At 40.2% G+C, this 102,551-nt stretch overlaps 1 protein-coding gene across 5 annotated transcripts; it reads left to right on the plus strand.

The window, feature by feature from the left end:
* Positions 1 to 23,720: 23,720 nt before the first annotated feature.
* ARHGAP12 (Rho GTPase activating protein 12) lies at positions 23,721 to 101,351 on the plus strand. Of its 5 annotated transcripts, XM_032183253.1 has the most exons (19): positions 23,721 to 23,780; positions 29,414 to 30,168; positions 56,733 to 56,996; positions 62,674 to 62,814; positions 64,396 to 64,476; positions 72,511 to 72,636; positions 76,367 to 76,441; positions 79,365 to 79,426; positions 81,045 to 81,126; positions 83,550 to 83,672; positions 88,166 to 88,267; positions 88,625 to 88,723; positions 91,056 to 91,155; positions 92,079 to 92,198; positions 95,106 to 95,204; positions 97,209 to 97,286; positions 98,336 to 98,470; positions 98,736 to 98,838; positions 99,275 to 101,351. In XM_032183253.1, the coding sequence occupies exons 2-19, from the start codon at positions 29,500 to 29,502 to the stop codon at positions 99,447 to 99,449; spliced, it is 2,634 nt and encodes an 877-aa protein (XP_032039144.1). In that variant the 5' UTR covers positions 23,721 to 23,780; positions 29,414 to 29,499; the 3' UTR covers positions 99,450 to 101,351. The 5 variants fall into 5 exon arrangements, with proteins under 5 accessions (XP_032039144.1, XP_032039140.1, XP_032039141.1 ...); XM_032183249.1 differs by lacking the exon at positions 83,550 to 83,672 and having other exon boundaries at positions 88,163 to 88,267; XM_032183250.1 differs by lacking the exon at positions 83,550 to 83,672.
* The last annotated feature ends 1,200 nt before the right edge of the window (positions 101,352 to 102,551 follow it).

Consider the following 102,551-nt stretch of genomic DNA (forward strand, 5'->3'; position numbering starts at 1 on the left):
CTCATTCACCTTCTTGAGCTTCCCCTCTTTCCCTTCTCTTTATCACTTTATTCCAGAATTACAGCACAGCATACCCAAGTTGGGAGAGTCCCATAAGGATCATCCAGTCCAACTCCTGGCACCACACAGGTCTACCCAAGATTTCAGACTAAGTCAAACACTTCTCAAACTCTGACAGGCTTGGTGCAGTGACTGGGGACTCCCTGGGGAGCCTGTTTCAGTGTGCGAGCACCCTCTTGGTGAAGAACCTCTTCCTGATGTCCAGCCTAAACCTCCCCTGCCTCAGCTTGACGCCATTCCTGTGGGTCCTATCACCAGTCACTAAAGAGAACAGATCCGTGCCTGTCCCTCTGCTCCCCCTCATGAGGAAGCTGTAGACTGTGATGAGGTCTTCCCTCAGCTCCCTCTTTTCCCAGCTGAACAGGTCAAGTAACTTCAGCCGCCCATCATACATCTTCCCCTCGAGGCCCTTCACCATCTTTGTAGCCCTTTTTCAACCAATCCTTCCTAGGGGAGAAGGGGCAAGTGAAGTGGGACTGGGAAGAGTGCAATTTTAACTGCTTTTAGTCTTGTTCTGCAAGTTGAAAATGCAGAGGGTATCAATCGACTAGGCAATGTAACGGGGAGAGGAGGGATGTGAAGAAAAATGTAATACATATGGATGAGACGGCTGTATAAGGCTGTATTTAGTTTATCTTTGAAAAGTAAGAGGGTGATGGCTATCTAGGGGGAAAAAAAGGGTGTGTTGAGGGCCACACGGCATGGTGCAGCAGATCTGTATTGTAGATACTTTAAAGGTAAAGATCATTGTGGAGTCAGTCATGCCCGTGTATACCAGGCACGTTGATATTACTGAATCAAGCTAAATCTACTACGTCTTTTCTACCTAAGAAACTGGGGGAAGTTTTGATAAATACCTCTAGCAAGTAAGGAGAGCAGCGGAGACCAAATTCTCGGCATTCCCCAACGCAGAAGACTGGGTGTGGAGGACTCCCAGGTGCCCCCAGCAGCAAGCCCTCTGTCCCTGTGGCCTCTCTTCGAGTAGCTCGTACCACCAGCAGCCCCTGATAATGTTTGGAAAGGGAACTTGGACTTCTCTGCATGCGTGGGGTCATTGGGAGCATATGCCTTGTAGCTGGTAGCACCGCGCTGGAGGTGGCTGTGGAGCCTCTCAGACTTTTTGGCGGGTGCTTGGCCGGGCTTTGCATCGGCAGCGGTGTTCAAAAGGGAATAAATTCATTGATTCATTGAATTCATTAATTCATTACCTCAGCGAGGCTGCCGAGGCCGGGGCTGAGGCCCGGACACCAAACGGCCCCGGTGCCGCCAGGGGGAGCGCGGCGCCCACCCGGCCCCCGCCCGCAGCCCCGGCCTCAGGCCGCGGGGCCCGGCTGCAGGGCGGCGGCTCGAGCCGGGCCTTGTGCCTGGCAGCAGCTCCCCAAGCCCTGCTCCCACACGGCTCCGTCCCACGGGGTCCATCCCCCAGTCCCAAACTGCTCCAACACGGGTCCCCCACGGGTGGCAGCTCCCCCCAGACCTCCTGCTCCTGCATGGGCTCCTCTCCACGGGCTGCAGCTCCAGATGTTGTTTTTTTTTCCCCTTCTTAACTTTGCTCTCCCAGAGGCCCACCCAGTGTCGCTCCCTGGCTCGGCTCTGGCCAGCAGCAGCTCCCATTGAAGCCATCTGGAGCTGGCTCTGCTCTGACATGGGGCAGCTGCTGGGCTCTGCTCACAGAGGCCACCCCTGCAGCCCCCTGTTACCAAAACCTTGCCACATAAACCCAATACAACTCCCCGTGTCCTTTTCTGCAGGGCTGCTGTGCAGCCACTTGCTACCCTTGATGCCTTCACCCCACCTGTGGGGAGAAACCCTATCGGCTTTCTAGAGGTGCAGCATGAGGCAGATCCCCTGATGCATGACCTTTACTGAGCCACCTTAAACCTGCAGAATTCATACTTACGCTATTTCTGTTTTTCAACTAGCTCTACTGTTGTCATGCAGAACAAGTGCCATTTGTCACAAAGAAACGCTCCGGGAGCAGCCCCTGCATGTGTCTTTCAACACTGCTCTGTGTAAAGTGATGACTGTAAAACTCTTCTGTCCCACAGAGGTGCGTAAAATTGAATCTTGACACTAAAATATTGTGAAAAGCTGCATATTGTGTTCCTGAATAAGCACTGCAATATTCTTCTAGGCATTTTCTGCTCTTTATTTAAGCAATTTTTGCAGGAAGATATTTGGAAACATCACGAGATTTCCTATCTTTGAGCTGCGAAGCAGTGATATAAGATGCAAAAAGTCAGAAGTCTCATCTGTACAATGGGTGAATCATTGTCAAATGCACTCACAGGTGAAGCTCTGAGACATTTTTGTATTCCTCTCTCATCTCCAGCTGACTTGTCTCCATTGATCCACAGACACATGAGCAGCATGAGAGAGGTGGGAAGAGTCATTCCTGATGAGAAATGGATTTCTTCCCCCACACTCATTATTTTAGAGGACTGTCAGTTTCCCTTGGCAGCCCATACAATGGGCTGCGTAATAAATGCAGATAGCATAAAATTAATGTTTCATTCCCATGGTGACAAGCAGTGGCATCCAGTTCCAGCGCAGGATAATTCAGTGACAATATGGCAGCAAACAAGCGCTTTGCCTGTTACGGGCTAATCAGAGATGCAGAGTGTTTGAATTGGACTAAAAAGCTCCACATAGCTGAGCCCGAGTTTATTAACCTGGAGACACACTGGTGGAAACGAGCAGGAAATGAGAGAATGTGCATAAAAAATGAGCTGAAGCACATAAAAATATGCATAAAAGCCCGAGTCGATTTTAATAAAACATTTCCTTCTCCTTTTCATCTGGCTCTAACCAGCGGCTTTGCAGAAGGTGTCAGGAGAGAACTGTGTCCACACCTGAGTGCAGGAGATGAGTGTGTGTGGGGACGAGCGAGGGGATGCCTGGTGATGGAGCTGGTAGAGATCAGGCCTTCAGGGCTGCCAGCCTGGCACACAGCAGAGACACCACCTGCGGTTTGGTGGTTTGTGTTTGGTCAGACAGGCAGCCCTCCCGCTTCCTTTGGCAACACACAGCAAGGCAGGGCGGCAGGGAACCAGAGCCAGAGGTGTTGGGGAACTTCTGCATGAAAGAGCCTCTGTAGACACGAGCGATTCACAGCAGTGGCACTCCGGGGTGGCTGAAGCCAGGAGGGTGTCCCGAGCCCTGCAGCACCCTGCCAGGCTGCTGGGGAGGGGGCTGCTGGTCCCGGGGCTGGCTCTGAGGCTCCTTCACTTCTCCTTGGCTGCCTGTGTCCCCTCCTGCACAGCTCGACCGTGGCTGGTAATGGGGCTTCATTAGACCCGATAGTAAGTGTGCCTTTCTTTTGACTTTATAACACATCCAGGTGGGCACTGCAGAGGCAAGAAGATACCGAGGTCTTGAGACAACCTGCAAAGGACAGACGTGCCAGGAGAGGGAATTCAGCCGGCATGACTTGCCCCAGGGTTTCGTTCTGCGGGGCAGCAGCTCTGCAGGGGGGGCAGGACGGGCTGGCAGCCTCTGAGGGAAGCAGGGCTAGGCGAGGCCCCCCTTCTGCGTGTGCTGGGCTGTGTGCGCTGCGTGTTTCTGAAAGGCCACTTCGCCGTGTGTGCTCTCAGTCAGAGCAATGCCTCGTTACTGCCTGGGATAAAGCTTGTGGGTGCTATTTGCTGTTTGCTTTTCATCAGATTAGTTGTTTAAGAGTGTCTTACTCATGTCCCTAAGAATTATTCGAAAGATTCTTATCACACTTGGTATTTTTTTTTATTAACGAAAGCTCTTGGAGCCACATCTGACAAGTTTTGTTGATCATAATCTCGTGGCTGGGAACTGATCTTGGTAGCCATGGAAGCAGAACTTCTGGTTTTTAAAGTCAAGTCCACAAAGAAGTGGAGTAAGGGGGAGCAGGTCGTTTAAATTACTGAGCAGTTAATAAGGCTTTTTTTCTGTGACTGGTTCCACGTTTTTTAATTTAAAGCACTAAGTAATGAATAGGAACAAAATCTTTTGACAGCTATTTCTACTGTGGTAAATGATGAAAGTGGGTAACGCGGATGCACACAATGTCTCGAGGCCTTTCTGCTGACCGTGGGCTGCTCCCTTCTGTGGGGCTGCAAACACCACAGCGGGCTGAGCACATGGGAAACGTGATGTTCCCCATGAAGGAGGATGGCAAGTGTTTGAATGCAAACCAGGCTGGGTTGGACTTCACAGGTGTTCCTGGACACCCCTTGAATCCTGTCCCTGGTTCTGCAGGAAGCTGCAGTGTGTCCTGTTTACAAGCCTCATTAAGGTAGGGCTGTGAGTCCTGCTGTGCCTGTGTATTGGGTTTATGTGGCAAGGTTCTGGTAGCGGGGGGCTTCAGGGGTGGCCTCTGTCAGCAGAACCCAGCAGCTGCCCCATGTCAGAGCAGAGCCAGCTCCAGACGGCTCCAGTGGGAGCTGCTGCTGGCCAGAGCCGAGCCAGGGAGCGACACTGGGTGGGCCTCTGGGAGAGCAGAGTTAAGAAAAGGGAAAAAGTAGAAAAAAAAAATCCCCCCAAAACAACTGCTGCACAGCAGCCACCCCTGCAGCCCCCCCCCCACCAAAACACACCCCAGGAAGGCCCCATATTTACCATTACTATTACTGAAATCAAGCTGGCAGCTGGCAGCAAATCATCTGGGTGCTGTAGGTACCTCCAGCCACCACCTGTGTGACCACCACTTCAACTGTAACCCATGCAGTCCCCCTCCCAGCAGCCCACCAGCAACGCAGTGACAATCTCATTTCTTCCCTGCCCCCCTGGGCCTCTAGCCCACAGAATCGTGCTTACTCGACCCAATAAATATTTATGGCATTGAGACAAAGAAAGGGAGAGTTTCAGCAGGTGGAGCTGAGGGCAGGGAGAGCGTGGAACTGCCCTTGGGCGGAGGAAGGGGCTGGAGCCGGGTTCCCCACACCTCGGCTGACTGCTTTAACCGCAAAACCATGGGTGGAAGCAGCAGCAACAAAAACAAAGCCCAGCACCTAAGTGAACCAAAGCAGAAAGCCATGAGTCACACCTGGGTCTACAGAGAGGATTCCTTGCTCACACTTCCTTTACACCTTCAAAGAGCTGAAAAACCACCTCTTTTTGTTGGCGGTGTTGGTTGTGTTTTTGTTTTGTTCGTTTCATTTTGATTTTTATTTTTAAAAATGGGATTCGAATGAATGGTTGTAAAGAGGCATTTGAACCTGTTTGAACCCGTTTGAACCCTCACGTGGAGCAGGGCTGGGCTCTGCCCTCCTTGTTCTCGCTGCTCCGACTTTTAATCTCATGGGTGGCACCCGCCTCTTCTGCGCCCGCTGCGTCATCGGGATGTTGTGAATGCCGGCCTGAAAGGTACACACCACGGGGTGCTCGCACAGCCCAGGTCATCCCCATCACCCTCACCCGTGTTATTGCGAGACATCTGGGGTGAGTCCCATGAGTGGCATCACGCCGCAGCATTGTTTTCTGGGCTGAAACTGATGGCTAGAGGAGGAGAGCAGGGCAATGCGTTTAGCTGAGGAGCGAAGGTTATCTTATCTCTATATTACTGATACAATCGTTTATATTTGACTCAGCGAGTGCTCACTTACACATTCGGTAACAAATACCCATTAAAGTCAGATGGAAGCTGGCTGCTGTCTATAACAACAAACTCCTCAAGCTACACACAGCACTACACAAGCATGCAGCATTTATCCAGCTTCTACGTGCATAGGTTTAGCTCTACACATACATACGTGCACATACACATGTGTTTGCATTTTCTACTCCTTGAGACAGTTCTGCTGATCCACTGATGCTGAAGCAGCCTTGTGGGTGCTCCCTGGGTGACACAGCCCAATCCAGAGTGGGATATGTGTGCTGGGGGACACCGAGGCATCCTCCTGCGGGCTGAGCCCTCCCCAGCACCAGGGAGGCTGTGGATGGAGACCCCAGGGAACAGGACGGGCACAGGGAGCATCCCAGTTAAACGAAGCTGCTTGCTGCCACCTCTCTTTGTGCACAAGCTTCCCCAGAGCATCAGCATAACAGACGATCTCATCCTGCTCTCTGACTTACTTGGAAAAAGATCTGTCAGCCCGTATTGACTCACCCTGCAGTGAGACTAATGCTTCCCAAACAGCTGCAGGTCTCTCCTACCCCCTGAAATATTCTTGTGGGGGTGTGATGTGGAATATGTTCCCCTTTAAAATGTTAGTTTCATTTGATGTGTGTGCTAATGAGTGTGCAATACTGTCACTGAGATTACCCAAGAGTGTCACATGCTGGAGACTCTGTACCATTTGTTTCTCTAATGACACTTCTTAATGCTAGAAATTTTAAACTATCTATCTGTTAAAAGTGAAAAGCAAACAAACAGATATTGGGAAACTCTTGCTTAAGATGGGGAAAACGGCTCCCGGGGGAAAAGCTTTTTATTGCTCTCAGTTTATGAAACTCTTCACAGAGGTCAGAATTTTTCCTGTTTGAGGATTGTGTATGTGGGCACAGAACGATTTTCTGACAGTCTCATAATACCTTGGTAGCAGAGCTAGAATATCTTTTATTAATCAGGCATTAAATAATTAACGTTAATAACCAGCTAAGATGCTGACGAAGGATGTGGGGCTGTGTTCAGACTAAAGCACCTTGCTCTTGGTCTGCCTCTTAAGCTGCTTTCCCGGGAGCTCGGCGATGAACGTTGTGTCTTTACCTCCTCGCCTCTGCTCGCCGAGCGGCGGCCACCCCGTCTCCTCTTGAACAGCAGGGCAGCCCCCTGCCCAAAAGAAAGATACTATTAAAGGCAAAACCAACCAGCACCCAAAAACCAGGTCAGGGCACTGCCTGGGAGGGAGTGAGCTTGCTCATGCTCACTCACCTCCTTGGTGGTGGGGCAGCCCCTGTGGCCGCCGTGCTGCAGGATGGCCAGCTGAGGCTGTTGGGAGGAGCGTGATTCAGTCGTGTTCCAGGTAAACCCTCGGGTTGGGTGATGCTCACCCAGCGGGGGTAGAATCCCCTCTTCCCTTTTTGGCAAAAGCACGGGTGGATTTCCATCCCGCAGCGGGATGTGCCCCCAGCTGATACGACTTGCCCCTGGGTCACTGTAACGTCATCCTTCTTGGGTGACCGGCTTGGCCACGTCACCTATTTGATGTACTCCTGTCAACCCCGGCTGTGTGAGCGGGAACGAGCACAGAAGCACTCATCAGGACAGCAGTAATTAGCTGCAACTTTGGAAATGAAATGTGTAATTACTGCTGTTCCACGTGCCAAGTAGCAGGCATGCAATGAGAGGGTTGTGATGGTGATTAGGGATTGCAGAGTTTTAGAGCAATTGCTGCTCCCCAAATCCCGCTCAACTCATAAAAAATGTCCCCAGGCAATCATAACCCATTGTGCAGCATCAGGCAGAGGGGCGCTTTGCATCTCTCAGTAACTCTTTTGCAGTTTTATCTCCAAAGAGGTAGAAATCTGTCTGCACTGGGGCACGTGTGTGGGTGACAAAGTCAGCCTTGAGCCCAAATGAGAGCCAGCCCCTCAAAAATCAGGCAGTGAGCACTGCAGGTCCTCCTGCTCACCCTTCCTGGCCTGAAATCTCCCCCTATGCAACCTCCGTGAGCCCCCTCCCTCCCTCACGAGTGTCTCCCTTCCCCAGGGGCAGGGAGCAGATGCGTGACCGGAGGCACAGGGCCGGTGTTGGCAGCACCCGAGTGGTCACCACAGGTTGTCCTCTGGTCCTACTGAAGGCTTTGGGCATCACAGGGATGCTGCCACATAGGGTTGGTTTGGGAAGAAAACTGGCATTTCTGTGCATTGGGTTGCTCTCAGGCACGGTGAGTGCAGGTGGTTGGGGCATCTTCATCTTTCCTTGAGAAATTATTTCACCTTGTTATCAAATAATTCATCACGGAATCTAATGAGATCACCTTTGAAGCATTAAACACCCCTTTACATTGGTTCTGTCTTCTCACCAATAAACTTTTGTTTTATTAGTTCAGTTTTATACCTTTCAAAGTGAGGTGCTGTGCAGAGAGGAGATTTGGCTGCTCTCAGTTTCGTGGTGCTGGCTTCCAGCACTGCTTCTGCTGCCCTGCGATGCTTGCCTGGAGGTGTCCGGGAGCGACTGTGTGTGCATCAGCCATAACGTCACAGAGTCGTGTTTGGGCCCTATCAATACCCGTATCGATCAGGACCGTGTCAGTGTTCTGGCCTAGAAAAGCGATAGCCCAAGCTGTTATATTAACAGAACTATTCCAGCTCCCAACCTCTTTCCCCAAGCATCGAGAGCAAGGTATCCTCACACAGCCTGTGGTGCGATGTGCCAGGGATGGATGTGAATTTTGCCTGTGTTTCTGCCCGAGCTGGGGCAGGGAAGCTGTTTGTGTCCTTCCCATGGCAGGACCAGGAGAAAGCCAGCCCCAGAGGGATGGAGGGTTAAGGACACTCCTGGTCTGCTCTGGTCACAGACAGCCCCTGTGTGGGATCTGCAGCCCTGTGATGGCTGGACACAGGTCACGCTGCCACTTTTGCCCCCCAAAATACCTTGCCCAAACATGGTGCTGTAGCAAAACATGACCAAAACACAGGGGTAAAATAATCACTCATAAAAGCAGGAGCTGCTCATGCAGATGGCACAGCAAATGGAGAGAAGCACCGGCATCTCCATGATGCACCACAGGAGCTGTCTCCCTGTATTGCTGTCCAGTGGAAGTCATTCATGCACAGCAGTATAAAATTACCCTAAGCTGCATGCTGTAAGGGTCTTGGCTTGTTGTCTCTGGTTGGATAGCCCTCAATCCCATAGCAATGACCATAAGTCCACATCAAAACAAAATCCCTTTCTAACACCCTGTGCTGTAAAATAGAAGTGTTGCTGGTGGGCTGAGATGCGATGGGTGCTTTTATGCACTGCCCCTGTCCCACCACCCCCACCAGTGTTTTGGGGTGGTGAGGGGACATCCTGGGTGACAACCCTGCTGCCTGCCCGGCTGCATCCAGCCCCTGAGTCCTCCCACCTGGCCAGGGCACAATGAGCAAGGGAAGGGGGACAAATCAAGGGGAAAAGCACAAATAAAAGGAATATTGAACATACAGAATGGGAAAAGTATTGGTAGATAAACCTTGGTCTCGTATTTGGCAGTACTGGCTGACACCAAAATACTTTGCTAAGAGTAACATCAGGTAACATCATATGGCTTGCAAATGAGCTTCTTTATTATGAGCTTAGAAAAGAGACTCTAGCCTCCAGGACTGTTCTTTCTTTTTGATTTGCAAGGAACTAAACTTTTTTTTTTTCCTTTCTTTCTTTTTCACCAAATGCCTCCCACCCCTATAGCCCAGGCTCCTCTAGCCCTGTGGCTGTCTTTCCTCAGCAGTTTGAACTGCCTGCAACTTTCACACCTGTCCCCAGCCCCTACTGCTTCAGTTTTTGGAGCCTTCCACCCCATAATGGTCCTATTACGGTATTTAACTACTCCCACCTTGAATAATGTAAGATTAACTTCATTCCATGTCTTATTTACATAATAATTGGTATTAAATCTCTGAATCCTGATGCCACTGCTGCAGCTACAGGGGCTGATCCAAGAACCAAATATTGTTTTCTCTGTAGGCTTCCCACAACACTACATGGATGCCGGAAAATGCCATTATTGTTCTGAACAAGGATGCAGCCCCATCCCAGCACTGTGAACTGGTCTGAGAAAATTACTGTTTTGACTTCAGCAGCTGGACTAAGTGTTAATAAAAGAAACAAAGATTGGCGTGAGATGTACGTAAATTTTTCAGGTGTTTCTTTTAGGTTAAAAAAGCCTTGTTCACCCACCTAAACCATTCCATCTGATGCAAAGCACATTTTTCTCCTGCGTTTATTTAAAAAAAAAAAAAAGGCTACCTGCACAGATCTGTACTAACAACAGTACCACACACAGCAGGAGGAAAAGACGGGCTGCATTTTCCTGTTTCCCCAGGGAAACTTAAATCTGTAATTCAGATCTCCCAGTGCACAGCTCACCTCTACTTCTGCAGCTGTGCGAGGTCGGTGGGATCAGGGGCCACACAGGACACGTGGGGCTGCACACTTCAGGGTCTGCCCTGGGTTCAGCTGGCCCAGAGGGGATGAGGATGAACACAGGGGGACCCAATACATGAGAGACAATGAGAGACAATGAGAGACATCCCAAGCAGAGGTCCTGTGGAGCAGAGGTCCTGTGGGACACAGACCCAGCACTGCCACTGAAGAGGATGGAAAAAATGTCTTTAAGAGTTATTTGGTTGCCTACACAAGGACCAGAGGTGGGAGCCTTTGGGCAGGTGGAGACCACATGGAAGAGACAGCAGTGAGACAAAACATTTTCTGAACAATGATCTAATTAAGGATTAGAGAAACTGCTGCATGGTGTAATTAGGAGATTACCGCCTGGCATGGGTTAGGCTCAACAGAAAGATCCGTGCCCTGCTGTATAAAATCTTCCAGGCTTGGAAATGGAAACCCGTAAGCAAAAGTTCTTCACTGCCGTAACCTTGTGTCCTGAGGCGCTGCTAAGGCACTGTGAGGCTTGCTGGTCATGGAGAAAATCAGCACCTGTGAGGTCTCCTGGGCTGGAGGCAGAGAAAGCCACAACAGGAGGTGGCTGGCACCTCCACGGGCTGCTGCCTTGTCCCTGCGGGGAAGTGGTCACGGCTCAGCCTGGCATCTGGAGGGAGGAACAGGCCTGTGCCCAGCCCAGGTGCTGCAGAAGGTTGGCCAGGGCAGACTCAGTCAGCTAATGACAGAGAACGTTGTGAAAGTCAGCCACAGCAGTTAAATCCCCCTACCTCCTGCCCCAAAGCATTTCTGAAATCTCATTATCTCAAAACGAAACCAAATCGTTCCTCAAAATGGACCCCCAGCAGGATGGGTTGTCTGGAGAGGAACCAGAGAGGCGGTGGAGGCTCCTCAGAGACCTTCAGGAGCCCCCTGGCCATGGCCCTTGGGCTCCCTGCTCCTGGTGGCCCTGCGTGAGCTGGGGTTGGGCCTGCTGGGCCCAGAGCTCCCTGCCAGCCTCAGCCAGTTGTGGTTCTGTGATTAATCCTTGCTAAAGGTCAATAAAACATCTCAGTAAACAACCCCTGGATCAAGCAGCGAGACCAATGCTGTTATTCAGCCGCAGTGTCTTCCATTGTGCCCACAGCTGTGGATTCACCAGAGGAGACCAAAGGGGAATGTGGAAGATCAGAGCCCTCCTGCAGCTCCGAGCCCTTCCGTGTGTTTCCTTGTCACGCAGTAGGGTTGCAGTGCTCCTACAGCATCATCTTCTCTTCCCGTACTACTTTTTTCTTTTACCTACTATTAATTCTTCAGTGTAGGAACCACCTGTTTACTGTGGTATATCTACAACTCGTTTGCGGCAGTACGGATAATAAATGCTAACAATTTTAAACATTTCAGATAACTCCTTACATACTCTACAGCACACAGGTATATAATAAAACAATCATCTTCATTTTAGTGCCAACTAACAATGATAAATTAATGGATGAAATGCATGTGGCAAAATCCCAGTGAAGGAAGGCCCTGAAACCTCTGCAGAACCAATTTCTTTTCTCTTTTGGAAACTCAAAAATAAATGTAAAGTTTCAATGCCCATCAGAGGTGTCAGGTAATAAGAGAAGATCTTGAACAAATCAAAGCTTCTTTTGCTTTGGGGAACCTGGTTGATTTTAACCAGGTCATTTGCCTTTCTCTTGCTGTGCAATCACAGAATCAAAAATTGCAGAATTTACAGAAAATAGATAGTCATCAGCACGTCATCTTGTCAGACTGATTTGTCTGGAGACGAATGCCTGTCAGATTTCCTCAGCCTTGGAAGCTGATCTGAATACTGTCTGTGGCCTAGCAACCTCATCAAAGTCCCCAGCGCTCACACCAACAAAATATTCAGGACACTGAAATGAAGATATTTATACATGTGGGTTTGATTAAACCATCCTCTTTTAAAGTATAATTCAGGATTATTTTGCAATTTTTATCTATAATATGAACTAAATCCATGTCGTACACTATAGGTTTGTCTAGCAAGGTTAACTGTCTCCCACCTGCACTGTACTTTCTTAGTTGAGATTATTCCCTCCTTAGGTACCTTACTCAGCCTTTTGCTACCTGCCAATCCAATAATTAAAAAAAAATGTTTAAAGTTGTAAGTAAAGGAAAATTTTAGAACTAGAAAAAGTAACCTGCTTGCTGCTATAAAAGCACCTATCTGTGGGATATTTAATGACTGCAGCATACAGTCAGGTAAAAAAGGTAACAGATAATTGGAGCTGTCATCTCACCTGCCATTAAGAGATTAATTAATTTTCCTCTGACAGTGGTATCAGTTGAGCTTCAACATCAAGACACATGATATGAAACCATAGAAGTTTGATTAAAGTTCTTTTTAAAAGTGCATGTTGGTAGTCATCTGCCTTGATGCTACAAAGCACTGTAGCTGCTTTTTCTTTTCTTTTCTTTTCTTTTCTTTTCTTTTCTTTTCTTTTCTTTTCTTTTCTTTTCTTTTCTTTTCTTTTCTTTTCTTTTCTTTTCTTTTCTTTTCTTTTCTTTTCTTTTCTTTTCTTTTCTTTTCTTTTCTTTTCTTTTCTTTTCTTTTCTTTTCTTTTCTTTTCTTTTCTTTTCTTTTCTTTTCTTTTCTTTTCTTTTTTCCCACTTTAGGCCTAGCAGGACCATTGGGTGGTTTGTCAGAGGCCACAGAAAGGCAACATTGATACTGTGCTGGAGCTTAGCAGCTCTGAAAATTAAAATGCATTCCCATTTCTGAGTGCTTTTTTTGTTTTTGTAGGATGTTAAAGCTTTTATTGCTTATAAAATATCTAGTTGCTTAGGGGAATTTTAAATGAGAGTCTTCTCACTTGTGCTTGGAATTAATTAACCTCTGGGAGGAGAAAAGTCTTCCTGTGTATCTAAACAAACGCCCTGGAAAGATCTGTGCTTAAAAGATAGCCTCCCAGCTGCGTGACAGCCTTGCTCCATGTAACAAGACCATCGCAGCAGCGCTGCAGTTGCTTTATGGTTCCCCCAGGGCTCTGGGGACAACCTGTGCCCAGAAAGCCCCTGGAGATGCCACCTTGCGCTGCCCCGAGGCCCAGCTCCTGGCTTGCTGGCTTCCATCCGGGCTGAAGCTTGCACATTTCACAGCTGTGATGACGCCCAGTCAGTGCCTGCTGTTAACGATTTAAGTGGCCTGACTGTATTTCCAGGAATTTGGGTGAGGTTCGCTGGCAGTCCACCCTGCCTTTCCGGCAGATGGCAATAACCCATAGCGGGTGAGCAGCAGGGCGGGAATGCACCCAGGGCGCTGTGGGGCATCAGCAGGGCTGGGGCGGAGAGGGCAAGGCAGGAGAGAGAGAGCAAGCCCATGAATAATAGATGACTAAAACCTAGCCAGGCAGCAAGTGCATACACAGGAGAGGGGGAGAGTGCATAATTCATCTGTAAATGCTTTGGGGGGAATTTTAAATAAAGAGGAGAGACAAGTCACAGATTGCCTTTGTTTCTTTCTTAGGTTTTGCAGCTCTGGAAGCATGCTTTTGTGCACCCATGCAGGCCCTAAATCGCAGAGATGACCCGGCTGCAGTCAGATATCTGTCAGGTGGTGTGGTGGCCTCTCCAGGGTACCAAGTTTGGCTGTGGCACCACCTATAAACAACTGCTGCATGCAACATTGCGGGACGAAGGTGGCAAGCGTAGGGGATGTACCTTCAGGAAGAGCACGATGCAACACTGCCTGGCTCGTGGCAACTTCATAGCTCCTGGAAATACCACGGAGGAATTTCTATCCTGTGATTCACTGTTAATTATCCTGCTCACTTGGCAAACCATCTGATTTATGTCAGATTGGTTTTTGTCACAGTGAATGGAGACCTGTTTAACCGTTTTGGTTTTCTCTGGAATAAACAAGGAAACAGGAGAGTACACTACAGACCTGGAGTCTATAAATAATTATTTCCTTGGGAATCAAGCACACTGATGTCTAGAAGTGATAATTTTGTGTGATAAACCTATATCCTGCATTTGGTAAGATTCAGTTCCTCAAAATCTTGCTGGCGTTACAGACTCATAAATACAGACCCCATAATGCCAGATCAAAGGTCTGTTTGTGCCGAAATCCCTGCTCTAAGAGCCAAAACATTCAAAGTTCTTTTGGAGTAAATGAGACAACCTGCCCTGGTTTTCTGTTCACTGAGGGGAGGGACAAAAGACCGGTTTATGCTGTAAAACCTGCGGGTTTACAGCCGCTGCTGTTACACAGGGACCTGTGTAAAGCTCCTTTGTTTTCTGAGCTCGCTACACTCCTGGCCTCAGTGAAAGACTTGGGCAACAAGTCCTGTGTTCTCATCTGTGTGAAAAACATTCTCAGTTTCTAATTTGTAACATTTGACTATCACTGAATGTTCCCTTCTTTCTTCTGCTTTTTTTTTCTTATCCTATTTTCTTTTATGAAAGAAAGCAATTGGAAAGTCTTGACCTGCTTTCCTTCTTTCCTTTTACAATGTTATATTTTTTTCTTATCATTTTTCCTTGTATGGGTCTCTCCCAAAAGGAAAGCACTCTCATTTTTGCCTGTCTCTTAAAAAAAGGCACAATAAAGTAGGAAGAATGATTAATGCCCACTCTTAAAACATACAGAGCAACCCTGAAATATTTTTATGGGAAAAGGAAGTTCTTCTCCTTTTATGTCTCACTTGCTCTCTCCCAAGAAGCAAATTAAAAATGCTGAGGAAGAGAATTGCTTTGTGTGGAGATGTGTTTGACATCCTAATAATAACATAACTGAAAGTGCAATAGCCGAAGACCTCTATTTGTTAAAACACAGTGACTTTTTATTATTTACTCACCACCTTGCCAGCAGACCTGTTTTAACTTCTATTGTCATGACAGCTTCTCAGCCTGCACAGCAACAACTTGTTTCATAATTATTATTGAACGGTTGGGTGTTCAGCACCTCATGAGATGTTTGGCTTGTGGCATGCATGGAGTACGTGCTCTGGATTGCCAGCTCTGTCTTTTTTGCTGCTCTGTTACAAGGGAGCTGCTGCAGTGAGGCGAGAGCTGGTGCATCACTTGGTGCTGGACGGCCTGACCCAGAAAACTGCAGTCTGAGAGACCTGCTGCAAGTACAGAGGAGGAATGGGTGATGCCAGCAGTAAATTCGCGAGAATAATATGGTCCCATCCATTCAAAAAAGTAATAAATTTGATCTGAATTCATTTGAATGATGCTGCCTAGGGAGAGAAAATGACCAGGGATGTGACTGCATTTCCATCGTAGAGCTGGGGGAGGGGGTGCCTCTTTTTGCACGTTCACTAAAGATGTGGAAGATGCAGGTTCAGTGTCTGCTCAAGGCTTTCAAGCCCCCTCCACCTCCCCTTTCTGAGCACGTCACCGCTAACCCCTGTGCCATTAAACGTTCGGGGGTGCTTGCAATCCTGTTGCTGCTGTTACAGCTAGCATTAATTATTAAAGATTCACTGGTGGAGGGACGCCGCTTCAGATATCTCCCATCCTGGAGGAGTGCTCCAGGCTGAGAAGCATCCACGGCCTTTGTTTGAATGATTGCTTATGTATTTTCCATGATCCATAATGGTGCCAGCCAGGGGGATTGAAGGTGGCCCACTTCAGAGTGGCTGCCCCATGGTCAGGATGCTAATCTGGGGGAGATGGCAGATGACTTTCAACCCAGTTTCTTCTGCATTTGAACTAAACTACAAGGTCTTTGTTTTGCCATGAAAACTCTCACATTTAAATTTGTTTTGCCCCAAGCTTGGGGCTTGTTTTTAATTTCATTTTCCCCCTTTTTTTTTTTTTTTTTTTTGTCTCAGCAGGATTCCTGAGAACTCTCCCTCCCTTTTCTTTCATTGCAAATGTAGCGATAACAAAGCTCCAGGCCAGTGAACACCTCTTGCTTTGGAGTTTATTCCTCCCTAAGGTGTAGTTATTATTTCGTAACTGAAAGCACCTTCTAGGTATTCTTTTATCAGCGGGATAATAGATACGTGTAGCTCTGCTGTTACTTCCTGGTGAAGCTGCCGTGATGCCACCGGCTTTCATCTCGGCTCAGCTGTTTGCAGTGGCTCGGGGACTCCTCCCTTTCAGGAGGCAGTTTCATCACGAACGAAACCAGCATCCTACGCAGCCCGGTCCTGTCGCCAGGGCAGACTGGTGCCGCAGCAGGAAAAGATCATGATCTCCACAGTGGGAGCACACGTATTATGTATTGCTAAAGTCATTACCTAGTACGCACAGTGCTCCCAGACTTTCTAATTAGGTTCTGAGGTAATTAGAAGTGGCTAAGATGGAAGCATTTTGGACATACTTTTATTGAGTGGGCTTCAAGGGAGGTATAAGACTCTCCTCCTTCCAAAAATGTTTATGTTCACCATCAATATTTTCACTAAAAGTTTTAGCAATTATCAAACTGAAACCTGACTTTTCAAATTAAATGATTACATCACCCGATGGTTTTGATGAAGAGACTGGGGATTGGCTTAATGAGCGTGGTACAAATAGGAAGTTTCCACGAATGCTTTAGGGAGTGCCAGCACAGTGAACCGACGAGGCCAGGGGAAAAGGAATTAGGCAAAGGCTGTGGAGGAGACATGCAATGAAGGGCCACAGCTAACACAGTTGTTCTTTTCTCCCTTTTTGTAGGATGTGGTGATCATAAAGTCAAGCCCAAACATATCAAGGGATCCTTCACATCAATTTAGTGTGTAAACAGATGGCGGTCCAGCCAAAATAAGGGTAGCTTTCCATTCTTTCTACAGACAAATCAGTTTTACTATTAAAAAACACATACAAATAAGAAAGACCGAGCCAGTCCCTTTTTATGAGCTTTTTTCATGGTCTGCTCTCTAGTGAAAAATGTGAATGACTCATTTCTGGCTAAAACTAGCTGATCCAACAGAAGGAAAGACAGCACCGACTGCCATCACCAACAGCGGTATTGCTACGCCAGCCTTAGAGCAATAAAATACTTTGTAAGAGTTTATTTTCTTTTCTTGGTGGAAAACAATTGGGCAAATAGAAAGAACAAAGAAAATCAGGAGAAAAACTTACAGGAAAACAAACATACGACAGAATGAGGACTTGGACTCCTGAAGATATTGTTATTGGAGGAAGGAGCGACAGGATTGGAAAGGGTCTGTTCCCTGAACTCCAGTGACTCCTCGGGAATGGCTATGATATGCTGAAATTACTAGGAACTCCAAGCCAGCACATAGTTTCCTTCATTCCAGCCCACTCAGGGACTTGAAATAACTTTTTTGTCAGAGGCAAAACACAAAATTGAAAGAAAGAAACACAGCATGCCATGGAAATGTCATAACCTTCCACCTGCTTCTTTCTGCAGTAGCTGTCGGCACAGAAAGTTTCCTTTATCTTTTATGAAATAGGGAATGAAACAGACAAGAGCTGGTGCAGGGGCCGTAATGGAACAAAGGGACTGGATAAGGAAGAATAAAAGTTGACATCTATACCAGCAGATGGAACATGCTCACTGGCACTGGAATGTGATCATCCACATCGTTAACATGTTAGAGCAGCCCCTTCCTACGGTTTGGCTGCAGGGTAGCATACTGTGTCCCACACACCTCCTGCGACGAGACCTTTCCCAGTTTAGATGAGAACACCAGATTTTGAGGAGTAAGAGCATTTAATTGTGTGGCTGTGGGACCAGCAGGGATAGTTGGCTTCACTCTCTGAGACCTGTTTAACCCAGTGGTATGGACACAGCCACAGAGGGTGCAGGGATATCCACATCTGTCCTTCCTTTCACATATGCAACCCAAGTCATATTGTCTTTTCTCTAAATGCATCTAACAGCATCTTGAAAAGAGTTAGATTATTTCCTATAATAATCTAACTGATGGCAGGAAGCATTTTTGGGGAAAAAAAAAAAAAAGAGAGAGAGAGAGAGAGAGAGAGAGAGAAGAAAAAAGGTCAATTCAAATTGCATCCAATTTGTTTAGACATAAAAGCTTCTGTTGGTATTTTTCCTTGACATATTTACATAGAGGAATCAAAATCTCTCTTCACCTTTGCTGTGTTCAACTAAATACAGGAGTATGGAAGTGGTCAGGGGCCTGCCAGAAGACAAAGTGCACAACTCCCCTGTTTCAAGCCACCTGTCTTTTTCATGCTGCATGTTAAAAAAATAAGTATTTTTTATCCTTGTTACTACTGCCCATTCCAGTTCTTTTTTTTTTCTATCATAGTTAAAAAGCACCTCCTATTTTCCAACCCACACCTGGCCAAAATCACATGCCAAAACTGTGCCAGGGACCATGCTAACAGGTTAACACTGGCTGGCCATGTCTGTTTGCCAGCACAGACATAGCTTGAGACAAGGATGTTTACTGAGTTGAGTATCACAGTTACCAAATGAAGTATTTCTCTGAATAGCCTGGATCCATAGAGGACAACATCTTTCATCAGGATTGCTCTCTAGCTCTGTCCTCTCCAGGCCCAGCCCCAGGGGTTAGCATGGCCACCAAGCAGTGAGAGGAAGTATCACACTTTTAGAACAAAAAGATGTCAAAGAAACTGAAAACCAATACATACGTGTTCATGTTTCTGAAAACAGGTAGTGTTAAACTCAGTGTATGCAACTGAAAATCAAACGTCTGTCTCTCATTTTTTTCTGACGAATTTGTCTATTTTTTTTTTGAATATGTAAACTGGAATTCACTGATTCCAGTAGTAATGACTTCCACTGGTCAGCTACATCAAGAGCATCTAGAGTGTGATCGATCTGATCACATACAGGCATGATGAGGCGAATTATTCTCCAGACTCTTTTGACTTCTTCTTGACTCCTTCTACTCTTTGAGTGGAACTCCACCAGTCATCAAGGGAGCACAGACACCTGCCTAGATGTAGATACACATTAATAGACACCCACAAACCTTAGGCAGAATGGAGTCCCCTGTCTTGAAGCTATGCCTATGAGGGTGAGATGAATCCTACCTTGTCTATCTATTTCTGGTGTTCCTTTGAAATAACTTTCAGTATAAACTGGACAACCTCCAGCAACTTCTCTTTGACTGTCCAGCCCTTGAGAAGTCGCTCAAGGCTCAGAGTAGCTTTGTGCTTCTAGTTTCAGATGGGCCTGGAAGTGAGCACACTGCTGCTGAGCCAGGCTGGGCCTTCTGCTGGTGTCAGCTCTGAATCTCTATGATTTGGGGAACCAGAAACTCCCTCGTGTTTCTTCTTTCACATTGTATTTTGTGCATTTTTACAAAAGGAACTTCAAAATAAACAAAACATTAAACTCAACAGGTTCATTCTTTTCGCACATCTTTACATTTCTTTTGACTCTGCTTATCAGTGGTTCACAAATGCAATTCCTTCCTTTTCCTTAGACAAAAACAAACACAAAACCAATCCACCTACTTAGAAATTAAAGAAACTGGTGCAGGACCCTCCTCAATTCTCCAGTGTATAAATGGACATTTACGTTGTGCTTTTTGAATCTCAATACCTTTCATTATAGTTTTAACCCAGGAAAGAGGCACTATTATTAAAAGGATTAATTGTGCCTTTTGTATGGTTGCCTGTTAGCACAAACCATTGCTACACCAAGCCACAACTGGCCTTGTGGACATGACTAAGGTTTAGCTTAGTGTTTCTGTGCTAAGGCAAAGGGCTTGAGCCAAGGCAGCAGAAAGGAATGTTCTCCTTCACCTTCTGCTTGCTCTAGAGAGTGTGTCTGAAATAGATTTGGTACCTTTCACCAGTTTTAATTCCATGCTGTGGCCTGGACGTACATTTTCATGCTCAACATAAAAGGGATTCATTTTTGAACACCATGACCAAGAAGAGAAAGGCAACAAACAACGTAATGTCATGGGTAACTTGTGAGCCTGTTCCTGGCAGGAGCAGACCTAGAGGATATGTTTGACCGAAACAAGTACTACTTTGTACTTTAATAATGCTGGCAATTGGATAACTGATACACTGCTCATGCAAACAATAATCATATTTGAATTTTTGTCACAGCTTCCACTGGATGGTCTCAGAGAGAAATACAACTATTAAACACCACAGTGGCCCTGTGGCAAATGAACAGAATAAAGTAAAAAAGCTTGCACTGACCTCAGTCCATTCTAACATGATTTAAAAAAATGTGCTGGAAAGACAGAAGAATCTTACAAACTCTTCCCTGCTTTTTCATAGTAATAGAAATTATCTTCTCTGAGCTGTGGATACAAATTCCTGCTTAAGGCAGAGAACATTCCTCTGCAGTGTAATAGCGAAAGCTCTTCACTGAACTTCTGAGAAATCTGTGTTCCTTTGCTATATTCCTTACTTTCTTTGTTCCCCTTTCAATTCAATTGATTTTCCTTATAATGAACAGTTATATAAAAAAAAAATGGCTCATCTCTGAGTCGAGGCAGGAGATGGGGAGTGAATTGACAAGTTCATGCAAAAAGCCCACAGCATCTGCATGTCGTTAAAAAGTGCTTTTGTAGTAGTTAGAAAAAACAGAAAGGAAGAATTGATTGTATGTACATGTGTGGGCGGTAAAAGTATTTTTAGCTAGAGGTGAGAGGCTAGAAGCTGTCAAAAAACTGGGAGTAGGAGCAGAGTAGACAGGAGATGCCCCAGGTGATGTATTTTAGATCAGGTTAGTTGAACCATTTTATAAAATAAACCTGTAAGTAGTACTGGAAGTAAAAAATATTTCCTATTTATATCAGAACATTTTGCTAATTAAGTGCATTTCTTTGTCTAAATTTAGAATGGTTTCTTTATTGCATAGCACTATTGAGGTCATAGTTCCAAACACAAAATCACTGAAAAATGGGCTGAAAATCCAAGGAGAAAGGAAAAGGACTAAAGTGGATGCTTGCAGTATCTGCCCTGTGATGTGAGAAAGCCTTTTTTTTTTTTTCTTCCTTTTCAGCCATTTCTGAAAAAAAAAAAAAAAAAAAAAAAAAAAAGAATCAATGTAGGTCATAATGAGCTTAGCCTGTGCAGTGTTAAATCCAGGTTGTTTATTTATTGTTTTCCATCCCCTGATCACATTTTAGGCAGCACATTTCTGTTATCTAACATCAGTTCTGGCACTATGAATAACAGGATGGCAATGTCCAATCTTAGATACGCATTTCAAATGAATTAAAACACAGTGCTCATCTAGAATTACTGCAACTGAGTCATGACCAAAATAATGGACAGCTGAACTTGCAGAGATTTGAATTAGAGGACTCACAGAAGAAGAAACATAAATGGGATTTTGCCCTTCAAATTTAATAGACTCAGATTTTTATATACATGACCCTGCTATTTCAGAATTCTTAACCCAAGGAGAACAAGTATTCTTTCTATTTCTAATTCAAACACCAAAAGAAAGATTTTTCCAAGACTGGATTTTCAGAACTATGACACTTATTTTCTGTGGACTTGTGTTTTATCACAGAGGTCATAAATGAAAGTATGAGGTCAACTTTTTCTCCACGATTGTGGATTGTATAATGTCACTTTCTTCTCCTGCCCTTCTGTATAGCTGCCTGCTTTCACAAAACTTTCGAGTTTAGCTGCCTTTAAGACAACTCCCTTTTGGCAAACACAGATAAATTTGGACAATGGTATTGGAAGATATGAGGTAGCAGGACAGACAGACACAGATTGAACACTGGCTTTATGTAAGGAATCGGTTTACAAAGGCAAAAATTGATATTTAATGTTCAATTTGTGATATAAAAACATTCCAAATGCAATACATACAAGAATTAAGAATCTGTAGATTGTATAACAGTTCACAACAGTACCTAAAGCAGTTGTATTTGGCAATTCTTTCAATGTGAAATTCATGAGGTAACTGCACGTACTGGATAATTTCACCTAATGTATATCTCAGTCCTACCTGAGGCATCGAGTGTGACAGCAACACTGCACTTGCACATTTCGAGGAAAAAAACAAATCACAGTGAGTAAAGGTTGTGAACTCTAGCTCTTTTTACTCCAGCAAAATTATAGAGAAATCCTTTATATGCGAAATACGTAACATGCTAAAATTGGAACTTGAGCTGGACAGTTTGTGTGCGTTGTGGAATCTTTCATGACTGCACTTGGGCAGGGACTCAAAATTACATATCTTCTGGCACCTTCGGCTCTATTACACGTTAGCATTATGTGGGACCATTGGTTCAACACTGACTCAGAGGGAAGAGTGCCTCATTCTGAATCACTAATGCCATATCCTGCAGCACTCCAGCGAAGCCCTGGCAGTAAGAAAGGATAATTACAATGTGGTTACTAAGGCTGATTTTTGAGATGCTTTTATGCATACCTCAGGCATGTCAGTAGGTAAAATGTAGTCAGCTTGCCTAGAAATACCCAGGTGTCTTAAGTATATTATTTTCTACCACAAAACCGGGCATGCGAGCTGAATCTTTGTAGACAAAAACATCCAACTGAACGCTGTATCTGGAACTACCGTGCATTTATTTTCATACATATATTTAAAAAATACTAGGTATGAATACAAAACTATTTGATAAGTTTCTTTCACCTTTTAAGGATAAATCATGAACATCTGTATAAAAGACGTTGTTTCCCTTGCAATAGAAATAGTAGTCTCTACTGTTTTTCTGGACTGTGAATAACTTCTGAAGAAGGAGGTGTGAGAGTGGTACCAGCCTTGCTCCATCAGCAGACTTCACAGGATTTTAATGATGTTCTGTGAACAGTTAGCCCAAAGTCAAACAATCCTTGGTGTCAAGGGGACACTTGCATGAGTATTCAGGCTGAGATACATAGAAGCAAACCTTTAAGATGTTTGCACTGTTTACCACTTGTCTTGCATATTGTCACACATCACCAAATACAAAATTGCAGGGAAATGTAATTACTGGAAATATGATTCAGTATGAAAATGTGTCCACATGTTCATTTATACAGACTCATGTCATTTTTCTATTTTTTCCCCCTCAGATACAACCTCTGCTTCTCTTTTCCTCAAGTGGAGTCTGTTTCTCTTGCCTGCACCCCTCAGGTGCTCTCTTCTCACTGCCTTTCCTTCCCTTCAACAAAACCTTTTTCCCACTTCTTGAGGATTTTACCGTCTCCTTCCGTATTCCATGTGCTAAAATTATCAACAAAGAAGAAGTTTGGGCCAAGGTGAGCCTGGGTTACAGGAACGGAGCACAGTTTACATGCCTCAGTGACATTGCTTCAGGATGTTTGCAGATCCCCACAGATCCCCGTGTGGGTTACACTCAGCTCATGCTTTCAAGGAGGAGTACATACTATTATTTTTGAAACGATGAGATAAATCACAATTTGAAAACACCGCGAAGGTCACGTAAACAGCCCCAAACCGGCCGCGTGACAGTTTTGACTGGCAGAGTAAGAAACACCACACAAACTCTGAACAAGCAGGGATGCATATTTTTATTATTTCACACCAAACACCGCGTATCTTTCCCACAGGTGCCCCCTGACGAACACCCCCTTCCCGCCCTCCCTCTCCTCACGGCCGCCATGCTCAGGCCGCGCCCCCCCCCCCCCTCCTCTCCCGCTCCCTCCCGCGCTGCCCCGGGCCAGGCCCCAGCGACGTCCCGGGGCCCGCCCGCCCCCGGCACGTGACGCGGGGCGGGGCCGGGACCGGGAGCGGGGCGGGGAGCGGGGCGGGCCGGGCCGGGTCGGGCCGGGAGGGGAGGGCACGGAGCGGAGCGGAGCCGCCGGATCGGGGCCCGCCGCCACCCTGAGGCAGGTGAGGGGCTGCGGGGCGAGGACGACGACGACGACGACGAGGAGGTGGTGGAGGAAGGTGGGGAGGTGCCGCCGCCGCCACCACCGGGAGGGCTCGGGGCACGGCGTCGCCCCGCTCCGCCGCCATCCCGGGGAGGCGGCTCCGGGCCGCGGGGAGGCAGCGGGGAGGCAGCGGGGAGGCGCACCTGGGCGCTGCGGGGCCGTGCCCAACTGGGCCGGGCTGAACACAGCCGTGTTCAGCCGAACCGAGCCCTACCGGGCTGTACCGAGCCCTACCGGGCGGTACCGAGCCGCCGGGCGCAGCCTCCCCTCACCTGCGCCAGCCGCAGCCGGGCTGCAAACAAAGGGAGCGCGGCGCTGCCTCTCCCCGGCTCCCCCCCACCCCCTTTTTACCCTTCCTCACCCCCTCTCCGTTTTGGGGTTTTTGGGGTTTTCGCCCCTCTCCCGGCAGGGTTTTGGAGCCGTTTGGAGGCGGGGGGGCGAGCCCGGAGCGAGGCGCACGGTGAGGGCAGGTGGGGTGGCGGGGGGTGCTGCAGGAGCCCCAGCAGTGGCCCTGGGCAGCTGCCTGAGATCCAGGGCTTGTGCAGGGCTCTGAGTCAGTAGGCGATTGTTAAATGGTTACTTATTAAGCCTTTTAATTTTTAAGGAAGTCCGAGCTCCGGGAAGCGGCTTCGCGTTGCGCTTGTGCTTGATTTCTAACCTGGCGGTAGGTAGCCCTGCGAGGAGGCAGCGCAGGAGCGAGCTCGTCTTCAGGAGCCTGCACGTTGTGCATGTTTTGTCTGTGTTTGTTGGTCGCATTTGCATTTGGCATCTATTTTTATACGATTTCAGCGGGCCGCAAGCGCAGGCTTTGCAGGCAGTAGTTTTTGCAGGCGCTGGTTGGGTGCTGGCTGCTCGTCTGACCCACCAGGTCCACCGAGGAGGTGGCTGGAAGGGGTCCCCAGGAGAAAAGCAGCATCAGCGGGGAGAGATTGGGACAGACAGGGCTGCTGTGGGGTTGTTCTGCCCAGAAACCATCGTGTGATACATCCAAAAGTGCTGAGAAAGCTGCCAGTGGAGAAGCAGAAGCACAGAATCTAGTGAACTGCAGCCAGTTTATCTCATCTGGCCCAAACCAATAATAATTTATCTCAATTTAGCCTCAGTAATTGGGTTTATTTCTGCAGCAGCACCCCAGAAGGGTTCATTTCAGTAGTGGGTGAAGTTTGATGCTGAAAATGGAAAAAGATGGCGCGAGTCAACTGCTGCTACTTTGTAGGACATCATGAACAAGGTCACAGGAAGAATTTTAAGGAGATCAATTAATATCCTCAGTGTTTTGTATTCAGTAATTTGCTGTGTTTGTATTATTAAGTAAGTGATTACATAGTTGTGGTAAGTCTCCCCCAAGACAAATATAGAAGAGAAGGACTTGAGATATACCAAAAAGGCTTTTCTGTAATTACTTGGCTTTCGAAGATCAGAAGAAATTCCTCTGTGTGTAATAACTTGGGGAGAGGTAGGAAACTTATATTGTGTACCTTCTGATTTGTATTTTTGTCTTGAGTTCTGGGGTAGTGCTGAAGTTAGGGATGACATAAACATAATCTTACACATGTTGTACACAGTTGTATCTGTGTGCTTCTGTCTGTCTGTGTGTGCTGGGGCTGTGCTTCTTTCAGGTCCATTTGCACATGCTTCAGGATGAATTTAGTGAACATCTTTCTGCAGTTAAGAGTGAGTGTTTCAAGCAGATGAACTGCAGGGTTTCAGTTGCCCTAGGAAAGGCCTCCTAAACAAATGCCAAGATGCCTAGAACAAACCACTCCAAGCAGAGATCAATTTGCCATTGCAGCTGCTTGGGTTTGGTGAGAAAAGATCTTGGTTTGGTGAGAAATGCCCCAGTTCCAGCTGGGCTCAGAGGCTGGCTGCAGAGCTGCTGTGTGCCTGTGCTGGGGGTGTCAGGGCTGGGTGCTGGCAGGGCAGAGCTGATCTCGGCAAACACAGTGGGTTACTCACCTTGCTTGGTCTTTGCTGATAAACAGCTGGGAACAGTTCACATTAGGAATGGGAGCCCAAAGAGATCCATGGCATGGTGTTGAGTGAGGGAACTCATAACCATTGGCCCTGTCTATGTGGGGACATAGACACAGGTGTAATCATGAACATGCTCGGTCTTTGTGGCAGTCCAACTGCTCAGTTAAGTGGCAGGGTGTATTTCTACGTGGGGATGTGGCCCACCTTAAATTCGTTACCTGTAGCATTCAGGTTTCACTTGCCAGATGGAAAATGTGGCCTGAATCTGATCTTTGGCATTCCTGAGAAAAGTTTTCTTGTTTTTGTTGTCAGGTGGGGGCATTCATTGTTATTAATCTCTTCACCAGGTATTAAGACTTTATTTAAGGTATTAAAGCTTACAGATGTCCTCTGTGGCAGTCGATGGCTTTTTTCATGCCTATCATTCTCTAATTAGGATTCCTCAGCCTTCTGTACCGAGGTGGGTGTCATCCAGCCCTACAGGTAACGCTCGAGCAAACAGCTCAGGGGCTGTGAGGCCTGACCTGCTGTATCGCTTCCGTGGCTGCCCAGTAGCAACAAACTCACGTGCTCCAGATGTCACTGCTGTGCTCTCAGGTCTGAATTCTTCCGTGCCCTCTGCTGTAGAGGCTCAGCCCAGGCTCTGTAACACGAGGCAGGCAGGCGGGTGCGTCCTCAGAGGATGTCACCAGAAGCTGTCCCCGGGGCTATGCACAGGGTTCAGGCAGTCCTGTCTCCTGTGGTGCAACAGCTGCGTGAAAAAAATGAAGTAAAACTTCCTGCGTTTGGATCCGTGAAATCAAGGCAGTGCTAGTTGTTTGCGGACTTAGAGGCTTAAGTCAATATTTATTAATTAAACTCGGTGAGAAGGATTTCCCACCTATACCATAGGTGTTTCTCTCAGGGGAGGTGGAGAAGTAGAGCCTCGCTTGATCCCGATGATGTGAGCTATTTATAAATCTGTTTCAGTGTGCTGGCCAGCCGCAGAATACAGCCTGTCTCTTTTCATCCTATGTTCAGTGTTACAAAATGCTTGCTATTGACTTGATAATTTTGCAGCTCAGCTGAAAGAACAAAAAACTCTGCCTTTTTTTTTTTTCTTTTTGGAAAAGGCATGGGGTTACAGAACTGACTTCAGAATTGAGTAGGGCTATTTTTGTAGCTCTTGCATTTTTTATTTAACTCCTATTTCTTAAAATTCTGTTAACTTTTTTGAAGTGTAAAATACAACTTATATTGAGCCTATCTATCTTGAAAAAAAAAAAAACAGTAAGCATGCATTCTCACTAAATAGTTATATGAAGCAGGCAAGAGAATGAAAATTCCAAGCTTTTAAACGTTTGGGAGCCCTGTGGGAAACCACGAGCTTTTGGGAGAAGTAAAACCAGTGTGAGTGGGTTGTCTTCTTACATTTTAATATCCAAGGCAGCATAACTTAATGGTAGACTGTAACTAGGAATCGCTTCTATTTTTCTAGTATATGACCTTGAAGCTGTGACAGGGATTGGTAGCAATGCTGAAGAAGTGTTGGGAGGAGTCAGATTTAGTAACGAGGAGGAAAATAATGTTTTTATGCGAGAGTTTCCAAAGCTACGAAGCGAGTGGGTATGTTTATCTGCTGCTGGAGTTGCTAAACAACTGCAGAAGTGCACTTAAAAATACCAATTTATGTTGAGCAGCAGGTAGGCTGTTCTGTACCCAGCCTGTAAATAGACCGGGGTGCTGCAAATGTCAGTGTGCTGTTTTATGGGGGAGAGAGTAAAAGGAAAAAAACAAAACGCGCACACAAAACCCCAGACAATCCGAGCATTCTTTTCTACTGCTGTGTGTCCCTCTCGTCAGCTCTGTTTGAATGTGGTACCATCTTTCTTTCTGCCAAGTCCTGCAATAAAATTGCAAGCCTGATCTTGTGACTCCATTTGGAGGCCGGTAAGCAATTGTGGCTTTAAAGCTACCCGTAGGAAGTGCGTCCTGGGTGTCGATGATGGACTGTGGGAGAAGGGAAGACATGGTTGAAACACAGATTGTTCTTTCTAAGCTTCGTACTTGAGCTTTTTAGGGTTGTCTCTATTGAGTGAAGTGGGAAGCACAACGTAGTCGAGGATCGGCTCAAATAGCAGAAATGGTGAAAGAAAAATTGAGGAACTGCTAGGGGTTTCTGCTTCAACTCTCCCCAGAAGTCCCTTTTGTTGTTTGTGCACTTAGTCCCTCTTACAGCCTGCATCTGTGGGCCTGCATGGAATTGCATTAGTTCCGCTGTGTTTCAGGGTAAACACTCCAAATCTCATCATGAAGTCTCAACTTGCAGAGCAGCGAGTTTCGGAATTGTTATTCTCATTCACGAAACATGCGGGACTTTTGGAGACTTATTTGTTAATCTTTGGGGTTAAAATGGCAGCATTTTATTGAAGTCTCCTAAACTCTATTTGAATGTTAGAGGTCTTCCCCATTTACTGCTATGCTTCTTTTTTTTCCCCCAAGATTAGGAGACTGTATCTTAAAATGAGCACAACGCAGTGAAAGTTGCTAAGATTGATGTTTGCCAACTCATGAATCATGACCTCAATGTTAACATGATTAACTAGAGGGAAAAAATGTAGTCCATGGATATGGTACAGTTTTCATTGTCTAGACTAAAGGATGCTAAGAAGTCCTTTTCAAAATTTTCACATAGTATCCTTTTATTATTTATTTTTGGTTTTGCTTCATAATCCTTTTTCATTATTGTTTTTGGTCTTTGTTTTAGCACACATCACTCCTGGTTATATCAGGTTTTCTGTGAAGTAAATTAAAACTAAAAGCTATAAAAGTAATTAAAACTAAAAGCTTTTTTTTAAGAGCAAAGCAAATATGTGGAATTTAAACCACTAAAACCAGAGTATCTTTAAAACTTTCAATATTTCTTTTAATCTGAAACTGTTTTAACATTAAAATGGTATGTTGCAGTTATACCAGCAATTTATACAAGTAAATCAGCATTTTTGAAAACTGGCTAGATGTAGAGGCAATGACCTGCATCCTCAGGTGGCAGAGGTTGCAGAGCTCCTTGGGGATCAGTTTTGGCACTGAGGTGGAGGTCAGCAGAGCCTGTATACAGCGTGCAACACGTGGGGCAGGGATTGCCAGCCCATGCTGAACTTGGTGGCTGGCGTGTAGCACTGGGGGAAGAATTAAGGGATTTTGTAAGGAATTCTGAGCACTCTGAGGGGACTTGTGAACTGAAGGACAGCTCAAAATAAGCAAATCACAATCTTTTTCTTTTAAATATATTAAATCCAGTATAGTGACGCACTTTCATATGAAATTAAGCCTGTATGGTAGCAAGAGAGACTCAGACTAGTCCCCCCAGTGTTGGTTAACCTTGTTTAGTGATAAAAGCAACAGGGTTAACGTGTAACTTGGTAGCAAGAGGCTTGTGTGAATATGGGGGTTAAATCAGTGGTGTTTTATTGCTGTGAAAGATACCTGAAAAATCTTGCTTTTTTTTCATCAATTTCTCTGTCTGAGTTGACATAAATTGAATATGGAGGGTTATTTTTGAAATTATTTTCTTCTAAAATGCTCTTGGACAATTACTTCATTATGTAGATATAACTTTCTTTTTTTTTTTCCTTGCAGCTCTGATTATTAACAGGAAAATAACACTTCTGAAGCAGAATGTCGCTTACTGTTTGCCGGAAAAGGTGAAATCTTTTCAAAGAGAGATGGCTGATAAGGGTGGGAAGATCCTTCCAGGACAATTGTACATTGAAGTGGAGTATGACTACGAGTACGAGGCCAAGGACAAGAAAATTGTGATTAAGCAAGGAGAGAAGTACATCTTAGTGAAGAAAACTAATGATGACTGGTGGCAAGTCAAAAGGGATGAAAATTCCAAACCTTTTTATGTGCCAGCACAGTATGTGAAGGAAATACCACGAAAAGCACTGATGCCACCTGTTAAGCAAGCAGGAATGCTGTCAAATAATGCTTTAAAGTTGACGCATGGATTACAGAGGTCGACAGAAAATGTGAATAAGTCACCAGAGCTTTCTAGTTTTGGAAAATCTTCTCCAGTTCAAGTGTCTTGCTTAGTTCGAGATGCCAATCAAAATCTGGGACCAAACAATAGCCCTGGTCAAACGCTTGGTTTGAGTCTGGACCTTACTCAAAACAATGGAAAACTTAACAACGACTTGCAATCTCCCAAGATTTCCAATCAGTATAGAACCATCTCCATGGGTCATTTCCCGTGCCCAGAGTTCTTGGAAATAGAGAAGACCAGCTTTTTGCATGAACAATCTTGTGATTCAGCAGGAGAAGGCTCAGAAAAAATTCATCAAGATTCAGAATCTGGAGATGAACTCAGTAGTAGCTCCACAGAACAAGTGCAGGTAAGCTTAAAAAAGGTTTCTGTAGATGTGTGTTTTTTTTCCTTCTTCATTTTTCCTTGTTACCATAATGGTTCGTTACTGTTTTGATTTTTTATTTTTCAGTAATAATTTGAGATTATGTCAAAGTGTCCTGTCTCAGCATGAACTAGCTGTTGAAGTCTGAACAGTTGGCGTACGTAGTTCTATTACTTGCAGAAGTACTTTGGTTTGGGGATTAATGCCATTTACAATTCACACAATCGAATGTTACAGAAACAGCTCTTCTTTATTAAGTTTGTTTTGAGATGACTCTCAAGTTGGGTTATTCTCTTCCAGAGGAAGCGAGCCTGTTGCAGTAACTCGCTTGGACTTGTGAAAGCAGAGGAAGATAATAGTGCTAGTTATCGTCAGCTTTTTCTAAATCTGTGTGTAGATAGTGAAAGAGCTGTGAATTGACGTACTAGAGGGTTTAATAGCTTAAAAATGGTACACTTAGATTTGTATGGAGTTTAATTTCTGGCTTGATTATTTTATTTGTAGACTTGTAATGAGTCAGCCTTGCCAATTCTGCTTCCCACAACTTTACACTGGATTAAAACTCAAAACATGTGAGTTTTGTTAATTAGTATGGAAGAATCTCAGGAATGATGTACTCCCACTTCAGGCTAAAACTGAGCATTGATTTCCGTTTTCTTTAGTAAAATGAAAGTCATTTCTTCTACTTTTTTTTTCCTTTTTTTTTTAACACCTCCTTGCCCTCCCCCCCCCTTTAAAAAAAATTAACACTGATTTAGATAATTAGGTCATACTTTGGTATGGGTAACCAAGTTAATTGGTCTGTTGTAATTCCAGATTTGTTCTTGAAGTATTGATGTGTGTACATGTGCATATCTATGTATTTGCATAATGCAGAGATTTTAATCCCCAATATAGAGAGATTTTAAAACAATTTAAAATTCTCAGATTAAAAAACTCCCTGTTCTTAAAATTCCTTATGCTTTATTGTTGCCTGTACACAAACCAACCACTATAATAAATCCCATTTGTCAGCCACTCACTTGCCAGATTCAGGTCTCAGTTAAGGGCGGTATTCAGATGAAAGCTGATACTAACTTCAAAAATGAAAATATTACTTTGGAGAGTTGTGCATCAGCACTGGTTTGATAATAAGACACAATTCGTACAAAGCTGTTTAGTTAATATGAAGGAGTATAGAAAGGTCTTAAAGGTACAAGATAGATTGGGTGATTTACGTAGTCATGAACTCTTAATATATATTATTATGTAATATATTGATATTTATTAGAGTACCTAGAATCAGGAATTCTTAAATATCACACTCTATTCTTGACCTCTTTCTTGAAAGTCCAAGTTTCTCTAGTTAGGTGATTTCATGCCTCTGGTATCTGTTACCTTTTCTAACAATTTTCCTTTTGCTTCTTTTTTTTTTTAATGTGGATAATATGGAACAAATGGGATTACTGATTTTTATTCCTTCATGCTTTTAGTTTTAGTTTCATTTTGTACTTCATTATGAACAAAGTGGAGAAAACCAATGTCCTAGCTCATGGTAGCTGATACCAGCTGCTTAGAACTGAGGATAAGATAACTGTTAGACATTTACTTTAGAAACGTGCAGTGGCTCATCTGCTGTTGGATTAATTGATTGCTGAATGAATGACAAAATACTAAGGGATGGTTTGAAAGGATATCTTACTCTAAATAGTTTATCACGGTGATGTCTATGTTGTGTCTCAAGACAGTTTCCTCTACTGTGTTGAATAAGAATTACCTTTTCTAGTTAAAGTAGATGAAATTGATGTTACATGGGTGTCTTCTGCCACACAGTAATTAACATGCAGGCCTGCTGTTTGGTTTTTGTGCAACTTTGTGGTACTGATAGAGTGACACAATCTTTTCACCTTTCTCCTCCATCCCACACCCCACTGCCTTACCACTAGAAGTGTGAACTTCGGTGGAACAAGTATGCATGTGTGTGTAGCCTTCATGGGGTTGTAAGGAAGGTCTGAAAATGGAAGGTTTGACAGTGCTTAATATTCTGTGTCTTAAAAATGTGATGTTTCAGCTGGAGGGAAAATCATGGCGGTGTTTGACATGTGCTGCTGTGGAACTTGTCCTAATCACAGCCTCGGACATCGAGAGCGGGTGCTCAGTATGCCTCACAGTTGTCTTATTTTAAAACTGTGAAGGAATTTCATCTCATGTGGAATCATGGGCTCCTTCAATACAATAAAAATATTTGACATTTCGTAGCCACAGGGATTAAAGCAGTAGTAGAACTGATGTCACTGCAGCTCAGTCTAGATTCTCTGAGTGCCAGCCTTCTCTGGAACAGACCCATTTTTTTTTTTTTATAATTCTTTCAATAATGAGCATTGTTTAGTACAAATCAGCTGTGCCGAAATTAATGGCTTAGAAAGCTGTTTTTACTGCTTTTTAGTCTGTAGTGAGAACATCAAGTTCCCTGCTTTCGCACACAAACAGGATTTCACTTCCCAGGACAGTCCGGCTGTGGCTCTTCCTTCGCTCTGCCTGCTGTGGAATTCAATTTTATGCTGTCTGTATTGCGATGAGCTTCAAGCTACAGGTGTTTTCTCTTAAATTTGTAAGGTTAGAGACTAGACTGGCCTTGATAGGATCTCTGTGTGGGTGACTTTTTATTTCTTCCTAGACTCATGATTTAAGAGTCTGGCTGGAAGGGGAGTTATCACTGATGTCAGCAGAGCTGGTACGGAGGTAGCCTGAGAGTCAAGGGATGTACTTCTGTGGTCAAGTTGGTTTGGAGAAGGAACCTTTGAACTTACCCAGCCCAGTGGCATGGTTTCTAGCCAGCCACGGAAATGAGGAATGGGTTTGTTTGAGGTGATGGTAATTTTTTTTGTCCCTTTCCCAACCTGCAGTGTTTTTTCAGTATCCTGAGTATGAATGCACAAGATGCAGAGTAGTGCTTGTATGATGAGGTGGGTACGCTATTTTCTGAAGATTATCCTACTTCTTTCCAGTAAAGAAGTACAGCTTCTGTGGCTGAACAGCCTCCAGCTCATACAGTTGCTGGCTGCGGCAATGTTGGAAGATCCAGTCTCCGATGTACTGCGTAAAGAAAGGACTTTCTGAGATGTAGTATGAAATGGAGGTTAGGGAGGTGACAATGTGAGCAGAAGAATTAGTTAATGAAGATGAGGGCAAAATGATCTGATCAAGAGGGAGAGGAAAAAAGGAAAGGGTAATGAATACTTCTGGCTCTTTGTATAAAGAAATTCCAAGTGCTGGGTGTAACTCAGATGCATAAGGTGTGCTAAGGATCAGATGTTTGCTTCTGGACCTGAACTGTAGGAAGGCTGGAGGTAATTAGAGAAAGCAGGGCTTGAGAGGAAATGTTCCAATTTAACCAGATTTAAATCTGGTGGAGATAGTACCTGCCAGTAGAACTGGTATTGAATGAGGTGGATCAGGATTGCACAGATGGGATCACTGGCACGCTGATTGTGCTTACATCTGAGAATCCATGAATGTTTTCAACAGAATTTTAGGACAGTGGTGTCAGGTATGATGTGTTGGTCCTATGAAAAGCACAGAAAATAATCAATCGAGATGCTAGCAGTGGGAAGGAAGGAAACTGAGAAGAGAAATTTGTAGCAGAGGAGGCACAATACTTGAGAAGAGCAGCTGAAAGGTTAGTGATGTGTAGTAGAGCCAGAATAATTGTTGTGTAGGTGTGTGGGGGAAACCCAAAACCCACGTGTTTAGGCACACCTGATTTCTTAGGAAGGGAGAGTTGAAGCAAAAGTGGAAAAAACGTGAAAGTGGTTTAGAAGACTTTGGGTCAGTGTTTGCAAGTAAAATCTACTCACAGGTTTTGAGGGAGGGTGTGCAGAGAGGGAAGAGTTGGTTGAGTTCTGAGATCGTGCCAAGGATGATTAGGTGTTATCTTTTATATAAAGGTGGTACTTTGGAGTAAAATAGCTGCAGACAGAAATTAATCTGCTTTCAGCAACGCTAATGTATAACCTACCTGCAGTAATTTTTGTGATGAGCATGAGTGTAACTTCCTCCTGTGTCATAAGAACCATGGATTATATATGTGATTATGTACGTGTATGAGTAAAATACTTGCTCTGACTTAGTGTTACTTCTTATGCTCACTAAAAGTTACTTTTAGTCGCAGGCTGTTTTTAATCATTATAAATATAGACACTGACCCATTTGCAAAGATTGGTCTGTCTTTCATCCTCTTTAGTAATTGACTATTGCATAAACTGTCAAGTGCTAAAGGGGATTATCACTAGGATGACTGTTTTGCTTTGATTAATTCTGAGTAGTAAAGATCTCGCAAAGAGATCCTTCTGTTTTACTGTAGAGATTTCTGTGGGAATTGCAGTAACTTTTTAAATGGAGACAACAATTTTTTGTGTCTGTATGTTTTGGTAGATAGTGTGTGTGTGTGTCATCTGGAGGTCTTAGTATTTTTGTCTATTTTGCCACCCAGTTGAAAAGTTGGTGGTAAATCTTCTGCATTAGACTACCTGGGTCAAACAGTAAAATTCTAAATAAATGTTTGTTACTGTTTTTGTGACCCTCAGATTTATTTTGCATAATAACTTTTTTTTACTTCATTAACTAAGAATATGCTGAAATATAGCCATTATAATGAGGTGAAGAATAAAGCTTTTAGTTCCTTGTCATTAGAAGTTATAATCTGTGGTATTTTGTAAAGCACTAAAACAATTCTTTTTATGTAATCCCAATAACTGCTGTTAGAATTTAGGAAAACATTTCAGGCTGGTTAGAAAGTTGTATCAATTACCCTGAACACGAACATTGTCTGTTCAGATCCTTTAAGGGTTACTTTTTTTTTTTCTTCCTATCCTATGCTAGTAGGTCTGGATAGCTTGAATTTCTAAGGGCCTTGTTTTTGAGCAGCTCTGTTAATAGCTGTTGCATATTAAAAATATTAAGTCAGCTAGCAGATAGTTGTCTCTCTCTGTCTCAATGAGCAGTTCTGGATTTGGGTGTCTGACAGTGAGAAGATACCATGTCCCACTAACACTGCCTATAGCCCTTGTGTTCCTCTGAGCTTCCCTGCTGCAAATCAGACTGGCCTTTTTTTTTTTTTTTTTTTAAATCCATATAAGGCAGCTGTGGAAGAAAGCATAACCTGGGAGATGAGCTGGGTTTAGCTGACTGGCTTGTTCAAATACTGGTGTATGAATGCTCGGCTGGGTAAGATACCAAGCTGCTTGGAATATGTGGTTTTGCTTTTGTGCTTTCATAATTTAAACAAGATCTACAGCATGGCTGGATTTCTGCAAGTACCAACGTAGTCTTCTGACTTTGTGCCCTGGTTTACATTAATTTAGTGCAGAGCATGCTAAAGTGGAACTTGCAAGGCATCAACTTACACGCATAAACCTCTCTATGCCTGTGTTCTGGTGGGGCTACTTACTAGCTCAAATGAAGCCCAAGCTGTGGTGCTTGAGGAATAACAATCATAATATGGAAATGAGTCTTGGTTTTCATCTAGAAAAGTGCCGTTCCTAGTGTGCAGTATGAGTTCTGGTGCCTGTTTTCCCACCTGCCTTTTCTTTTAAGCAGTACAAAATACCACCTTCAGCTCTGACAATGGCAGAATCTCCACAGCCGGTAAGCGCTTACACAGAAAAGCAGCACCAGGAAAATGAACTGATGTTTTGTCTGGCTGCTGCATAAACTTAAAGCAGCAGGCGATACTGGAGACTTGCTTGTTCTCCATTGGCAGTGCTTCTGTCGGTTTTTGAGTTGGGAACTTCCAGATGCAGAACAAACTCAAATTGCTTTGTAATAAACAAAAACCCTACTTGAGAATATTTGATCCAATCTTGTTCTTGCACATTGCGTAACTCTGAGAATAAACAATTGCATTCTGTATATATTTACCTAGTTGCTTTCTAGACAGTTGTTTAATGTTCCAGTGCTTGTATGTTAAATAAATGTGCTGTTCTTTTGTAGAATTCTAAAGAAAGTCTCGCTTGTTTCACAGCAGTGTGACAAAACAGTAGGGAACGTATGACTGGATAGAATAAAATGCAGAACGCTTTTTTTTTTTTTTGTCAGATGGGCAGCTCTCTGGAATAGTAGACATTTGTGCTTAAAAAAGGAAAGTAAAGTCTGTGCACATCCAGTACCCAAACAGCTGATATTTCTGTGTCCTTGCAGAGGTGTTTGATTTAAAAGTGATAGAAGTGGGTTTTGTCCTTACATGGATTTTGTTCTAATACTAAAGCACAATACTTTTAAACAATGAAACTCTTCATCATCAGTTCTTACTATTCAGAAGAAGATTATAAAGACTTTTGTGATGGTGAGTGATTGGACAATGTAGTGTTAGATTACATTTATAACTTTAAATTTAGTCTTAGTGTGGCTTCTGTGCTAGTTCTTGGGAAAGATGGTAACTGTTCAGTGCACCACTTTATGGAAGAGTTAGATTAATACAAAGAAGTGATCAAATAAGTGTGGGTAATGTCAGTTGTAGAAAACAGTAAAAAACGCAGCAGTTTGTAACTAATTCCATGGTATTTCGGTATCTTAACTGCTTTTGCAGTCATCGTTCTCATTGAAAATCTCTCTAATGGAAAATGAGAGAGTGCTGAAAACAGCATACAGAAAGGTGAAAGGTACGAGCAGAGGCATGGAATAGTTCCCATGTGAAATCTTTGCAAAGCCTTTTAACTCTGGGTGCACATTTAGCGTTATATAGAGAATACGTATTGTAATTATTGCTGCTGAAATGGCTGAGAGATTGTTGAGAAGTAAAGTAGTCTTTTTTTCCAACCTTTTATTTTTCTGCCTGTCTTTTCTGTTGTAAATTCTTGAAGGTTGAGAACTTGTGTACAAAGATGTTCTGGAGATGGGCGTGGGTATTCTGAGTCTCTGTTTCAGTGAATTGTAGTTCTCCCTCAGATAAAAGTTTTGTAAATGAAACCTTAAAGCTGAAGGGTTGAGCTTATTGCTTATGTTGGTTTTTGATGTTGTATTATCTGGCTTCAACTTCTGTTTGTAAGCAGAGTTCCTGATTAGAATTTACTGGCACCCCTCTTTAATCCAAAATTACATTAGACTTTTGAATTTAATTAATAGTTTTAATTGTTCCCTTTTTAAATGGTTTGCCTGGGGCTTCTGGATGATCTTCAGATCATCCAGTTAAACTAAGTAGCATCCCCGTGTTCTGTTGAAAGGCACTGCTGAAGAGCAGAGTGTTACACAGGTTTTCTGGCTGTGGCTAGCACGAGCAGATGTCATCTTTCTCCTGCTTTCGTGGATTATCATTCAGCTGAATAACTTTGCTGCTCTAGTCACCGTGTGGCTCTGTAAATATTTATTGCTGGTGGAGCAGAGATGGAACGGTGCTGGCTGGAGGAGAGCTGTGATGGAGAATGTGAATAGCGGTGCAGCAATACCAAAGGCTGTGTGTATCCCTTTATTACAGCTTGAATAGCTATAAATAGTCTAGAGCAGACTTTGAAGCCTGATGGACTGAAGGACACACTTGCCTTTTTAGTACAGGTTATGGGCTGAGATATCTGCAACAAAGGTACTATGTAAAGGAATACTCTAGCAACATACTGCCTGATAAAAACCAAAAATACTACTCCCCAAAATCTTTCTGAACTTGTTCAGTATATACAACAGTGTTGTATACAAATCTATTTTCTTGACAGGTTGCCATGATGTTGTTCAGAATCACTTGTGCCACACGAATTCTGCACTGCATTGCATATAACTGGTGTGACTCCCTCATCCCTGTGCTCACACCCATGCAGATAAAGCTGGAGGAGGCTTTGCTGCCTCCTTCCCCGGCCCACTTGTCATGGCCGGGCCCTGTGGCTGTGGTGTTAGCCCTGAGGCGAGGCAGCCCAGGATGGATCTCCCTGAGGCCTGCCATGGCTGTCACCGGGCGCTCTCCTTCCCGCCCTGTCATGGCGGGCAGCCCCTCACGGGGCGGGTGCTCCTCAGTCATCCACTGCTGTCCTCGCAGCTCCCGGCTGCGGCCTCTGGTCTGACTTGCTTCCTCCCCTCTCATCTTCGTTGACTGGAGGGATTATGTCCTTCGTTTGTCACCTCTGAGAAGGGAGGACATGTACTGGGGGGAAATACAACTCGGAAGGGACTTTTTTCTTGGTATTCTTCCATGCCCTTCTTCCTAGAAGAGACCTGTCTGTTCCTTCTCTCCCCAAGTGTTAGAGTACTTGTTCCCACAGCAGGATGTGGGTTGTGACCTACCAAGATAGAAACTTTAACTTTGTTTTCAATTAACTGTGTGTGTAAAAACTGTATTTTATCCCGTTCCTTCTGTTCTAGTTCACAAACTGCTATTGTAACCACTGACTGAACAAAACTTGGTACCTTCTTGTGCTCAAATTTATATTTTTATGGACAATGAGGAAAAAAAAAACTACTCCCATGTGCTTTGTGAATATGTTGTTTCTTGCTTTGTAAAGCTCTAAAGTCGCTGCAGACTGTCCAAACTTAGGGTCTGACGAAACTTCATGTAACATTTATGAAGGATGTCAGACAGTGCTATCCAGCAGCTGCAACTCTGTGGCATGCTGTTTGTTAAAACAAATAAAGAGAACATTATGAGGAAAGATGATGTTGCACTGACAATTTATTTCTTTGCAATTGATTTCAGAGGGAAGACTTTTTTTTTTTTCCTTTTTATTTGCGACTCCTCAGTTAACCCTTCTGTTAACTCTTCAGTTAAACCTCCCTGTGGCTACTTGCACTGTCTGTTTTGTGGCTCTTCCCTTGCCTTCTCATAATGTGGTTGCTTCCTGCAACAAACAGAATCAATAGCCATAAGATATTTCCAATTTTATTTCCCCAGCACTGTATACTAAGCTAGGCTGTACGTTGCTAATTATGTGCTTCTTTGTGACACATCTTGAATTTCCTAGCAGGAGAAAGTGATGCAATACTTCACATCTTGAGCTATGTGTATACTTGTTATCTATGTAGTCATAGCTGGTGGGTAGAAAGGATAGATCATGTTGGTTTTTACACTTTCATAAACTTTCTCTTTAGTCCTGACTAGTCATAGCTGTGCTTAGCAGGATCCAGTTACATTACTGCAGCATGTAAGGATAAAGCTCCAAATTCTGGAGTGCAAGTCTTGTACTCACCAGTCTGTGGGAACAGTTAGTGGTTGGTAAGTCTTCCTTTTGGTTAGAAACCTACCCACCTTTTTCACCTACTGAGCATTTGCTGAAAACTGCAAAGCATCTTTTTGGTGTTTATTCTCAATGCAACCAGTTGATAAAGGCAAATGCGGAGGTCAGCTAGAAGGAAGACAGAGCAATTGCTGTAGCTTGAAGGGCTGAATTTAAAGACTCTGTCCACAGCTGGACTCAGAAATTGTAATTGCTTATCCTCCTCTCATTTCATCTTTTTGCTGTGCCTCCTTACTGTCTGTCTGTCCAGTGTGCTTGCTGCTTTACTTCACCATATATTATGTTGTAGACTGATTTTTGCACTGAGGGCCAGGCTTCCCTATTGCCCTTGCTGTGGTTGGATTTGGGTTGAGTGCAGCCTCAGAGCTGTTGAAAAGTTAATAAAATTCCACAAATACTACATTTCCTTTGTATGTTTGCAGCTGTCATTGGGGGGGGAAAAAATCTGGTTTAGTATCTAATTTCATTGAAGCATTGTGGTAGCTGCAGACTTGGTTTAAATTCTGTTCTAATGTTGAAACGCAAAAGGGAATGACAGAAAGTATACTTCTTTACTCTGGATACTGAATTGCAGAAATAACTGTTCTTAAAAATGAAAGAAATTCTTGCTAGTGTAAGGAAAATAAAGGGGAAGAAAGAGTACAGAAATGCGTGGCTGTTAAATGCTTTCTGCCCTCAACCCAAGTGCCAATAAACTGTCTGCAAGTAGAGAGAAACAGTAAAAAGTACAGTCACAGGACAAATATGTATATTTTTAGTTGTTGCAAGGGGGGAAAAAGCTGCAACCTGGTTGAGATTCCCATGAAAATTTTTACTTCTCTTAGCTCTACTGTCAGCATTATGTACAGTCTGCTGCTGTGTTCATTGGGATTTCAATGTAGTTTTTAACAGTACAATTATGTACTTGTTGTTAGCATTAAAAAACAAACAAAACAACAGAAAACTGAAAAGTGATCTTAGAAATCTCTAACTTGTTGAAGTTACATGCTGTGTTTTGGATGTAATTCTAAAAATATTGATCTGTTTCTAAAAATATTCATCCTGCTTTGTACTCCTTTGCAAAATGGAATCAGAACATTAAAATCAGAGATACTGTAGTCTGTTCTAGCACCATTGAAAATGGAGAATTAAAAAAGAAATTAGAAGCAACATGGCACAATTTCTTATAGGCTTTTCTGTATGACTTTAAACAGCAATTAAAGGAAGTATTCTTTGCTCAAATTTTTAAATACTGTATAAGTGTGCTGGCAATTAATATTTTTTTTTGTTGTTGTTCATCCTATTACATCTTTTAGGACAGAATTTGAAGCTGAAATCTTGATGTAAAATCTTGCCAGACAATACATAGGCAATAGACTTGCTTTCCTACATCATGATGAGGAAAAAAATATGCCTGGTGTAACAGTAGATATTCTTTTTCTCATTCCTCTAGAATAAATGAGTTCTGTGGGGGTCAAACAGCCCTAACAAAACTTCAGAGTTTCAGTTTTGTGTTGGAGAAAATATGTTGTGTAGGCAATGTCTTCTGAATTTAGAAGGACTTGTGACACTTTGCCTTAATTCTTCATCCTTCAATTCATATCCATTCATATTCTTCCTTCTCTCCTTCTTTCTGATCAGTGCTAATGTATGTGGGATTTTCATGGTTTATTGGGAACTTCATTTCCACAAGCATCAAAATCAGAAGTATTTTTCCTGGTCAGGGAGGCTTTCTAGAGAAAACTCATCTAAAATGTGTTTTAATGCCAAACTTGATTTTTGCCATTTTTTGCTTTTTGCTTTAAAGTTTTATTGATGAAGTCTGATAAATGCCCTGTTCTAAAGGACTCCAAAACAGTAAGGATGACAAATGCAGTATCTTGAAATACTAAATTCCTTTGAAAGTTAAATTGCAATCTCTGATCTTGGTTGTTGTACCGTGACTGTCTTGCACCTTCTACAAAATCGTGCTGTCTGTCATGGAACCCACTAATTATATGCAGTGTTGGCAATAAAAATGTGAGAGAATATTGCATATGAATGCGGATTCGGGAAGGGAACTGGTATAAGGCAAGTGGTGTTTAAAGACAAGGTCCAACCTGTTCACTGTTGGTTGAAACCTGCTAGGTAAAAATCAATTTGGATTTTAAAATACAGAAATGTAAAATCTGTTTTAATAGTGCACTAAATAATTAAGGGGAAGCGTAGTGTCTTGTTTTAAAATACATATTCAAAATGAAATGAAAAATTAAATGTTAGTTAAAATGTTTAAATATGCGAAAAATGAAGTGTGTGTGAAAACTACTTCTGTATCATCTGTGTGCTTGGCAGAAGGTTTATGTGGAGAAAAGGCTGTGGAAACAGGCAACCCCAAACCTATTAAACAGCTTCGTGTCCCAGATTGTTTTCAAGTAGGGAACTCTTTTCATACCAGTTTACGTTAAGCATCTCAGTAAAGGTATGTTTCCTTGCAGTGACAAAAATGTGGGTGTGACATGTCTTTTTTAATTCATATTTTTTTTTAATATTGCTGCTACTAGACCCGTTTTGTTACGGGGTGCCTGTGTGGCCAAAAGCTCTATGCTGCTGCCGTGGTTAAAGGCAGCATAAAATGTTAGCTTCTGCTCTTACGTGGCTTTATATGCTACAGTGTGAAGTATTTTTAACTGGTGTTCATAGCAGAGATTAGTGGTTTAAAATCTTCCTGCAGCTCTTCTCCTGCATTTCTCTGTAGGACAAGTGATGGCTGCAAGGTTTGTGGTACTGCAGGTCCATCTGAATGGCTTTGTAGTAGGTTGGGTTATGATTGCTGTGCCAGACTGATTGCCCATCCTCTAATCCCTCGATTTTAATGGCGTTCTAAAAAACATAATTATTAATCCTGATGCCTGCAGTTAGATCTCGGTGATTAGATGTCATTAAGTGCTGAGAAGATCCAGGTAACCCCCTAGATACTCAACTGCAGCTCTTGTGAAGACAAAATACTTGGGAGCAACGCTGCTCTTAAGCATGTATTAAAAGGTATTTAAAGTTTCCTGGTATGCCACCTATGTTTAACGTAGATCTTGTACTAGATGTGACTGGACAGCAAATGGAGCTTCATTTAATGACAGCGCTGCTCCAGGACAGTTTCTGGGCAGCTGGCTGGGCAGGAGGCACTGGCACTTCTGCAGACTGTGGTGGGACCTGAGCCTTGCAACAGCAGGCATCGTGGGCGCTTTTTTTTCACTGTTTTAGAGAAGCTCAGTGGTAATACTGAAAGTATCTCTAGAAAACAGCACTGAAGTCAATGGAGAAGTATTCTTGTCAAAACTTCTATGCGGTAACTTTCAATCCTTTTTAAAAACTTGTTTTTCTGTCTGCCTTAATTCATGGCAAACTGCCATCTTTCCAGAAGTGGTAATACTTTAAATTTCACTTGTGGTACTCGGCTTTAGCTGTATCATCAAGCAAATGCAACGACCTTCCAAAGGTGCATGTTTATAACAGAGAAATAACACGCCCTTTACTCTATTACGTATTTTTCTTGGAGACTCCTAAAAAGTTCAGCTTTCATTGAACCTGGTTTTCACAGCTGAGCAGCTGCTTTCCATCAGCTCTCAAGAAAACCTTTACGCATCGAGCTCTGCTATATACCTCAGCACAGAGATTTTAACGCATACAAGTCCTTAAAAGCATTTTTTTTCCAATAGCTTGGCAGATAGTGCCATGATACTTTCTAATACTTGCAGTTTCAATGGGAATGTTCTGCAGAGGCTCGTGGCTCGCTGATCCGCTGACTGCTGAGCACAGGGTTGTAATTCAGCTGCCTGGGGGAGGCTGCTGTTTGCTCTTGGCGCTCGGGCACCCGCTCGATGCGTGTTGCTTAATCAGCATGAAACTATTAGCAAATTCCTGCCATCTCAGCTATAATGCATTGCTAATGGGTTTGCTTTATTGCACAGTATAGTCAAAAAACGTCTGGAATGTTTTAGTAATTTTAAGTAGCATAACATTCTGCTTAATGACATCAGACGTCATTTTCTGAACTCCCTCGCTTAATGCATTTGTACTCCTGTTGTACAAAATGCTGCTAACTTACTTGTGCCTTTTCTTAAGGAAAGTTTTAGTACTTAAAAGATTTCTAGATGATTTTAATTTATAATGTATTACATAAAAGAGACTCCTGCCAACAAAAACATCTGTATAATTAGTTCATTTTAAAGCACTATCAATTTTGTCAGAAGATCTTGCAAATTTTACTTCAGTCCAAAATTTTGTGTTTTCTTGTTTTAATTGCCTCCCCACCTCATATTTTAGGAAGTGCTTTGTAAACTGGTGTGCAGTGCCCAGGGAGTGCAGTGGCCTCACTTGCACCATCAGCAGTGTGTTTCAGAGGGGACTAGTGCTAAATGTCTTGATTTGCCTTTCTTTTGCCTATTCTCTGCCTCTTGCTTTAGAGCAGTAACTTTTTTTTTTTTTTTTTTTTTTTTTGTGGCAATTTAGTCATGTCTCCCTTTTACCGATAAATCAGAACGGATCTCTGACATCTACAGGCTGGGACAATTTTTGGTTTTAGTCGCCAACACTGAACTTGTTACGTGGCAGAAAGCCAATTTAATTGCTAGTTTATTTTGCTTCTTTTAGTAACTTGGCAGAAACTGGAAGGGTGTCCTCCCACCCCCCTGCTTGCCAGCTCTGCACTGGATAGACTGCACGGGTTCTCTGCGTTGTGGTCAGAAATGTGGCGAAGAACGAAGCATCCGATTTGTACTGTGAGATCTGGTTTGCTTACAGCTGCACTGACTCCTTCAGTGCCCTATCTCACTTCTGGAGCCAAACTTTGAAATAGACTTTTACAGTCTGAATCCAGGGATGGGCAGACGAGATGCCACCCTCCTGGTAGGTGCAGCCGTAACCGACCCCATTGGGATTGATCCTAGTGTGACATCAGGACTTTGGAGATAGAGCCTTTACTGGAAATATCGAAATGCTTTTTTTCTTTTCTTTGCTATTTCTGGCAGGCTGTAGCCCTTTGGTACTGATCTTCTTAAGGGATCTTTCATTGTATGAAAGCTTTGTTTGAGAAGGACCTGCTGACCAGAGGATTTCTGTTAAACCTCCGACTGTGATTAGTTGCTGATACTTGTATGAAGGAAAGAAAGCAATGCAGAAAGATGGAATGAGATTTTAAACATCATTTTTACTTCTGTGTACCGTTACCTAACAGTTTCCTGCTGTTGCAAATGCAGCATTTTTTGATGAACAGACAGTTCCCAGCCTTTAAATGAAAAACTTCAATTGAGGATGTCAAAATTTTAAATAGTGGGCTATTTTTTTCTTTTATTTTTTGAATTACCAAACAACTCAAAGGTAGCATCTCAGTGATACTTGTAATAACCTCGTACCCTGATCTGTCACTAACACTGTACACACAGAGTGAAACATAAAATATATTTGACCATGTTAATTATGTCCAGTCTGTTTTCACTGCCATATACCCTTAAAAAGGTGTGCTTAAAAAAAAAAATACAATGAACTATGTTATGGGAAACTTGGTTGATATTGTGCTCTTTAACCTTCCTTTGATAAATCACACCCTAGCATACAGCTGGAGATACTGCAGTGGGGCTGGTTTTTGTTATAGAAGATTGAAGGAGTCAGAAAATAAGTATTTTAATTTGATCACTGAAAACTTGATGAGATGCTTACTCTCAAGACATCTATTTTTTTTTCTTTTTTAAAACCAAGTAGCTTTTTTGTAGGGTGGGCCTGTAGTCTCTCAGTTCTCCTGGTGCTTGACCACCAGACCATTTGGTTGCCTATTCAAAGATAGTCATGCCGTTGGGAATGGGGATACTTTCTTGTTTTGTTTCTTTTTCATTTCAGTCATAACAAAAATTAGCTGAATGTCAAGGTTTGTTTCACTTTTTTTTTTTTTTTTTTTAATTCAGAGTTTTTTAATTTGAATCGCTCAATAGCTCATGTAGAACGTAAGGGACTATTAGAATCTGTGCTGGCAAATCTTCTGTAACGCATACCAGTCAACATTAAGCAATAATTTTCTGTGTAAAATGAAGAACTGTTCTGATTGAGGAAGATTGCTGGAGGAGGGGAAATACTCAGATAAGTTTTGCTTTTTGGGCATGGATGGATGTGCTGAGTCTGTGGGAATGGGCACAGTCCACTGCTGAGCTGCCCATTCATTATTACTCTGAGTATTTTGGTATAAAGCTTTTAAAAAAGTGAACTTCTAGACTGTGGCACTGCCTTGTCCCTTCACCAGTTCTGTTAGATAAGATACTATAGACAGTAGGCACTGTGATGCCATTTTGTGGTTCCTTCTTGATTGCTTTAGTATACAATTCACAGACTTTTTATCGTAATGGTTACATTACAATTTGATTGGAACTGGAAAAAAATAAAACCAAATGCTTCTGGAAAAAAATAAATATTTGTTTCGATTGCAATGCAGTCGAAAAGCCCTAAGCCCTAGTTTGCTTTGTTTGCAAGACCTCTATTTTGTATTACAAATGAGCAAATGATGAAACAAGTTGCATTTTGTAACTTCTCAAGGAAGACCAGGGACCTGAAGTTTCCTGTGCTGCAGCTGTGACAGCCAGCGAGGGGGAAATAGCTGCGGGTCTCAGTAAAACTGCTCCGCGTGAAACGTGTGGTTTTGCCATCTAACTTCTAAGACTTCATGTTTTTTTTTTGTTGTTGTTTTTTTTTTTTGTGTTTTTTTTTTGTAAATTGCACCTGAGAGTTGTCTTACCCAACTCTGTTTCTGCTGGCTGTGAAGTGATAATTCCTAGTTAATGAAGAGTAACTTCAGTACAAGCGCTGCCAGTTGCCTGGCACATTACAGGGTACTGGAATGGGTGATTTACGTTCTGTGCAGAAAGTTGTCTAATACAGATATGGTGTTACCCCTTTCATCATCTCCGAACCTGAAAGTGGGTTTGCCCCTTGATGAGCTGCACTGCTCTGAAAAATCTACCTACTAGCTCCCAAGTGTAGTATTATTGGGTTTGTTTTCCTGTCTGGTTTGGTGTGCCATCCTCTTGCTAACTTTTTTGGGTTAAATGTCTGGGTGAATGGGACAGGATCCACAGTGGGGTTGGTGTGACAGGGCGAAGGGGTGCAATTTGTCTGAAACCAGAGAAGCCTGACTCTCCTGAGCTCTGTGATCTGTGGCAGTGTCTGAAGGCAGAAGCATAACCAGATCCAGTGAAAACTTCTTGCTTTATCCAGGGCGGTTTTGCTACAGGTTCAAGAAAACCATCTTCAGCTTAAAACTAAATGTATCCCCTTTCCTTACTGGCACATTTCTGAACGTGTTATATCTCTTCTGGGTTACAATTTATTTTAGGTATTGATACACCCTGGAGGTTTGGAGAAGAGCAGAAAATATATCATATTTCCCTGCTTAAATTGATGAAGCTATTCCCAGCATACCTGACCCAGGATTTTTCTTTCTGCTGGATATTAATATTAGTAATACGGATTTTGTTAACGTTACAAAAAATGACTAAGCACTCTGAGCACTGTTTCTTTTCTCTGAGAAATAAGAAGTCTACAGACACAGCAGTCCAGCATAGCTGAGAGCACACATTAGTCCTTGACCTAACTCTGTCTTGTTCGATGACAACTTTGGCAAAAGCATCCTGTGTCTTCCTAATTCTGTAAAGCACCATGTTAGATAGAGGAATGGGTGTTTTTGTGCTTGTCCGTGCAGATCTGCAGCATACTGGAACCAGTGAATGCCTCAGGAGGAAGCGTGGAGCTCGTGCCCTCGACTGTACAATAGCCGAGCTTGTTGAGGTACCTTGGTGTAGCTCTGCTCGGCTCTTTGCATCGAGTATTGGGGCTGGCTGACCCCTGCTACCAGCAGCAGGGTGCTGGAGGGCAGGGGGCAGCCACTCAGGGCTGTGGGGTTGGGAGGGGGCTCACCCCTTGGTAGTGGTGAGCTGGCCCAACCCCTGGCTCTGGCATCAGCCTTCTTCAGGGGTCTTCTATTTTCTGAGCTAAGTAAATCTGTGTTTGTCTTGTTTCCTAAACATTGAATCGTTGGCTGAGTCCTCTGAACTGCATGCTGTATTAATCTGGCGACACGAACTGAATTGGCAAAAGTATTTGCTGAACTCTGGGTGGAAGCAGAAGTGTCAGTGTGGCTTCTGCCTTCGTGCACAAAGGAAATTCTTCTCGGGCATGCAGGGGGAGTTAGGGTAACTAACGCGTTCAAAACAGCAAATTACTTTACTCGGCGCTTCCCTGTCTGTGAAGATGAACAGACCAGTTTTTCAAAAAGGGAAAAAAAGAGCAGAAACCAATTTTTTATAGTAGATGTTTTGCTGTGTTTAAAAGGACAGCTGTTGAAAAAAAATTGGCTGAAAATAGAGCTATGGAAACAATCGGGACTTTGCATATACAGACTTGAGAAAGATGCATCCTGAGATCCCTGCCTCCCTACCATACGTCTGGTCTGTGTTAGAGTATGACTGAACTACTTGGTGAAGAGTATTCATCGTAATTTTTCTAGATTTTGGACGTACAATTTGATTTTTAGGTTTGTACAGATACAGAGCTAGCATGGCAAAATGTGGTGTGTCGATCAGGAATTGAATAGCCGTGCAGAATCCTGAGAGCATACTTCTGGGATGTTGCTCTAGTTTATAAATTGTGTGTTACTGATGCTTGGTTCTCAGGTTTTTGGTATAATTTCTTATGGAAGTTAATGTAAGTGTTTACAGGAGTTGTTTTCTGAGGCGATTTGCTCCATTTCATCCCAAGTGGGACGCTGATCAAGTCAGCTGCCCACCGCAGGTCTGAGGAACTTGCATAGCGTGGTAGCTCAAGGGTGGTAGCTGCAAATAATAACTGGAGACACCTCCGAGCAGCAGATGTGGGGTAGCAGCTGTCGTAACTGTGTGAAGTACAGCTGCCTGCCTGCCCAGGGGCAGATAAAGCCCGCTGCTTACCCAACAGGTTATAGCCTTGTTACTGTATGAGTAAGGTAAGCCAACAGAAATTGCTCCAGAGCTGATTTCCTACTGTACTGTGGTTGTTCTCAAGGCCAGCTAGCCGTGTTAGTAACTGGGTTTTGCTTTTATATCAATAAGTGTCCTGGTACGTTAGCATTTTTTATACTGTTTAAATACTGGTGATGTCCTGCAGCTGCATGTCATTAAAACCTCACAAATTTTCAGCCTGGAGAAGAGGAGGCTCAGGGGCGACCTTATCGCTCTCTATGGGTACCTCAAGGGAGGCTGTAGCGAGGTGGGGGTTGGCCTGTTCTCCCACGTGCCTGGTGACAGGACGAGGGGGAATGGGCTTAAGTTGAGCCAGGGGAGTTTTAGGTTAGATGTTAGGAAGAACTTCTTCACTGAAAGGGTTGTGAGGCACTGGAACAGGCTGCCCAGGGAAGTGGTGGAGTCACCATCCCTGGAAGTCTTCAAAAGACGTTTAGATGTAGAGCTTAGGTCCCCACTAGGATTAGATGTAGAGCTTAGGTCCCCACTAGGTTTAGTGGGGACTGCTAGCGTTAGGTCAGAGGTTGGACTCGATGATCTTGAGGTCTCTTCCAACCCAGAAATTCTGTGATTCTGTGAAATGCTGCAGTTCATAAGAGCAACAAGATATTCTGAAATTAGGCTAACACCTAACAAAGAACTACTAGCACAACAAATTTTTTACAGAATTTGCTGCCACAAGCAACATTCTCTTGAAGTAGTTTCACACAAGTGAAATTTGCTGTAAAAGCAGAGTAGAAGGACAACAGCTGTAAATAAATTGTGTGGGAGTTCTGCATTTTCTTGTGAAATGCTTGGAATTAAACACCCTCTTTGACAGTACGCAGTTTTGATGACTCCTGTGTTTTGGAACAATAACTTGCAATTTTTTTTTTTTTTTTTAAAGCTTAAATATTTGGTAACAGCCCTTATTTATATTAAAGTCCTTATTGCCTGTAGCTTTTTCTTTCTCTTGAAAATTGTAGGATAGTATAATTTCTGTGCCAGTGTGTCATGATTTTTAGTATCTTGCGTGGTATTAGATTTCATTATATATTATTGATTAGGTGGCTCTTGAGCTATATTTTAGCCTTTCGGAGCTATTAATGCAACTTCAGTATCTTCTCAGTAACCTGGGAATCGTACCAAAGGTGATGTTTACTTTCCCATCTGCACTTTCTAGGGGTGCCTGGCTTTACTCAGCGCTGTATAAGCACTGAACTCTTAAAAGTACACTGAAATGCGATGGGATCTGTGCTTCTGAAAATAGGAAGTGTAGGAAAAATTGCTGTTCAGTTGGCAGTGATGTAAACTAATGGAAACTTTTTTTTTGACCATGAGGTCAAATCACACCATTTCAGCCCACCACGGTAATTTGTAAGAGGGAACTTTGTGGAGATGCTGTGGAACCGTAGTGGTGACAACACAGAGGAAGTTCAGGGTTGCTAATAGCTCTCTAAAATTACTTTGGCTTCTATGAGGCAAATAAGATATGGGGCTATACGATATATATTTTTTTTAATGGTAAATGTCTTGTGAACTGAGAATTTCCAGTACTCTGGAAACTTATGTATTTATTTACAGATGGTTCTACTGTAAGGCTTCTAAAACACCTACAGCTCTTTTGCTCTTGTGATGCTGCCCTGCTGAAAAGGTGGTAGCTGCTGGCCCATCACACAACATTTTTCCACTGGAGAAAGGAAGCTAGGTTTCTGTGATGCTTTCTTAATGCAGTTAGATTTTATCAGAAGTAATCCTCAGGAGACATCACAAACAATGCCAACAGCTTTCTTCTTCGCAAACCTGCTTTTAAACATGTACTTCAAGTTCCACAGTGGTCAAGAATTGAGGCAGTTAAACTAAAACACAGAATAAATTGTGTTCTTACGAGTTCTGTTGACCTTTCATTACTATAGGACCAACTTTACATCACTTGTATGAAGCTTGGAGGAAAAATAAATATGACAAGTTACTACTGCATGGCACGTCCAGGCTGTTGATGCTGTCTGCATTTCTGAAATGTTAGTACCTTATGTCTGTTGAAGGTATCCGCATTTTTTATGGTGAATAGACAGTTGAAAGTGAAGGAAATTCACCATCTGACTCTTGAATATGTTAAATTTGGCCAATCTTTCCTAATTGGGGTAAACTTTGTGTAAGTGTACATGAAGTAAAGTGTTTCATATGGTGTTTAAATTTCCTACTATAGGAAAAGCAGCTTTGTCTATAGCCTTGGACAAAAGCTTTTTTATTAAAGGGACAAGCTAGATTGTGCAAGTGGTGGAGAACAAGTATGGTAAACACTGTCATCTTTGTGCATATTTTACAAAGGATCCCATTGTGAGGTCTTACTTCCGTTTTTTATAAAATATTTGACATCAGTGTCGCAGCCCTCTGATCAATCATAACTCCCTTGTATCGCTACAGAATTCATAAGCTGATGCAAGTGTTCCTCACTGAGATGGTCGGGAGCACTATAGAAATGTGAATGATAAATCTGTACTATGTAAAGAGGGAAGAAGAACGGTTTTCCATCAGTTTCCTTTGATCAGTCAATTATGATTGATGGAGTGTTGTCTCTGGCAGGGAGAGGAGTAGCCAACCGCTGCCTGCAGCGACCGGCCGAGTCGTCCCAGAGCTGTCCCGCTGGAGAGGCTCTGCGCTCCTCTTCCTAATTGGATGTGAATGTGACGGGAACAAACCTCTTGGCTTTCTGTGCTGCAGGATTTTTGCAGTGCAGTTTCATGAATCACTGCCTTGATGAGTATGAAAACAAGCTACTTTTTTCAGGTTATCAGGAAAAGGGAACGTGTTTTACTTTGATATTAGTCAAATAATTCACTGTATTCCACTAAGGTGCATGTATATTTTTTTTGTTCTTTTATTTAGTACTGTCCTCAGAGTTTTAGAGACTTTGCTGAAAAGGCATTATGATATCACCAGATAGTTATATTTTTGCAAACTTTGGGAGATTTTTCTTTAATGGCTCAAATATCACAAGAACTTTCTGGCAGATGGTGATGTCTTGTGTGTCCTACAGTGCTTTGCTTTGTAATGTAGTTTCATAAAGCAAAATATGAGTAGACATTTGTAGTAAAATGTAGGTAAATATTTCCAGAAATAGAAAACAGCTTTGCTTGTAATTCAATGCAACATTGAAAATAATAATAAAAAGCAAGCATGTAATTTATTTTTGATCAATCTGATGGAAATTTATTGGCCAGCCATTACAAAAAAACTACTTCAGATTATCTGCTTAATTTTTTAAGTGGGACACTTTTTAAACATTTTACTGTTGAGTTGCCTTTAATAGACAAATATATACCAAGGAATCTGTACAGGATGCTTTTCTGTATTACTTTATGAGGGCATTTAAAATTTCTTACCAATTTGATATTACCAAATGATAATCATAAATAATCTCAACATGAAACCTGTAGTGAAAATATTTAACAGCATTAATATTGCTTGCCCTAAATTCAATGTCAGCTGTAAGCAGACTTATAATATTTGTTTTCTTTTTATATATACTGTAGGCTTACAGTTTAAAGCATTACCCAGCTAAGTGTTAGGGCAGAGAAGGCTAGTGCATTGTTTGGGTTCCCATTTTAACTTTTTTTTTTTTAATTATTTTAGCGTTACCTGTGAAGTAGCCGCAAACTTGCTGAAAATCGTCCTCAAGTTTGTTGGGCATTACAGGAAGTTTTAAATGTGTCTGAATACATTAGAAAGAATATAGGATCCTGAAAGTGTTTGTAGAAAGCTAGGCCACGAACAGAAAGAGGAAGGAAGAGGTAAGCTAATTATTCCAGTTGAAGCTGTCACATCGTGAAAATGAAAACCTAGAGTTTTTAAGATTTCTTTTATGTCATTCTTACTGAATAAAGCTGGTATTGAAGTCCCAGGCCTTGCTAAAAGGACAGTGGCAATTCCTTGGCAAGGAGCTCGGTTGTTGAGGGAACTGGGATTCTTCGGTCCCCCTCTGGATGCTGGAGAATACGCCTGTGCTTCTGCCTGCCCACTGCTGTGCACCAGTACACCCTCGGGTTTCTTCAGTGCCATGTTGCTCTTTTGCATGCTGCTGAATGTAACTCAGGGAGCATGAACGTGAGGTTTATGTATTTTTTGTTACTTTAGCCATGCCTCTCAGCAATCTAATTGCTGCTGTTACTGAAATGGAAGATCTTAATTCCAAATTCTTAACGTTCAGAAAAGCTGCGAACAGAAGCAAGACAAATAAAGCTAATTGTCGTGGAGGGAAAAATCACGTATGGTTTGTTCTGAAAAAGCTTGTGTTTTGCAAGCTAGCATTGCAATCATACTTGAAGCAGTTATGTTCTAGAAGATCTGTCCTAGGATTTAAGTGCTGTAAAAAGAAAAAGGTAAGCATCAGATTAAAAGGAATTTTATTTTTTGTCTTTTAATTGCAGGCATTCTTAATGCAGAATGTTCTCATTGGATTTAAAAAAAAAAAAAAAAAAGTTTTTAGGCAGTGGTTAGGAGGCAATGTGTTACCCTTCTCCCAGAACTGAAGTTTTACGCAGTGGTGTGCTTCGAACTTTTTTTTTTTTTTTGAATGCTTGAACAAATACTGTCATCTGAAGAAAGCCTTTTGTATAAGATAATATTAAAACTGAAGGTATTCTCTGAGAAACTGGTAATGCATTTTGGTAATGAAAAGTACCTTGTGAAGTACAGCAAGCTGTGGCTTTTCATTGCACTGAGTTCAAGTGTTCAGAGGCCTGATAGCATATCTGGCCTTTGTTGAAAATGTTGACTGCTCATTCATGAATGATTAACAAGTTGTTTTATTTTAAGGCACGTATCTGCTTCCTACTGTGTCAGTGTAAAAACTAAGTCCTGAAAAAGCTGTGTGTGATGTCTGTATGTGAAGAATGTTTTGTGTGGATCCTGAGAGCTTTGTCCTGCCTGTGTGAAAGTCTTCATTGTCAGTTTGCAAGGATTTATTGCTAGCAGGTTTTTTTTTTTTTTTTTTTTTTTTTTTCTGTGCAGATATTGCAACAAGACTGAATTTAAATACAGCAGACTTGTAATGTGTTAAAATGTCGAGCATTACTGAGTTCAGGGAGAGGTCCTTGTGTTCATAAAGTTGTCATTGTGCTTAGTGGGCTGTGCAGTTTTCGCTCAAGTTGTGGCACTGTAGAAGTACTTCTGCTTTCTGCTTTTCCTTTATCACTTTTACCTAGCAAGAATTCCTACTGTCTTTAGTAGGAGAAAGCAACATGAAAAAACTTGAAACCATACCAGGCAGCAGATGAAGTTTGAAATGTTTTGAGTATAAGCTACCTTGTGTGTGTACGTGTGTGTGCATGTTGAAGGACATGTTTTACATATTTTCTCACTATCAGAATTACAAGAACAAGCAGTCCTGGTAGATTTATTTCCACGTTTATGAGCATTTGGAGTTCTTCAGGACAAAAATGAATCTCAGGGAAGGAAGCTCTAAATGGAGCTCCACACGTACATACCAAAACGCTTGGTGGTTAGCATACATTTAAGTTTCCCTTAACTGTATATGTCTGGATATGGGAAAACAGCCAAGGAAGCTGTTATAAACTATTTTTATCTACGTAATGCCTTATCTATTTGGATTTCCATATTAGTGATGAGTAATGGGTTAAGTAAAAGAAAGTTAAATGATTTTAATATGCTTTTTGGCTTGGAAGTAGTAAAGGCTTTTGCAGTGTGCAGTCTTTCACTGGCACCGTTCACCTTCAAGGCAAAGTTGTTTGAAGCCTGAGAGCTCTACAGGGCCACCTGGAGGGAGCTGCTCCCTCTGGCAGTCCCCTACCCAAGGGGGAGAGGGACCTGCCTTCCTGCGGGCACCGGCTGGGAAGTGCCATAGGGGTACCTCAGGAAGTGAAGAGCTTTGTAAATGTTGCTTTGATTTGTCAATAAACAAGAAAATCTTATTGTATAAGGTTAGCATTGACGCTGGGCAGCAGCAGTGCAGAGAGCAGCGCACCTCGTTGCGTGTCCTGAGGTATGAGGAAGTCCTGCTGTGTGCTACGTGGTTATTTAAAGTAGTTCCTGATAAGCATGTCAGATCCCTCGCACACATACTTCATAGCTAAGCTACATGTTGTACTTAAATTTAGTTTTTGTGTTTTCCATGCTTTGCTGAAAATAGTAATGTGGAAGGTCTTGCAGTTTTACCGGGGGACTCTCTCAGGAGAGAGCTCAGCAGGGCATGGCGGTAGCTGGGCCTTTGGTTAGCAGGACTCTTAGCCGGCCTGTTTGTCGTTCACCTCAGAGGTTCTGGCTTCCCCACTTGCAAGCCAGAAGTTGGTATTATGTGTTTAGTAGTACTAAACATTCAGAAGAAAAACACTCATTAAACTTTCATCTCACGCTTCTGTTTTAAACTTAAACAGAGTGTTGCTTGTACTATGTGGCTGTGCATCGGCCTGTGTCAGCGCAGGGTAATACAGGCCCTGCAGCTTCACCTGGTGCTGTTCTGGTGACGATGCTGAGACCTTGGAAGACCTCAGAGTGAAATCTCCGAGCCCTGGGCCTCAGGCCTCCTGCCTCCAGGCCGCTTCTTAGTGCCATTGCCCTGGGGAGCGGGGCAGCCCTCAGGCCCACGTGCTGCCACCACTGCCCGCAGCCACTCCACACACACCAGGAGGTGTTTCACAAGCTGGTTGCAGTCACGCATCTGGTGGCATCCTCAGGCAGGATGGTGGGACGAGTCTTTACTTGTGGCAGTGCTCTTTATGCTGTTAATGCCCTCGAGAAACAGAACTTCACCAAAGCCAGGTGTTCCCCCTGGCCCTCTTAAAAAAAAAAAAAAAAAAAAAGGCAGAGTTTGGATTTCTTTCCTTTGAGTTAATGGAAGAGGATACAAATTGTTTTCACAGCTGATTTTGAGTGCTGCAGATACTCCCCCCTGCCATGGTTTGCCTTGTATTGCTGTTAAACATGCTCCCTATATGTAGTAAATTGCCTTTTCTCTTTTAAAGCCTCGCAAGACAAGTCCATGCCTGTTCTAATCTCATTAAGTTCCTCTCCAGTTATTTCCCCTTTTGGTTGTGGATATTGCCCATATTTGGTTCCAGCTGTGGTGCAATCAGTTTATATCTGATTGTGTGGTACAATATGCTGTCTTGCCTGAGCAAACCCCAATAATTTATGATGAGATGTGGCCGAGATTAGCAATTTAAGATTTTAATGCTTAAAAGCACATTATAAAGGATCTTTTATGTAATGCAGTGTGTTCTCTTTTTTTCTTTTTTTTTCTTTGAAAGATGCAACAAGAGGCACAAGGACTTGCCTCCAGCAAAGCTTCTGAATTAAAACTGAGCAGGGGGGAGGAATGGTATGAATGATATTTTTACTTCCTTTGGATGCCTAAATAAAGTGCCCTGACACAGGGAGATGGCTCTGTGTTAACAGGCAGCTTTTCAGTTTGGTTTAATAACAAGTTGCTCCCACAACCTCTTAGTCACAGCTTTCGTGAACTACTTGTCTTCTGTGTGGTGTGTTTTATGTACTTGTACTTTAAAAATTGGTCAGAAAGTATATTCTCCTCCTAAACACTTCTGTGACTTATTTAAAAGTACACACGGTTTCTGTAAGAGCCACAGACTTAACATGAAGGCCAGCAGAAAGCATGGTTATCAAACTATGAATCTGAATTTGTCATTGGTGTTTAATTTTCTTGTGGACATTTGTTCTCCTTATGTGCATATATATGACCAAAATTAGCTGGATAAGAATAGCCACTTAATTTCTGTAAGAAGGGAGTGGTAATCACAACACTGTCAGTGATATTACATAAACGACTGAAGTAAGCATCTGTTTGGAAAGGCTTGCAGGTAAACCACCCAGGTGTTTTCTGGAGTTTCTTTGTCATAACACTGTGCTCGTCTTTCAAACTGAAAAGTGCTGCTTTATGTTTGCCATCCCCTATATAGCAGTAGGGGAGGAAAAAGGCCGGGGAACCATCTTTGCTTAACAAGTGACGTGTAAGAGATGCTACATTTGGTCTTGAACAAAAGCACATTGCTTAGAGTTACTGAGCAATACCAGAACTGTAAAGCTCAAGTTTTTAAACATACAATTATTTTGATGATGATTCCAGTGCATTTCAAATCAATTGCAAGACATACATGTAATTATCAGCTGTCAGCTGGAGAAATGCTAAAATATTGTTAACTATAAGGTAAACATCACAAACTATATTTAATATTGAAAAAAAATCTAATGTTTCCATGCCCTGGCATCTTGTGGCTGTCCTTTGTGCTTTTATATGTAACAAAAAAAAGGGAGTTTGTTGGTTTGTTTTACTACTGTAATGTATACTGATTTGTAAGGGAGCATTATAAAATTCATTTGCTCTTTAATAACACGTTTCTTCTCTCAATAGCCAACTACTCCACCAAGCCAAGGGAGGCCTGATTCACCAGTTTATGCTAATTTACAAGAACTGAAAATATCTCAGTCTGCACTTCCACCACTACCTACAAGTGCTCCAGTCCAAATAAATGGGGAATGGGAAACCCATAAAGATACTACAGGACGCTGTTATTACTACAACAGAGGATCACAGGAACGAACTTGGAAACCTCCACGTTGGGCCCGAGATGCAAGCATTAATAAAGGGGATTCCCAGAGCCATGCAGATCATGAGGTAGTTTGTTCTGAGATCACAAACAATGAGATTATAATGTATTTGAGTACTGTTTTGCTATGGAACTTGATATCTCTGAACTTTGAGGTTTCAGGGAGTGTCTTTTTTTTGTCTTTTTGGTCACGTGGCTGGGTATGAAGTAGTGAAGATTAACAGTTTCTCTCTTCAGTCAATTTTGTGTATGACTGTGTATGTGAAATGTGTGAAAGATCACAAATCTGTTAAAGGTCACAAATCAGAGTACTAGTTGTAAAAGTGCCCAGCAGTCGCTCATTAGGTGTTACAGCTTTGCTTTTAAAATTAAAGGAAAGCTAAGAAGCCTTGAAACTGCCAGGACTTTAAATGACAATTGAATATGAAGGCCATAATAACTTTTCTGATACGGTGTGTTCTCTTTTTCAGTATATTCAACATATTTTTGGGTGAGAAGGGGGAGATGGGGAAGGTGAGGGAGTGTGGGAAGGGGGATGAAAAAAGCAAGGGGAATTTTTATCAACCTCAGTTAACTATACAGTAAAACAAAGGCAGATGATATATAGCTATTTGCTACTGCTTGGTTAATGCTGTGGCAGTAAATTTAAATTTGAATTATATTTCTTACAGGAATTTTTTTTTTTTTATTTTTTTAGAGAGGAATTCAGGTGGTTGTAGAGATGGATGTAGAGAAATCCAGAATCTAGGAGTCAAAACTAGACTTAATAGAGCTCCATAGCATGTTCCTCCAGGGTCAAAAATACTGATGTAATTGAGGCTTCTATCCAATTCCATCCATTTTATCTGTTTGTTTAGGAGAATTGAATTTACACACTTCTCAATTATTTTTGTGTCTAGCCTTGGATAACTCTAGAACAAGCTAGAGGAAAAGGCAGTCAAAGGAGCAGTACTTGGTTATGTTGAGAAAATCCTTTTCTTCATTCTGTGAATGGTAACTGGGTATCCCAGAAAAGAAGTCAAATGATGGTGCTGGTAGGTTTGCCAACCAAATGTCTGGGTCCAATAGTGGCAAATGCTTGGGGTGGGGAGAATCTGTCCCAGCTTTTGGCAGTTGGCTGTAGGAACTTTTTGCCTTGATTACATTCCAACCATAAATGTTATTTTGGAGATATATCAATAGATTTTTTTCACTATGCAAATGTTTTACCTTTTGAAGCATTTTTCAGTTATTCAGCTTTGCCACAGATTTTGCTTAAGAGAATTGAAGCTTACTATGAAATTATTAATGTTAAAAGATTGTTTAGGATAATATTTGAGGTGCAAATATGTTCTGTGCGGCTGATTGCTAGGGAGAGTCAAACACTAGTGTTAGTCTATTTGAGCTGCTGTGGTTCAGATAAAGAAATGGAATAGTTGGAAGATGGATATTACTGTTCAAATATGCTTAAAATAGTGCTCTTGTATTCAAACAGTGCTTAGGTTAATCAGTTTCTTGATTGAAAGAAAAAGCAAACATATTTGTCAAAAACTCTTCCATTTTTATATACCCTTTTCAAATATGTATATTTTAGGTGGATTTCCTCCTGAGCTATTACATTATTTAGTTTTAAAATTTAATTGTGTACTGCTCAGGAATTTTAGATTGCTAAGAGTCCTGTTGTAGGACTACTGCATTTGGGCCAGTAGTGCCAGAATCAGGAAAGAAAGGAGAAGGGAACCTCTTCATCGCCATTGGGAATGGCCTTCCTAGCAGCAGGGACATTTGCAAGCATTTAAACAGCCTTTTCTTGTCACAAGGTAGTGGCTGCAACAGGTAAACTGGCAAAATGTCTGCAACTATCTTACAGTTCTCTGTTAACTTCTCACTGGCTGTGCTTTTGCTGGATGTGACTTTGTTCTTAGGATGAGATGATTGCTTTTTTGAGTAGTAACTCACCTAGCAATAAGAGTGACTGGTTTTCTAGTGTGATTATTATTCCTTCTTCTCTTGGAAGGACTTTGAATAATTCTTTCTCTTTCCCCACCATCTGCAAATAATGCCTGACTCCTATTCCCACCTCTGTACCACCACTTCACTGTGTAGGTGCATGATCAGAAAGCATAATATTCACTGCCTGTGTATATTTTATCAGACAGCTCAGTTCTTCCATTTATTTTTGACTCTTAAAGTATCACAGCTTGACCTTCAAACAATTTTATCTGTCAAAGTTTCATTCTGTGTAAGATCAATGGCTGATACATGCTTTGATTAACATAAACTTGTGTTGAGCTGAAAAATTTCCAGTAGCACAAATTCCTTACGTTATTTATCCTTTCTGACTAAGGTATTAAAGGTTTTGTTGATTTTAAAGCCAGTCTTTCTCTTCTGTTCTGCATTTGGGAGTGTACTTCACACTCCACTGGTTGTATTCACCATTTCATTTATGACCTTTAAGTACTTTAAGTACTTTAATACCTTAGAGTACAGGTTGAGATCCCAGGCTAAGCTACAGTAAAATATAGAACATCCCAGATTTTGTCTGACCATGAGGATTTAGATTGCTGTTAGAACAAATATATCTTAATAATTAGCAAAAACTGATTTAATTTCTTTTAATGAAATTAAATAGGCTTTTGCATACCAGTCAGTTCTCCTCATTCCCTTCAGATTTAGCAATACAGGAGCATACGCACAAAGGTTAAATGCTAGTTGTGTCTCTGATGGTTTGTCCTCAGAGGAGGTTGTATCTTATTAGGTAGCAAAATAACAAGGTGACATCAATATGAGAACTGTATAGGACTATATATTATAATGTATGTATTCATATGTAATTTATTAGAATATAAATAGCTTGTCTTAAAACTTTGGTTAGGAAATTTTTTTGATAGTTAAGAACAGGCAAAATTATAGTTAATGTGTTGAAGCTGATAACAGGTATGGCACAAAGAAAATGGCCTGAAGTTAGGGCAGTTATCTGGACTTGGGGGTGGGGAACAGTACAATCCTAACAGGGCCTTTGGTAAAGTAAGACTAAGTATGGAAAAAATTTATCAGAGGCAGTGACTTGAGAAAAGAGGTCTAAATGGTAATGGGGAGAAATTGATCAAACTGTGAAGTGGTTTAATTGGGGTGGGACTGTAAGTAGAATGAGGTGTGATGTCAGATCAGAGAAGGGAAAACCTCTGATGCATAGCTAGGAGACCAGAACACGGGGACCAATGAATTAACCAACAACGTGCTGAAAAGCAGAACTGTTTTGTTTAAATTAAAACTTGCATTTAAAAAATGTGGCCAAGATGCTCTTTCATTCCCTGTTTTTAATTTGCTTCAAAATAAACAGGGTAATAAAGGGATGCTAGCTTCTTTAAAGACTCATTTTTTTTCTCACTGTTTTTGAAAGTAGTGGTAACTTCCAAAACTGGTTTGATTATAGAAGAGAGACCATAAATATTCCTTTTTTTCTAAGTGCAATATGTCCTGGTCTCTGCCCTGAAGAATTTTCAGCATAAATGAAAACAAGGCAAGAAAGACAGTAGAAACAATGATGTGGGGGCATTTTTGTAATTTGCTTTGAAATTTAACAGCAAATTTCTTAGGAGGTGTAAGGTGTTGGCAGCTGCCTGCGTAAGATGGTTTTAGCTAAATGTGGTATCCTGTGATTGAGGATGGGACTCCGCGAAGTAGCATGGAGGCTACATGAAGGGAGAGTGGGGTTAGAGAGCTCACAGGCAGTTCGTGCTGTGAGAGAAATTGAAAATTGTTGAGTGTGGTTTGGCCAGTGTTCTCTTTAATCCCCATTTAGGTGGCTTTAGCAGTTGTTGCTACTAGCTGGGGGATGAAGGATGCCTTGGTTTGAGATAAACTTTGAAACAACTAAGGCATTTCATCTAAGTTTGTCAGCCAAGGTTAAGGTCTGAGATAGTGTGGTAGGTGGGATTAGCTCAGCCTTGGATCTTCAGGCATGATATAGTGGGTTACAGACATGTGTTAACTCATTCTTATTGAACAAAAGTTTTCTTTCTCTTGGAGAATTTTCATTTTTAAGTCTTCTGTTTAGTTTTAAATGTGCACAGTGCTTCTTCAGCATCAGGAATTACTTGGAAGAAAGATTGTTATTTGTTCAGAATTCCTATTAATTAATCCTCCCCCCCCAAAAAAAACAACAAAAAACAGCAAAAGCAATACCCTGCAAGTCTACAACCTTGAACAAATGTCAGTGTGCTTGTATTTAAGCTTTAAGATAAAATGTAAATTTAAATGTGCATATACATTACAACTATCCTATAAAACAGTTGCTCAAGTGGGGCCAATGGCATTAACATCAAGTCATTGGTCACAATCCAAGCATAAAAGCGCGGCTGAGGACTTTTTGTTGTCCCAATAGTTAGAAATTGGCAGTTCAGGTTTTCGTGTTAACCCAAGTCTGAGAGGTGAGACTGTTTAATGCATTGCTGAAGTGCACCCATCCTTTTTGCTGTAGAAGATACGCTTATGTTGCTTTGTTAATGACCAAATTGGTCATGGGTTTTGCTGTGTCTGGTAAGCCAGCTTGTGTCAGTTTAGGGAGTCTTCCTGATGCATGTGGTAAGCTACTCAGGAAGCTAACACCAGAAGCCCATATAATAATTTGGAAATGTCACTAAATATATAATCTCTAAAAACAGCCTCTTTAAAACTGGTGAATTTCTGATGCTTGAATTACTATTAAGTGGGAGTTTTGCCTTTCTTCCTGCTTTATGGCTTTCTTTAAAACCCTTACGTTGTGTTGTTGAACCTTAGTCCTTATTTAACCATTGTTTTCAACTAGCAATGATGCGTTCCCCCTTAAGATTTATGCCTAGTACCAACCTATGATCAAAGACAGTGTGAAAGGAAACGCGTGATGATTTCCTCAGGAGACTGTTGTAGAAAGACTATTGTGGAAGATGAGCGTAGAGAGGGTTTTTTTGATGCATGGAGTGGATACTTGGAATAATATCTACAATACCTAAGGAGGGAGATGAATGAGGTGTACTAAAGAAAAGAAGTTTTGATGTGTGTGCAAAATCTTTTCTTTGCTTCACATGCCAAACTTGTCCTTTGCATTATAATCCACTCTTGTCTTTGGAAAGTAATCTTGCAGTTCAGCTAGCTGTGCCTTCAGTTGGTGGAATATCTTGATTTATGAATCACCCGTTGTCAAATTTGTCAGCATTGGAAGGAGGAAGGTGGAAATTCCTCGTCATTGTAGGATGCACTGCAGACACAGATAGATGGAAATGGAGTTTGAAGTTATCCCAAATGATTATTATGTTTCCAGGTACTACTTGGGAAGGGAAGAAAAGAATCTAGGTATGAAAGCCAGGAAACCAGTAGGTCTTATAGGTTTTCTGGGGCAACAGAGTTTACTAAAGCTGACTTTCTTCATCAATCAGTAATGTAAATTTGTGGGAATAAATTTTAGATTGGCAAAAAATTTGGAGTCAAAATTATATTTGAAGTTGTTGTATGGCATTGTTTAAATCTGAGTGGTTGGAATCTGGTATGGTAGAATAAAAAAAATTAACAGTATAAACTCTGTTCTGAAAATGTTCTTGAATTACCTAGCAATTATCAAATCCTTATGAACTGTAAAAATGTCTGTCTTATTTTCTGATGTAAGGTATAAAAATGTGAACTTCTCTCAGTTATTGCTATTCTCGTTCTCTCCAAATAATCTTTGATCTTTCAGATTTTAAAGCATTTTCATTCTCAAAATCGCCTTATGTTTCTGACTACTTGTAGCATCTTTCATCAGAAGAAAACGACCACAGTTCTTGTTACAGCCAGTCAGATAGTCAGTATGGTTCTCCTCCAAGGGGTTGGTCAGAAGAGTTGGATGAACATGGTCAAACCTTATATACCAATGACTATACTAATGAAAAGGTACTTTTTCCCTTCTTCTCATCGCATGTTCAGCTAATTCACTGTTAGAAATTCAGATTTCGTTTCTAGAAGTCAAAAGCATTCCTTAGTGGTATCTCCTTTTGTTTTTAAACTTGCATGAAAATTTCACAACTGAACTAACTTTTTTTTTTTTTCTTATGTATGTCCTTTGCCATGCTAAGGACATACTTTTTCTTTTATTTATTTCCCACCTACCATCCTCGTGGTTACACTTTAGGAATGAACTTAATACTCTTCTAAGTTGTTCTTGTCTATGAGGTAGGTCTTCCAGATAGGATCGTTTCAAACTGAAAGTAATGCTGCGTTCTCAGTTTCATCCTTGCCTTATTTGAGGTTTTCAGTACTGGTTTCAGATTTAGACAAACTTTTTACTTAAACCATAGCAGTATCAGTAGACTTATGTTCTGTTCTAAGGAGATAATTGCTACTGATAACTTACTATGATTCTGGGCATATCCTATAAATTTCTACCACACAGGAAAAATGATAATGATATTTATATATATTTGTAAAGAAGTCTAGTTTTTAAATTGTTCACTGAAGTTGTGTTTTGATTTTTAACCTTCAAAAAGTGTTTATGGCACCAGTAATATAATTACTATCTTGTAGCACTACTTCTTCTTTACTTGATATATTACATTTTTTTTTTCCTTTTTTTTTTAAAGAAGCTTTTATGTGATCGAGTTTTATGTCAGTTTTGGAGTTTTGTCTTTCTTAATCTATTTCTGCTAAAAATCTATAGCTCGTACCTCCTTTAGCAAACATGCAAATATTGTTTAAAAAAAATAACACTGGGACTGATAGAGAACAGTATTTCCTATCACAAACAATTCATTGAAAGGCAGTTCTGTGAAACCTACTTGACCCAAGAAATTTAATGTGAGTTTTTCTATGCATGTTTTTGTGAGACCATCCTGTAGAATTTTACTCATTACAGTTCTGTCTGTTCTGCACAACTAGTCATAATCACCATAGGTTTACCTCTTTGGTTCTGGGAGCTGCTGATAGAGCTTACGTAAATTATATTCCTTATAATATATTTAGATACTGCATCTTGTGCTCCTGTCTGGTACAAAAATGTAGTTGTTCAAATTGTGCAATAATCTCTTAAATTATCAGTTGCTGGTTGAGCTTCTTAGAATTCTGTAATTTTATCTATACGCTTCTTACTCAGATCTGGTGCAAAGATTGTACTTCCTTAAACTGATGTCATAATGTTGATAAAAGTGAGATAAGTAATCTCCAAAATATCTGTTGATCACATTCTCTTGGTAGGTTATGTGAGTCATCAGGAATTCCATAACTGTGATATTGCAGGTGTTTTTCCTGAGGTGTTTCAGAAGGAAAAAATGATAGTGAGCCCTATTCGGAAAGCAGAAAACTGAAATGTTGCTCCCATTGTTAACTAACCTTGGTTAGTTAAGGGAGGTTGCTTGCTAGGCACTGCTAAAGTGGATGGAACTTTATTAAAAATTAATTTTAAATCCCAAATACCAGAGACTAGCTTTGTTATGACTGTCACACTAATTATATTTCCTGTCATCACATTTCTTTCTGCAGTGGTTAAAACATGCAGATGAACAAGGTAGACCATACTACTACAGTGCTGATGGTTCCCGGTCAGAATGGGAGTTACCTAAGGTGAGTGACCTAATAAAGAAACACTAACAACTTGGGATTTAACTCTTCTCCCCAGGAGATGTTTTATGAGGCCCTTAACGGGAGTTATTTGCAAGAAGAGGGCTTAGTTACTTCTAGCATTTTTGTGGAATTTCTGATTGAGGAGAGAAAAAACATACTAAAGGACATAAAAAATAGATGTATGTAACTATTCAGATGTCAAAAAAGATATCTTTTCTGAACTGAGCTTTTCATGTATGACTGCAAAGTATTATCTGTGATTCATCTGTGAAATAGAAAATCTTTGTAGGAAAAAAGGTGTTTTTCTTATACTACAAAATGTTCCTTAAAAACTGCGGTCTATTTTTATTACCCTCCAAAATGAATGTTTTTTCTGTCCTATATTTCTAAATTTGGTGATTTAAATCTTATATTGAGAGGTGTTGAAAAACAAATTTCAACAGTTCTGTGGTGTTTTTGAGCATGAAACTTGAGAGCTTCACCAGAAGCGCATTCTGGTATTTATTTATTTTGGAATAAAAATAAAATTGTAGGAAATCGACATAGGTAGTCTGAGGATGTTCCTATTATTACTTAATTTACATTTTCATGTTGAAAAACTATAGAACATCTGTCATAGGGATGTAGTTGTAGAACTATGAGGGTGTTTGTTTGATCTCATACAGTAAAGTTATCATTTAAAAAAAAATAATCACAGGGAATTGCGTGCATTGAACATATCAAAGTATGTGATTCTCAGCTATTGTTTCTTCTGTACAAAAATTTGTGTCCTTTCTGCTTAAAAAGGAGCAACTGTAATAGTGCTCTTGTAATACTTGTGGGAAAATATTTCAAGTTATCAAATGATGCTACAGTCTACACTAGTGTTACATCAGCTAAAGGATTTGTATCTTAGCTGAGCTGACATTGAGTTCTCCTATGTTGATCTGACGTGTTAGGATCTTGAATTTTGTAACGTCAAAGCTATCTGATCTGTAACTGTTGTTTTTAAGATACATAACTATTGATTAGCTGTTACATTAGCAGTGTGCAAATCTGCTAGCACAGGTTTTACCAGAAGCAATTGATATAGTTGAAGGTAATTTGGGGAGAATGATGTCTTAGGTACTTCATTTGGTGACTTCTTCACAGTCAAAACCTGTGCAGAAGTTGCTTTCCACTGAAATAGATTGGATTTGGATTTAAACTAAATAGCAAATGGAATTAGCTTTTAATTCAACTGCACCAAGTCACAAAGAGAATCCAGCACTGTTAATTGAGGCACCTTAACTACACCGGTGAGGTCTAGTACTCGTGTGTTTGAGCATGATATTTTTAGTGGTTCTACTTAAACCTCTGGGCTCCCTTGTGTTATTAACCACCGACAGAATGAAACAAAGCCTCTGTTTCTTGGAGTTAATGGTCTGATACGTTTTAGCTCATATTCATATGAAAATCATCAAATATTTTTGTTAGGAATTTTGCTTAAATTGTTTACCCTGGGCTACTTGAGTAGCAAATATTCTTAATTTCCTTATTGAGCATTCTTGAAAGTACTAAATTGTGGCTGGAAGCAAATATAAGGTTAACAGAAGTAAATGACCAATTGACTTCTCGATTCACAGTCCAACTACCTATCTGTTGACAGAAACCCTAGCTTTTAGCTTTGAGTGCTGTGGAATAGATTAAACATTCTAGCAAAACGTTTAGCTAGTCTGTGTGTCTGAAAAACAGAGTAAAAACAAATGTTAAAAACTTGTGAGCAGTTGAAGCATGATTGAAGATCGGCCTTTTGAAAGACTCGCTGAAGCGTGTTCTAAAAGCGCTTAGGAACAAATGAACTGGAAAGACAACGCAGACTGCAGAGCGACTTTGAAGAAAAATAGTCTCTATCAAAAACTCTCATGAATGGTGAGACGACCTTAGAAAGACTTCAGCATTTTAACTCCTGCTTAAATGAAAAGTTAAGTTACTTGGAAAAAAAAAAAAAGACCTTTTAAGAAGAAATTAGATAAAATCTACAGTAATTCTCTACATCAGTTTTTTCCCCAAACATATTTTGGAAGGTGATATATGAACTACGTATTTTGTAAAATAAACAAATAGAACAGCATGGTTATGTAGTGTTGTTAAACCAGAAAAAGATGGTAATCCCTTTTGAGGAGATTCTTAGTAATCTGGACATCAATAGAACTAAAAATCAAACAGGCTTCTGGAAATAGCACATTAACTGTTCTAATACGTTATATGAAAAAACTTCACTTTTATAGCATTAGCTGTAAATGTGAACATGCTCTGGAATAACACTTCAGTAGTCTTGAATGTGTGTTTAAAAATATCTGATATTAGAGGAGGGAGGGAGAGTTAAAAAAAAAAAAAAAAAACGAATTACTTCAGTCTCATAGAAAGCCCTCTGGTCACGTATATTTAAATGACATCTAGGAATAGCTGAATGCCTCTGGCTAAAAGCAACATCTCGGATGGAGGAGCTTTGACAACTGCTGCAAAATTCTATTAGGACTCATGAGTGTGACTGAATGGGAGCTTGTTGTAGTGGAACAGAAGAACATGCCGAATTATTCTTTAAATTGGTTAACAGTATTTACTCATAACTTGTACTACGTCTTCCGAAGACTTTGTTTTCTCCTGTGATTTCTGCTGTATTCAGTTGTCAGTTCTTGTTGATTATTTTAAAAAAAAAAAAAAAAAAAAAAAAGGAGAATCAGGTCTTCTGTGAATAGTTCATTATGATAAAATTGGTTTATTTCCTTTTTAGTGAATGCGTAATATCTAAATCATAGTGAGGAAGGATATGGCCCTATTTCATAAGCCTAGTAGTCTTCTAATACAGGTTTTATATTTCAAGCAAATATAAGGGGGGGGACTCTATATTGAGGAGAGGAAAAAAGGTTAAATTGATCTCAGGAATAAGAACTTCCTAAAGTTTAAAAATGCGATTTATCAAGATGACAAAAAAGCAAGGAAAACTAAAAGAAGTACTACATATTGAAGAAATAGCTGAAAAGGGAGGAAAAGAGGACAGTCTAATAAAAACTAGAGGTACTGAATAATTGTCTTCCCAGTTTTCCAAATGCGTTCCTAATCATATCTAAAAAGAAAAACAACATAACAGCATGGTTATTGGACATCAGCTGGCTGAGTTCCCTGATTCAGGAGTAGACATCAAAATAAAATGCTTATGCTGTAAGCATCGTAGTTTGGCTGTTAATATTTAGAGACTGTGATATCCTAATTGCACTTCATCTTGTGAAATTGCACTTTCTCTTGTGATATCCCAATTACACTTTATCTTCTCAGAAGTTAGTTCACCATCAGCTCCCCTCACTCACTGTATGTACAGAGGAGGCAGTAGGTAGAGGAGCTTCATTTGGGGATGTCATCTTAGGCTGACAGTTTTCTCTTGCGATCTCTGTGCTCCAATGTCAAGTGTGAGCTCTGGGGCCTCAGTTCTGACACTCAGGTGAATGATTTTGCTACTGGAGTCCTCAGTGCTGTCAAACAGCGAATGCCACCTGAAAAATTATAATAAATAAACATGGTGCTGGTAATACGAAGAAGATACTGTGCAGTCAAATGGTGAAATGAAAAAGTGAAAATAGGTATAAATGAACTTGTCTTATGGCCAGGATGTGAACAGTCCTACTTGGTTTGAGGTAACACATAATGTGTGTTGGCATTTGTGTCTACTGTAAGACTAAACATTATTGTTAGTAGTAGTGAATAATCCTCACATTCTTGTCTTGAAGCTTGGGATAGCTTGGAGGAAGTTGAGACTGCCTCAGCTGATGTGTTGATTTAGAGGTATTCAAGGACAGAAGTGCAGGTGATATTATTTCCTTTCTCTTTACTGTGGGTACCTGTATCTTAGAGGCCTGGTCTGGTCTTCCTCACTTGTCCTGGTGTGGTGCTTTCCAGCCCCTTTCATTCCTCCTAGATCAGAGAAGGGAGGGAAGTATCCCCAGCTTTTTCTGAGGCAATCGGTACTGGCTTGGTGCTGGTCTTCACAGGCTAGCAGTCTTAGCGAAACATAAGGTGAAGCAAAGAACATCCAACGCAGCAAAGTCAACGGAGCAAGTATCCAGAGGGGTCTCCAGTCGCTTCTGCTTCAGGTGGATTTGTCTCCTCCAGCAGCCTCCTGCCCCTGCACGTCCTTCAATGAGGCCGCTGCCTCAAATGCTGCTGCAATGTGGATGGAAAATGAGTCTTATTTCTCCAAGGAAAAAAAGTGCATGAGGTAGAGATGAGGTCCATGAAAAGACCAAAAAAAAAAAAAAAAAAAAAAAACAACCAAAAATTTATATATATGTGTTAAGGAAAACATTGTATTGATTTAGCTAAGAAGAGCAAAATATGTACATTGGTGCTACATTAGTTGTAGCACCAAAAAAAAAAAGTATTCAAAGCCGAGGACTGTTCTAGCATTGGAGAAATACTTCTGTTCTGAGGCAACATTAAAAAAAAAAAATTTTTTTAATATATGATTTCAGACTATCTGTTGGGAGAACTGCAAAGGGTTACGGTAGTAAAGAGGACTAGGATTTCAGAATATTCTTAAATGACCCTATTCTAATCTCTTAACTGCAAGAAGGTAGAGTAAAATATTCAACTTTGGGTCTTTACCAAGTTTCACTGACAGTTGCATTCCGTGCTTTTCTCCCTTCACCCGCCTGTTCCTTGCATTTGGCTGTGGCTGTTGTTAGCGCAAACAAAGGAGAATCTTTGTTCTGCTTCTTGAAGCTGACAGATCTGTGTCATTTCCCTAAAAATGGGGACAACTGCTACAAATAACTCGGAGGTGTTGCATTTATTCCAATCACAATTAGGCTAGGACAGAGCCTTGAGCCATGCCACATTATCAGGGTAAAATTAAATATAAATCGTTTAGCTAGTTGTGAGGGCTAGAAAATTTTTTACCAAAGCAAAGAGAGCTTTCAAGTGACTGGTGAAAGCAGCTACTTGAAAAAACAAACAATGAAAATAACCCTGTATTACCCAAATTTACACCATTAGTGTCCTTACCCTGCACCAAGAGCTGGTGCAACAAGAAGTCCGTGTCACTTAGCACATGCAGTAAGGTTATGAACAATTGTGAAAAATCTGCTGATGTCCTTATTTCCTGATAAAAAGAAACTGGTAGTAGAATAGAGAACAAATGAATGCAATGTGCTAGAGGGGGTAATGTATTGGGACAATTTTTGATTTTTAGGGAAAACTTTTAAAGGAGCAGCAGCCTGCATTCTTAGAACTCTCGTTCTTATCAAAATTTTTAGATTTAAGAAAATTATAGCATCTTTTGATGTTTAGATGCATGGTAGCATCAGACGATCTCTGTATGGTCCTTGCCTAATCTCTTACTTCAAGATTACATCAGAGACGCAAGGAGGCATCTGACTGCATCACCAATAGCCCTGGCTACTTCTCCCTAGCCAGTGGCATCTATCCAGTCTAGAGGGTGGCTACTTCAGTTGGATATGCAGAGACTGAAACCGTATCTGAATCTCACTTTGATTCTCTTTGGAAAATCACAGATCAGACAATTTATTTCAGAAGCTTAGGCTTGTCTTGAGGCCGGAAATATATTTTTATTTTTCCCCCTAGTAATTTGTTCTACTGTTTGCAGAGAGGGTGGAAAAAAAACACCTGACAAACAGGCATGAACACTTGAGTGAAAATTGTTTACTTGACACCTATATTGTGAAAAAATGGGGGAAAGATGTCAAATGTTCTCTTTAAAGAGCTGTCAGTTTATTAACACTGTTTGTATCACCAAAGCAAAGTACTGAAGCTGCTAAGATACGTGGCACAGTGTTCCTGAACTGTTGGAAGTGCGTTGTTAACGAGCTCCATATATACTGTTTCTTTACTTTCTTCTTCAGTGTGTTCTTAAACTGGAATGTCACGGTGTGTTACAGCCCGTTCTCCTTCAAGATGGGGTTGTCTGTAGAGATAAGTAGACTCCTGATGGTTTGTGGTGGTATAAAGGCACCTTTTAAATATAGATCACCTGTAAGTAGGCTGTGCCCACATTCTGACTCTTAGGACAGATTTCAATTCAAGACACTTTTAAGTCTGCCTTTGACTGTTGTTAGAACCTGAATTCAAGTTGTTCAAACAGAAAGTGCATAGAGGATTTTCATAAATAATATTCAACGGTGTCACTTAAGTATAGATATTTAAAAAATAAATGGTTCATTTGATAGCAAAAAAATGTTTGAGCTGTCCATTTAAATTCTCAAGAACTGTTCTGAGGACTACTGTGGCAGCTTTCCGTGGTGTAGGCATTGTTTCATCAAAACTCAGATTTTAGTTGTAATATGGGCAATCTTTTGCATATTGCAAATTGCATATATGTTTACTGAGTTGCAGAAGCATCTTCAGAGTGGATGTTTCTAGAACAAGAAAGTCAGCTGGTTGTAGATTCCTTGCAGCATGAAGGAGAGTTCAGCTTTGATTTAACAAGGGAGCAAACTAAAAGTTTCTTAAACCTCACCATTGTAATACAGGTATATCTGTTGTCATATGAATGTAACTGTGCTGAAACCAATGCAAAGTCCCTGCTGTCTCAGCTGTGGATCTCTACAAGGATAACCAGTACGCTTCTGCCTGTATGCAAACCACCAAATTTTATTCTCTGTACTGCAACATTCATTCAACTGGGAGTATTTTATTACTGTTACGCATGTTGGAATAACTAAATTAAATACTAAATTTCTTTTACTTCCTACATATTGACATATTGAAACACTCTTTCCAGAGTAAAAGACAAAGCTGCTATCACATAGTGTCTGCCATGGCAGTAGTAAGGATGGCTCTTTATTTGGACACTAACTGTGGCTGTATTGTTATTTAGCTTAAAATTGGCATTTCTGTTATTTAACTTAAATCTTACTGTGCTTTATCAGTATGTGTTATTGTCTTTGAAGACCTCAAGCTCCAGAATTACAGTAGTAAATCAGCAGCAAAACTGTGGAATTCAATGTGCTTACAAAGGTTATTAGTTTAGCCTTTTTTAATAAAAAGGACATTTGATTTTCCCATGTTACATCTTACCCAGTGGGTTCTAGACCTTTATGTGACTCCACAAATACTTCCATGTGTTCCTATGTGCAGATTTTAGTCTTCTAACACTGAATAGAGAGAATGAGAATTTTATTGCCTTTGTAAAAAAAAACAAACAAAACTTATGTTGTTTTTCCTTGTTTATATTTTCAGTGGTAAACTCTGCTTGAAATATTGTTATAATTCTTTATAATGCTACCCTGGTGATGGTGGTGATGATTTGAAATGACTGCACTACTGACAAGTATGCTGCAGTGCTGAGATGAAATTAATTGCTAGGTCCTTCTCATGGCTTTCACATTTTCTTAACCTCTTGATCTTTTTGGATGCTGTTGAGTTAGTGGAATTATCAGAACACAGGTCTTCTATTTCCTTGGGCTATTACAGCTCTGCCAAGTCCTACAACTATTTCCTGCTAAATACTTATTTTCTGTGCTGAGGAACAGCAAATCCTTCTATCAGTAATTCTGTGTAGTTATTCTGAAAAGCAAATCCTCACGTCTTTGTCTCCCCTCTCCGAGCCATACCAAACCTTTGGGTGAAAGAGAATTATATTCAGTCAATCACCACTCTCAATCTGAATGGCTTACAGTAGAATAGAAGGGTTTTCCTTGTTCTACACAAGACCTGACAGGTGCTACAGTATTGTCAGTGCAATATAAAGACTGAATGTTTGTATCTTGCGTTTATTGTTTTATTGTATTGAACCACAATGCCATGGTGGTTCTCAGTGTGCCAGTTGGTTGCAGAATGATAAACTCTTGCCTAAGAAATCAAACATCTGTCTGTTGCCCAAGAGAGGCACTACAGCAGACAGGAAGTTCTGAAGACTAAAAACAAAAGAAAAAGGCTATTTTCATACCCTTGAGTGAAATAGGGAATCTGAACATTTGTACTGTTAATATGTATGAATGGCATGCTCAGGTGTTTGTGTAAATTAGCTTCTACTTATAGTTTGATTTTTCTTTTCTTTAGTATAATGCTTCACCACAGCAGCAAAGAGATATAATAAAGAGTAGGAGTCTGGACAGGAGGCTACAAGAACCAATAGTTTTAACAAAATGGAGGCACAGCACAATTGTGTTGGACACCAACGATAAGGTAGGAGTGAGTTAAACAGCATGCTCCAATGTGAACCATTTCTGATTTCTAAATTATTTAACAGAAAATCAGTGTGCATGAATTTCTGAAATCTCATTTATTTGTATTCTGCTGTATTGCTGTGTATAACATTCAGTGAGTACAAGGACTGGTAGATAACTTCACTATTGTTTCTTTGTAAGTAGTAGCCTTTTTCTCGTTATCCTTGAAATATTTTAGAGTTAGTTCAGGTTTCGATGTGTACAGCCATTTTACTTATAATTGGGAATTTCCTGCAATTCAATTCAGGCTATAGAGCATAATCAGGGCTTGGGTTCAAGAATTATGAATGTGGGTGAGGTTCCCATGTGAGGTATATTGGTATTTCATCTCTGAATATCTTCATTATAGACAACACCCAGTGTAAGTACACTTTAAGGATTGCAGATGAATAACTGAAGTGAAATATTTGTAGAATTGAAATAAAAGTTGCACTTACTGAACTAAAATTCTTCTCTAAAGATAGCAGTAATGCTATTACACAATGAATTTATCCCTTTAATGACCTCTCTGCCGATCTCCATCATGATAGGTTAAGAGGAAAAGTTGCACTTGATTGCAGCAGGGTTGTAATGTTACTAAAGGACAGAGGACAGCACTGAAAATGCTAAAAACGCTTGGTTTTAATCCAGAGCTGAGCTGGGAGTTTAGTCTGAAAAGAGCTGTGAGTCAGGGCTAACAGAAGCTGTTTTCTGTGCATTGTTTATGGCACATTCTTGGAAGTCTGTTTGGGACTAGCCGCTAACAGATGCTGCTTGAGCAAACACGGAGACAGAGCCTGTCCCTTGTTCTTCCTCTGTCTGTCTCTGTTCTGTTTGACTTTTGTCACTGCTGTGTCTGCCTGTGCTGTGACATTGTCAGCACGCTGATGTATATAGGGAAGGATGTGTACAGGAGAGCTGATGTATGTAGTGAAGAACTGAAACTGGTGGCATAGGGTGATGACTTGCTTTTCCTGGAACTTCTTAGTAGGAGTCAGTCCCGAGTTTCACGGAAACCGAAATATGTTGTAATGCTGAAATCGCAGCACAGGCTACTCAGAATAAGATGCCAGCAAACTGGCTAATAGACTTCCTTTTTCAAAAATACAGGTGACAATTAACCAAAATCGATGTGGTTTCGGGATTATGGCAAAAGACCTCTATAAGCTGGCCTGTGTAATTGCAGATGTTAAAGACAGACTTAAATGACAAAACACAGCAGTAGTAATGAAAATGGATCTGCTGCCCAGAATGTTGCATGCTTGACCTGTTTCTGGTATGTTTTAATAGTTTTCCTTGTTGAAATGAAGTGTTTCTTGTGGTAAAAAGAGTTGAGTGGGCTATCAAGAGTTGTAGTTCCTCAGAACAGGATTTATTGGATTTGATCTTAAGCTTTTGAGCTGCCAGTTCAGAACATTTTATGTGTGGTGCTGAGGAGCCGGAGACCATGCTTGACTGGCAACTGCCTGCTCTGCACCTGCACATGTTGGTTCATTGTGAGAGGTTTTGAGGTCCCCTTACTGCTCCTTCATCCTGCCTTGATCTCCTTTGGCATCTTTCTGTGCCAAATGGGCTGTAACACGTGCATGGAAGGCTAAATGGAGTGCTGCAAAATGAAGGCTGAGAGGGCTCTCCTAGTCTCATGTGACATTTACACTTCATAGGTACGAACAATTCTGTTAGTGATAACTTGAAATTTTGGCCTTGCTTTTAAAGGAAGACTTCCTTTTTTTGTGTAAGATTTACTTTTGGAACGACCTTTATGTAGCTCGGCACTGAACGAAGAAGCTCTTGTAAAACATTGAATAAGAGGAGCTGTTTACTTTTCATCAAGACCCAACGTTCAAGTACCAAGACCTTAAACACAGTGAAGCAAATGTGCAACTGTACAAATGTCTGGTGTAATAACCAAAAGAAACTGTTTATATAAGTCAGACTTGTAAAGTCTAAGCCAGCAGCTTGAAGTTACTTTAACAGCTTCAAAATATGCAGGCAATGTGCATTTGTTAATGGTAAGGAGTCACATAAAGCACAACATGAATGCTTTTGGAAAATTTAAGAACGTGTAGTGGAGCAATAAGCTAGTGTTTTGTGGAAGGACCCGTGGATCTTAAATTTTAGTGCATTGATGGACCCATTTTATTACCACTGGTAGGCACACTCTTATGTGAACTTCTTAGAATTAGCATCCGGTAAAGGAGCAGATTATGCATATGTATGTTAGGCTTCTTCAGAGCTCCTTAGTGTATGAAAGCTATCTCAAATTTGGAATGAAATAGAAGGAGAAAAAACAACAATTGGTATTTGTCTGGATAGGTGCATCAACTCATCCCCAAATTAGCTTTTAGCTGACTCCTAGGAAAGTAGTTTTTTTAAAGTTTTTCTGATTTCTTTTTTCCTGGAAAAACAGCAGAATGCAATTCTATGAAAACGTGCTGGTGAAGAGTGGTTAAATGTGTCAGAAGGAAGGTGTGGGTTACCAGAGCTGACTGGGACTGGATGATACCAAACGTACTTGCTGATTGTTCAGTGGCTGTGGCACATACCTGCATATAGCCATCAGGATTTACATAGCTAAAAAGTTTTATTAGCAGGGAAAAGCATACCTCTCTGAGAGGGACAAAATTGATTTCCTTAGCTTGAGCTTTCTTTTTTCCCTATAAACATCCGAAAATATAGAATACTTAGCTTATTCTTAGGGATGCTAGTGCTATTTGTCAGTGCAATAGTAAAAGAAGTAGTGGGCCACTACCTGGAGGTAGATTTATAAGTGGATTTTAAATTGCAGGTGTGTAGGGTTTTTATGTAATACTGGAAAAACAAACATTTTCTGTAAGTTGAAGCACAGAGGTTGGGAGACCTATCAGAGGAATTAAAAGGGGAGAAGGGGGGAAATGTACAACTAGCATGTGTCGTGGTTCTATTTGAAATCCTTTACCAGGTTCTCACACAGTATATTTGTGCAAAGCAGCAGTACTTCAGTGGAAACACACATGCCTTCTGGCTTTCAGTATTTTTTCTAGTCTTCAGGGATTTAGTAATTTTCTTTTGATCCATCGTTAATGTTCGGTTTAAAACAAAAACCTGAATCTGTAATAATCTCAGTGATAGATTATAAGGAAACAAACTGTCACAACTCACAAATATTAAATAGAGTTGGTATACACTGAATGTATGAACTGTGCATGTATAACTATTTATTGTATAAGTTTCTCTGCATGTATATGTAAATGCACATATATTTATTGTACTAATCTTGCATGTATTGACCACACAGAAATATAATCTGTTCTTTAAAATCTTTGTGTTTTTTCAAATGTGCCCTGTAATAAGTTAGTATTATAAACATGCTTAATAATTTGATAGCAATGTCATACAGAAAAATTGCTCCTTAATAAGGATGAAAGCCTTGCTTTGCTCATGAAGTATGTATTTTTTTTTCAAATTGACATGTGCTAATTAGGCTGGATTGATTGGCCTGTAAATCTTGTCGTAACACTATTTGGTAAGCACGTTTATAATACAAGTATTTCAGAATATCATGAATACTTAAAATAAAACAAAAACAACCAAACAAAAAAAAATGTAACAAAACACTTTTTCTGTAAAGTGTGAGTGGGGAGAGGGGAGAGGGTGTCTTTAGGGGTGAAAAAAGTTAAATTAAAATTGTAAGAAAGAGAATAACTTAATTGCATTTCTAAATTCTGTAGGAATCATCAACTGCTTCTAAGGCCAGTTTTCCTGAAAATGAGTCCTCTCCTTCTTCACCGAAGCATCAAGCCACAGTCAGTATGGAAATTGTTTAAATAAATAAGTAGATGTTGTAGAAACTTGTCTGTTCATGATTAGATAATTGAGGGTAAACCTGCTTGTTACTTGGGAAAGTAGTGGGATAAAACTAACATTTTAAAAGGAATGTGCTTTAAAAAAAAAAAAAGGAAAGAAAAAGCTGGATATTTTTTATTTAAAAACAGCTTTGTGATGGGAGATGATTCCACAATGAATTTTTAGCTTCAATTTATGCCAAATTACGTAGTTATTCCCTAACAGTCATGTCTTCACACCTAGCAACTTGGAAGGTTACATGCAGAAACAAACTGTCCTTAACCACAGAGTTTCTCTGTCAGTAGTCAGTGATAGTTTGTAGGATCTGATGTCTTTATTTTTCACTTGTGTTTTTCATCTACTTGAAAAGATGTAGGAATCACGAGAACCTTGCATAAATAAAATCTTGTCTTCTTAATAGGATATATGCTGGGAGGAAAAGCTAAGCTTGCTAAAGTCTTGGTTTTGAATGCTTAGATATTTTTGCTTAAGTTTAAATTTTAAATTTGCTCATTGATTTTTTTTAAACAGTAGGGAATAATTCAGAAATAGGTGTATATATGTGTGTGTATATATATATTTCTTTTTGCTTTAAAAACTGCATTCCAATAGCATTGGAATATGTGCCTTTATGAGTTTTAGCATTTCTTTAGTGGGAAGCTCAGGGCATTAAAGGCAACTAGTTGTGCTTCATTCAAATGCTGCACACAGAGGAATGGTTCTCTGGCTTATTTATGCTGATCCATTCTTATGACTCCTCATACTATTTTTCACAATGATATTAGCATTGCTTATTAAGCAAGCATAGTTGAGACAGCCTTAACACAAGCAATTCTTGCTGCATGTGTTCTAATTTCTGTAAATATGTTTCAGAAAATATGTTTCAGACCTTGAAATGCTAAAACTGAATTTTGTAGCAGAACTCACTTTGGGCTTTAGATGATAGAAAAAAAATCTGTGTTCTCTTTAACTGTCCTTGGAATATAAATATTACAAAGAAGCTCTTGAATTTTTGTTTTGTTCCATAGACTTTTCTTCTTCTTTTCCCTAATTAAATATTACATTAATTTTCCCTTTAGTACCCCCTAGTGTTGCTGCTAAGTTCTGTGTTATGATACTTTTTCTGAATAGTTCTCCTTTGGAGCATTCCCACTGGTTCCATATGTAACTTGTGAATATCACAGACTATTTGAGCAAGTGGGCATGGGTTGCTTGGTCACTGTGAAAGGTAGTGACAAGCTGTTCCACTTCCTAAAACTTCCTAAAGCCAAAAGTTTGTTAGAAGGGTGCAACACATAGGACTGCTAGTGGTGTTGTGCATGGATCATGAATAAAATGATCCATGAATTTGCTCATTTTTTTGGGGAGGGGAGGGAGATGTGACTAATTTCTTCTGTTGAAAATTCTGGCCCAATGAAGACATTAGATTAAGAGTTGCAGCAGCTGATGGATCAAAACAACATATGAATCACTAGATAAGTGGTGTTATCCTTGGAAACATCCTTCTTGTTTTATCCATGCTGCATAAAACATACAGATAAAATTTGTAAGATTCCTGAACTACAAATTAGTCTTTAGTAAGAGTATTGTCAGAGCATTTGAGCAAAAAAAATCTATGCTGTATTCTGCAGTTCTGGTCCACTTAAATTTGAGATTTAGAGGAGAATGCTGGAGAGAATGTACATGTATCTTCTGTTTTCATTGGATCTAAAATTTAGGACATTTTTGTTATGGTAAAGCTAATTTGGATCCTTTCCCTAGTTGACTATTTCAACTAATAGCTTAGTTCTTAAATTAGGAATTATTAAGAGCCGTTACTGAAAAGGAATAAATTAAAATAATATAGGATTCATTTAGTATACTAGTAGGACAAAGCTGGGGTGACAGGAGATGATAGAATTCATTACCTCATTTCAAGAGTCACAAGTAGTACAAATTGACAATTTTCTTTTTATCCTAGAGTATTTTTTCAAACTTGTCTTTATTTTCTTATTCTTCTATAGAAACAAAAAATATTCACTCCTTTGAAACTTGAAAATGCCCTTCTTATTCAGTATTCTTCTTTTTCCACCATTCACTGCTTGATCTCCAAATTTATAGAGACGCATACAAATACAAATGATTTTCATCAACGAGACATAACTAAGCAGCTTAAAATTCTAATGTTTTGCTTGGGGTTAGGAAAAAATAGGGCATCAAATGTTTCACTCATCTGTTTTGGAAATGAATATATTAATATGAATTAATAATGAATATTATCCACAAAGACGATCCTGGAGGTGTTTAGGGCCAGGCTGGATGGGGACCTGGACAACCCGGTCTAGTGGGAGGTGTCCCTGCACATGGAAGGGGGGTGGGAACAAGATGATCTTCAAGGTCCCCTCCAACCCAAGCTGTTGTATGATTCTCTATGAACATTTTTATGCAGTTCAGGTATGGTTTATTTAAAATACACAGCTATGTTAGAATAACTTGGGAGAGTTCTGTCAAAGAACTTGGGTTGGCTGTTTGTCAGCCTCCTTTTTTAGTAAAAGACACAAACACAATTTTGCTATTACGCCAATTATTATATCCTTGTTTAAAATTTCCACTGTATTGTACCACAAAGAATTTAAGTTTAGCTTGTCAAAAGAACCTAGGCCATGAAGAAAGAAGGCTTTTTACCTCTTTCATGTTGATGAGTATTTTCCCAGAGTAATCTTGACTTTGCTGATCTCTGCATATTTAAATATAACTTCAAGAAACTGCTGTATGTAACTGTATAACATGTGCAAAGATGGCTTGTTCTCAGAAATTGATTATTTGAGGGATGTAATTCAGTGATGTGATGGCAATGGAAGCGGATTTTCTTTTTAATTTATTATGCCTTACTGCATCTTACAGGGTCAAGAGAAGTATGGGTTATTGAATGTGACGAAAATTACAGAAAATGGGAAGAAAGTTCGGTAAGTCTTGGAGTTCTAGAAGTACACATACATAAGACTTTGTGTAAGGTATTTGACTTCAATGTTAAGACAGCATTGAGGCTTTTGCAATTACTTGTATTAGGACAGCATAGAATGTTTTGCAATTTCTTAGTTTTTCTCTGAATTTGCCTTAGAGATTTTCTTGTAGGTTGCGTATTTTCTTGTCCCAAAGCGAAGTCTGTGTTTTTTCCCAGTGACTTAATAGTGGACTTCAGGCATCCAGAGGCTTGTGTGTGCCAGGTCCTCATAGAGGGCAGTGATTTCACGAAGGTGTACTGATGAGAGACAGCTTATTTTTTAAAGGAATTTATTTATTTAAGGCAAAATCTATGTAGCTTATAGTCTGTCTTGTTCCTAGAATAAGAGGGGTGTAAGAGGGGTCTTCAGACTTTCTCCTTAAATATTAAACCAAATGAAGTGAGTGTATTTCATGTTCCCCCTAGTTCTTCCTTCACTTCTCTTGTGAAGGATTTCCTACATAATGTCTTATCCAATGTTTGTCTCCCCGTAGGTGATGAATGACCTCTTTTTAACTTCCTTTCTCTGCCTCACAGGCAGGCATCTGCATAAAACGTAATGTAAATCCAAGTAATGCTGTGTAACTTAAAATTCTAGCATTTTGCAAAGAGTCAGTGCTATAAAATGTGTTTTTTTCCTCAGTTTTTATTTAGGTTTACTTTTTTTACGTTTAATTTTTATCTCTAGTACTGTGCTACAGAGATCAGTGTTCCCAGATTTTTGATACATGGAACATATTTTTCTTGAGGATTAAATTGTTAGCACGTAGCTGATCTTTAAGAGATGCCCTGACCAAGTCTAGTACAGGTGGGCAGCAGACCTTGCCCCCAGCTTGGTTCCCCAGAGCTGCTCCTAAGAGCCTGGTAGGAAAGGGCAGACAGTGGCTTGTGCAAGCTGCTGCTGGTGCAGTATAATCTTGCCACTTAAGTCACATCTGTTGGGAATCACTGATCTGGATTACTGGGCTGCTGTACAGAAAGATGCAGCATGTCACTGTGAGAGCTGTTGAATAATAATTCATGTTTGGGCAGTAGGAATAGATTTTCAGGGCTCGTCAAACTTTTTTTTAACCTCAGGACAGATATTCAGGCACAAAAATATATCGTCAGACAGCTGGAACAACTGATTTGTTCTTTTTCCACATCTTAAAGATGTGTAGCAAATATTTAATTGCCAGTGTAAATTAGCTTATTGCATACAAATGGGACAGTTGCATCCCAGTTAGATGTGATCAGTCAGTTTCAGAATTATGCGGTACTTTGGCACAATCTCCTTAGTACACAGTGGGTTGAGCATTCCCGATTAGCCCTTTTGAAATTATAATTGTATGGTATTCCTCCTGGTGAACTGCTTCCACTGCTAATTAGCTTTGTTTGATTTAGATTTTGATGGTCAGGCTGGGCCTATTAACATATGCTGCCTTCTACAAATACGCTAGCAATTAAGACTTACTGATGGCACTAATGACTGTATATATGGTTAAGTTTTATTAACATGCAGGTCAACTGGGCAACACTGATAGCTTCAATATCTGCTTTCAAAGTCAATTTATCATATGTTTGTTTACAAATATTTACAGAAAGAATTGGATGTCATCATGGGCGGTATTACAAGGTTCATCGCTGCTGTTCACTAAAACCCAAGGAAGTGGAACTGGCTGGGTAAGCTTGGGAACAAGTCCCTGCCTTCATTTAAGTGTTAATCACATAAATCACAAAAAATTAATATATATGCATAATTTAGAAAAAAAAACACACAAGGTGTGAGTATGGGAGGTAGAGTGGGGAGGCTGGAGAAGTTACCAGGAAAATAGTTGTGATGTAGGATGAGAAGAAAAACAAATGTACTTTCTTGTAATTCAGAAACATTTTTACATTTAGTAAGTATGAAACAGATGAAGAGGCATTCAGATGTTCAATAAGTTGATTATTTTTTTTGCTGTGGACCAGATATTTTTGTATTCCTTACTAATGTGTTTATCTAAATAGTTCTTTTGCTTTACTGTTCCTAGGTAATTTTTGATGTGGTAAATATAATTAAAAAAAAAAAAGTCTGACACTGACACTTAGTTTATTGCATTGGAGTATTTGAATAATATAAATAAAAAGGACTGCTGTAGGTGTTGTTGGTAGGCAGCAGTGCTTTGAACTTACGGGAGAAAGTGTACATTTAGTATTGTTGTCTTACTGTTTAGTGATTCCCTCGTTGAACTCCTTATTTTGTTTTATATCTGTATAGTGGGTGACAGGTATTTGAATCTATTCTGATGCCTGATGAAGACCTAAAGAGAAAACATCACACCAAATGTGACATCTATTCAATTTTTATATCATTTCTGGTCTAATAGCACTATAATTAAATTGGCTATATTTATCCAGCTATGTTCCTACATTAATCAGTATAGAAATGATTCATTAACTATGTCTTAATTACCCACTTTCGGAGGTCTGATACTAAAATTTCATGTGGATCTCCTATAATACCTAAAGATAGGTCAGATAAAGTGTTGGTTATTCCAGGATATTGTCATGCTGATTCCAGCAAAATTGCTGATCTTTCTACTTGGCTCACTTTCTCTTGCTACTCTTCTTTTTGGACAGTCAGTTGATACTCACCATTCTTTTCTAAAACTCTGAGTTCATTTCAGAGGTGTAAACGTCATTTTTCTGCCCTTTTGTTGCTGTTGAAGAGGTGGTTGCAGGAATATGGATGAGGATAGGTGAATAACAACATTGGGAGTAGTAGAGAATGGAAATATGGAAGCTGGGCGAAATGATCAAGCAGATTGAAGAGAAGAGGAGGAAAAGTATAAGAATTAAGGCATAGGATAAGGTGAACTGTGCTGTCTGTAGTAGAAAATGGACCTAAGGAGGTCTGGCTATGCTGTATGTGGGGAGGGGAAAAGAATGTGATGCACATCGGAGACAAAGCACAGAAAAAAATGAATAGAAACATACATATATCTGAAAGTGACTTTCACAACTGTAAACATTGGGACGCTAGGTAAATGTAATAATTTTTCTCTTTTGTGAGTAATATTAATAAGAAAACCTGTGAACTACTTTTTAATACATAACTTCCATAACAAAATATGTTGAAGAAATATTGGAGGACTTTTACAAGGTGAGCCTCAAAGCAGGAAGTACTGGGATCAGAAGGCTTAAAAACTTCCTCCCTTGCCTTCCTTCATGCCCTTCAGTTATTGTCTATTGTTCAGCCCAGTTCAGTTTTATCACCCTACTTCATGAACTGGGAAATTCCTGGACGTTCAGGGGTGAGGTTTAATATTTAGTCTCTGTGCACAAAGAATACTATTATTATAGCAATAATGTTATTTTTATTCTAAAATTTCTTAATACTCTTGATCCAAATTTAGCTGTAGATCAAAAAAAAAAATAATTAACAATATGTTGATTATATCATACTGTTCATGAATGTATGATACAGTTATGAATGGATGTGTGCCTGACTGAATTATCCACAGAAGATAGTTGTGCAGATCTGCTTATTGTTTAAGAAGACTATTTATAGGGTGTAACACACCTAACATTACAGTCATTCAGTGAAGAGGGGAAAAAAAAATTATCAATTCTTTTGATAATTTAAGTGCAGCAAAAAGTCCCATGGTCACTATCTGGTAAGAATATTTCTGTGGGAAACTGTCAGGTATGTGGCATGCTGTCAAGTACCTGACGCTGTACACAGCTTTATTCAGTTCATACTGTTCATGTTTATGATTAAGTTGAAAATGTCAAGGGAGAACATCCTTCAAGGACTGTGTGTGCAGACTTACCCTAGGTTTTCTAAATGTGTAAATATTCAGCACATGTTCTTTTTCATCTTTGTATAGGAAATTTTTTGGGGATGTTAAAAATTCTGCCTCACACGTCAGAAACTTGGAACTGTATCAGTATTTCAATAAGGTGGAGCCAAGTCTAAGTCTGACATGTGAGAAGAATTACATTTCTCCTTCATCTTGAGAGAAGAATGTTTGTTTAGCAGTGGTCTAGCGATTGATATAACCATATCATTTTTTGTGCATTGTTTTGTGACTTCATCACTCTTCTTCCTTTTTCTCATCAAGTCACTTTGCCAAGTGAGCTCAATCCCTGAGCTTTTGCTCTCGCTGCTTTCTTCTTGGAAAAATGCTCTCAGTCGTCGACCTGCTGTCACCTATGTAAACTCTGACCGAGTTTCAGCTATCAGTGTATGTGTTCTTGTTGCATGTCTCTTGTCGCTGTAAGGCTATTTGCCACTAATCTGGAAAGTAAATTTGAGCTTTTCCAAGTTTTCTCTCTTCATATAACACCTTATGTATCCTATTTGTTATTCTCTCAACTTTTTTTTTAAGGTACAAATTAACAAAAGTGAATTACAATAATCCTGTAATTGTTTTAATAGAACAAGGTACAGAGATTGTCTGGTTCATCAGTACCAGAATTATATTATAACCCCAAATTTGCCTACTGTTTGAACCATTAGTGTGTTGACTAATAAACAGCATGATATAAAATATCTGTTAAAAACTGACCATTTCTAATTCTTTCTAACACAGCTAATTTAGGATGTTTGTAAGGTGCCTACGGTGCCTTTGATACAGTGATGCACATGGTATTGCTTAATTCTAGCTATAATTGAAATACACAGAAACATAAATTTTATACATAAAAACCAAAAGGAAAAACTTGAGAATGTTCTGGCTATATACCACATACAGAAAGCTGATATAAATTTGTAGGACTTCCTAAGTATAACGTAAGTATTTGTAGTTAGTCATATTATGAAGTGTAGGTGCCAAGCATAGAAGTGGTGCTTATCAGAAACTGGTAAATGCTGGTAGCTAATACAGTAGTTTGTCTAAGGTGGATGAGGAGAAATTAATACTCTTTGTAGAAGAAATAAACATGCTTGATTGGCTGTAGTAGTTTTTAACATCTTAGTTCTGATTATTAATGTAATCAGAATCAAACTAAAGGTTTTATTATAAATTATATCCTGAAAACATTAAAAGTGGTTTCATTTATTTGTCTTCTTGAGGACTAAGGTATTGGGGGTCACTAAAGCTGTTTTGGTTCTTGGCTGTGTTCCCTGAAGAGTGGAAAGGGCTAAACATTTTGAGTGTAGTTACAGTTCCTGAGACTTTCTTTCAATAGCTGAAAAGCTCTGTCTCTTGGTGGGAATGAGTTGTAGTAGCTACTGACAGATTTTAGTGGTGGGGCTTCAGAAAACATGGGAAATAGCAATTACTGAAAGGTTTCACCCATCAAACTTCTGCAGCAGCTGCATGTCACCAGTGTCAGGTATGGTGGTGGTAAACTTCCCATGTAAAGGTAAAGAAGTAAGCAATCTTCAAGGTTGATTTGGGCAAACTGTTTATTATGATATACCACTGCTTATAGACAAGTGTGTGATATGGACGTTACTACAGTTCATCAGTGTTGCACAGCTGAGTATATAGGAGCTTAGATTATTACCATAAAAGCTATTGGTAATGTAAATACTACTATTGGAGACAGATTTCCAAAAACTTCCAACATCTCACTATGACAGTAAAGAATATCTTAGTATTTCTCATTTTCTTGTCAAAGCTGTAAGTTCTCAATATTTGTTACCAGCTCTAAAGGAGCCCCTAAAGAGCCCCACAGTGCTATTTCTGCAGATGATTGCAGGTGAAGAAGATTGTGGATTTAAAAATTCTACTAAACACTGATGAGGAACAGAATATTGAGAACGGTAGGGGTCATTTGTACATCTTAAAGCCTTCCTACAAGTAATATCTGACTCTGTTTCCAACGAATGCTGGTCTGTATCACCATACAGACTGTATGGTTCCTCCTCTGGAGGCTTCCGTGGCTTGGAGACAACCTCTAAAAACACCGAAAAGGCTTTCTAGCTATTGATGCCAGCACACATCTTCGAGGCAGTCCTTAAGCTACTCAGCATCTACTGTGTCTGAAGCAACAAAAAAATCCCCTGTGCTTTCCAGAAAGTGAAAGTTATCTCTGCCATGGAAATAGCATAAGCACATCCCATGACTATACTTTTTTTGTTCCTCGAAAAAAACTGTCAGAAGTGAATGTAGGACAACTTCTTTATATAGGATATCTCACAGCACCGTGTTAGAGACCTCTCCCCTCTTTCAGTCTCATTTCTGCTGTCCTTTCCAAACTTCCCAGACAGCCGAAAAGAGAAATCTGGTAAGAAGCATGGAGCTGCCCAGCAAGAACTAAATGTGACCTGACCAGTGCTGGCTTGACAGCTCGCTCTGAGAAAGCAGGCTTTGTCTAGGTGGCAACAGATGCTAAAGGGACAGATTTTCTTTTTACTTCTCCCAACAAAACCTGTTCGCTGCAGGAGGATTTGATCCCCTTTAGCTAACCTTTGGATGCTGAGCATCTAAGCAGCCCTGCATTTGCTTCTGGAATCCTTTCAGGAGGGAAATGACTGCTGGCTTCTCATTTTCATGCACCCAGGAGCAGAAAAGAAGCATGGCAGAGAAACACATAGGAGACATTGACTGCTAAACTTATTTTTTTGTTATTTAAGGAAATTCTAAGTTTGACTTATCAGAGGTGTTTTGCAGAGAGGCTGGAGTGTGTGCTTTGTTGTTTTCACCAGCTTGCATCCTGAAACTGCAGATCTGGCACTGCTCATGTGAAGGAGCTGAGGAAGAATTCTGTTTTTCTACCCCGGCAAATGTGGCTTCTGTTTTTTGTGTTCTGTGCTCCTCTGATATGCTGAAGGGAGTCAGCCTGAAAACAAGGGTAGAGTGCAACAGTGCTTGAGGTAGCACTGGGGTCTGTTACCTGGAGTTCAGCAAACGGGACCGTATTGCAGGGCAGGAGGGAAGCTCGCTCTGGTCAAAACAGTAAGGACTGTTGTTTGTTGACTTCCCCTGTAGCAGGTCATCTCCTGTGCTGCTCAGCATCATGTGGGAGGTGTTTTTAATAAATCCCTTGATCTTGCACAGGACTTTGGCACTAATCTCCTGCTCTCTCCAGTGGCAAGCTCTATAAATCTTTTTTTTTTTTTCTTTTTTTTCTTTTCCAGCATGCAGGAAAGTTGCTGTAGGCTGTCAGGTGATGGTGTGTGCCTGGTGCACTTCAGCTGCATATGCAGCAGTTGTGTGGGTCTCCTAAATAGACAGCTGTTGTACAGCTGCCCATGATTGCCAGAGGTGCATCTGTCCGACATTTGCTTCTAGCTTCTGCGAACTCCATTTCTGAACTGGACTACCAAAAGCTATTATTAGGCAATAGTCTTAGATGAGATATCTGAGAATCAGGTTAGAAGGTTTTTTCAGACATAAGTTGACATTGGGTAAACTAGAAATATTCCCCACTTCTGATATTTCACATGTTGTTTCTTTCCATTTAATGCTTAATTGCCCTTAGGAATCAAACAGGGAGATTTTCTAGTGGTAAACAGCCTTTCTAAAACACAATTAGCATTAATTAACATCCTTGCTGGGAATTTAATCAGAAGCAGCAGATTAATTCTGTTTTCTGTTTTTTCTCACTTTGGATATGGTTGTTGTGGTACAGGCTGCAAGCCTTGTGTTCACAGCAAGGAGGTTGTCCTGAGGCTCAGGTCATCCTGAGCTCTTGCAGAAACAAAATTTCTTTTTCTTTTTTTTTTTTTCTTTTCTTTCTGTTTTCTTTCCAGAAGTAGAAAAGAATCTTTATGTTGGATCAGATACTACAGGCTGTCCTCAGATGTACAACATTAAATTTCTGTACTGCAGCCAATTGACAGCTTTTCCTGTTCTTTTTTTTTTTTTTTTTTTTTTTTGCTTATTTTATTCACAGTTGGAGCTTCTTGTTTGTGTGGTTCCCTAAATTGGTTTCCCTGAGGAATGATACTTCAAAGCTATGTGGTGTATGCTGAAACCCTAATAAAAGTACTTGGCTTAAAAAATTTGCCATACCCAGCATAAATGTACAAGTAGGAAGTAAAAATAGCTCCCTCATGCGTTCCTCAATTATTAACCCACCAGCAACCCTTCAGAATGCTTTTTAAAATCACTTTGGTTATTTTTTTTTTTTTTTTTTAAGTAGCTAGGCAGTGAAATTGATTTGTGTTTACTTAGTGGAGTATGCTCTAGTATTACATTAGAAGCATTAAAGGAAAACATTAAATAAATCTAATATAAAAAAGCATCATTGGAAACATTTAAAAAGAGTATTTGTTCTGAAAATGTAAGAGCTGAAAGTGCTCTTTCAGTGCAAGAGGGATGTATTGTGTGTAGTGATTCCTATCTGGCAAAGCTACTGTTCCTGGTGGGATATGTGTTTTTATATATTGATGTTGTTAACTGACTGAATGATTTGCGTTCAGTTATGTGTTAGCCTTATGTCTTGAAAGCTTGGGACTATTTTAAGATCAAGCTGTAATCAAAATATCTATGGACATCTACTACTTGCGACAGAAAAAAGCCTCTGCTAGAATCTGGCACTTAAAACTATGGAATTTTAAAGTCCTTAGGCTGGGCAGTTTCTAATAGGTGTGTTTAAAGATTTTTGGGGGTATGTTTTTTGTTTTTCCTGATATCATGTCAGTTGATATGTAGCAAAGTACTGTATTTGGGTTAAATCATCTAGGCTGCAAATAAAATGTTGGTGTGTTGCATTTAGAGAATTGCAAGGCTATTTGTTAGAAGCTTTTTTCTCTTTTCATCATCATTGTTCCTTTTTCCAGAAGTTTGGTGTCAATCAGTCTAAGCCAGAATTTACAGTGGATCTCAAAGGGGCATTGATTGACTGGGCTTCAAAGGACAAATCCAGCAAAAAGAATGTTATTGAGGTAAATTATTTTATTTAAATGCAAAATTATAGGCACTTCAAGTGACTTCAGAAAGTGTCTCTAAGCATAAGCTTCAATTAGTTCAGTTTTTTCTATTTCTTCCCTCTCAAATGTACGTGTATGTTTATTCTAGTACCTGCAAGAAATGTCCTTTCTTTCATGTCTGCACAGCCTATATGCATGCATTTAAATTTTAAGCAGATGTATGTACTGCTTTCACTGATTGTTGAGTAGCTATATATTATTTAGAAGTTGTGCCAAAGAGATGTTTGACTTGGTTTAGGTAATTTCAACTGGGAATTCTAGTAAGTTTCTCAATTCTGATGACATCTGTTTTTTTTTTTTTTTTTTTTAAAGCTAAGAACCCGCCAAGGAACTGAGCTCTTAATTCAGTCTGATAATGACAGCTTCATTAATGAATGGTATAAAGTTCTTAACTACACCATCAACAATCAGGTATGTATTGGAATCATGAAGGTTCTGTTTTCAAGGTAATACTGTTTAGTAAAATGATTTATGTAATGACTCCAAGTGCTTCATATAGATCTTAGTTTCTTCATTTTCTTGAGCATGGGCTGGCGGTTGAAGATGTGGCAGTTTCTGGTGATGACAAGTGAAATATAACTAATAGTGACAAGGGAAGAAGAATGGTCCACTGGACTAAGGACTGGGAGGTGTGGACTGATCTCCAGCTCAGCAATGAGCTTCCTGCTGTGCCCAGACAATTTTTCTATCTCAGCAAGCTGAAAGGTTCTGACGGGAAGCAAAAGGGGGAAGGACTGCCAAGGGAATGCTTAGCATAGTGACTTAACTTAGTCAGCATCTGTTACTGCTATTCAATTAATAAGACTACATTAAAGTGTAAATCAAAAGCCCTGGCAAAATACTGTGTTATAACGCCAACTCCTTATCAACAGAAAGGTGATCAAGCATTTGCTCTTGATGCTGCTGAACAAGATTTTACCATCTTTGAATTCAGAAGTTGGAGGAGACATTGGAGAAAATACTACCCTCAAATTGAGTTAATGCACATTCTTAATTTGTGTAGCTACAGGTCTGGCTCCTTCCCAGAAAAGCTGCATTTATGTCCTAGTCTCCAGGCAGCAGATAATTAAAGTTGATGCTTTGCTGTCAGTCAGTGGCCTTCATTTCTCTTAACCCTTGATAGTTTTTTCCACCCGAACACAGCAGGGTAATACAAATGGTTTAGTTTCTTTGTGCTCACAGTTTGGGCCCCTTAACTTCTGGTACAAAAATGTCAAGACTGTTAATAACAGGCAGTCACTCAGCAACACCTTTCTCCTGTCTGTCACACGTAACACTGCTGACACTTCTCCCTTGCTGAAATGGAAATGGAAAGGCTGGGATATAACTGAGGCAAGAGTGAGGTACTACATATCGTGTTGAGGAAGTAGAACAGAACATAGCTTTGAAATTTAACAGCCCTGAGGAACTTAGAGGCCTCTTGAAGAGAATATTGTTCAAATGTTCTCAATAATGGAGACATCGTTTGGAGGTCCAAATGATGTCAGTGACAGAGATCCTTAGCAGGGACATTAACTGAATTGCTGAATGTAGTGAACTTTGACATACGAGAAAGGCTATCCAAAGCTTTCGAAAAGCAACAAGGAATGAGGCTTGTTTAAAGTCTTCTCAACCCAGCAGGTTAAAGTGCAACTTGTTTTATGTCATGAATAGTCATGTTTTTTTGCTCATTCGGTGTTCTATAGTACACAACCTTGCATTATTTTTAAGATGAGAGACACTTCTAAGAAAATAGATTACTGATCTTTTTGTAATTGCATAGAAATGAAGTCTTTCTGCTTTAGTAGAAGAGCAGTTAGTAGAGGTCAATGACGGAATGGATATTTTGCACTGAGACCAAAGGAAACTTCTTTTTCTATTCTTTTTCTATTTATTAATGTCTGATGTCATGACCAGCTTAAGTATGAGGCTGCAGATAGACAGTTGTGTAGACTTCGGTTTCTGCCTACACACTACAACATGATTTACATTTTCACTTAAACGTGTGTTGTGTTTTTTTTTTATTTTTTTCCCCAAGAATATCAAAGGGTGTTGAGGCAGTGGAGCAGGTTGCCCAGAGAAGCTGTGGATGCCCCATCCCTGGAGTTGTTCAAGGCCAGGTTGGATGGGGCCCTGGGCAATCTGATCTAGTGGGTGATAACCCAGCCTATGGCAGAGGGATGGAACTAGATGATCTTTACTGTCCCTTCCAACCCAAACCATTCTACGGTTCTATGAATGTGCTGAGAGAACAATAACACACAGAGCAAGGCTTTTTGGACCCTGGAATAAACTGCTGGAGTGAATTCTGTGTATGTTCTGACAGCGATGAAGTTTTCCAACTGGCTGTTGTTTTCTGTGACAGAAAATTTTAGTTAGAAATTACAGATAGGGTAAATGTTCTAGAAATGGGTTTTAGACCATATAAATCAGGTGCTTCTGTAGTAGACCACGTGAATAAAATAGCTGATGTTTGTCTACTGATTTGAGGAAAAAAATTATTAGTTTATGTAATCGAGTTTTTGTCCTTATTGGGTCTTGTGATCAAATAGTTTTGGCAGAGTTACTCAGTTACAGTGAGAATGGTATAATACCAGATACCAGCTGAAAGATAATTTTATCATCTAGAGTTCAGGAAGAACCAACTGAATACCATTAAAGGGGAAACAAAAAGTGTATTTTAGAACTGTCTCCGTGATATGTCCTTTAATGCTATGTTCTGTAAACTGGTAAACTGACCTCTATGTTGTCTTAAATCTAATAGGTAGAGTCTGATGAAGCTTTAGAAGATGAGGTACCAGATTCGCCAGGGGTGGAAAAACAAGACAAAGAGAAAGAGAATAAAGACTCTAAGAAACTTCGTTGTGAGTAGAAAATTCTCCAAGAATTCATTTTTAGCAATGAAAAAAAAGTCTTTACTATTAAGTGTAAATAGAAAAGAAATCAAAAAGACATTTAAGAATGAAACTACTCCAATTTGTAAACATGCTTTGGTATAATTCCTTCTCCACCTTGGTGACAATTACTAACTTCTTATTCATGTTTTCCTAATCTGACTTAAAACATGGGAGAGAACAGGAGTAGTGAAATGGATTATTTTCAGGGTGTTGTCAAATGTACAGAGGTAATCGGATGTTTTCTCTGACTCTTATGAATAGTTTGGATTAAGAATCGTTTTGTCCTGTTGCCTGTTCAAAACTGATTTGGGTGTTTTTACGTTTTTTTTGTTTGTGGTACAGCATCTGTAAGTATTTTCACATAAACTTCAATTTCACAAGTTGTTAGTGATGTTATTTTGGCTTGCTTGCAGAAATTAAGCATTTTTAATCACACCTTCAGAGAAATTTGCTTTTGCCACAGAAATTTCTTTCTCTCCAGAGAAATATATTAGGCAGACTTTTTTTTTCTGTATTTTACTTCTGGGCTTTATGTAATTTGCAAGAAAGTATTTATTTCATTTAAAATACTTAATGAGTGGCAGGACTGGTTTTGAAACATAGGTATACAATTTAAATTCCATGTTTAGTTTATGTAAATTACCATTTAATTTCACAGATGGCACTTGGTTTTAGAAGTTTTATGTGAAAGGTTATTGAATTGGCAGCTTGAAAAGTGAATGCTATGTACAAGGAGTTCAAAAAATGAAGGAAAATGCAGATGCAATGCAAATTTGAAGAGTTTTTGTATCTTCATGTGTTTTTGAGATGTTTTTTCATATTGATTCCTTGGCAGAGAAGTTCAGTGTTGGTTTTGTGGATATTAATGTGAAGTGCATTTCTGTTTCCAGCAATGAAAATGCCTAGCAATATAGACTCTACAGATCAGAAAAAGACCAAAACGAAGCTAAAGAAGTTTCTTACACGACGACCTACATTACAAGCTGTCCGCGAAAAAGGCTACATTAAGGGTAAATGAACTTTTTTGACAAAGGAAATAATTTGAAAAAATAAATTTCATAGTTCAGGTGTAAAATGGGGTTTAAATTGTCTAGTTTTAGAGTAAAACACATGTATATAGCTGGCTTAACAAAAGTCTTGTATGTATAGTGGAACTGGTGTGTGTTTGTCATTCTTCTGAGCAATGCTGTTAGCTGCTAAACTTGATGAAGGATGTCCTCTTCTACTCTCATTACTGGCAAAACTGAAGTGCAAAATGAGAGACCAGGGACCTACATGGAGCTTGAGTGTTTCTGAGCTAGAGACTCCATTTGGTCTGCAGTTCTGAGCTGGAAATTTTGGATAGCCAGATAATCATTCCTTTGTACAAGGGAAAGGAAAGTTGAGCACATGTGCATATGCTCGTATGTTTCACAAGGGTGTTCTTAGTCTGAATGGAACCAGACAATCTTGCAGCATCTCATAAGAAAGGAGATATTTAGGCAAAAAAAAAAAAAAGAGGCTAAAGGAATCTTAAAGGAAATCTTTTCCCTAACCTTTTTCTTTGAATGTATACATTTTTTACAAACAAATGTTTGACAACAGATATTCTTAAATGCAATTTATGAAAGAATTGATAATTTAATATATTATACTTTCATCTGTCACACCTGTATAAACTCTGAAAGAGAACAGTATTTGCACAGATCAAAGTTAATGTGTTTGTGTAACTTTTTTCTTGCTAATTTCTGGTACTTTCTGTAAAACCTCCTTTGCTTGTTTGTATGCTTTAGCAGGACTTGTAGGTGGTGCTTTACTAGGGTCAAAATAGCGTATGGGTAGGCAAATAACCCAAATCCGACTATGATTTGCCTAACTGCATACTTTAACAGGTGTGCTTCTGTTGCATGTGGCATTTGATATATTTGTGTATCTGCAAACCTAACTTAACCATAAATTATGAAATTTTTGTTTGGGATAAGAAGGCATTATTCCCAGACTTGGTTCTGCTCTGCTTTACAGCTTAGAATTCATGTGAATTCTCCATGATATAACTTCTGACATTAGCAACGGTGAATGCTAAGTCAAGTTCAATGTGTACGTATGCATGCTGATGATTGGATTTTTAATAAAGATATTAAGGAAAGAAGAGTTTGTTTTTATTTAAAAGCATGATGTAAACTTACGAAGTTGGATCTGCACTGTACAGTTTTATGTTTACTGTATGAGTGAAAAATACAAAGGTCTACTTAAAGGCCTAGTGTACTTTTGTGGCTGCTACAGAATAAATTTAGTAAATGACAACTTGGCAAATGTAGTGCGAGTTGAAAAATGAAAAATCTTGGAAAATGGGCTTGAAACAGCATGCATTAAGCACAAAAGTAACTGTGCTAAAGCTTTGGTACGTGGAAAAACAAAATTACAAAAGCTACTTTTAAGATGAGAGGAATAAATACAATTCTGGTACATGTGGAGATTATTAAAGTCAGAAGCAGTTGTAGCAAATCCTTTTGTTACATACTAGTATTTTCTCCTGCTACCTAATCTGCATTGTTTTACCTGCTACAGCTGCTTGCTATTCTGGCTTTCTACTTCCTGGGCTTTCTCAACCCTTTGCTACTGATTCTGCTTATACAGCTGGCTGCATGAGTAGCAGCAGCAGGAATGAGGTGTTTTGGGTCACTGACCTTATATGCCTACAGCTAATAATATCATTATATGCCAATTTTCATACCGTACGATTGCTTTGGTGAGCTGTTTGGATTTCCCAAAGTGCTCGTCAGATGCAAGTGTTGCTAGTGAACCTGCCTAAATTTCTAAACATAAAAAGTGGGTTAGATGCTATGCATGATGCAAATGCAAGAGCAGTCTCCCTCTTGCATAAGCTCTGAAGCAAGATGTACTAGATATTGCGAGGATGGTCGCTTACATGCCATGTTTAAAGGATAAAATAGAACTTTATTCCCTTTAAGAGCGTGAGCTTTGCCTCTCTATTTCAAGACCTTGTTTCAGTCTCATGCATCTGAACCTGGGAGGTCATCAGTTATTTGGCCGTTGTTAATAAAACCATAGAAGCTGGCCTGGGAAAGATTTCAGTGCTACCATACAATCTGAACAAGAGGAGTTAGCACATTGATGGCATTTACTAAGACATTACAAGAACATGAAAAGTTCAGCTGACTTTCACTGTAACTCCAGTTAGATAGAAAACACTACATCTGGCTTTAGTATAATTTTGAGGACAAGATTCGAAATGATGTCCAAAAGTATGGACTTTGCCAATAAATACCTTTACTGAAATTCCAACCTTGTGGCCAGGTTGCATATACACAGTCACACTTCAGAGCTCTGCAGTATAAAGGTTCATCATTTACAAATCCATGTCAGAACTTAGTCTTTAACTCCTACATTAAAGCCTTTCTCTGTCACTGAATGTGTAATGTAGGGTTAAACAGTAAGTTCAATGGCGGATGACTTTACTTTTTCCCCCCCAAAAAAATCCACAAAAGCATTTATTTTGGTTGAAGTTCCATATCTCTGTTCAGATTGTTTAGCAAAGATTACAGTAAATGTATTTTGAACTTGGAACAGGAATGAAGTACAACAGGACATTTGAATGTTACGTTTCCCATTACAGCAATGACTATGACTCTTACAAGTGTTCTTCTGATGGCTTAAAATTATTTCAGTACCAAAGTTTCCCTACTTATGCTTGGGTTGCTGCTGACACTTTTTCTCACCGGGAGCTTTTTCTTACTGGGAGCTGTTGGAAACGCTTTTCAAAACTTTTCTCGTTTTCTCTTTTCCCCTTTTCTCTCTAATACTGCGACAATTGTATCCAGTAGCCTTTGCTCTTTGTAGAGGTTTGTTTTAACCTGAACTAGTTCTGTCACTTGAAGCCTGTTCCACTGTAAATCAGTCTCTTTACTTGGTTCCAGATCAAGTGTTTGGTTCCAATCTCACCAGCTTGTGTCAAAGAGAAAACAGCACGGTGCCAAAGTTCGTGAAGCTGTGTATTGAGCATGTTGAGGAACATGGTATGGTGAATTTTTTTTGTTTGTTTCCAAATCTCTATTGCTCACCACACTGTCTAATTTTGAACATTGTAATTCGTAAAATGCTGTAGATTACTTAAGGAAAATAATCTGAAACCTGTAGCTGCAGTTAGCAGTGAGTTTTCAAGAGTGCGTGGGTGGGTAGGTGGAGTACAGTTTGGGGATGGGAGAGGAGAGGAAGTCTTGCATCTGAGGAATTGATCTACGTAATATCTTTCAAGATAAGGAAAAGGCAGCCTCCTAACAGTAGGGGCCTAAGGGAGGAGGGATTACAAGAAGTAATAGATCTCATCTCATCAAAATTTTCTTCCAGGTGAAGAGAGACTGTCTGAATGCAACCGTTAGTTTCTGAAAGGTTGAAACATGTTTACAAAGTCACTTATATTAACACTTCCTTGAAACAAACTTATAGGAAAAAAAAGTGGTGTTCTTGCTCTGTATAAGCTTTGACTGCCAGAAGAGGAACCTATTATTTTGATCTCCTCCAGCCTCTTACACAGATTGCTATGTGAAGTTTCATGCTTTTCTGGAGACTATCAGTGTCCACACATAGTTTTTGTTTGCTTTCACTGAAAATAAGTCTCTCCTACCTAATAGCTGGGAAAAAATGGTATGTTTGAAAGCTATATGTGGCATTAAAGGACATCTTCACCCTTTTTTGTTTGAAATATGTTGGTTTTGACTTCTGACTTGGCTCTAGTCTGGATTAATTTCCTTGCTTGTTTCTTGCTATTGCCATTGCCATATCACCTGAGAGTGGATTTGCCATAACTATCACTCAGATATACCAGTCTGTTAATTTGAGAACATTCTCTTGAGAATCAGGGTAAGTGTTTACAAGGGAATACTATAAGTGAATTTTAAGGTATCTTCCATGGGAACTTCATGTAGGGTTTTGTTGCAACCTGTAGTCCTTTCTCATTTTATGGTTTGGGAGGGAAAAGATAACTGCTTGCTGCCATTTGTGGTCTGCAGTTTGAGAGAAAGGGGTTATTTTGCATTGTTCTTTTTTTAATTTTTTTGTATTTTAAAGACAGGACTGCAGTGAAGATAGTGGTGAAGTTTTCCCTTTTTAAATACCCGAGGGGAAGCTGGCAGAAATGAACAGGTTTTTTCCCCACTTCCTCAACTCTTCTTGCTACTGCCAACACACTTCAAATCATTTCTTTCTGTAAAGAAATGACTAGTGGATTATGGGGAAAAGGGATATGTCAGATGGTGCTGGTAACTGTGCTGTATTGCATCAGACTACTCCTTGAGGAGCTACAGGGACTGAAGGTATTCTGGCAACACTCACCCTCTCAGTGGCACTGACTTACATGCTGCATTCAAGTGGCATTTCAATTAAATTCTTTACCTGCTAATCAATCACTTCTGAATAATTGCAGTAGCAACCACAGAGACACGGTTTTCTTCTTTGCCTGGTTGAATGCTCAATGCTGTAAAGGCAGGGGCTACCTGTTTACTTTGAAGGCTGTTGAAGAGTGAGTGTGCATGCATGTCATCTTTCTTGCAAACCTGGTCACTTGACAAGTTTGAGATGCTCTGTGCATGACTTGATTTGATTTTTCTTAACTACCACGCATTAAAAAAATGAACGTCCACAAAATAATTGGTTCTTGCATGTTGGACTCTGCATATACCCTGCCCACCCATGAAAACCATTCGAGATCCCTAGTCTCATTGGGAAAACTTGGAGCTGTTGCCTCATTTACTACTGTTCTACAGGGTAGGAAACTTAGAGATTACTTTTGAGCTTGATGTTACCAAACGTGTGTCTGAAAACTAAATCTTCTCTGATGTACCCTGCCCATCAAAAAAGCTAGTTTTATTTTTTGCATTGTTGAACAGGTGGTCGTTGTTACAAGATTAGGTGGGTTGCTTTTGTTTTTAATTTTTCAGGCTAGACCTATAGGCAAGGAGTCTAATAATTCCAGAATCTGTATGTATGTAAGGTATCAAAATGGATCTATCCCTTTGTTTTAGGACTAGACGTTGATGGCTTATACCGAGTTAGTGGTAATCTTGCAGTGATACAGAAACTAAGATTTGCAGTCAATCACGGTAAGTTTCCTTGAACTATATTATGATTACATAGATTTTTAGATTATTTGAAGTTCATAGAAAGGGGGAAAAAAACTCAATGTATAACTACCATGTTTAATAATTGTCATCCTCAAAGTAAAATGACTTCAAAACAGATGAAGTTAGTGTGTAGTAGACATATAGATCATTAAGAAAGACAGAACAAAACTAACATTTTGGAGGTTTGTTCTTGCATGGAGCACAGAGGTTTTGCTAGAACATAATTATAAAGAAAAGTGGTATTAGAATTCAAAGGGGCAAAAAGAGTTTAAAAAAAATAATAATAATAACTGCATACCTTATGGGAAAACAGTAAGCATATTAAGTTTCCACTAGCATTAAGTTTACTTTTTAGCAAGATCTGCTATGCTCTTATAGTAAGGGGATTGCAAGCTGTTGTAGACTGTACTCTCGTGTAAAATTCCATGTGCCTATACCTTAGTGTTTGTTCAGTGGGAATCAAGGTGGCTTGCAGCTGGGAAAAGAACAGTAGCCCCTCTATATCTGGCCAATCGTTTCCTGATTAACAGGTTCTTGAAGTAAATTTTGTATTATATTGGAGTTCATATTCTCCTCTGGTGTCCTTGGTAAGGGAGTGAGTGACATGTATCTCCCTACACAGTTTGGCTGCAGAAAAGACCCTGCTTCCAGGCTGAGGTGGAATTCCTGTTGAGATTTTTCTTGTTGGTTCCTTTCCGAGCAGTTTGGGGCCTCTAAATTGCTGCAGGTCTCTCAAGGACTGGATTGACAGTGTTCTAGCCCTTCTAAGAGAGCATGCAGTGTTGTCATTAGAATGCAGCCATATGAATATCTCACACAGTGCTTTTTCTGAGAAGTATTCTCCTAGCCACCTATAAATACAAAAGGTTTTACACTGCTGCTGCTGTACAAAGCAGAGAAAAGGCTGAAGGACAATACAATCTTCACTGCTTTAACAACAATACTATGGGAAAGACTAGGTTATATATTAAAAAATTAGACATTCGTAGTTAAATTATTAACATCAGTTGTTTATTTTTGTCTCTCAGATGAGAAACTTGACTTGAATGACAGTAAATGGGAAGATATACATGTCATCACAGGAGCTCTAAAGATGTTTTTCAGAGAATTGCCGGAGCCACTCTTCACTTATAATCACTTCAATGACTTTGTCAATGCTATTAGTAAGTCTGGAAAACGTGTATGTGCTTTTTATGTAACTTCTGCTCAATATGTGCAATTCAGTTATCTTAGTAAAAAGAACATTTTGATTCTGAATGTCTGTGAGGGCTACCTGCAGTTGCCGGTCAGTAATATAGAGGCTGGCCAGGAGGTGGCAGTATGTTCTCTAATATTAGCCCTGCAAAACAAGCTTTTACTCCCTGTCTCTTAAATTTTATGGCAAAGTTTTAAACAGAAATATTGAGGTTTTGTTTCTTCCTTCTGTAGAGCAAGAACCAAGACAGCGTGTCCATGCTGTTAAAGATTTAATTAAACAGTTGCCAAAACCAAATCAGGACACTATGCAAGTACTGTTTAGACACCTGAAAAGGTAAGTATTAGAAAGAATACTGACCCTCCCTTAAAGCTAAATAATCAAATCTAAAATAGTGGGTGACTCTTTCCACTGTATTTTTCTTGCAAATATTGGACTTGATAAATGCAATATATCTCTCTGTTTTATACAAGCTTGCAGAGCACCAGTGGACTTTAGACAGTATGTGTCAGAATTGTGATATTTACTGCAAAGTCCATAAGGACTAACAGCTGATTTCTCTAACATAAGTTAGAAAAAACATGAAGATTTCAAGAATAATATTTCCAAGTAAAACTTTTCTGTGGAGAAGGAAATCACAGCAGGTGTATGTCTTAATAACAAGACTAGTAATTAAATATTATGAATAGTCATTTGCTTTGGACTGTTTCTTTTTTCCTGTCATCACTCTAACACTGATGTCTTTTTTTGTGTGTGTATTTTTCCCTTCCAGAGTTGTAGAGAATGGAGAGAAGAACCGAATGACCTATCAAAGTGTAGCAATAGTTTTTGGTCCAACCTTATTAAAACCAGAGAAAGAGACTGGTAACATAGCAGTCCACACAGTATACCAGAATCAGATTGTAGAATTAATTCTGCTGGAATTGAATGCCATCTTTGGACGCTGACATTTTTCTCGGAGTAGAAACTGGAAGTGATGGGTTGGCAGCAGTATTCCATCAGAAGGAAAATCTCTCTGCATATGATGTATTATGTTTGTGGACCAAGCAGCAACTTGATTTTTGCACTTTTGGGAGAGGGGAGAAATAGGAGAAATGTTTTACCACTTTAACGCAAATTAAAGTCAACACTTTGTTTGGATTTCTTTGAAAAAAATCAGCATAAAAAGTGAATTGAAAAAATTAGTTTGCCTTTTTTTTTTTTTAAATAGCAGTTGAGAATTGCAATATAGGTTCATACACTGGATTTCTTGAAGAGTAAAGCTAGTAATCTCAAACTGGATAATCTGGAATTTAATCTTAAAATATTCCCACTTGGTATGGAAAAGTTCTACCAACTGATATGAAAAAAAATCAGTGAAGTTACACTTCAGGCTTGTGTATTACAAGCGATACAGATCTGTCTGACACTTTTCCATGAATTTTCTGCATGCAGTGACTGTCTTAAACTTGTGCTAACAGTTTGGTTTAGTTATTCTAGTCTAATTTCTTACATGACATCTGCTGTCCTTTTTCCTTTTTTCTCCCCCCCCCTCCCCAGCAACCGTTCTGGAACTTCTTAGTTGCTTTATAGAACAGCACACTGTTTCAAACACTGAACTTGTACCAGTATCCAGCTATGGATATTTGTCCTGTGGCATAACAGAAGTCATATTTAATACACATGTTCATTTTCTTCAGGGCGTTCTCTGAGCTAGGTTTTGTGTTATACTGATTTACAGCTAAATCCTAAGTAAATACCGACTGTAACACTGTACTGAGTACTTGGTATAATGCTGTGGTAGTGGAAGTTTCTTGATGTAAATACAGGCTGTCCTTTTGACTCTTGTATATAATTCAGTTCCTGTATAGTTTAAGAAGAACGTTCTAGTCACACATTTCTAATCATGGGTAGATTTGCTGCAGTAGCATAACGTTTCCAGTTGATGTCTGGGTTTCAGCAGTGAAACAGGTTATGGGGAGGGAGGGGGGACCTAACTGTGTGCACTTTTAGATGTTAATTACATTTGCGGGCAAATACCTGTAATGCAAATGGTACTGGAAAAATACTGAGTGTGCTTGCTAAACTGTTAATGCACTACAAGAAGAGCCTTTTAGGTTATTTAATATGTACAGGATACATTAGAAGAAAATGTATTATGAATTCTAACATCTGCAAATAGTGAAACTCATGTTTTGATAGATGTTTGATGGAATCCATGATGCTAAATTTAAGAATTTCTTTTTACATTAATGTAGAATAATTTGTAAAATTGGTTTTGACAGATTTTGTTACAGGGAGCATGGTCTGCTGAAGATTTTTTTAAATGTATTTTTCTAGACTAACTGCTGTATCTGACATATTTGTTATGTCTAACCTGAATAAAGAAAACCATTAGTTATTTTGGAGTTTGCCATTCCCGCTTAAGACAACATGAACCCCGTTTAAACAGTAAGACTGGTGTATTGTACTGCTTAGCATGGACACTACGTGCAGCAAAGAGTTGTCATGCTGAATTAAAAGATGAAAGGTTTCTGTATAGCCTGACAAGTTTAGGAATCTTCCAGTCCCTCTCTTTGTCAAGTTAAACTCTGACATAAAATTCAGAGAGGGCAGAAGTAATTTATGGATATGAATTTGTGGTCTTTAAAACATCTCAGCTCCAAACCTATTGTTAAAAAGCAGATACATTGGGAAATATTTTTATTTCACTTTTGATCTGTTGTATGCTTTTCACAACAAAGTTCCAGATTGCAGCTAAGGGGATATGTGGTGAAGTAGTGAGGTGTAATCAGATGACTGGTACAAGAATTTCATGAGCATAAGGCTTGGATGAGAAGTCTTCATAGATAAAAGAGAAGACGAGTTACCTTGTGGCTTTCTCACTGTCTTGTTGTGGTAATGGTGAAGTCTTGTGGTTTGTTGCAAAGCAAGGTGGGTGAGAATTGTGATAGCTACATCTGTGTTGTATTTTCAGCCTCCTGTTAGGCTTTCAAACAAGAACGGTGCTCAGTGGCAGATGTGCCCCCATTGACTAGAAAACATAAACAAAGTTGAAATATGTTGTTGTAGATTATTCAAATCCCAATTTCAGCTGTAAAATAAAGAATACCCATTGCTAAAGGGGAGAGCTTATCTACAGGTCGCCTTTTCTGTATGAGTGTTTCTGTATTCAAAGAAAGAATTCCTTTTTAGGACCATTTGGTAATGAGGATGGCCATTTTGCTTTTCCTTGTATTCCCAGAAAATAAAGCATTTTGTTATTACAATATATAGTATGGTTTTGTGCAGTAAATTGTTGTAAGTTTTAATTTTCTCATTTTTAGTTTGGGGAAGTGAATGTACTTCTTAATCTAACGAGGTGCAGCTAAACACTCAAACCCTGCAGAAAGAGGAGGCTGTCCAAGCTGATGGTCTTGACTAACCTGAAATTGTGTATGTCTGCATATATATAGTGTTTGTTCCCTGCTTGAAATACCTTGTTGTCTTGTTCCTACAGTTAGCTTTTCTTTTAAAAATCAAGAACAGATCTTTACACAAACACAGGGAGGGAAAGCTGTTTGCATCAGATGGAGCACATTTAAAGCCTGAGCTGAGGAATAGATGAACCAGATTGGATTTTAGACTAGAATTCAATTTTAATTTGACAAGTTATGACTGCTCAAAGGTACGATGCTAGGCATTGGTGCCACTTCAAGTCTTGTTCCAGTAACAGAGCTGCGTGCTTCTGCAGTTCAGCCACGTAACGTTACCACCAAGCGACTCCCAGACTTGCTTGATTTATACCAGTTACAAGTTTCTCCTCTTTAAAGCTAGAGAGAGAAGTGGACACAGGTCCTTACATGTAGGTAAGCCTCCTCAGTGCAAGCTGCTAGGTTGTGCTTACTGCCTAGAACCAAACTTTCCTCACCATCCTCACTGAAAGCCAGGATGAATTCCCTTTTTATTGAACCCTTTGTATTCCGGCAAGGGAATCCTCGACTCTTGCAGTGTGGGAGAGAAAGGAGGCTGTAGGTACTGTAGTATCAATTTATTCTTACGTGGAGCACTGACGTTTCCCCCTTAGAGGG

Source organism: Aythya fuligula, chromosome 2 (genome assembly GCF_009819795.1).
Source record: "Aythya fuligula isolate bAytFul2 chromosome 2, bAytFul2.pri, whole genome shotgun sequence".
In the NCBI taxonomy this organism is placed as follows: domain Eukaryota; kingdom Metazoa; phylum Chordata; class Aves; order Anseriformes; family Anatidae; genus Aythya; species Aythya fuligula.

Excerpts from the sequence above, each read along its gene's own strand:
- ARHGAP12 (XM_032183253.1), top strand. The coding sequence starts at position 29,500 with ATGGCTGATAAGGGTGGGAAGATCCTTCCAGGACAATTGTACATTGAA. Across the intron at positions 62,815-64,395 it reads ATGACTATACTAATGAAAAG|TGGTTAAAACATGCAGATGA; the intron begins GTACTTTTTCCC and ends TTCTTTCTGCAG. Across the intron at positions 88,268-88,624 it reads GCAAAAAGAATGTTATTGAG|CTAAGAACCCGCCAAGGAAC; the intron begins GTAAATTATTTT and ends TTTTTTTTAAAG.